The sequence below is a fragment of the Peromyscus eremicus genome, chromosome 16_21, assembly GCF_949786415.1.
Source record: "Peromyscus eremicus chromosome 16_21, PerEre_H2_v1, whole genome shotgun sequence".
Lineage (NCBI taxonomy): Eukaryota > Metazoa > Chordata > Mammalia > Rodentia > Cricetidae > Peromyscus > Peromyscus eremicus.
In genome coordinates, this window is record NC_081432.1 from 16,307,889 (window position 1) to 16,452,067 (window position 144,179).

Genomic DNA, 144,179 nt, shown 5'->3' on the forward strand with positions numbered 1-144,179 from the left:
CTGCATGTCTTATCAACCTCTCCAGATCTTGTTCTTATCTCAAATGTATTTTAAAATCATAGGACAGGATCTTTGATTTCTGATATGACATTTTAGGTTATTTGGGGCCAACTTTATTTTCTATAGAAGCACAAAAATAACCCGCCCCCATCATGAACACTTCTGCTTGTCTTTTCCCCGTTCTCAGAGGCCAAGGGAAGTTTATGGAGCATCTGATAGACTGTTATATTAAAAATATAAGAGATAATAGATAATGGAGTCTTACATACTATGAAGTTGTCCATTGACTCCATCAAAATATTGGTGCAAATAATGGAATCCCTTGCCAGGTTCATTTGTCTACTGGGCAGCTCGGCCAGCGTCATCCTCCAAAGAGAGTGAGGTGGATGGAAAGGGATGCTGGCTCCTGGTTCCCAATGATTAGTTTCTTCTCCTTCCTGCTTGCAAGCCCTTGCCTCAAAACCACAAATATCTGATTTTTATATGGAAATAATACTGATTCCTGGGACCCACAAGCAAAGTATATTTTCTAACTATTTTGGTCCCCCAGCAAAATAAGCAAACAAAAAAAAAACCTCTCTATGACATGATAGCCTTTCTAGTTTACTCTTTTCTTTCATTCATCACTTTCCCCTTCCTTAGTTGTGGATTTTGTTGTTGTTGTTGTTGTTAAGACAAAGAACAGCACGTGCTTTGAGTCTCTTTTACTATCAAAAGAAAAACACTTTTCCTTTGATTCAGTGAAGAGTCTTAAACACGTGAGTCACAGCTTCAAAAATATTTCTTTTTGATAAACGCTTTCTAACCCTATTCTGTATCTTCATCAACATCCTACGGCTAAGATAATACTCACCAAAGTTCCCTTGAGACACAAGTTGCAGAGTGAGACCACTGAGAAATGCCACTGTTGGGGTTGGAGATTTAGCTCAGTGGTAGAGCATTGCCTAGCAAGTGCAAGGCCCTGGGTTCGATCCTAGGCTCCGAAGGAAAAAAAAAAAGAGAGAGAAACGCCACTGTAAGACACTTTGAGTGCCATTCCCCAAGGGTCTGCATTGAGGGGGGCCCTTCCATGGACTCTGGAGAGTTGTGGGACACTAAATGGCCCATGGCTGCCAGCCTCCTGCGGTGGGTCCAGACTTTCCACTTTCTTCTCCACCGACTGGGTCCCGCTTTCCGATGAGACATTGCTTCAGAAAGGGTCATAATTGCCGGGGAAACTGGTCACACTAGATGACACTAATTGCCACATTCCTTGGCTGGCGCAGTTCCTCTCCATAAGTGTGAATGGCCTGTGGGATCAGAGGGGTGCACTTGGAGCCGGACAACCCTGAATTTTCCAGACTATCTTTACAGCCGTGAAGAGTTATTTGACTCACATTCGGGCAATCTGCCCTCAGCCAGTGGGACATGCCGAGACCACAGGTCACGGTCACGGCCTCACAATGAGGTCAGCTGCGAGTAAGTTGTTTTGTTTGGCTTTGTGTCTCCTTGCAGTTCAGATTGGCCTTGGGCTCCAGTTGTAGCCCAGGCTGGCCTCAAACTGACAATCTTCCTGTACCTCCCAAGTGCTAGGATCGTATGAGTAGGCCGCCATCTTGTGCATCACCATTGTCCCTTACACCTGGAGGGCTTCCCTCCTGGGTCCTCTCCTGAACATTCACGAGACATAGAGAATGACTATAGGCCATGGTGGTTGAAAGACCTGGGTTCAGACTGACAAGATTTGAGCTTCATGTCTACCTCTTGCCGTGGGACCTCAGCCAGTTACACTGACCCCCTGGCATCAGCTAGCACTTCTGTAACATGAGGTGAGAAGGGCATCTTCCTTTTAGGATGAGGAGAGAATGCAATGAATATTTGTGTCTAGGAAACAGACCCGATAGCAATAATTACTAGTTATAGCCTAGCACGTTGCCCTTCAGCGAAACACTCACAGGCTCAGGACCAAAACACACAAAACTCTCACTCTTCTCCACCTGGAGACTCAGCATGACTTCTTCTGTGCTCCATTCTGAGCTCAGGCAGAACTGATACTGCATTTATCAGAAACATCACCAAGCCATGCCTGTCACCTACATGACCCCAGAGCAGCGGGTCCAGGTTCCTAGACGGTGGAGCCACTGTGCTGATCCTGGGTAACAAGCCCGAGAGTCTGTGACACAACAAGTGTTGACGTCATAATTGTGTTTAAAATAGACACCTTCTTGGAAGACTTAATGGTCTTGTTCAGAAGAAAATCACGGTGGGAAAAACACAGACTACCTTTCTCAGAAAATCATTTAAACAAGAAAAACCCCAAAGCTGAATATGTTCAACTTGCCTTAATTTGTAAAGTGCTTGGCATCCAAGTGAGGGTTATGCTCACTAAGATTGTCGTTTTGAACTTGAGAAATCCAATGAAAATCTGTTAAGATGTTTTTGAGCTCTCTGTCTCTCTGTCTGTCTCTGTCTGTCTCTGTCTCTCTCTCTCTCTCTCTCGTGCTTGCTTGTACCTAGGAAACTGAGTCAGGTTGCTGGCAGGCCACAAACATTTGGCACGGGACTGCCAGGGCCTGCAGTTCGTTATATGGCACAGTGGAGATTTGCAGCCACTAAGGTCCCCAAATTCAAGTGGTCTGGGAATTCACTGGAAATGTATGCACATTCAATAGTAAGTAGATTTTGTGGGCTCTATGAACTTCTGAACTGTCAGCTCAAGCTGTATTTTCTTGGCTAACTATGGCCCTGTTCAAGGATGCCCAAAGTTGAATCATATCATAGAGAGGGACTTAATACAGAGCAAAGGTTTTGTTCGTCAGTATGAACCTTGGATAGGAGGAAACATGTATGAAAATAAAGGAAGTACCTACGGCATTAAATTATTGCAGTCCTGATTGCTGTAGCCTGCTTACTGATTATGACATAATTTCAAGGTGATTTTCCTCTTTTGAGCTAAGAAAAATAATTAGTAGTGAGAGTATTAAAGAGATGCTGGCACCAGAATGCTATTTCATTTTTCATCATCCTTTCATTTGACACATGAGATCTTGAGAGGTGCAGACTTGGTCAGGGTCACTGGTCTTTGTTTTCAAAGCTGGAGCCATAACTGCCTAGCAACCTTTTGACATTTAAAGTAGTTGGTCTGTGTTTCACCAGAGTTCATTATTTGTAAAGAATCTGCCTTTGTCACCTGCTCCCCTCCTCCCCCAGCATTTTTGATTCAAGCCAACATATAACCAGAAAGTTCAATGTAATGTAAAACACAAGGGAACACAGGAGATAATCTGGCAGGCCAGGGTCACACAACTAATTTGACAAAGCAAACTTCAACTAAAAACAAAGACCTATCTGGCCACATTTGGGCAGTGAACAAGAAGAAGGGGAAAAGAGGAGCATCTGGAGCTGGATGGAACTGGTTTAGATCCTGGCTGGCTCTGCAGTCCTTGGAAGAGGGATGTTCCTTTCTCTGGGAGAACAGAGAATAATGTCTGTCTGGCAGGCGTCCGGAATGATTCGCTTCATTGCCAGCGTGAACTGACCCTCCACACTTCGGTGTCAGGCTCATGAAACACCAGCAACTGCCAATTAACACTAGTCTTCTCTCAGTTGGAGAGCCCAAAGCCCAGAGAGATCGATAGTCTCTCCAAGGTCATATACTGAACAAGCTGTGACGAGATTTGGAAAGAAATCTCTTTGGCACCAAGGCCATAGGCTTAACCGCTGTAGTTTCTCAGGACTGATAAGAACAAAAGCCAAGGGACCCAGCACGCTGCGTGGTGCTCAGTAAATACTGAGATGAATCATCAGAATCAGAAAGCCAGCCTTTCTCAGTACCCAACCAGAAGAGTGAGGGTATGGCTCAGGTGGACCTGTGGATAGAAAGCCCTAGGTGGGGCCAGGCGGTGGCGCACGCCTTTAATCCCAGCACTCGGGAAGCAGAGCCAGGCGGATCTCTGTGAGTTCAAGGACAGCCTGGGCTATAGAGTGAGTTCCAGGAAAGGCTCCAAAGCTACAAAAGAGAAACCCTGCCTCAAAAAAAAAACCAAAAAACCAATGGACACACGGTCAGCAAAACCCTACTTTAGCTAGTAGCACTTGGGAAGGGCCACCTGATTGTCAGTTGCCTGCCAGGGGGCAGAGGGGTTCCAGGACCTGGTTCTCACCACTCAGCCGGTGCTTTTCCTTCCAAGCCATTTCTCTCCCTTTTCTTTCACCCATATGACTCATCATACCTCTCTTTTCATGGCATCATCATATCCCACACATGCCTCAGATGCTTGAACGTCAGCAGGCCCTCAGACAAACCCCTTTTGTACTCATGAATAAAAGTGTCCTCTTCCTCATCCACTACTGGGGCTTCCTGAAGGGCTGGGGGTTTTAGCCACCACATGCTCACCACTAAGTAAGTCATACATTGACCCTTAATTTCCGTAGGTATTGTTGAGTGGTATTGGAAAGAGTCTGCAATCCAAATGATCAAAATGTTATCATCCAGGGGCTGGAGAGATGGCTCAGTGGTTAAGAGCACTGGCTGCTCTTCCAAAGGTCCTAAGTTCAATTCCCAACAACCACATGGTGGCTCACAACCATCTGTAATGTGATCTGGTGCCCTCTTCTGGCCTGTAGACAGAACACTGTATACATAATAGATAAATAAATCTTTTTTAAAAAATGTTATCATCCCTTAAGTTCCCACCCTCTCTATGACTCACAGCCAGGGTGCCCTCTTACAAGGCCTAATGAAATGTCCCAAGCTTTGGTTGGATACTCTTGGTACCAGGCTTGGAAAGAGAGCCCCAGAGCGCAACAGAGCTCCCACCAGCCACCCTTCAGGTGGGTTGAAGAAACAGTTATGGGAATTCGGATGGACTGGATAGTAGTGGTGGTGATAGGGGTGGGGTGAGGTGGGGACGCTGTGGGTGTTCTATGCAGAACTTAGCTGCCCATGTAAGTGTCATTCCTGGATTGGAAATGAGGAATGAAGAGTGGAGAATCCTTGAGCTTGAGTGCTCATAAAAGCACTTGGTAAAAGCTTTAGATTGCATCCACGGTTTGCCTTACTCATTTATAACAGCTCACTGTTGTAAAATGTTTTTCAGCATATATATAATTTCCAAGAGCTTCCAGATGCTCTCTGGAGGCAAATTTAATTAAGAATGCAGAGGGTCTGGTTGGAGAACACCATTTCATGTTTAAATGAGACTATGGCTTCCTTCAGGACTGGCAACAATGTTGACCCTCAATTATTATGGTGGCTACAGGGATGGTGAGGTATATTTTTGTATGCATGTATGTGGGGGAACGTATATGTGCATGGTTTGTGCACATGTATCAATGTACATGCTTACGTGTGCATGTATGTGTGGAATCCAGATATTAATATCAGGTGTCTTTTTTTTTTTTAAACAAAGTTTCTCACTGAGCCCAGAACTCACTGATTGGCTAGACTAGCTGTCCTGTGAACTCCGAGGATCTGCTTGTCTCCATGGTTTCTCTCATCACCAGGTTTACAGGCATGCACCACCAAACACAGTTCTTTTTGTTTTGTTTTAAATTGTCTGTATACGGGTGCTTGCTTGCATGTATGTCTGTGCACTAAGGGTATGCCTAGTGTCCATGGAGGCCAGAGGAGGGCATTGGATTCCCGGAACTGAAGTCATAGATGGTTGTGAGCCACCATGTGGGTGCTAGGAACTGAATCTGGGTCTTTTTAAACAAAAGCAAGTGGACTTAACCACTGAGCCATTTCCAGCCTCCACACTCAACTTTCGTGTAGACACTGGAGATCTCAGCTCAGGCCCCCATGCTTGTGTGCCAAGCATGTGGCTATCATCTCCCATGCCCAGCACGGTTTATCTTTAAGTCATTTTTTTCTACACTCATCAAGCCATTATGAAGATTATGATACTCAAGTTGGGGGTCCCCCAAAGTTCTGAATCACAAAGAAGCCCACTCTCTTATTGGAGTTACTCATAAAATAACCATTTTCTCCCACCATGTGAATGGCTCATGGGCTGTTCTGGCCCAGCACTGTGCCTTTACATAGTAGAAACGCAATACACCTTTTCATAGTATAAACTTACAGAGGAAAACGCAAATCCCACTCTGCCTCTGGAGTCCCAACAATCTTCTGTTCTAGTCTGTGTCAGCAAAGAGTTCCACAGAAGTGCATAGCAGAGGAAAACAGGGAGATGCTGGTTGTCCCTAAGCAAGGGGTTTAGGGGTGGAGCCACCCCACTATCTCTGATCCCAGCTATAGTCTTACGTCTTGAGTCGTAAGCAAGATAGGATCTTCCCATTCACTCACAACATGAGTGTAGCACACATTGTTCTGAAAACAAAGACATCAAATGTGGGGCAGTTCAACACCAGCTTGTTCTTCAGACTAACGTTTCCTAATAAGCATGGTGCTTGTAGGCTCTGCAATTGAATTGGAAATGGTAGATGATTCTGAAAATACATTGAATGAGGGATTTTATAGACAATATTAAAATAGTTGTCACTATTCATGGCCAGTTATAGACATTATTAGCAAACACCCCAAAACCCTGCAAGATAAGTAACAATTTGCATTTCTTAAGTGGGGAAACGGAGGCTGAGAGGGGCCGAGTCCCTGTATTCAGTCTCACAACTCCCCTTACCTGGCCCACACTTGTGTCTTTCTAATTCATCACAATGCTTCTGGTAAGATTCTATCTAGACATGCACACGTGCTCAGGAATGGAACTCATACAACCTCCACAGAGAGCTATGCTAGTGTGTGGCTTCACAGAAGGACTGTGTCAGCTCTGCTCAGGAGGACTGGGCAAGCCATCCGGCTCTCTGAATTCCATGATCCTCCCTTGCCAGACGGCAAACACAGTGACCTACTTCACAGGCCTCTGAGAAGCTGCAAAGATAAAGCCCTTTGGTTATGAAACTAGTCAGCAGTGGGTCCATCCAACAAGACGGCCAGCCCTCTCTGACCCAAACCTAGACCATGGAAAAACAGCAGGGCCTCATGCCCCCTCCAGCTCTCCTACATGGATTCCTGTAAGTGAAAACTCCCGTTGGAACCCCTGGGATTCTATCTGGAGAGGAAACACAGGAAGATGTGTCAAGCTGCAGCTCCATGCCTTAGCCAAGCCCTTTATATCCAGTATTATTAATAACCCACTTCTCCTGCCATTAGCCAAAGCTGAATTGCAAGGAGTAGGCTTCTAATTCATTAATCTCTCTTATCAGGCTCATAAAACTTGGAGGGATGTTGAAATACAGGCAGTGGAAAGAGGTTTTGTGAGTCTCAGCAGGCTTTACCGTCCATTGTTTCCTATGAGAAGCAAACAAGAGTCCCACTAAGCTCTCCTATGTCAACACTACTGAAAAATACAAACCCAACACTTACTGTTCAGGGGTTCAACGGGCCAAGTCCAAAAGTCACGGGAATGGTCGCTCTGCCTTTCAAAAACACCATATGCTCTTGGTGGATGCAGAGCTCACTGGGCTGATATTAATAACTGGCTTAGAGTGTGAGGCAGAAACCTGAGCCAGTTTGTCATGGGAGGAGGCGAGTGGAATGGAACTGACAGACAGAGGTGGGATGGATTGTAACAAAAATATACTTACACAGAAGCTCCAGTCAGTCATTAGGCGGGGATGGCTTCCTCCACGATCAATAGGTGTCCATGTTAGCTGTTCTAAAATATTAACAAAAATATACTTACACAGAAGCTCCAGTCAGTCATTAGGCGGGGATGGCTTCCTCCACGATCAATAGGTCCCCATGTTAGCTGTTCTAAAATATTAACAAAAATATACTTACACAGAAGCTCCAGTCAGTCATTAGGCGGGGATAGCTTCCTCCACGATCAATAGGTCCCCATGTTAGCTGTTCTAAAATATTAACAAAAATATACTTACACAGAAGCTCCAGTCAGTCATTAGGCAGGGATGGCTTCCTCGACGATCAATAGGTCCCCATGTTAGCTGTTCTAAAACATTAACAAGCAACAAAAATCTCCTTCATGCCGAAAGCACAAGGCTTGTCTAATGATGAACTACCCTTGCTCTTCCACAGTCCTTTTCTGTGGGGATCTGGGTTTTTATTGTTTTAGTTTTTATTTATGAGTATTTGTCTCTGTATGTGTGTAATGCCACATGAATGAGTGTGCCTAAGAAGGCCAGAGCTGCTGGAGCTATAGTTACAGGTGAGTGAGCGCATGCGGATTCAGAAAACTCAACCCTGGTCTTCTGTGAGAGCAGTGCACGCTCTTAACGGCTGAGCCACTGAGGACTCCCACCCCGTTCTGTTATTTTTTTCGTATTTATAAATTTAACCTAGTCTACTTTGATTCCCCCACTTTCAGAACATAGCAAGTGGATTTTAAAATGTCCATTATTGATCTTGTGTGCATATCCGTGTTTGTGTGGGGTCGTGTGGGGTGTGTGCACAGCATTAGGAAGGTTGACAACCACTGCCTTAGACACTGTCCACTATTTTGAGACTAGGACTCTCACTGACCTAGAACCTGACACGTATCCTAGGCTGGCCGGCCATGGCGCCTTGGCGATCCACCTCTCCGCCTCCTCAGTGCTGACATGTACTGCCACCACATCTGGCTTTTTAATATGCATTCTAGACATTGTCCCATACTTGCATGGCAAGCAGCTCTGTGATGGATTGCTTGAAGTTTGTTTGCTCTCCCTTCAGAACCCCAAAACAATCTTAAAATCATATTACAGTTGTTTAGGAGGGAAGTGGATCTTGGGGTGACACCATTTCCCCAAAGCAACCTGCAGAATTGATGTGGTCAGATGGAAAGAGTTAGGATATGGCTTCTGGCTTGAGGGGCTTTCTTTGGAAAATCTGTATTTCAAAAATTTCCAGATGGCCCCTCCAAGCCCCTCACTCACATGGAACATCAAATTGTCCAGATCATCAGCTGAGCAACTTAGACTCAAGTTCCACTGAACACAGTTGTTGTCTTGAGTGTTAAAGGAGAAGTGGCATTTACCTAGCAGTGATTGCAGTATGTTGTTATACTGTGGCCATCTTTGGGGCAGTGCTCAGTTAGATGTCTTATTCTTAAGGTTCCAGTTGTCTGTTATGCTAGCTCAGGCTCCATGACGGTGAATCTTCCATGGTGAGTTTGTTTGCATTTGGAGTTGCCTAGGAGACACACTTCTGGGTATGTCTGTAAAAGAGTCTCTACAGAGGTTTAACCGAGGAGGAAAGAATCTTCCTTAAAGTAAGGCACACCATGCCATGGGTAGGATATACCAGACTGAATACAAAGAAAAAAAAGCAAGCGGAGCATCAGCATTGAGCTCTCTGCTTCATCACTGTGTACCCATTGTGGCCATGTGACATCCCATATCCCTTCTGCCATGACTTCCCCACAGTGAAGGACTGGACCCTTTAACAGAGAGAAACAAAGCAACAACAACAAAATACTTAAATTGTGTTTGTCAACTGTTCTTTTATTTTCAAACACTCCTATCAACTAGACACTGTGGTGACACAGGAGTGACTGTCAGTTCAGGGGATGTTTGCGAGCTTCCAGATTTCAATTATCCACACTATGATCAACTTAACATTCATGAGTATCTGTTGGATGCATGTATATATGGATGGCTGTGTGTTAATGAAAGATGGGGTACACTGCCAGGTGATTCTGTTGCCAGTACACAGATCAAACATGGTATTTACCAAACCTAAATATGATAGGTCAGTCGGTTCTCATAGCCTCTAGATATCTCAGCAAACTTACACATTTTGCCTCTAGCATTCATTATTGCTGCCAGGGACAGCTCTCTCACTTTTTTTTTCCCTTCAATTTCCAAAAAGGAGTATCAGAAATATAAAACATTATATGCAATTAAGGATGAAAGCTATCTTTCAATGGTTTCCTCTGATATCATTTAAAGAAGTTAATTATGCAGTAATAAGCTTGATGAATGTTGTACGAGTCAGTGAACCTTGTAAGAAAACCACGCAAATCCTCAGTGAAATCTGAGAACCACCACTCCTTCCTCACAGACCTAGCTTCCTCCTCTCAGGGACCTCGGAGCTGCAGAAAGGAAGCTTTGGAGCTGTCTCCCGACAGTCATGTTGAACTTGGAGCCTCCACTGGAGGAAGAGGTGGGCCAACTGCAAGAAGATGATTAGCAAGATGGATTAAATGAATGCCTTTCATAGTAGTATTTACCAGGAAACTAACATCTTGTCCTTAATCAACCTGATCTATCTACCTATCTACCTATCTACCTATCTACCTATCTACCTATCTATCTATCTATCTATCTATCTATCTATCTATCTATCTATCTATCTATCTACCTATCTATCTATCTATCTATCTATCTATCTATCTATCTATCTACCTACCTACCAACCTACCTACCAACCTACCTACTTAATTACTTATCTGAGAGATGGGATCATCTTTTGGATGTCAGGTACATAGAAGAATTAAGGAAGACCGCCAATGCAAAGCTCTTGCTTTCTGTCCTGTTTGGCCCAATCTGGGCCTCATTATGATGTCTGTGACCATTGTGGGGGGATCTTCTGTGGCTGATGCAAATGTAAACCTCTGAGATGAAGAGTTCCAGGCAGTTCTTAGACCTGAATGACAGTCATCCCACCTGTATAGTGGGGACTTGGCAAGTTCATCTTAACACGTCAAAACACTTTACAGAAGACGATCCAAGATGAATAAAGTGTGCTTTCTTCTTTTCTGCCTCTGTCCTTTGGGTGATGAGGCTTACTTTGTAGCTAGGCTCACCTCAAACTCTCCAGTCTCCTGCCTCAGCCTTCCAAGGGCTGGGATGACAGGTGTATACCACCATGCACAGCCTAAAACTAAGGAAATTATTTCATTTCTTTGTGTGTACAGAGGACGGTGGTTTGGGCTGCAGTGTAGTGGGCCAACCTTGGACTCCTCATCCTTCTGCCTCTATGTATTTTTACTCTTCTTGCTGCTTTACCAATGACATCTTTCAAAAGCAACTGAAGAATAGAAGGGGACTTTCTGGGCTCTTCATCTAAGGGTGAGTATAGTCCTTCATGGAGGGTATATGTCGTGACCACAGGCATGGGTGGTGGCCGGTCACACTGTGTCCAGTCAGGAAGCAGAGGTGGATGTCCGCTAGCATTCCACTTCCTCCTTTTACTCACTTCAGGACCTCAGCCCACAGATCCCTGCCTCCTACATTCAAGATGTGTCTTGCCTCTGCAGTTAAACCTCTCTACAAACACCCTTATTGACATACTCACAAGTGCGTTTCCACGGTGATTCTAAATCCAACCAAGTTGAGTGACAGTTCCTAAACTCTGGGATCACAGGTGTGCACCATGGCACCCAGTAAGAAAGACAGACAAATTCTAAAAGGTGATATCATCAATTTCATCTGCAATGTTCCTATGTCAGTGCCAGGAAAATCAGGTCACTGTTGGAGAATACAACTATTTTGTGTTTATTTGCAAGCTCATAAATGAAAACAGATTTGAGAAGCTACATTGGCTGCTACCTTGGGTCTGGAAAAACCACTGAACACGGGTGTATGTAACAGTTCTCAGCTTCAGTCACAGATAGTTATCCTCATGCAGCCTAATGGCCAAGACAAGAAGACAAATCCTGAGTGTCTACATCACACATTCAGACACAGGTGTCAGAGGTCACATGCTCTAGTAGCAGACATTCTGTTTCCAAGATCATGTTCTGAATCCTGTGCTCTCAAAAGAGACAGGAATATCTGGCAAAAAGAGTCATGCCCAGAGCCAAATGCACTGCGTTTCCGGAGCCAGAACCAAGGACACCAGACCCTGTTGAATTGAAAGTCTCACAGAACAAACCCAGTGCTCAGCATGGATGAGCACAAGCCACGCTTCATGGGCAGAACTCTCCTTTAGAGACGTAACGAGGCCAGTCTAAGCTTGACCAGAAATCCATTTGGCCTCCACAAATAAGCAAAATGTAACTCAGGGCATAGGCTCTTTCCCATTCAAGGTCAAACTTAAGTCCCCTTCCTTCCTCCAGTCTCAAAGTGTGGAGGGGGGCTGCCCGTATAAAGTGGCCCAATAATATGAATAACCTTTTCCTCTCTGAATGGCAATGAGATTTATTCGTCAGCTAAGGACCTGATTGCCAATATAAAGCAACCGTTTTTTTCCTAAAGCACACAGAGACTATCATAAAAACAACACTTACTGTTTAATTGTTTTATAAGCACACCCTCTCCTTCCTGCTTGGGCTGTTCAACTTGCCCTCTCGGTAAAACAGTGCTGAGCTGATGGGCTGAGCAAGGTTTTAAAAGCAAGGAAAATCAAGGAGGTTTCTTCAGATTATGAGGCAGAATGTGATTTAAGAACTCGGCTGGAAACCTGATTACTGGTAGAATCCGAAGAAACCTTTGCTCCGATTCCAACTTCAACCCCACAGTCTAACACTTTCTGCCCTGGCGGACAGTGAGAAACCGCAGACACTGTGGGTTTCTGGGCCTCAGAGTGCTTCACTTTCAGTGTGATAAGCCACTGGGTTTAAGAACCAAGGTGAAAGGCACAGTGATCCACACAGAACAGGGGCTCAGGATGTCAAAGATGTGCTGCCATGGGCTGGGGAGGTGGTCCATTGTGTAAAGCGCTTGATGGGCGAGCCTAAGGACCTGAGTATAGATTCTCAAAATACAGAATCGGACATAGTAGTGTATCTGTCTGTGACTCCAATACTCTCCTGAAAAGATGGGAGGCAGGGAAGAGATCTGTGGGTGCTCACATGACAGCTAGCCTGGATACACAGTGGGGGGAAAAATCAATAAGAGACCTTATCTTAGATAAAGTGGAAGGTTCGGATCAATATCCAAGGTTGTTCCCTGACCTCCACACTCATGGGGAGAGGGTTGATTTAAAGGAATATGCTGCTGACACAATGTGGCCAGTTAGCAAACATTTTTACATTATCATTCTGAATACTAGGACCTAGGGAGAGTGACAAGGCGGTAGAAGATGTTACAAGTGTCTGATGTGGCCAGCAGGACACTTAGTGTACCTCGGAGCCACACCATCAGAGGGCTGACCTGTCGCCCTGCATCTCACCTAGACTGCTTGTGTCCATTAAGCCACTAAGATCTCTGGAACCAGACTGCTTGGCCTTGCCAATGGATCCCAGACAAATCATTTGAAGTTTGTGAGATACAAGCCAGAGAACGGGATGAGGAACAGGCAACTCTTATCTAGAATGGCCAACCACAGGACCACTGAGGGAAGGGTCACCCGCCGGAGCTCCTCCCACGGCCCGCTCATGTTCCCGCTTCTGCAGCCTCTGGGCTCCTGTCCCGGCTGAAGCATGGGGTCATGGCAAGGGGAGACAAAGGCAGGGAAGAGTGGAAACCGAAAGGGAAACCATACTGGGACAAATCAGAAAGTGACAGATGAGCTCTTGGTACATGAGACCCTTCCCACATGACAGCGGTCTCAGGGTCCTGAGGTTCCCGAGATAGTCTCACCCTGCTCTGCTGCATGTCCTCTGCCACATCCATTTCCACGCTTGCTCCAAGCCTGGAGCTGTGCTTGGTCTGAGTTTCCTCCATAAATCACTGCTTCTCCTTCCCTCCCTCCCGTTGCCCGAGGTCGACCCCCCCTCCCCCACACACACCCAGAGCATCACCACACCAAGCACCAAAGGTTACTGAATGCCCAGACTTTGTAATACCATGGTGGTCCCACGTTGTCGTCTACCAAGTTCATGCCTGAGAACAGTGCAGTGAAGTCACAACCAACCACTCTCTCAAACTGCAAACATCATGCTTAAACAAGTTTCAGATTTTCTGTTGGGCTGCATTCACAGACAATCGAAGTCACGGGTGGTCACATGTGGCCTGTGGGCCAAGGGATGGACATGCCTACTGGACAGCAGAGCCTCTACTGACCTCAAGCCCAGATGTGCTGGGGCAAAGTTCATGAGAGCCAATGGTTACATCTAGGAACACAGTCATCTGGTTGTAGAACATCGACACTTTAAATTACACAGAATCAGGATAAAAAATATGTGAGATAGATAATCCTTAACACATTTCTTTTTAAAATTAATTCTACTTTTGTTATTAATTTTCTTTGAGACAGTGCCTCATCTATTCCAGGCTGGCCTCGCATACACTAGGTAGCTGAAGAGAACCTTGAACTCCTGACCCTTTGCCTCAAACTTCCAAGTGCTAGAATTGCAGGCATGCACCACCACTTCTGGTTTATGTGGTGTGGGGAGAGACCCCCAGGCTGTGTGCAGGCTGGACACGTGCTCTGCCACTAAGCTACATGCCAGCTGCTGTCCCATTTTTCTCATGCTCACAAGAATCTTTATAGTTAACACAGTCACGTGGTACACAAAATACAACTATGTAATGCTACAGCTTGAAGTCACTAAAGAAATCAGCAAGCAATACGAATCAGGGCTATTTTCACTTCTGGGTGGTTGTTCTTGAGACCTGGACTCACAGGATAGCCCTGGCTAGCTAGGGACTCACGGACATCCTTCTGTCACTGACTCCCTCTAGTGCTGGGAATAAAGGCATGCCCCAGAACACTCAGGAGAGCCAGTACTATTTTTTTTCTGAGACAGGGTTTCTCTGTGTAGTTTTGGTGCGTGTCCTGATCTCGCTCTGTAGACCGGAGATCCACCTGCCTCTGCCTCCAGAGTAATGGGATTAAAGGCGTGCGCCACCACCGCCCGGACTTTTTAAACATACTGTTCTTTGGATCTCTTTATAGTACTAGACCTGTGAGTTCTGCCTCAGCTCAGCCAGCTAAACCCACACCAAGAGACCCATCTTGCAGCAGGACAGTGGTGGTGTATGCCTTTAATCCCAGCACTCTGGAGGCAGAGGCAGGTGGATCTATGGAAGTTTGAGGCCAGCCTGGTCTACAATGTGCATTTTAGGACAGCCAGGGATACACAGAGAATGTAGTTCCTCATGCTGTGGTGATCCCTAACCATAAAATTATTTTCGTTGCTACTTCATAACTGTAATTTTGTTGTTAAGACTCATAATGCAAATATCAGTGACCCCCATGAAAAGCTGTTCAACCCCCCAGGGGTCATGACTCACAGGTGGAGAACTACTGCATTAGATAACCCAGCTACAAGAACTCAGGAACACTAATTCTACTTTATAGCTTGAGGTCCACAAGGAAGACTCATTTACCAAGGTCCCCTGGGTCCATTTAATTTTCATACTATTAGCTGGACTTAAGTCCAGGAACTTCTGGTATATGCCTTTTCCCAAAGCAGGCTTTAATTTCTGTTCCTCGACTTCCTGTATTCAACATATGCCCTTTCCAAGTAGGTCACGAACTCAAAGGCCTGCAGGCCCATGCTTTAGTAACCACAGTGGTGGACAGAGTGACTCTGAAGAGGCAGGTGCACCGACCCCTCAGCTCGGGATGATTACACAATGGCAGCCTGCCAGCACGTCACTTTTCCAAAAGGTCAGGAAATCTGTTTCTTTTCTTTTTTTTTTTTAAATTAAAAACGCCTCATTTCAAAATGAATTCCAATTTTCCATCAACACACCAGGCTATCTATCAAGCAATAGTGAGATGGTTAACCGGCCCCCAGGCTACCTGACGTCCCAATGGTGACTTGTGCCATTTGCTGGAATCCCTTGTGAAGCACAGGGTGGACGTTCATTTGCTGCCTCACAAGACTCTCAAACATAGAACAGAAAACCTGGATGTAGACAGGGAGGGACCTCCTTCCCAGAGTCGCCTTTATCCAATGGGTAAAAGGAGCTGGTGGTCCAGTGGCTCCATCTTCTGTTAGAATAACTCTGAAGCTTGTCCGAGGTTGTCCTCAGCCACCGGACATCAGCTCCAGCTGCCTCACTGATGAACGGGCAGCCAGTTCACTTACCTTGTAATGACTCCCCTTCCGCCACTGACTCCCAGTCCAGGAATCACTTCCCAGCTTCCTGCATCCCCAACCTGTGAAACTGGGAACAGGTGGACTCCATCCACCTGTTCAGAACCCTGCCTAAAAAAAATCAATTCCTTTGCCTAAAAAAAAAAAATCAATCCTTTTGAAGTCTTTCCCCCCTCCTCTCTCTCATGTTTTGTTGAGACAGGGTTTCTCTGTGTATACAATCCTGGCTTTCCTGGAATTCACTCTGTAGACCAGGCTGGCCTCAAACTCAAGAGATCCGCTGCCTCTGCTTCTCAAGTGCTGGGGTTAAAGGCGTGGGCCACCACTGCCCTGGAAGTCTTTTCTGATTCAAAGTATATCCTTGTATTTAAAAAAAAAAAAAGGGCGGGGGGACAGGTTTTGACCCAATGAGATGGTATCAGGAATTCCTGAAGGATTCTGTGATTGTGCACTGCTACCCCCAGCCTTATCAAATTGTAACTGACAAGCCACACACCCTTCCAATACAGATACCAACCCACACTATTCTCCAGTACATGCACACCATCTCGGGGACTGTTGTTTTCCCGACCCACTGATGCAATACAGTCATAGGATCTGTACTGAGGCTGCTGTGTCACACAGCAAGCTGTTTTAAGAATAATTTCATTATTACCTTTTATTAATTTTGGATGGGTGTGTACTGATGGGGTGTGGAGGCCAGAGGACAACTTACAGGAGTTGGTTCTCTCCTACCACATGGGTCCCAGAGTTCAAACTCAGGTGGTCAGGCTTCTAGTAGACACATTTATCTCCTGGGCAATCTCACTGGCTCAAGAGTAAACTTTTTAATAAATAGGAATACACACACACACACACGCACACGCGCACACACACACACACACACAAAATACACTACTGACTACTACATACTGCAGTAGCAAAGAGTGTTGTTCACATAGGGTTGATGTCACAGGCTTATCCATACCGGGTCCATTACACACGACCAACGCACAGCATTCCATGACAGCCTTGCTGTCCAGATCTCTGTTCTCTTTCAGGATGACTCATCATCCACCGAAATATCCTCTGGCACACGCCTGTGCACGTGGGCCCATGTGTGACATTTTGGGACGATAGCTTTCCTTTCCATTTTATAACCCTCTAGGGTTTACTGTTTGGACCTGAAACACAGCATACTGGGAGAGCAAGCACTCTATCAAGACACAACACCATGGGACAGATCAGTGGTTCAAAGTACTGGCTGCTCTTCCGGAGGACTCGAGTTCAGTTCCCAGCACCCACATGGTGGCTCACAACCTCTGCTAACTCTAGCTGCAAGGGAGCCCATGCCCTCTTTTTGGTTTCCGCAGGCACTGGACACACGTGGTGCACTGACATACATGCAAGCAAAAAACCCATACACATGCATTTTTTTTCTCCCTCTTAAGTATTTATAAACAAGAAAATCTATTAATCCCATTTATGCTGCCTTCCTACATTTACTTCCTCTGGATGCCTTAAGATTTAATAATTGAATTGACTCTGAATGTCTGTTGGAACCCAACACCAAACAACGATCATTTCCAACTCAGAAGACCAGAAAGAATGAGAGGAAGTTTATGGTTCAAGAAGTACATTTTAAAAAATTATCTTTATTTAGGTTTTTTCTGATTCAGCACATGTATTAAAGACTGATCAACATAAAAGTAAATAAGACATGAACTAGACGTCTTACATCTCTCTAAACTCCAACAGAGAATGTCAGGATTGCCACCATTACCTGAACTCCAAGCTAGTGAAGCTGCAGACAGGCTATCAGAACAACACACAGAGCACACGGTACGCAGAGGCAGAGGGCATGCTAGCACTTGGCTCTCCTCTCTTCCTTGTCGACATCTTCCCATCTTCCCATTGGACAGTCTGCTGTCTTTCCAAATGAAGTCCCAAATCAAGTCCATGGAGACAACTCAGGGTGCATCTGACTGGACAGTCTTCCGAAGGAATGCATTCCAACCTGTGGTGCCTGCAACCTTTTTTGTTTTTGTTTTTTTTTTTGTTTTTTTTTTGCCAGGATGAAGTTCAGGTCAAGATGCACAATACAACCTGATGATGGTGAGGACAGAGTCCAACAGCAAAGCTGAGCAGTAACCCAAGTTAAGGCATGAATGCACACACGCACACGTGCACACACACAGCACCCATGCTAGCACGCACAGAGGATCCCATTGATCACTCAAGGAGAGGCGACCTGGGTGTGGCCAGTAATCACAACTGCTGAGCATTCTGGGAAATGCTCCCCAAAATGGTAGGCTTACACACTTTTATCAAAAATTAAAAAAGAAAAAAGAAAGAGAGGAACTAAAACTTAAAAAAAAAAAAAAACAAAACCCTAAGAATCTTTTAGTCTCTCACAATGGCTCCTGAGAAGGAAGCCATGGAGCAGCATCAATGGCTGGCTCTTTAATAATTTGGAAATACAAGTTTTACTATGCATATCTTTGGTAGTCATCACTACAAGCTCTCAGCACTGGATACCCTATTAGACGTACTAGACAGAAGATTGAGTTACACAGAAAACTTCCTCCTGCACTTCTAAAAAAAAAAAACAAAATCAACATTCTGAAGCACGCACCGCCATGCTTTTTTCTGTCTTAGTGGGCTATCTTTAAGAGCAGAGCGTTGTGCTGGGCAAGTTCGTGTCTACCTAACCATGGGGTATACGCACTGTTTTCCTACCAAGGAAGGATCAACAAAAATTCACATGCTCCATTAGATCTGGTCGAATCAGAAGCCAATGACAAAAGGCACAGGCAGCGTAAGGTGTCAAAGCCATATTCTGGTCACACATTCATTCCATGGTCACTTGTCCTGTGTCTCAGGAGCTCAGAACTGACAACTCCTTCCAATCAAAGATGCTGAAACGAGATCTTAAACACTTCCACATCTGCCAAAGGTCTAGAATTCTGTCTAGAATGCCAGCATGCTTGACGAGAGAAAGCAGTTCAGAGCCCAGAGGCGCTAGGTGCTGGGTGCGTGGACTGGGTTCAGTACAAAGGCGAGGTCATCTGGGAACAGACCCTCAACCTATTAGCAGCACAGTGGTACCCGAGGGTCTCTGTCAAGAAGACAGGAAATGAAGCCACAGAAGGTACTGTTGATCTCACCTGCTGAGGATGGCTACCAATGTTCACCCAGGGTTAGCATGTGAGAGTGGGGAGCTGAACCCAAAGGAGCCATGTCCTAAGGCCGTTTCCCACCATGAGGAGACTCCTGTCTCTGGGGGCTCAGCAGCTGATTTCTCTTACCTATCACTACTTGCTTCAAAAGTGACACAAAAGATCCTAAATTCAGATTGTAGTGTTTGTTCTCTTGGTCTTACCGCCTGCAGGGAGAAGCAACTGGGTTATGCTAGAAAGTGCTGTTAGAGGATCTGGGTTTATCTGGAGGTGAAGTGATGGGTCCGAGAGGAAGCTGCAGGGCATTTCCTGGGGCAAGTCTGACCGTCAAGAACCTATCTCTAAGAGGCTCTGCTTGGCGGCGCACAGCAGCGCCTTCACGCTTGTGCTTCTGGGAGGTATAACTCAACTGATGGGCAGTGAAGGAGAGAACTTTACAGAACGGACTTGTGTGCTGGGGCAGAAGCCGCTAGCCAACAGTACTGAAATCTACAAGTCCAGAAAAGAGTCTTGTAAACACATATTTCTCTCACAAGGGAAAAAAAAAAATCAAGACTGTACCGTGAAGGGAGAATTCTTCTGCCCTAGCCTCAGAATTTCCTTGGAATGGTCATGTACCCAGAGGGTCAGTGAGCTGTTGGGAGAAATGCTCGGGGTTAGCCTGACATTGAAAACCTAATGCCTTGACAGGAAATGCCAGACTCACCCCTTGTCTGATAACGGCACTATGGCCTGTACATCACACACACCTTAAAAATAAAACTTTTATAGACCGACAGTTTCTTCCTGGTTGTCGGGAGGATAACATTCTCAGTTTAGGGGCGGAAGAGGAGAGGTCAAAGGTCCTACGTTGTTCTTATTCTCAAGTTCTTAAAATGCTGTCAAACACTATTATCCAATAACACTTTTTCATTCTGTTAACTCTTAAATATGCATTCGAAGGCAAAAATGGAGGTTTCTAGACTGTACAATATTAAATATCTACAATGTCACCAGGGTATGTTCCTTGTTCTCGGGAGTGTGTTCCAGGAGGAGTTGCTATTAGAGGTGGTTGTCACAAACATGAACTCTTAAAAATTACCGATAAATTAATTTTCAGTCCTCTGATTATATCCAACAGATTCACGTTTCTCATCATAAAATATACATTCTCTAGTAAGTTATTTTCATCCACGGCATATATAAATATGCGAACACAGGCAGGGAAAAGCACGTGACTACAAAAGCACAAAGCAACCGCTGACAAACAGAAATGAAGGCGGGAGGAGCGCCACTCGGGGCCCCCCACCCCGAGTGAAACCCAAGGATTTATTTGTGCTGAATGAACGGCAATCATGTGGAGAACCTTCCTGGTAACTCTCCTGCCTTACTTACGATGGGCGAAGCGAGCAGCCGTCAAGGCCGATGAGCCCATTTGCTGGCTACACTTCCTTCCTGCCAGGTGCTAAGGTACCACCTACACTTCCAACAGTAGTTATTTCCTAATAGCAGTTTGCCCCTGGGAAATACTTGTTCACCCTCTGTCTCAGGACAACACAAAAGAATGGAAAGGGTTAACCACTTCGGCTCTGTTACAATCTCATGGCTCCTGCAGGAGAGACCCAAGACCACATTCAAGTCAGTCGTCAAGATCACTGGTGGGAAGGCATCTATCCACAGGGCAGAAGGGACTGGCTTAGGTGGATTAACTCTAAGGAGAAAGGAAAGACTCACATCTCAATAGGCGATAACTCCCCTCCCACGCACATGTGGAGAAGATACAGCTATGTGATTTGTTTGTGTAGGCTGTTTCACAAGAGACACGGCGGTCCACTTACATCAAAAACAATCTGTAAAAAGTGTGTCTGTAGAAAGCTCTAGACTAGACATGTTGTGGGCACCGATTCATCTAACTTCCAATCCTATACTGAGAGTTAGGTTTGCAAAGGTCTGAACTGTAGTGCTCGATTCTTGGTATGTTCGGTAAACTCCACTGTGAACTGGAGAAGGAGGGTTTCTAACAGCTCGGTCATTTCCTGCAAATTCACAGAGGAAAAAAAATTTAAAAAAAAAAAAAACCCAAAAAACAAAAAAAAAACATTTCCCTTCCTATTTTGCAAACCTAAAAGCCAAGAAAAGAAGCCCTGGGGCCGGGGGAGGGGGCAGGGCTTGCACATTGCTTCTTATTACCAAATACCAGATAGCAATGTTCCAGCCAGGGAATGACGGACACGGAGATTCAAGTAAAACACCGATGGAAAAAAAAAAGTCGTCTGGTTAGTGTTGCAGACCCACAACACCGGCTGCGTTTCCGACAGACACTCACAACACTATGAGGAAGGAAGCTAGACAACCTCAGTGCAAACACATCAGATCCAAATATGCCAGGGAAGAAGCCTTTGGCGTTGAGAAGGCGGCTCCATCAGACCGGTCCCGACTTGAAATTCTGACTAAGCTCATGCATTAAGGCTGGGAGGGAGGGTGCACCGAATGCTGCTGCTGCTGCTGTTGTTGCTGCTGCTGTTGCTGCTGCTGCGATGACGGGGCGGGCTGCGAAGAGGTGGCTGCCGAGGGGACCGAGGGCTGCATGGGGGGCGGGGGCGGCGGCGGAGGCGGCTGGACTGGGCTCTGTGTGTTGGGAGACGGAGGCGGCGTGGGCCGTTTGAACTTATCGGGACTGCTGCTTCTCCGTGGGGACGGCCTCTGGGAGGGAGGACAGGGACAGAGGGTCAGTCTGGGACATCGATTCAATTCCAACGAAAGTCCGAATCAGGGCTGAGGAGAATCGGACCCAAGACCGACAAGGGCAAGAAAGCCATGGGTTCCTTCTTTATCATTAGTGGTTCCTGAACTAACTGGGACAACATACACAAAGTAGTGTTCACACCTATGCCTGTGAAGAAGTAAATAGAAAGTGATAGTGCATCTGTCATAGCCAAACACTCAACTTGGGCCCTTTAATGAAAGAAAAATAGTAATAATAATGAAGATGCCATAGTCTCCCCTTAAACCTGTCACTCCTGTGTCCTTATTTCTCTTCACCATTCAGCTTTTTCTCATACTCTGGGGCGTCAGGACACAACACTTGCAACCTTTTTTTTTTTTTTGGTTTTTCGAGACAGGGTTTCTCTGTGTAGCTTTGCGCCTTTTCCTGGAACTCACTTGGTAGCCCAGGCTGGCCTCGAACTCACAGAGATCCGTCTGGCTCTGCCTCCCGAGTGCTGAACACTTGCAACCTTTACACAACATCCTTCAAGCTTCAAAAGACCTGCATGGGCACCCCGAGTCACTTCACAGAGGAAGGCTCCTGGAACTATTTGCTCCCCTCAATCCTAAGTGGGCATTTTTTCCTGTTCTCTCAGCCAAGCACACAGTCAAGGGTGCGGGGCAACTCTGCTGAGGGAGCTCGAGAGCCGGATGAACCTGACTCTCCTGAATCCAGCAGAGAAAATTCAAACTAGAAGCCAGGGCAACTTTTAGGAAGGCCACCAAGGGTCAGTGAACTGCCAAGGTGTTGAGAAGAGGTGTTTTCCGATATTACGGAAACACCCATGATGCCTGACGGCAAGCAGCTGGCAACAGTTCAGGGAAGACACTGTCCAGACTTCAAATGACATTTCATAGTGGGCAAGCTCCACCAATGAAGACGAGTTTCACCCTCTGGGGATACGTGTTTCAACACCAGAATTCTGTGTTGAATTCTCGGGAACACTCCGTAGCTAGAGGGAGAAAGGGGTCCAAGACACAAGGCGGTAAATGGAGAACAGTAGTAATCCTCAGCTCCAACCAGAGACCAGCTAGGACCATGCCGTGGGGAGTGGGGAGCTGCCCGCTCCCAACAAGGACACTTACTGTGATGCCGTGGGAGGCCCCCATGTGCTGGACGTGGAGGCCTGGAGAGTTGTAGTAAGACATTCCAGCCCGAGTCAGGGAGGTTGGCGGGGTGAACCCGACCGTGTGACTTGCATATGAAAGACCTGAAACACAAGAGCAACAAGGTTCAACGTTGTCTGTAGCCTGGTTGTCTAGAATAATCGGCAACCGTCTAGGAAAATGTAAAAGACAGACAGACAGACAAGCAGAGGCGTGGGGCCACTCAGCGGCATGCTGGGTAACAGGGGGCATAAAAACAAACAAACAAACAAAAACAGAAAACAAACATGAAGAACTGGGGCTGAACAGTTAAGTCCAGACATGAACGTGGTCATCACATGCCATCAAATGACCCTTCACACGGCTGACAAGAGATGAAGAAGGGATGGACAAGAACGATCTCTTCAATGGTGTTGGGAAAACGTCACACTCACAGGCAAAACCAAACAAACAAATCCTGTGGAATAGCACTTTAACTAGGCAAACATTTGTTTCTGCTCCATTTGTTCAACGACGTAAAGATGTGTGGCTGTTTCACCGTGCCTGCCGAAGGCACCCGACTGGTCTAGTGAAAAGCTGAATGGCCGACAGTTAGGCAGGAGAGAGAGAGAGAGAGGTGGACAGAGAGGAGGAGGAGGAGGAGAAATCTAAGACTGAGAGAGAAGAGAACGAGAAGGAGACGCCCAGGGCCAGAAGCCAGGCACGAGATGCTGTGAGAGTAAGATATACAGAAGGAAGAGAGGGGGGAAAAGCCCCGAGCAAAACAAAGATGAGGAGACACAGGTTACGTTATAAGAGCTGGTGGGACAAACAAGACATGGCCAAGCCCTTGTAACTCTTAAGACGTCTCTGTGTCATGATTTGGGAGCTGGCTGGTGGCCCTAGAGAAAGCCTGCTACAAACAAAAAAACACCTTTTATGTCACACCACCCACAGGCATCAAGTGGATTATGGAGCTGCAGAGCACATCTGTGTTCACCAGTGGGTAAAACCTGCAGCGTGAAAACAGGCTCACTGCTCACCAGCGGCTGCGCGGACGAAGGAGGAAAGAGCGATACAGATGGCGAGCACTGTTCTGTCACACGGTGGGAAATCCTGCCTTACGCGTGCGCCCAGAGAGCACCACACCAAGTCCAACAGTCACAGAGGGACACGGCATACGGCACGGCTCCACGTCCATGTGGAATCTGGAGAGGCACGGCACGGACGCAGGAGAATGGCGGCTGCCGGGGACCAGGAGGAAGGGGAGAAAGGTGAGGTCTGCTGCTCTGCGGGCCTGAGGCTCCATCACGGTGAGATGGAAAGGGCAGCTGGGGAGCACGGACTGTGCCCACAGGTAACCACGGTATGAGACACTCAAAGAGAGGGCAGACCTCAGGCTAAGGGCTTGCCACAGCTTAAGAAAAAAAAAAAGTCAAGCCCTGCCAGTTTAGCCCTTTACAGAAGAGCGTAGAAGAATCCAGGGGAAAGTGAGAAAAGAGTGAGAATCACATGTAAGAAAAGGAAGAGAGAGATGAGATACATCAGGACAACTGTGTGTGCATGTGTGTACACGTGCGTGTGTGTGTGTGTGTGTGTGTGTGTGTGTGTGTGTGTTTGCACGCACACAAACTCTGCCACCTGCAAGTGTTTGGTCCAGGATACAAAAGCCCCACACATGCCAATGTTCCCTGAAAGATGCCAAGAAAAATAGCACACATCAGGGCTGAGGAGACGGCTCAGGTGGTGACGTTCTTGCTGCACAGGCATGAGGACCCGGCCCGAGCACTATCCCCATCGCCCATGTGACACGCCAGGAGGACCCCTGGGGCTTGCCGGTCAGTCAGCCTAGCTGAACTGGTGAGTCTCAGGTCAACGAGAGACACTATTTCAAGACACAAGACGGACAGGTCCCTCTCTAAGGAATGATGCTTGAGGCTGTCCTCTGGCCTTCAAGTACGTGTACCCCCCCCCCCCTACACACACACCCCTTTACACTCTAATTCTCTCTCATCAGATAGGCCTGGGATAGGGTCCAATCAGCCCTATTTGAAATATTCAGAGTGACTAACTGTGGATGCTCTGGAGAAGCTCTAGAGAGCTGGTACTGAAGGCTGTACTGGTCTGGGCAACGCTGCATCAATCCAGCACTTGACCTTTCACTCCCAGCATCTAAATGGAAAAACTGCACGGGGTAGGACCTTGCTGTGGCTTCAGTGTGTAACGTCTACTCACCCCCCCCCCCCCCACACAGGCGCCTGTGTGTGGGAACACTTAGTCCCCAGCAGATGGCGCTGTTTGCGAAGGCTGTGGAACCCTTAAGAGGTAGGGCCTCAGAAGGAGGGGTCCAGTAGAGAGACCCTGAAGGTTTTATAGAGTTCAGCCTCACTTCTGGGTCTGTTCTCTGCCTGTGGACACAAAGTGACCAGCTGCCTCATGCTCCCGCCCCCATGTTCTTCTCTGGCGGGACAGGCTGTAACCCACCCTTTGCCCCTTGGGTTGCTTCCTGTCAAAAAATGTTCGGTCATCGTGTAACTAATACAGAGCCATACAAATGGATGAAGTAAAAACCCTAAGAGAGAAGGGTCTGGACAAGGACCGGTGTCACCATCTTCTTTCAAAGATACTCCGAGTATCTTACAGGACTTTTCTGTGCCCTCCATATCAAATGCCAAGAACTTATTTCCCGACTTGTCAGTGGTGCTTTTTGTCTGATAGATTTCTCCATTGACAACTGATTCTTGACTCACATTTACAAAGTGGCGTGTTCTGAGACGAAGCACCAGTCTAAAGACCAAAGCGGTCATTTCACAAGCTGTTGACGCTGAGGCTCAAGAGGTTGTCTTCAAGTAACAGCCCGGGAACAGAACCCTAATTCTGCTTCTTAGGAAGGTAATGGTGAGGCTGGGGGTGGAGGCGGGGGTGTCCCACTCAATGCTAAAATAGCTGTCTCCAGGCACAAGGTCTGGGTTCAATCCCCACCACACCAAGAAAAACAAAACAAAACAAAAAACAAATGAATAAACACCCCCCCACCCGGCAAGAGAATCCAAGATGTATTTAAAAGGAAGTGACTCCTTAATTTTAAACAGCGTTCAGGAAATCTCTTAAGTGCACTCAGTGGTTAAGAACACTGGTTGCTCTTGCAGAGGACCTGGGTTTGATTCCCAGCACCCACATGGTGGCTCAAAACCATCCAGTTCCAGGGCCCCCAAACCCCTCTTCCCCGAAGGAATCAGGTATGCATATGATACACATACATACATGCTGTGGGATGTTCTGTATGGCAAATATGTTAATAAATAAAACACTGGCCAGTGGCCAGGCAGGAAGTATAGGTGGGACAAGGAGAGAGGAGAATTCTGGGAAGTGGAAGGTGGAGTGAGGGAGACACTGCCAGCTGCCACCATGACAAGCAGCATGTGAAGATGCCGGTAAGCCACGAGCCATGTGGCAAGGTATAGATTTATAGAAATGGATTAATTTAAGCTGTAAGAACAGTTAGCAAGAAGCCTGCCACAGCCATACAGTTTGTAAATAATATAAGTGTCTCTGTGTTTACTTGGTTGGGTCTGAGCGGCTGTGGGACTGGCGGATGACAGAGATTTGTCCTGACTGTAGGCCAGGCAGGAAAACTCCAGCTACACATACATGTAGGCTAAGAAGTCACAAACATAAAAACATAGCATGAAATAAAAAATAGATTCCTTTCATGAAACAAAATATCCCAGCCTATTTACTAGGTTCATTTTTTTTCAAAGAATAATTTGAACTACGTTAAACCACTAACCAAGAATCTTCCAAGACTCTCTATTACCTACCTAAATATCTTCATTCTCTCCCCTGTCCCCGCCCTGATGCTCTAGAGGCCAGCAATTATCAACTGTGAACATCAAGCCTTCTGACCGACCCTAACTCCAACTCTGACCTTAAACCAAATCAATCAAGGGAGTGGTGCCCAGGGAAGCTGGGGATGTCCGCCTCTGTCACCTGGTACTGAGCCACAAGGACATATTATTTAACCTCATTGTGCTATAAATCCCACCATTGGCGGACATGACCTCTCTAACACCCTCAGATTACTGCAAGGACTAAATGAGTGACTAGTGAATTTTTTCTACCCTCTTCCCCAGGCCCTGTTGATTATAAAAGATTAAGTCAGGGGATCTTACTAATTCTTACTCCTCCTTAAATCTTAGTAACCATTCGTCTCACCCTCTGGCCCTGGAATATATTAGAAAATAAATAACAGCAATAACCAACCTTTGTTGCAGCTGGCAATCTGCAGACGCTGGCTGCTGAGCAGAGTATACTCAGTGCATCTTAAGGACAAGGGACACATTTAAGGAAATGTGTTTGTCAGCAATTTCTTTTTTTTTTTTTTTTTTTGGTTTTTCAAGACAGGGTTTCTCTGTGTAGCTTTGCGCCTTTCCTGGAAATCACTTTGGAGACCAGGCTGGCCTCGAACTCACAGAGATTCGCCTGCCTCTGCCTCCCGAGTGCTGGGATTAAAGGCGTGAGCCACCACCGTCCGGCTGTCAGCAATTTCAATGAGAGTGATCAGAGTGTCCCCAAACTGCTGGGGAACACCACCACTAGAAAGTACCGTGGTCTCTGACGTCCACTGCTGACAGAATCATCACCACAGTGCAGATACTTTGATGGCTTTCATTGGTCACACTGTCCTAGCTTTGGTACCCAAGGGCTCCTGACTCTCAGTCACATCCCTACATAGGTCCTTACTGGTCACACTGCTCTAGCTTTGGTATCTGGGGGCTCCTGATTTTCTGTCACATCCTTACCAGTGTTTCCGAGAAACGCTTTACTTTGCGAAGGTGTCTCAGATCTACACACACCCATCTTTCCAAGTGGCCCAAGATCCTTTTAACTGAGAACAGAGATAGAAACCAAATCTGTCTTCTGGGTGCACTCATGTTATTGGGGACACAAAGCTGCTTTTAGACCTAGTTACTGTCCACTCCCGATTTAGACACATCCAAACATGCTATTGAGAACACCTTAGTACCATTATACAAATGCAGTAGGATTGCTTTGCAGATCATTTCAACAACAGAAATACTATTCTAAACCAAACTCTCACATTTGTTGGTCTGCCCCCCCCCCCCAACCCAGTGACTGCAGTATTATTTCTGATCATTTGGAAATGACATGTACTGTGGGATAATGTTCTTGTACACTGGTTTAATAAAATGCTGACTGGCCAGTAGCCAGGCAGGAAGTATAGGCAGGATAAGCAGACCAGGAGAATTCTGGGAAGAGGAAGGCTGAGTCAGGAGATGCCAGCCCGCAGTCCAGGGAGCAGCATGTAATGGCACGCAGGTAAAGTTACAGAAAACATGGCAACATATACATTAACAGAAATGGGCTGAGTTTAAGTGTAAGAGTTACTCAGTAGTAAGCCTGAGCTAATGGCCGAGCAGTTTTAATTAATATAAGCCTCTGTGTGTTTACTTGGGGGATGGAAGTGGGAGAGATCTGTCCCGACTGCGAGCAGGCCGGGACACAGGAATTCTTCCTACTACAGACGTGCCTTTAAGAATGTTGTCAGCCGGGTGGTGGTGGCGCACGTCTTTAATCCCAGCACTCGGGAGGCAGAGGCAGGCAGATCTCTGTGAGTTCGAGGCCAGCCTGGGCTACCAAGTGAGTCCCAGGAAAGGCACAAAGCTACACAGAGAAACACTGTCTCGAAAAACCAAAAAAAAAAAAAAAAAAAAAAAAAAAAAAAAAAAAAAAGGTAAGAATGTTGTCAGCTTTAAGCAGATCAAACAAGATATTAAATTACATTCAACATGAGCTGGCATTCCTGCCTGCTACAAAGCGACCCTCCCCTCTTACTCCTGACTTCGATTTCCTTTTCCGCCAATAAATCAGAAGGTAAAAAGAGACCTTCACCGTGGGGATGACAGCCTAGCACTATTATGGAGAAAGTGAAGAGGCAGCTAAAAGCCACTTCTGGGGACAGACTGACAGCCGCTGGAGACTAGAGGAACAGATCCAGATTGGGGACATCTATTTGATAAGAACAAGGCACAATGGCCAGACCCATGGCTCATCTTGAGAGGAATCCCTGGTCATCCTTGGTCTCCTTTGCCTCAGAGCGCTCACATCTACAACAGAAGAGTTGCCACCGTGTGGGAGACTCTTTACTGTTCGCACTGAGTGTCTCCTTTGAAGAGGGAAAGGGAGTAGGGAGCTGGAGAGATGGCTCAGTGGTTAGAGCACTGGCTGCTCTTCCAGAGGACCCGATGCAAACCCCCAGGACCCCCAGGATGATGGCTCACAACCGTCTGTAACTCTAGTCTCAGGGACCCAATGTTCCCTTCTGACCTCCGAAGGCGCTACACGCACGTGGTTCACACACACAGCGAAAGAATAATAATAATAATAATAATAATAATAATAATAATAATCTCTCACTAAAAGTCACTGTAGGGCTGGCCAGACCCCACACTGATAAAGCCAAGACATCCCTACCACACTGTCCTAACTGCTGTGGCTGTGGAGCATCACGTCCCCTTCGTCAACCTTAAGGGACATCCTTGTTTTCACCATGACCTCAGACGAAACAAACCACAGTCCTAACAAAGCCTCTGCAAGGCCACCCACCTAGGGTGACACTCCTCCAACCTGGCGCCACCCCCACAGACTTGTCCCTCAACTCTATCTGCAGCGTGTTCACCAGCTAGCACATGAACAGAGGTCTCCACAAGGTCTGCCAGCTTCTCCCCGCTACTCCCGCCACCCACCCTCTGCCTCACTTCCACCTCATCCTTGAGGGTGGATCCCGTACTGGCCCACCAACACTGGAGTCCCACGCAATGCTGCTGGTGCTGGACCTGGGACACTGAGGAGTATTTTGGGGGGTCAGATGAAGCCAAGCATGCTGGGAAAGGAGCCCTTGGGTAACACAAAGCAGACGAGGAAGCAGCTGCCTTGCTTCTTCCTGGCCTCCCAGGCCTGGCTCACAAATCACTACAAGTATCAGGAAGCAGCTCAGGTGAGGAGGAATCCTGGTTTTGGACAAGGAAGCCCACCCTGGCCTCTTCCCGGCCCAAGGACGGAGAGCTGGTAACCCATGAACGTCCGCGTCTTCTATTTTAACAAGGGAAGAAGGGTGCTACAGTATCACTGGAAGCAAAAGGGAGATGAATGGAGTAGGAATGCAGTGAGGGGACCCACAGAAGACGCACGGTAAGGTATGCTGGGAATCTACCCGGGACCCTGCCCATCCAGGGACTAATCACACACGCAGTCCTCCTCTAGAAAGGGGTTTTCAGGTCAAATTTAAGGTTAAGAACTAATCTATACCCAAGGCTCAGTGAACATTGAGGAAGAGGAGGCAGATAGATGGTATGAAGTCCTCAAAAGTTAAAAATTAAAGAAAAACACTAAATAATAAAATAGTAATAAAAAAAAAAAAAACCCACACAGTCCTTGTATTTAGGATCTTCAAGCCAACACTCAGAACCGACGGTGACTTATTTTTCAAAAACACAAGGACACACAACCAGGGCTGCTGATTAGACATATCAGCAGAGCTAGCTGAAAAATCAGTGGGGAGCACTTGGCTACACCCGTGCGAGGCCGTGGGTTCAATTCCCAGCACCGCCTCCCTCCCCTCCCCCCCCCCCCCGAAAAGTCACACTGTGGTAGCAGAGGACACACTCACCGGGTGATATAGGCCTGCTTGAACTGGGAGAAGGCGTGTAAGGGATTGGGCTGGACACAGTGCGAGGTCTTAATCCTTGTGCAGACATCTCATTAAAATACCTAGAAGGAGAGAGGAGGGAGGGAGTTCAAACACCTGTGTTCAAGTGGTCCCTAGAAGACATCCTAGCAGCAAAGGTGTGAAGGTAAAACTGGAGGCTGTACCCTGGGGACATTTCTAGTGCCAACTTCCGAGTCAAACTGCTCCACCTGGGCAGACCTCACTACCCCCAGAGGCCTGCCACTGCCACGCCACACATCAGAGAGGACCAGCCGAAGGAATCCCTTCGGTGACCCCAGAAGCGCAAAGACCTCTATGCTTCAACTGCTATTTCAAACTCAATACCAAAGCTCACCAATACTGAAGTTATCCCATTGAGTTTAAAGACACCTAGGCCGCCCCCTCCCGCCCCCCAGGGCTGAGGGCCACGTGTTTACAAGGCAAGCTCTGTGTAACAGATGGTCGGTCCACACGTTAGATTTTAACAGGAGACACCCGTGCTAAGCACCTTCGCTGGGTCACGCTCAGCCGCACTGCGCTGAGTCAAAGCTTCTACCTGATTTTAGAAGTCACGTCAGCCCTGAAAGTGCTGAAGTGTGATCACCAGGACCAGTCGGCTTTCACTCTGTGATCCAAGGACAGAGTGCTGCTGGGAGGGAATTTCTGCTTGACAGACTTCCTGACAAACCGCCCTCCCTGGCCTTAAAGCTCAACAGGCCTGTACTTTCCTCCCAGAGCACCGTCAGCCCTGGTGTTCATTCACATGAGGAGCTAACATGGCCATTTCCCAGCAGGTTAATGGAGCCTGATTGTCACACAGCTCAATTAGATGCCTGCCTGTCTGTCTTCTTCCCCTTTTAAAAAAAGCCCATCACAGCAATACCAGGTAGAACCTTCCTTGTGCCGTACACGCAGGCAGGTGGTTAGTACTACCCAATGGTCTGAAGTGGTTAGAAGTGTCTCAAGTTTTCTTTCCCCGAGATCCACCACATCACTATCAGTGCTAAGATGCAGAGTGGTACTTAACCAGGCAACTCCATTGTACCTGGAATAATTTACCAAAAAATAAAAGCAGGGCCGGGGATGTCGCTCAGCTGGCAGAGTGCTTGCCAAGCATGCGTGACTCTGGGTTGTGCCTCCATGCTCCTGTGGTGGCATGCACTAGATAGTTTCGTAAGTACTTTAAGACTCAGCGGAGACTGGGGTTGAAGTACAAAACACCTGGATTTACATACCAACCACAGATTCCCCTCTCATCCCTCTTCCTGCTCCCCCCCAGCCTTCCACGCCCCTAGCCCCTCCTCCAAAAAGGTAAGGACTCCCATGGGGAGTCAGCAAAGCCTGGTACATTCAGTTGAGGTAGGACCAAGACCCTCCCCCTGCATCAATACTAGGCTGTTACGGTTCTGTTCCTAAGAGCTGAGTTGTGGATTTTGCACGGAGGTCCACCCTCAAGGGAAATGTGGTGTGTATAGGAAGCGGAACTCATGCGGTTGTAAAGACAGAAATGACGCTATCGGCAGGATGACAGTGACGGCTGGAAACCAAAGTCAGTCCAGACTCGGAGACAAGTACCGCATCTTCTCTGTGGAGATAGATTGTGGACCCTAATAAACTTGCCTGAGGGTCAGAGGACAGAACCAGCCACCAGACTAGATACAGAGCCAGGCAGTGGTGGCACACACCTTTAATCCCAGCACTTGAGAGCTCATGCCTTTGCTTGGGAAGCACACACGCTTTTAATCCCAGGAAGTAATATGAAGGGTAGAGAAAGGTATATAAGGTGTGAGGAGACAGGATCTCACTCTCTTTAGTCTGAGGATTTCGTAGAGGTAAGAACTAGTGGCTGGCTGTTCTGCTTCTCTGATCTTTCAGCTTTCACCCTGAAATCTGGCTCTGGGTTGTTTTTTTTTTTTTTTTAATTAAAAGACCATCTAAGATTCGAACAACACTTCTTTCATTTGAGGGTTCTAGATTACTTACAGACACACAAAACCATTTATATGTACACATACGGCATGAAATCAGAAGAGAGGCAGAGGGATGGAAAGATGACCAATTAGATGGAAGAAAGTGGAGAAAGAAGCTGGGGGGTGTGAAGTGAACATGGTCAACGCACATAACATACTTGAGAGAGATCATCTCTATGAAACCCAACATTGTCAAAAAAGAAAAAAAAAAAATCACACCCCCCCCCCCCCAAATTATTCTGCAATTACTATGGCCCGATGCCTTTCTGATTAAGATCTTAAGAGTTATTTCCAAAGGATACGGATGCATGTACGAGCTAAACGCTAAACTCAGTGGGTTAAAAACAAAGATATCAAATGCAGGAGGGATCTGCTGGGTGGGGTGGGGTGTGACAGAGAGTGATCAAGTCATGGGGGGATGAAAATGGCCCAAATTCAATACACAAATGTTTGAAATTATCAAGGAATTTTAAAAAAGAGCTTGGCATAGTGTATTGACAAATGAGGTAATATAAATATTCTAAAGGGCGTAAAAATCATTGAAATGTTTGCAATTCAATTAAAGCAGATTTGGAGAAAATCCTGCTAAATGTGCCTGTGATATTTGTATCTAAGTATGTGAACTTATTTATTCCTGTTACTAGAAATAGGAACAGCAGCAAATGTATTTCTCTAGTATCTTTGCTTGCATTTAAATATCAATGTTGAAAATTTAAAAACCAAAACAAATGCCAGCTTGGCCTCCCATTTCTCTCCCTCGCACGCCACTCCAGAAGGGCAGCTTCTCCTCCAGGGTAAGCAGAGTATTCAATCCTGCACATACCCTACTCTGAGCACGCGCTTTAACCTGGAGGGGGGCGTTATTCATCACCACAGCCCGTACGACATTTACGCTCTCCTCTTCCAGAATATATCATTTTAAAATCAATTTATGGATATGGATGGGTGTTTCAGCCTGCAAGTACGCCAGCACCCTACCTACAGCCCTGGTGCCCATGGATGAGAGCACCGGATCCTCTGGGACTCGAGTTATAAAGGGTGTGTGTGTTTGTGCATGTGCGTGTGTGCGTATGCAGGGGATGGGTGGGGGGAGCATGCAGGGGTGCAAACCTTTCGTCATCCATTTCCAGGCTGGACTCGCTCTCGGAGAGCTGGCGACAGAGCGCTTCCCTCCTCTCCATCTCCCTCTGGAGCTTCCGCTGCAGTCTCAGGTTCTCTTCCCTCATGTGCCTCTCCTCCTCCAAGTACTGCGCCATCTTCTCCGAATCTGAAGAGCCACAGCGCGCAATTAGACCAAGTTGTGGGCAATCATCACCCTACCCCTCACAGGAGTCCGGGGTTTAAAGTTTATCCTCGGCCATCAGGTTCACAAGTGAGTTCCAGTTAGCAAATGATCTAACAGGCAGAGCTGACAGGCTGGGCGGCTTCACCCATCCCCTCGCACTCGCAGGACACAGGACGGGAGCTCCAGGTGAAGACATGACAGAACTGGGCTGAGTTTCATTCACCACCTGGCCAGACTTCCTTCTCCACGGTGGAAGCTTGGAGAGAAGGGAGTCCAGTTACGGGGACAGACTGGCCCACCGGTAGCCCTATAGGCTGTCTGTCCACTCTAGCCAGGCCACCTCGGGGGTGCGGTGTCATCCTCATTAGCACATCCACCGTGCATGGTGGGCGAGCACCACCAGAAGCACTGTGCTAGCAGAACACTTTTGGTGACAGATAACATTCTTGTAAAACACAACTTCGCACAGTGAGCAAAAAACTCTTGTCCACCAAGTGTGTGTAAGCCTCATCCAGGTGTGTGTGGATAATCATTGGGAACTACTTCACTCCTTCAATCACGTGGGTTCTGAGGATCGAACTCAGGTCCTCAGGCTTGGTGGCAAGTGCCTTTATTCACTGAGCCTGCCTGCCCAGTAATGACTTCTGATGACAATTATTCAATGATTTCCAAGTATGCATCATTACAGAATATACAAAAGCTTTTAAACTTTACTTCTTAATTAAAAAATTGTTTTATTCTTAGGCATAGATGTGTGCCTGTGGGTTAGTATATGCACTAGAATACAATGCCCATGTAAGCAAGAAGACATCCCATGCCTGAGCGCTTAAATTACAGTTGCTAGGAACTGAACTAAGATCCTCCGGGTGGGCAGTAAGCAGTCTTAACCACTGAGCCATCTCTCCAGCCTGGTCTCTCCCTGTTTCAGAAATTAAAATACTCAAATTATCAGACACCATTATGTCGCCTAAACACTAAATCTCTCAGCTGTTTTGAATACAGCCAGAAACCCCCGCTGCCTAATCCATATGCGAAGTCTTTTTAATTGAAGTGATGCTGGGAAAATACTTACAAAGCTCACTTTTAATATGAACAGCTTAAATTAAGTCTCCCCAAGTATGCTTGTGTGCAGATTTCTCATTGAGCTCAACAGGAAGCACCAGGTGGCCCTGGGCGTACCTAACGCTTGCTCAAACTCAGATGGCGACTACAGAGTGAGTTCCCAGAACAGTGATCTAAGAGGAAATGTCGTTTTTTTCAAAGGAAATTGCTATTCAGGCTGGACATGGGATACATGCCTATATTCCCAGCACCCGGTGGGGTGGGTGGGTTAAGGTAGGAGGGTTGAGAGTTCGAGGTCAGCCTGGGCTACATAGTGAGACCCTGTCTCAAATAATCAAAAATACAATAGAACAAAAAGGTCAATGTGTTAGCATATGGGGACTCGGCAGAGGAACCCTAGGCCAGTAACTTAGAGGTAAGAATGTCACCTCAGGTAGGGCTTCAGGACTTCCTGTCAATGCGTCAATTCAACTCAGATACATTAGCAGGCCCCAAGTGCAAGCTCTCCAGTGTCAAGACCCAGGCACAGGAGGCTGGAACCAAGGCATTCCTTGGGTGCCCTCTGCTGGTACGCTGTCTCTCTCCTCTCTCACACAGCTCTCTAGTCCCGGGGGTCCACGGTTTGCACGGCCCTCATCGTCTACTACCTCCTGAAATCGAACCACAGGTGCCATCCGGTGAGGGTGGCATCTGATGCCACCCGAACCAGTTTCAAAGCAATGCTCCCACAAGCGGGCGGTTTTCCGTCCCCTTCCCAGCCTATAGACCACACGGGGACCGAGCCCCAGCAGAGTCTAAGGCTCAACCCAAACTGAGAACTCTTGAGAGATTCAAGTGTTTATGAGTCAGGGATGGGTTGAAAGGCTAAAGCCACAGCTACAGCCAAGGAGGTGCAGGCCGCCTGATGTACAGAGTTGGAGACAGAGGATAGGACGCGTCAGTAACACATTGTCCTCGAAGCCTTACTGACACCAGCTGAGCTGATCCGTGCTGATGGCCTCTTTGGGCCAGCCTTTTCCGTCCTGGAGGGGTTGGGGTGTGGAATCACATTAGCACTCCCTGAGCCTTCAGCAAGATCTGCAGGCCCTTCAAAGACCAAGCAGTGCAGTGAGTGCTAAGGGATGAGAATAAAGCACCCTTCCCTTGGGAGGTGACTAGCCAAGCATGAATGAGGAAGGAAAAAGGGAGCTGGGTGCCCTGGAAGAGGGGCTAAAAAACACGCTGCCTACCCAGCCCAGAACAAACCGGCATTGAGAACATTTTGATTTAGCTCATCCGGTGTCATGGAGTATCTGCAGCAGTTACCTGAGATACACCTCAGAATTCCCCGGATTAAAAAACAAACATTTCAGAGGACTATTATCTAGTCCCAGAAGAACTCAGAAAACCACCCAGCACTGGCAGGAAATGGCAGTGCTGGCGGACTCATCCCCAACGGGCTACCGCATGACACCAAGACAAAAGGGATTTTGTATGTGTGATCAAGTTAAGGATTCAGGATGGTGAGATAATCCTGGATTATCAGGGTAGGAGGAAATAATCACAAGGCTCAGTGAGTGTGAAATGGAGACCTGAACAGGGAGAGGACATGGGAGAGACTTCCCCACAAGGAAGAGCCACAGTGGAGGCATGGATGGAGCCTGGAGCAGCACTGACCAAGAGGAGAGCCTCGGAGTCTCCGGACATCTCCAGAGGTACATAGTACTACTTACTATATAGAAGCCCCCCACGTCAGACCTCTGGCCTCCAGAGCTACAACATAATCCACCTGTGCCCTTCTGAGCCACTGTGCTAGGCTTGTTGCAGCAACAAGAGAGAACACGCCATACTTTTGAAAGACTCCAGGATCTTGAGATATCATCCAAGACAGAACACTGAACCTCTACTTGTAATACACTTCAGTGGAGAAGTGAGTGAGCCATTGAGATCATCAGTGTGCCTTCTACTGAGTGGACTGGTCTGTCTGGAATCTGTCCAAGGCACTTGTACATAGGGAGATGTGCACACACAAGCGTGCTCACTGCAGCTGGATGACAATACCACACGGGGTCATTTGGGGCCGGTGAGATGGCCCTTCGGGTAAGAGGCACACCTACCACCAAGCTTGCTAGCCCGAGCTGGACCCCTTGACTCACACGGTGAAAGGAGAGAACCTACTCCCAACAAGCTATTCTCTAACCAACATATGAGCACCCGGCCATGTGCTAAATAAATAAATGTAATAAAAATATTTAGAAAGGGGATCCTTTGTATGGACCACTGAATGGATAGAATAGTCAGCCTTTAAGGGAGGGCTCAAGGCAACGACATAGGTAGCCGGGAGAAGAGTTTTTGCCTGGCAGTGGTCCTGCACACCTTTACTCTAGCACTCGGGATGCAGAGGAAGGTGGATCTCTGAGTTCAAGGCTGACCTGGTCTACCGAGCGAGTTCAGGGACAGTCAGGACTACACAGAGAAACCTGTCCTGAAAAACAAAACAAAAAAGTGTTTTCAAAGAGAAAGATGCAGAAGGTCTTGCTCACTGCACAACTCCGGGTATGAAGCAATTCTGACGCGTGCACACATCTGTGTGAACACTAGGTATTTGCCTGTGCAAACTGCTCACCTGGCAGAAACAGGGAAAGGGAAGCCCTTCCCCCCACTACATTACCTCAAGGAAGAAATGTCTGCAACCAAACATCAGAAGTAGGGCAGACCCCTAAAAATGCAGCGAGACCCAGACAAGTTCAGCAACCCAGTACCTTGATTTCTACTCCATACCCTGCCTGGCCTTTTCCAAACATTAAGTCTAAATTTCAAAAGCATTTATTCTGCAAATACCATGGGCAAATGTCAGCTGAGATTAGATGCAGCAGTAAGGAAGGCAAACACCCTTCACAGTCCTCCCTTCATAGTCCAGAAGTGCAGGGAGGGCTCCTGTGCAGGTTCATTAGCACATCGTACAGATAAACATGGTTACAAAGGTCACCTGGCCTGACAGCTTTAATTGTCAACTTGATACTGTCCAGAACTCTAACAGGCAGAAATGCAAATATTCTAAAACACCTTTGTCTTTTATTCTCGCTATCAGACTATTGAAACAGTGCTCACTGAAGAAATTGGAATTTCCCCAGGAATCTCATACTGGCAGAAGGGAAGGGCAACAGAGATAGCTGGAGGGGGGAACCTGTCTCCCTGGAAGCGATTTCACACTCTACAGGTTGAGACTGAAACCCAGACAAAGACGCATCCACGGTGGGAGGGACCACACCTTGACCAGAACTGCTTAGATGTGCAAATCCTTGGTCCAAGGGAAGGGTGCTTTACTCTCATCCCTTGGCAGTCACAGCACTGCTTGGTCTTGGAAAGGACTGCAGATCTTGCTGAAGGCATCAGGAAGTGCTAGTGTGATTTTTCCCAGGGCAGAAAAGGCTGGCCCAAAGAGGCTATCAGCACGGATCAGCTCAGCTGGTGTCAGTAAGGCTTAGAGGACAATGTGTTACTGACCCGTTCTATTTATTCTCTGTTCCAACTCTGTGTATCAGGAGGCCTGCACCTCCTTGGGTGTAGCTGTGGCATTAGCCCCTCAGCCCCCATCCCTGACTCATAAGCTCTTTGTCCCCTTCCCCAAGGTGGCCAGTGATTAAATCTTCCTCTCCTCCTTCCCACTGTGAATTTGACCTTTTTATTGTCTCACTGAGGATAGGTAGCTAGACCCGATTTGGGATTACAGGTTGTGACCCACTCCCCCAGCCAAGTTTGGTTAACAGAACCATATGGAAAGGGGCCTCAGAAAATTGTATGGGAAGGATTATTTTAATTATATTAATGGATGTGGGAGGACATGCCTGGTGAGTGGCACCGTTTTCCTGAGGTCTAGGGTCAGAGTCAGGCCCTGGTTGGTAGGCTGACTCTGCTGTAGTGGATGACCCCACACTTGAGTACCTGGAGAGCACGAGTCGGTTCAGGGAGTTAAATAAAATGCAGACACAAAGTTGTAAGTGTGGTGATGGAGGGTGAATGTGGCAGGAGTTACGAGGAGGCTTGGATGATGACAATAATCAAAGCACATGACATGAAATTATCAAAGAAGCAATAATATATATAAATACTATATCAATATATAAACACTATATATTATAAATAACATAATAAATACTATATATACATCATATATATACATATATATATTTGAAGGTAGCTGAGCATAGGCATGCCTGTTTCCAACCATGGGTGTGATGTGACTGGTTTCTCCATGACTTCCCATGTCATGATGAGCTGCAATCTGTGTGCCAAATTAAGCACACTCTCCCTTAAGTCAGAGAATTTTATCTCAGCAAGGAAGGAAGGAAGGAAGGAAGATACCCGGGATCCCGCTAATTCAGTGTCTCCCTCTTGAGATTATCAGAATTATCTTCTGGAAGTATTCTAAATTACGGGCCCTCCCTTATGATAGCTTCCTTTTAAAAAAACACATCCCGGAAATGACAGGTACTCGTGTACCCATGTCTACGTGTCACTAATAACGCACACTGTGAATCCGGCTACGCAAGTTCACCGGTAAGTGCAGGGACTGATGTGGGCTCGGTACTCGCACTGATCTGACAGGCAGGAACGAGGGGACGGGGCGCCACGTACGCTGTAACTGGGCTGCTCGAAGCTGCTTCTTCAGCCGCTCCACTTCATTCTTTAAAAACCTGATATGCCTCATCATGTTCTCAGGAGAATCGATCTCCATGGAGATGTCTCTAGGCGATGGCGGGGCAGACACAGGCTGGTCTAATTTCTCCTGTAGAATTCTTCACAGGAAAGAGAAGGAAAAAAAAAGAAAGAAAAAAGCAACAATGAAGAATAGTTTGCATGCAGCAGAAGACTACAAGACATTCGAGCCAAGGGCTGGCTTGAAAAGCAGCCACAGGACAGACGGATGCCTGTCTGTCTCACAACCTCTCTGCCCATCCTCAGCTACAAGTATCACAGATCAAACAGGCAGAACGGCAAGATCTCATTTCTTTCGTGTTTATTGTGCGCTCACGGGTTAGTACAGGTGCACACGTGCCACCCACACGTGGAGGTCAGAGGGCGCTCTCAGGTGTGGGTCCTCCCTTCCCCCTGGTTCACAACAAGGTCTCTTGTTCTCTGCTGCTAAGCAAGGCAACCTGGCCAGGGCTTCTGGGAATTCTGTCTCCACCTCCTACCTCGCTTTAGGAGTATGCTTGCGGTTACATGCATGGGCTAGCGTGTCTGTCAGTCCCGGGAATCTGAACTCAGGTCCTCACGCTTTGTGCAGCGAGTACGGCACCACTGAGCCATCATCCCTATTCCTTCTGCTCTGTGAGGGACCCTGGCAGCCGACCGTAACTGTAAAGTCTGTGGAACGCGTTTCCGGTTACTACGCCCAGAGTCCAGCAAACATTCAGAGACCTAGCTGATGATGTAACTTAGAAAAGGCTCAGTCGCATTTTACCTACAAAATGACTATTTCTTACAGCTAAGGTCAGTAACAATACAATTACATGTATGTAAAAGCCTCCGACTGCGTTCCAAAAAGGCAGTCTATCTGCAACAACCTCTCACCTTCCTCTCTAAGCCGCTGGGGCTCCCGGGGTTCGCTTTACATTGAACTGTTTACCTCTCAATTTGCTCAACTGCAAACTGACCGACCTGTAGTTCTACCCTCGCTGAGGAAATTAACGGAAATATGGTCGCAATCACAAGGTAACTTCATAATTCAGTTTACTAGAACTGCTACCATGATGCTGACTGATTATGGCTGGAGGGTTTCTCCTAGACATATAGTTCGAATCTCCACATTTCTTAAGCTCTGTGGTTGGTTTGGTGTTTGTGTTTCTACACGTGAACTCGGAACAGCGTGGAACAGCCCTTTAAAACCTGTGACGTACAGCATAGGCTTCTGGGAGGCAAACACAAGATTCTGGGCCAGGGGGCTAACGATCAGCTTCAAAGGAAACTCGCCTTTACCCCACACAAGGCTCTGAGACAGGCTCTTCTTGCCATGTTTATACGTTCTGTCCCTTCTAACCCCAAAGTACAGAGCGGTCAAAAACAAGGACCAAGGCAATCTGCAACAAGGCAATTTAGGAACTGCTGTGGTTGGGTGATACTTTACATCTGTGTATGTACACTGAACACACAAGTATTAAATATCCACAGGTATCTATTTACAGTGGGTTTAAAAGCAAATGGATAGCCATTTTTCTACTCAAGTCTCCCAACTAAGTCAATGCTAGAGATGCACACTAATTAACAGGTGACCTATGGCACCCACGGTCGACTTCCGCCTTGGCCCTGTACCAGCCAATGAAATAAACCCTATCCGTGGGAGGAGAAAAGCCAAGCAGAGAGAGGAGACCGCCAGGGGAGAGATTAACATGTATTTCTTTTAGGATGGTGTGTGTCACCCAAACAATTCAAATGTCTCACTGTTATCCTAGTAACAGTCAGGAACCCTCCAAACACACACGCACAGGTGAGCGAGGCTAAACAGACCTCTTTTCAGCTTCCAGCTTATCCATTCTCTTCCATAGCCGATTCACCAGCGCCTCTTGCTCTTGCTCCAGGGTGTTTTCCAGGTCAATCTTCTCCCGTCTCAACTAGAGGAAAAGGGAACAGCTTTATTGAGAACAGCAGGACGCTGGAGCATCCTTGACTGGATCTCACCATGTGGAAGGGATGAGGAGAGAGCTGGAGGAATAGCTTTGGAATGACTGAGCCCTGAATCCAACTATTTTCCTATAACTGTAACCACTTCAGCGAGACGGCCAACCCAGAGCTAATTCACCTCTATAATCAGACTCATCTCTGTTTCTCAAATAGCCGAGAGAGAACCAAGTAGCTGTGATCACAAACCTTGCGTCACATACCTGGGTTCAAATCCCAGCTCCACTAATGGTCAGCTGGGAGAATGGGAAGTTATGAGATGGGAATTCACCATTTGTAAAGGATAAGCATAATGTCTGGATGACTGGGTTTAAGTGACTTAACTTAGGCATCATTAGTAAGTGGCACTTAGTGTGCTCAACCTCTGTCACGGTCTCTGGTTATTTGTTTTATCCTCTTCCAGTCATCTAGGATGTAACTCCACAGGTTCTTGCTGATTTATATATATATATATATATATAGTATCTTGGCTGTAATATACTACTATAATTTAGTGAGATGCTATTATATTTCATTCACTTTTATTACCCAAGTATCTTATTACAAAGTAAGGGGGCTTCATTATGATACCCGTGCACACCCATGTAATACGCTGTAACTGTATGCACCACAGCCCCACCACCCTCCTCTCATCTCCCTTCACTCTCCTCTGTTTTGTTCATGACTGAATCCTAAGTGTTTAGATTCAAGAAGACTTAATCAGTAAACAGTGGCGGGTTTTTTTTTTTTTTGGACAAGCGAATGAGCCAAGATCATACAGGATACAGAAAGTATCTCGTGTGCGTGGTGGAATGTGGCTTTGCAGAACAGCTCAAGGGCAACAAACAGGAGGCAGCAGAGTCAGAACACTTCAGAAGCCTTGGGTGACCGAGCAGGGAGCTTTGTGAGGTCCCAGGGTAGCTTGAGTGCCAGGTAAGAATGGCTTCCATCTCAAAAAATACAAAAATGCTCGCTCATCTGTAATTATCTCCCCTGTACCCTTCTCAGGTTTTTTTCTGTTCATTTTATTTAGTTTTAAATTCAAAGTTCCCACAACCGGCACCCTCTCTACCCACAGTCAAAAATCTACATATCAGGCCAAGCCGCCCCCACCACCCCCACCACACACACACACACACACACAGAGGTTACTCTGCAGCCCCCAGGATCCAGGGCTAGAGCTCAGCAGCAGAGAGCTCATTTGAAAAGCTGCTTCCTAATTAAGTCTTTCAGTGGCATGCCCAATTCTTCACTGGTGTACAGCAGTTCCACTCCTCATTTGGGGTTAATTAACGTCAGCCTGGGAGTCCTATTACAGTCCCCCGTTAAACCGGGAACGTCCTCGGTGGGTAAACAGTGTATGAAAGTCTGCCCGGGATATTAGATCCCCTGGCTTGTCAGGCTTGTGTCTGGGGAGTACAGAAAGGGCAGGAGGCCAGCTCCACTGTGTCTCCCACCCATTGTTCACGTCCCTATTAGAGCAGACTGAGAAAACCTGTAATCCCAGCACTCAAGAGGCTGAGGCAGGGGGATGGAGAGCATGAGGCCCAAACTGAAATGAAACAAAATGCATAATAAAATAAGAGGACTCATACTGGGGAGGGGACAGGGGAAACGCAATGAGTACTCCACCCTTTCATACCGGGTTCAGCTGTGAGACTCACAGAAGTTTTCCCAATCCACTTTGCAAAGGTTTAGTCTGAGCACAATTTCATCAGTGCCACTAAGAGAAAATACACTTCGAACTTCAAAGATCAGACCCCTCAGATAAAACGTGGAAAGCAGCCGGTTAGAAAGAACTCAGACATCACTAATCTAGGCATAACCAAAGAAGCTGAGAGGAAGACTTCCCTACAAGCGGAACAGACGCAAAGTCTCTTACAATGAAGCTTCTCTCAAAGCAACCTGGGGGTGGGGGGCAGGCGGGCAACAGGATAGCTCGGTGAACTAAAGCACTTGCTACCGATCATGGCAACCTGAGTTCGCTTCTCGGGGACCACATGGCAGAAGAGACCTGACTTTGCCGATTTTTCATGTGACCTCCACACACATGCCATGGTACATACCACCTCCCCCCAAGTAAATAACTGTAATTCAAATTAAAAAGAGAAGGAAGCCGGGAGGTGGTGGTGCACGCCTTTAATCCCAGCACTCGGGAGGCAGAGCCAGGTGGATCTCTGTGAGTTCGAGGCCAGCCTGGGCTACCAAGTGAGTTCCAGGAAAGGCGCAAAGCTACACAGAGAAACCCTGTCTCAAAAAACCTAAAAAAATAAAAAATAAAAAATAAAAAGAGAAGAAAGACAAAAAGCACTAACGTTGCTATGCTGGGAGCTGGCTCCGGAGACAAAACGCTCACCGTGCAAGAATGAGGCCCATGATTTGGATCCCCACCATTCACATGGCGTGGAAATCTATCGGTAATCCCAGGGCTCAGGAGAAAAGAGTACTGGGGCAAGCTGGTCCCTAGGGCAAGCCGGCTAGCTCCATGGACCCAATCGGCAGGTTCCAGATTCAATGAGAAAGCCTGCCTCAGTAAATAAAGTGGAGTGACCAAAGAAGAAACCTGACCCCCCCCCCCCCACACACACACTATAAGCCACCACAAAGCAAGCCCCCACTCACACCAAGGATATAGAGAACATCATCTACTCAAATATAAGCACTCCGTCAACCAAACACATAGGCAGGATTCTTTTATCTTGGTTGACTGAGATGAAGACAAAGCCTAAGAAAACAAGAGATGATGAGACTTGAGAGCGGTTATGGCTGAAGGTCAGACTAGCCCAGCCCACTCCGACCACTAGTCTTTTTTGTTTGTTTGTTTTGTTTTTTGTTTTTGAGACAGGGTTTCTCTGTGCAGCTTTGTGCCTTTCCTGGAACTCACTTGGTAGCCCAGGCTGGCTTCGAACTCACCGAGATCTGCCCTGCCTCTGCCTCCCGAGTGCTGGGATGAAAGGCGTGCGCCACCACCGCCCGGCTCACTAGTCTTTTTAATGTCGTCTATGACCAGGCATCCAGAGTGCTGACCGAGAGGCAGATCAGACCCACTTGGAAAAACACAAGCGGAGGATTTAGACAATGACCCAGGCAAACCAGGAAGGGGCTGTGTGTACTTCACTGCTGGAGTAAGGGCTGCCATAGGTCTTTGCCTCAGTCTATCGTCCTTCCCTGTAAGCCAACCCAACTTTTGCATACACATCAGAAGGACGGACCTCAGAGGACTCATGAGGGGTCACAACAGCTGCTGACAGCACAGCGGAACCCTTGCCTGGTGACATACCCTTCACAGAGTAAACCTGCAGGGACAAGCCAGAACCTAAGTGCAGCCTCCTCCGCTGGTTTCTGGGTGAGTCCTCAGCCCTGGCAACTCTCCTCCTAGCAGGGAACACCTCTGATTCTGGCCCTGGCCTTCCAGAAAACAGTCCTTCAACAACAACAACAACAACAACAACAACAACAAAACCCACACAGTCCCTTTGTGCTAGTTTTAGACTGAGACACGGCCGCTGCCCCGCCCCCTTACCTGGTCAACCAATCAGCAACTCTTTTGGAACTAAGGCTAGGTCCTAGGGTATCCCCGGGGCTCATACATGTGGAAGCTTCAGAGAAGTCAACCAGCAAACATTAGGAGGGAAGGGTGGCCACTTCCAAGTTCCCAAGTTACAACCATCACTGAAGGTCAGTTATGTACTCCAGAGGCAGAGAATGTTTCTGCACTGGGGGCGGGTGGGGGTGGGCGTGGGGGTGGGGGGTGTTGAACAAACTCTCTAGCATGATAAATAGTTCACTGGGATGAAATGGTCGTCTCTTTTCCTTTCCTGCCTTACCCAATTTTTAAAAACAAACATCTATTTTTGTCATTAAAAGAAGAACATCTAAAGGCATCTAATTTTAGAAGCCTGTAATTTCCTAACAGAAGCAATACAGCAACCACCAATAGTAATCCAGCAATAAATTGGCGTTAATTTATGTGTATTAAGCACCCTTAAGGGGAGGATGGATCATTTCCTACAAGGATGGAAGTGTGCAAAGGTTCACCTCCCTGGGAGACAGCGAGAGAGCCCAGAGTTAGGCTTGTATAATACAACCTACATCTTTTTTCATTTTAAAGAACTTCTTCTCAAACACTGCTTTTCAACCTGTGGTTCATGACCCCTTGTGTGTGCGCGTGCGTGTACACACACACACACACACACACACACACACACACACGCACACACACACACGCACACACACACACACACACGCACACACACACGCACACATAAGCGCGTAATGGGGGGCGGGTGTTGGATTGTTGAGTGACCCTTTCACAGGGGTCGCCTAAGACCATCATAAAATGCAGATATTTATATTATGATTCATAACAGTAGCAAAATTAATTTTATAGCCGGGCGGTGGTGGCACATGCCTTTAATCCCAGCACTCTGGAGGCAGAGGCAGGTGGATCTCTGTGAGTTCGAGGCCAGCCTGGTCTATGGAGCGAGATCCAAGAACGGCACCAAAACTACACAGAGAAACCCTGTCTCGAAAAACCAAAATAAATAAATAAATATTAATTTTAGGGTGGGAGGGGGTCACAACATGAAGAACTGTATTAAAGGGTGGCAGCATTAGGCAGGCTGAGAACCCTGTTCTAACATCTGCCTGCCTCTGCCTCCCAAGTGCTGGGATTTAAAAGCATGAGCCACAATGCCCAGTGGGAACTTTAAAAACAAACAACAAAAACAGACACGTGGGTCTCCCTTCCCATGACATCAGCACTCTACTACACAACCTGGCACGCTGGTCCATAACTCTCCAGGATGTTTTTTTTTCCTTTTTCCCCTTTTTGACCAAGTAATTACTGTGGATGGAAAGTGGACTGCAAACCACTGGGTATGTGTCCTTTACTACGTCAAAAACTCAGCGGAGGGGCTGGGGGGATGGCTCAGTGCTAAAAGCTCTGGCTGTTCTTGCCTGAGGACCTGAGTTCAGTCTCTAGCACCCATACCTGATAGCTCACAAGCCCCGTTATCTCCAGCTTCAACGGATCCACAGCCCTGTGCAGGAGGCCCTCCTAAATCACTCCACACACATGCACATATATATCAATAAATTTAAATCTTAAAAAAAAAAAAAGTCAGTGGCCAAGTCCTTACAGAAATCCTACCAGCGACTGTCACAAGCCTCGGTTCGTTTACTGTTGGGGGAGGCTGGTATTTAAGGGACAACTAGCAGGAGTTAGCTCTCTCTGTTCACCATGTAAGGCCCGGGGCTCAAACTCAGGTCCTTGTGCTTAGCGACAAGCTCCCTTACCCGGAAGCAATCTCACTAGCCCCAACACAATGTTCTTTAAGGGAATACAGCCAAAGAAACTTCCCGAGATGCACTGTATCCAAAACGCAAGCTTCCTTAACACGAAACCATTTATTATCGCCACATTCATCCCACTGCCCTGTGTGGGGCCGGATTTAGCCCTTCATTTATTTCCCGCGTGGGCACCGCACAGCGCGTCTTTCCTAAGTCAACCGACATCCATCAGGATCTCAGCAGGTACCCGATGCACTTCAAATGATAAGCGGACAATCTCGGGATGGGGGGCTCTGGATTTTACCGCCCTCGGCCATAGCACCCTAGTGCCATTTATTAGACCCTCGAGGCCTGATCATCCAATGTCCACCCCTGGATGATGAGACGTTGTCTTCCCCATGCAAGACAGATGCTGTGAAGGTCCATCACGTACTGCCACCTGTGTGAATGGACCCACATGGAAATATTACCGGATGCTACAAAATAAGGCTAAACAAGAAAAAGGACCACAGTGGCGTTTTTGTAACTTAAGTGAAATTCAAGTGCGTCGGGGGCAAAAATGTCCCTTTCAACGGCTGCAGGACACACACCTCTCTTCCCTGACAGCAGTGCTCAGAGACCTCTCAGTTGTCGCTGTAACATCTCAGCAGCTCAATACGACAGAACAAATGGAGTACGGAGACTGCCAAGGCTTCTTGAGAGGAGGTAATAACCCCAGTTCATCTACCTCCAGGGCGTAAGGATCCTACATATTCTTCAGCATGGCTGGAGGTGTCTCCATCCCTCTCCTGGAGGAGCAGTGGGTAGGCTGGAGGTGTCTCCATCCCTCTCCTGGAGGAGCAGTGGGTAGGCTGGAGGTGTCTCCATCCCTCTCCTGGAGGAGCAGTGGGTACGACTCTTAGACCCAAGCTTTGGAAGTAACAGGCATAGCTCCCAAGATCTGCTCTCATCCAATTTTGAAATGATAGACTCGCTACTGCTTTAGGAAAGAGGAGGAAGAGGAGGGAAGATGAAGAACTATCAACGGCAGCAGGGAGTGGGTGTAGAAACACAGGTACTGTCATGGTAATATTTCCGTTAATGTATCTTTTCATAACTGTTTTCCAAATATTCTTGGGAGAGCAAGGGAGTGTCAATACAATGCAAACACTCAGTCTAATAAAAGGTTTTGAAATTTCCAGAATTTGAGGTTGATGTTTGAAATTGAGCTTCAAAACGTGCATGGAGGTCACAGGATTTTACTGCCTGAATGCAGGAGAATGCTCAAGGACTAAAGGTTACTCCTCTACTGTCTGCGCCTCAAAACACACAACCAACAGCAGGTACCACCGGCCCCCTTCCAACAGGCCCTTCCAGCTGCGGGAATCTGCAAGGACAGTTGTCAGTGTGAATGGGATGCTAACAGACCTTGTCTGCTTCTCACAGCTAGGGCTCTAAGATCTACTCTGTTCAACAACAACAAAGTCAAGGACTTCACTCTTGTATAAATCACAGGCAGGGACAAGCCACGAACACACTGACCAGTGCTCTCTCTCATCCACTCACACGACAAAACATGCACGATGGTGGCTATGGGTTCGAGTCACGAGTGGGGTGTCACAGTTTGGCTTTTGTTGCGGGCCACTTATCTTTCCAGCAACATAAAAGGCGTTTTGTAGCACACGAACAACCCCAATGCTAAGGGCAAGAACCCCAAAATGTAAATTTAAAATATATTAAACATTTCCCTGTTTTGCCTAAAAAAAAAAAATGAACAATTGTCAATCTCACATAGAGACTGGTAGGGAGGGGGAAGGGGGGTTGGTCATAGGGGGGCTTAACAGGAAGGGGGTTGGATGAGGAAGTGTCATTCATAGGGATGTAGGTCACTGACAGGGAGCAGGAAGCTTGACAGGGTGGAATGGAGTGGGAGGGAGGAGGGGGTTCATGGGGCACAGAGGTACTAATAAAGATGAGGAAGGTCGGTAAGGACTAAAGGAAGATACAAGGGTGCAGGGAAGAAAGTAATCGGAATGTCGTGTATGCGTGCATGAAACTGCCGAGGCACAACATTAATCAATTAAAAAGTGTAACAAAAAGGAAACCTTTTCCCAAGGACTCCGACTCTGTGCCGCACTGGCCGGTGTAGTTTCCTGCAGCTGGAGACGGCACAGGACACTCGGCAGTGTCCTCAGATGCTGGGCTCTTATCACGCCCGAGAGTCACCCGCTAGGACTAGGAACTGAGGGTAACACCATGGGACACCGCGAGCGCCCAGGTCTGGCCAAAATGACTCACTGTTAATGACGAGCTTATGCCCTCAAAATCGCGCTGCCACAGCCTGTCTCTCTCCACACCCTGTGAGGGAGGGGAAGGATCCATTTACCACTCCCCAGCATTTCTGTTATCAGCATGGCTGTGTGGTCGGTCGGCTGACACTCTGGTGGCCTCCTTGCTGGAACACTTCTGCCTGCCAGGACATCTGTTTCCCTGAACACGACTGGACGTGGGTGTCTCTCTGTAGCTGGTCTGGGTCCTGTCTTTTCTGCCTTCATCTAGGCATGTCCCAGTCTCCTCTGCTGCCTGGTGGCTGCTTCCCTCCACGGCAGGCCTCCATCCAGCACTTCCTTCATCACTGACCACTGGGGACCACTTGGCGTCCCAGAACAAGGCTCCAGGCCAGGAAACTTCTATCATCTTTCCCGGGAGACTGTGACAAACGGAGGGTACGTGATAAAGACATGAGTTCATAAAGAATCATGTCATCCGAGTAGTACAACTCGGCAAAAACAAAGTCCAAGGAGACGGACCACAAGGACTTATGAGGAGAGACGCCTCAGAAAGTGAAGTGTGGGTGAACAGGCCGAGGAAGGGGGAGATGTCTGCTGCTCGTGTTCCTGGAAAACAGGTAGCCCCAAATACCCAAAGGGACAGGTAATGACTGTTTTTTTGTTTGTTTTTAAGATTTGTTTTATTATGAGCGTTCACACTTATGTCTGTGCAGATGTATGGGCACTCGTGTGTAGGTGTCCAGAGGCCAGAAATGGGCACTGGATCCCTCAGAGCTGGAGGTACGGGGTGTTTAACCACCAACCCCACAGTTCCCCGGAGTTTTCTTGAGTGTGAGCAGCAGGAAATATTAGAAGGATTTAGAATGTGGAGATAAACAGAAAATAAAGGATAACCTCAAGAGGGCCTGGGACCTATTCCAACAAGCCCTGACTGTCTCTGCCTCAGGGTTATTTATAGAGACGCCAAGGGGTGGAGCAAAAGACCTCCTCCCCCAGCACAGCCAAGTGCAGACCATCTCAGACACCTGCACTCAGGCCCGTGGTCTAATCATCCTCTCTATGTGGACCTTCTGGGTAAAGCCACGAGGAACCTGATAATTGGCTCCCACATGGAGGTACAGGTGTTTGTTGAGTTAGCAGCCTTAGGTGGGTGACAGGATTCGAACTCAGTCCTCATGATTAAGCAGCAAGGGCTCTTCGCTGCTGAACCATCTCTCCAGCTCAACAACCTCCACTGTTTAATGGCAGCTGCTGTGGTACTTGCCACCGGGAATGTGATCACTGGGTCAGCACAGTGTCTAACCTCCCTGACGTTCTAGGGAGCTTACGACAGAGAAACAACTGAGCCAAGCGTGGAATGTTACAACATGTGCAGACGCCTGGCTCACTGGAGGACAGACTGGGAGGCCTGAAGGGGCATGGAAGACAGTGTTCTAGGCAGAGGGAACAAGCCCAAGAAAGCTCTGGAAGCAGCAAAGCTTCTGACACATCAGAGCATGTTTTTCCACCTGCAGGTCACAGCCCGTTGCTGGATTGTGAAACTGGTCTCGTCTTTTGTGACCCACATCTTCCAAAAAGGAGGCAGGATTGAAGAAGCAACGCTCAGCCCGTGAGCGTCTACCTTCTTAAACTCACCATAGTCACACATAGTGACACCATGGGTCCTGGGCTGGGTTATCGTGTGAGCTGATTCTTCCTGCATCAGAGGAGAGAGAGGGCCTCCATTTACATGCAGCTTGAGAGGGTGTGTGTGTGTGTGTGTGTGTGTGTGTGTGTGTGTGCAAAAATACTCCCTGAAACCTGCAAATTAGATATTATGCCTATTTCACAAAAAGGTCAAACTATAGGCCTGGGGTCACAGGGCTCATTCCAGAAGAGAGGGAGAATGGATTCCAGGGAAACATCTGGAAGTTACTTTGGCTGAATAGCTGGCATTATAGTTATTAATGAAACCAAATGACTGCACCAACCCGGAATCCACCCTTCCCATATGGATTCTGACAGAGTAAAGACAACTCACGTAGGACACTCACAATTCCGTGAAAAACTGATAGAGTTACATGGGACCAACTGTGGGAGGGAGGGAGGGAGGGAGGGAGGGAGGGAGGGCGGGCAGGTATCTGGCCCATGGCGGGCAACTGTATGTCACTCAAGTGTGAGCGGAGTCACATGACTGAATTTACTCCACTCTCTTCGTGCTTCGTGATTTGAGCATCTGCTGTGTGCTGGACGGCCACTATGTCTTTCCCTCTTTCACTGGTCCATCTTGTGTTCCTGGAACAAAATACCCAAAGCTAGGGAGTGGCGAACGTTTAATCGGCATACACTTTTGGAGGCTCAAAGTCCAAGACTGGGTTCGGTTCTGAAGAGGGTCCCCTGGGTTGGCATCTCAACATGGTGTGTAGCATCATAGGAGGATACTGGACAGGCAGAGAGATAGGAAACCAGAGGCCCAGGATTGGAATTACTCTTTCATGACTTGGTCTCTCTCCATCACCAGAACTACAGCACTCTGAAGGCAATGGCCCCACTGACCCAACTCCTTCCCACCAGCTCCTACAGGTCCCAGGCCACGCCAGCGGCACCACATTGCTGCACCGACTGGCCACATCCAAGGCCCCGCGGTTCTCACGAGACGGTTTTCTGAGCCAAGTGCTGAGGAGGCCCTGGTAACTGGGGAGCTGGGCTGCACCTAATCAGCTGTATCATGTGACTTGCCTGGTAGACAGGTGACGACATTCTTACCCAGCTGGCAGTAGTAAACATTTCTGGATCAAGATTTTCAGACACAGAAAAAGAAAAACTTCTTAATGTTGTTGCTGTCACCTGAGGAAAATGTGAAGCGTGAGCAAGAGACCTACGGTGACCAAGCTGTTGGGGAAGACCTACTGAGAGGGATCCACAGGCAACGGACAGTGTTTCCTAAAGGCACGTTGGCCAGACTAGTCAGGTTTACTACTGTGTTCCGCAAAGACCCCGCAGGTTGCCACTAGCTTCTGCAGGCTCCCAAACATCTGCTTATAAATTCTCTTCGGCATCAAGCATTTAGAAGGTGAAGTAAACCCTAAGTAAACAGGAACTGCGTGGGCTGTATGAACAGACAGAAGTCGAGTTCCCTGAGGGACACAGAACATGCTCCCTTGTCTAGAACACCAGACTGGGGATGTTCCCTTTGCTCGTCATGTGACCTTCGTAACAGGAAGAAAACTTGGTACCTCTCTCTCTGAGTCCATCTCTGAGAAGGGAGCCCAAGTGGGTCGGGCCACTGACAGGCCAAACTTACCTGTCACTAGGGAGCAAGTCCCAAGAGTCTCTCCTCCTCTGCAGAATGTTCTAGAGGAGGTACAACAGGAAGAGGAGGAGACTTCTGAAAGCAGAGCTGATCTCCCCAAATCCTTATTGTCGTGGGTCCCCATAGGGTCTGAGGACGACATCTATCTTTCCCGACAACAGGGCCTTTCAACTACGAATTCACAAGCTGCAACAAAAACAGCAGCAGCAGCAGCAGCAGCAGCTTTGATGGTCCAGGAGCCTTACTCATTGGGCTGCTGCCTTCCCAAGCCTTACTGATGAAAGAATCCAGGCTCTGCATCTAAGAGAAGACCCAACACTACTCATTAACCTGTCATGAGGAGGCCCTGACTTTCCACGCCGTCAACTGACAGCAAGGGCCTTGTAGAAGTGAGGTTTACTGTGGTCTCCAGAAGGGGGAGCCCAAGAGCACAGCTCATGGCCAGGTAACCTCTGCTTCATGAAGAACATGGATGATGCACCTCTTAAAAACCCTTCCAGCCCAAGCTGCACCTTCAAATGAACACAGCGCAGCCAATACAGAGTTCTGGTGGAACACCTTCCAAGAGCCCTTCCTCAGGTTCAATCCACCGTGTTAGTTATGCTAAAATTATGTTTTGTGCAATTTTTAATAGTGACCATGTGATCCAGCAATTTTCATTCTAGGTCGGTTTTCGAGGTCGTACAAGTGGGGGTTTCTTGCTGTTCTCACAGGAAAACAACAACAACAAACTGTATACAAATCTTTGTAAAACACTGTTTAACAATCAACTCAAACATCTATTAGATGAGTGGATAAGTAAGGTGTGGTATATACCGCATACAGTAGGAAATTATTTGGCCAGAAAAGGGATAGAAGTGTGCAGACATGGAACACTATGTTAAACGAAGGGTGTCTATCTCAAGAACCCACATACTGTATGGTGTGAGTTGGAAGAAATGCCTAGAATAGGCAGATCCAGCTACAGAAGGCAGTGCAGTGCTTAAGGTGAGCTGGACAGACAGGCAGAGGGTACAGAGCTTCTGTCTGATTCCGTGGGACTGTTCTAAAATGACTAATGAACGGCGACACAACCGTGAATGTACTAAACGAAGTATGTGATCCAAGAATTACATCTCAATATAACCGTGTCGAAATGGGGAGGGGGTGCAGGGCAGCAGCTTGGGCTACTTATTCAATGCCCACTTAGCATGCAGGAAGACCTAGGTTTGATTCCCTGGGTTAGAAACTTGGGTGTGGTGATGTGCACCTCTAATCCTACTGGAGGCAGGAGGACCAGACGTTCAAGGTCAGCCTTGGCTACAACAGTGAGTCTGAGGCCAGCCTGGGCTATCTGAGATCCTATCTTCAAAAACAGAACAAAAGGAAAACCTAAACAGAGGAACCAGCTTCACACCTGGCGCCTTCCTTACACTATCAGGCTCTGAACACTCCCCCTACCTCATGCTATCTTCTAACAGGTAAACGACAGCTCCCTTGTGCTCAAAGCAACACTCAGGACGGTTCTGCCTAACCATGGTATGTATATGGGGCCACAGGACAGAGCACTCTCCTGTAGCAGCCACGGCCACAACAGTGTCTGACTGTTTGAAAAAACAAGTGCACACACCATTGACAGCAACAGGCCACGCATAGCACGGAACAGCACACACCGTGAAAAGCCATGCTGCCTGCAACAGACAGCACAGCACCCCATACAGATACCATACAGACACACAGAGCTGCTCAGGGGGTGCCGTAGAGGCCCCACTGTGGCTCACAAGGAACCAGAACATCCTTCCCAAATGCTGGTTAAGATTACCCGCAGTGTAAAAAGATGCAGTTTAGTTCTTCACACTTGACCACCCAGACCCACCCACATGAATGCGAGAGAAATTTTAGGCAATGCGAGAGAAATTTTAGGCAATGTTACATCTCTCCACTTTAATGAAAATACAATCTCGACATGCCTCACCTCAGATTCCCTTCCACCAAAGGCACTCTCTGCTGGAGACCCTTTCCTAGTCAGAAGCAAGCTCACAGACAGAATGTACACCTTGGGCTGTTACTTAAGCCTGCAAAGAGTCTAGACCCTGAAAGAGAGTGGGTTCCGCCATCCCTGCTCCAGGCTGGCCTTCACACCCTGTTTTGTATAAGTTTCCTCTGAGATTGATACATTCCATCCTGTAGCATAGTTCCTGAAGCGGGAAGGTAAACAACTCAAAAGAGCTTCAGGAAGTCCCTGAAACTCACTAGATTTACTAGGCCCCCTCCTTGCCAGAGTCAGCAATAAAAAACTAGAGTCCCTCACCTCAGACTCAAGGAACCAAAAATGCAAAGAAGACTTGAGGCCAGACCAGCTGCCCGGAAGCGGCAGAAACCACCGGCCCACCTGCCTAGGAGAGGTCTGGACTCCATCTGTTGAACATGCCCGCAGGCTATGTGTGCAGTGTGCTCCAGGTTTCCAGATCTTGTGAGCTGTCACCTGTGCTGGGGTAGGCCTTGGGGACAGTGCTGTCTCTGAGTCATTTCTGCTCCTATAATAACCCACATTCCTGTCAGCAATCTCAATAAAACTCACTGGTTCACCAGGTTGGACTTTGGTGGTGTCCCTATGTTGCCTGCTGTGAGGTCCCTACCTGGGGTGAGTAGACATGTGTGCTGCGTCTCCCCTGGAAAACGGCTGTCACCGGACAGGACACCCGTTCCCTACCTCCCCAAGGCCGATTAGAGATCACAGCCCTTTCCTGCTGACGCCAGCTTACTTCCTCCACCTTGTGGCCACAACTGACACCTGGGGAAGAGGGTCACAGCTTATGAACACATGCCAGGCAGAGGCTGCGGAAAATACTGGCTACCAACACGGTAACATCCCAGCACAGTTCGCACAAATACCGACACTGTGAGACTCCTACAGAGCTGCCTGGGTGTCCCTCAGTGAAACGGTCTAGATGCCTGGGACCTGGATCCCGGATTAAGACACAAATCCTCGGAGGTTTACCTGGCAGGGCTGTTTACCATCACAGCAATGGTAAACACTGGAACAAAATGGCTTAAAACTGGGGAAACAAGTCTTCTAAAACTTAGATATCACATCTACCCTTGAAAGGCGATTAACAGAAATAGAGTGCTCTAGGTACACTCAGGAAACAACCAGCCCTTGGAGACCGAATCTGACATGGAAGGGGTGAGGACCTTTTTAAAGAAACCATTCAGCCCCACAAAACCCAGGGACCATCGGTCCCCTCCTTGGATTCCTTTGTGCAGGGCTCTATGCAAGTAACAAGAAAAAGAAAAGTCACTGTTGGCTGGAAACGCCTCTCACTCCCATCCTGGCACCAACACAGGCAACTGTTAACAACTAGAGTTAGAGAGTGACGGGCCAACGGGTCAGCACAGGGATGGACAAACAGAAAAGACGTAGACTATGAGAGGGATCGGAGTGTTAGCCTGAGAGGTGTAGCCAAATCATTATATGACATTCAGCATCTGTAAGACGGAGCTGGGATGTCTTATCCTACCTGGCTCAGCTTTGTGTGAACGGCCTTTTAGGACAGGCTGCTGAGCGGGAAAAGGCACCAAAGGTCCCAGTGCTGGGGACACAGCAGCCTGAACGGAAGGATAGCGGCTGCCACAGCTGTGTATGACTTGAGTAGAAGGACCAGTGTGTGCTTCTAAGGCTAGCTCTGGAATGGACACCCACCCCAGCCTGTCAGACATGAGGATGGGTTCCCTGATTTGTTTGCTAACGGGAGACCTGGGGCTCAGAGCAGTGAGCACAGTTCATCAGGGTCATCCTACCCAGGATGAGCCGACCAAGTCTACCACTCCTTTATCAGTCTTCACAAGGCTAGCTGAGCGGAGCCTGTTCCTGCGAGAGGGCTAGAATTGTGGGAAGATGTCCATCGTTTCTGCTGAACCACTCTTGAAAGCAGCTTTTGGTTCCCCACAAGCCTGCCGTAGGACTGACCCAGAAACCGTCCTGGCGTTAGAGCCTTTCCCCTCTACTTCACAGAAAAGGAACCCCGATGTCCCCCCCACTGTAAATCAGGAGCTCACGGCAGTGTTTATGAAGCATACTAACTGTGGCTAAAGTGAGTGAGCGAGCATGTGAGAGAATGAACAGGGACTCTGGAAACTCACTGATGCTTGCCTGGAAAATACAGTCCCAACTGTGGGAGAGAAGAGCTGAAAGAAGTCTCCCTCTCCTCCTCCTCCGTGACCCCCCCCCACCTCCTCACCCCCGCCAAGGTAGGCTTAAAGAGAAAGCCGAGCGAGCTGGGGCTGACCTGCTCTAAGGTGAGCTGCTTGGAGATGGTGTCATTCTCCAGCTTCTTAATCTTCTTCATCAGCTTGTTGACCTGAAACTCCTGTTCCTGCTCCAGATGCTGTTCCAGCTCTGCTTTCTCATGCTGCAGCTGGAAGAGAAGAACATGGGTGTGGGCCCTGAGCAACTCCAATGCCATAAACACCATGCAAATCTGGGCTTCCAAAGGCTGCACCACTAGGAAGCCGCTCACACACACAACAATGGTGCCCGCCTGTGCTCACACACGCACTACTGGTAGCCGCTTCCTTGTCAACGCCGGGCATCATCCAAAGAGCAAATACTAAACCACAATTAAACACGGTTAGCTATTCTAAAAGAGTTCAGTGGGTGTCTCTGCGGGGAGGAACTGGGAATTCGAAGAAGAGAAGGGAGGGGCACTTTAGAACACATACTGCCATCTCTCTAAGTTATACATCATGGACGGAAAGACTAAGGGACTTTGGGCACACGCATGCCAATAGCATGTGGAGGTCAAAGGGCAACTTTCAAGAGAAGGTGAGCTCTCCTCTTCTGCCTGGAGACTTGGGACTGAAGTGACGTCATTGTCATCAGGCTTTTGTGACAAGTGCCTCTGCCCACCCTGCTCAGCCATCTCACTGGCCCGAGGAATTTTCCATGTAGCCACTGCACACTGCCAGTCATCAAATTAACTGTAATCTGCATCATGTCTGTAGAAGGAGATGTCACAATCCAAAAATACACTTAGCAAATTATTCAGAATTATGCGATTTCCCAAGGTGCGCATAAGCTGGTGTTGGCAAAAATCAGCAACATTAGTTTTCTTTGCATAATGAAATCATCCATCACACCTCCTACGTCTTGCTAAAGAACCCAGGGCGTGGGGGGGGGTGGGGGGTGGGGGAAGGAACAGAGAGGAACCTCAGATGTGCAATTAAAAGTTAAAGCTATGGTGTTACAAGTAAAAATTTTACATAATTTTTAAATACAAACCAACCTTCAAAACCAAAAGGAAATTAAAGAAACCCAGGGGCCACAGGGGAGGAGGCCGGAGTGCTCACTAATAACCAGCCATGACGTCCAGCACTCTGGGTGGGTGGGGTCAATGAGACAGGGACAGTCAGCCCTCTGCTTCAGAGCCCTGGAGAAGCTAAGCAAAAACTGCTGGAAACAATGAAGTACACAAAGTTGAACTCTCGATGAACAGTGTGTTCTGCCTGAGCAGTGGGGTCCACCACAGTCACCTCCATTTTTATATAGAACACAACAGCTCACCGAACAGAGCTCTGGAACCACACCCTGCTCCTGACCCCATCCCCCAAGAAAGGCTAGGAAGGCTGCCTTCAGACTCTGCCCCCAGGTGTGCCGAGAGACAGGTTTGGCACGTGGAGAGTCAAATGATTAAATCCAAGAAAAATTAGGCTAGCCACTCTTCCTCAGGAGGGTACAGTGGGTGACTGGGAGACCCCGGCCAGGTCACTCCAAAAGGGACACCACACACTCACATTTGGCAGGATTTCTGCTGCTTAGGAAGTGCACACTCTGTTTAAAAGCAACTTTTCAATCTGAGGTCATCTTCCGCCACGGGAAGCGTTAACTGAAACAGCTGCTGCATCATCTCCAAAAGCAAGCTGGTCACCCTTACAGGGACCCAGAAGGATAAAGGAAAGCAGATGTGAGGGGATGCTTACAGGGGTAAACCTATTCTTAGCTCATTCTCGAAAACTCAGGTTCTGCAAGACCATGCAGTAATTAAAACTACACGAGTGGACAGAGCCCCGGGAAGAGATTCTGAGCATCGGACCCTGGAAAATAAGCAAGGTGGTCACCAAATACTGCCATTCCACACCTGTGTGGTTGGAGGTATGGTGGTGGTGGCAGGTAAACCCACTGTTAAGATGTCCCCATGCCTTGAAACAGACTAGCGACATTAGGTCTGTCTGTGAGGTAAGGGCAAGAGGCACTTAAGTCTTAAACCCTTTAATCCGTTTGCATAAAGGTGTTTCTAAATACATCCGACGTGCTTTTCAATGGCAGACATTTTATTAGCTAAAAATGGCTCCTTTAATTTTTCTTTCCTTTTTTTTTTTTTTTTTTTTTAAGAGTACTATTGATTCTGCCCCAGGTAAATTAAAACAATAAAGAATGGAATCTAACACGGGAAAGCTTCTGGCCTAACCAGCATCATCTGTCAGAGAATGTTAATCCGAGAACAGAGAGGCTCTGGCTGATGGCAGGAAGTCATATTTAGACAGATGTTCGGCTGCTGTCAATAACTAGCAAGGCATTTCCTTTAAAAGACTGCACGGTGAACTTGGAACAAAGGCTGTAAAGGCTCTGCGTCTTCTGTTTCCTCAAGAGCCATGTCCTAAGGAAAACTGGATGCTAAAGCTGTCATCATTACCAGGACAAGGTCCCCAGGTTCCCATAACCACTTGGAAGCTACCAAGCTACCCCAAACCCCGAAGCTCCTGGAGAGTCACAGCCGTTCTTGTCCCCCAAGGAGAAAACAGAGTCAGCACCCCTCTGCAGCTTCCTCCGCCACCTCTCAGGTGACAGGTGATTCAAGGCAGGGCAAGGAGCCTCTGAGCAGAGGAAACAGAAAATATGGTTCAAAGAGAGAAGCACAGGGATGTCCTACACCCCCACAGGGATGGGATGAGATTTAAGATGAAAGGTGGGGGGGGGGGCAGGGAGGGAGGTGGAGCGGGGGAGGAGGAGGGAGCAGGGAGGAGGAGAGGTGTGTGTGTGTGGGGGGGTAGGGCTGGCAGTGATGTTCCAAGGACTACACAGTTTGCCGCAGATAGTCTGCCTGAGATAAAAATGAAAAATTATCCGTTTCAGGCAGATTCAGGCTGAGTACCCTTAACCTGAAAGTCCTCAAACACTTCAAAATCTGAAACTACCTGAGCACCGAGAAAACCCTGTAGGTAGAAAGTGTCACACCTGCCTTCACATCAGGGTAAAACTAAGGGGGCACTCAACCCCCAAACCATATCCAGGCTGGGTGCAATGCTCACATTGTGTGATGGACATTCAATGAATTTTGTGTTCAGACTCGAGTCCCCTTGTCCATTAGGAATAAACAGAGAACCCAAACTCCTAAAATACCTGAAATTCCCTACACTGTGTGTCTCAAGCATTTCAGGAGACACTCAACCTTCCCTCATCTTAATTCAAGCCAGCCGTCCTGGACTAGAATGGACACCCCGACTCCACCTGCTGGTTCAAACCACAGCTCATGACACGACAAACCCTCCAGGGAAACCTAGTGGAGGCAGACCCGAGACACGTCACCAGAAATGAGCTCCAGGACCCTCTCTGCTCTGTCTCCAACACGGGTGAAAACCTCAAATACATCCTTTAAACTCTGAATTTCATCAGAGCCCTTCACACACGGCTAGTAAGGTCTCTGAGTCTTCCGAAAACCAAAGTAAACTTGAGCAAAGTATGCCAGCAAACTCTCCGACGTGCTTGAAATCAACCACCAGTGTTTCCTTAATGCATCTCTACTGCTAAATGCTTCCTGGGATGAAAAGAGTCGTTCTGAAAATTAAAGAGTTTAGGGGCTGAAGATGGCCCATAACGGTCCTTACAGAGGGCAAGAGCTCTGTCCCCAGCACCCACATGATGGCTCACAGCCAATTCTAACTCCAGTTCCAGAGGGATCTGATGCCCTATTCTGACCTCCCCGGGTTATGCATAGGGAACTATGACCCCGTGTAGCGTACAGGACAGAAACTTGCCGTCACAGGCTGGCAGCCAGCCAGCCAGAAGCCTTGCAGGTAAAGGGAAATGCAGGGTTTCCAGCCAAGGTCTCTGGCTTCAAACGCTCTGCCCTTGGCCTTGACGTAAGCGGCGGCCGCCCACACGGTACTGCCCTTAAGGGTAGGGACCAGGACTCTACTCCAGAATCTCCCGAGAAAACTCACACAGTGGCTGGATGAACGATGGCACCCACACTCTGTGGGCACTGTCTGCCCTAGACTAGGCCTCGGGATGAGTGAAAACAACCCGGTATGTACCAAGGACACCATAATGAGCGTACCAAATCCACACCAAGAACAAAGCTGTGATGGTGTATAAGTTCAACTACACAGCAGGAGGCTGCAGACTGTAACTAGTGCCTGCCACCGTCCTCTCAAGAGCCCTCACCCAAGTCGACACATCCAGGCTCCCCAAAGCCCTGCATGCCTCTCCCTGACCATACTCCATCCCCAAGGTCCTCAAACCCGTTCTCACGGCAGTCACTTCCCCACATCCTTTTGTTTCCTTTTCTTTGCCTGCCTGTCCACATTTAGATACAGCTTTGCCTGCTTTTGTGTTCTTTTTAACCTTTGTTAAAATGTTAAATGTACTTGTGATAAGTCAAACCGTGGCTCTTCCGTTCACCGCACCGAATGTCCAACTCAATGAGTGTGCCATGTTCATCCTTTGGTGGTCATAGACACCGAGTTATTTCCAGCTGGTGGTTATTAGGAATGGTAAGGCAACAGAGCCTCTTCTCCAGGGGTGGTGTCCACGTGCAGACAGGGTGACCCCGAGGGACGAGTGTGGCCTTCGCATCATCAGGAGTCAAGATTTCCAGCGTACTTAGGAAATGCAAATCTCTTCCAAAGATGTCACAGTTTCGCTTCTCTCTGAGCAGTGGGTGCATGATAAGCTGTTAGCACTTTTGCTGGAGTTCTGTACTTTCTCACGTGTGTTCTGGCCATTCAGCTATCTACCAACAAGAGCAGCTTGGTCAAATTCTCTGTCATTTCTTCTCCCGACTGTCTGTGTCTGTGTGTGTCTCTCTCTCAGGACTGCAGTTCCACATTGGCTGTGTGTCACAGGCACCTGGCCCTCTCTCTGGCTTTCCCTTGCACCCTCCTCCTCATGTGATCTCCTGTGGCGTCTTTGACCCTCAGGACACATCTCCTAGTGATGGTGCAGATTCCTAGAGAGATAACTAACTCCTAATGACAGTACCTCCAGCCTGACTTATCATCGTTACTAGCCAGGATGTCTCCACTGAGCCAGGGCCTCTGTCCAAAGGCCTGTTTTCTCCATCTAGAGTCTAGACATCTCTACTGAGTTTCCAGCCGTCTACATCAACCGACTCCGCCAGCTGCTTTCCCACAATGAATGATGGGAACTGCGTGCGTTTCCAGCCACAGAGGCCCACACCTGTAGGTCTCCTGTGACCCTCTTTTGTTTGAAAGATGTTCCTATTGATGGCTAAAGTTCATCCCGTCAAGTCAACCACCTGTCAAGACACAAGATGCACACTTCCAACTAGAAATAATAATGCTTCCCTCCCTCTCATAAATCCAGGAAGCTTTCGCCCTGGCTTTAACGATTTTTATTTTCCTTTAACCTTTCTTTTCCTTGCTATCTATTCTACCTCATATTTTATGTCAAAGTCAGGACAGAAGCTTCTGACCCCTTACCATTTTTCCAGACTGACTACTAACTCACTTATGGACGAACTGCGTGTGCGAACACGTGTGTAGACGTTCAGATAAATATGGCAATGTTGGGGCTTTCCATTATTTTTATTATTGTATGTGCATGGGTGCTTTGCCAGCATGTATGTCTTATACACCACACGTGTTCAGTGCCCATAGAGGCTAGAAGAGAGTTGCAGCCCCTGGAATTGGAATCATAGATGGTTAAGTCACAGTGTGGGTGCTGGGAATCGAACCCGGGTCCTCTGGAATTGCAGCCAGTGTTCTCAACCACGGAGCCATCTCTCCAGGCACTAGGCAATGTTTTATCACTGAAGAGCTTTATCGTTTTCTCTCGTCCTCATACTGATCCCGTTCTACTGAGAGCTGCCCAGCATGCTATTTACTGGAGCATTTGGATTTATGCTTTGGCCACCGGTGGGTCTGTGGCATTTCAAATGCAGTTTAAGCAATCTGGCAGCTCCCTGCAGCTGTTTTATGAATGGAACTTATTTGTTCCATGAAAGGAAATGAAAACCAGACAGAGATGAGAGTCTGGTAATTGGGAATGAGAAGCAAGTAGAAAAACAAACCTTCCAACTGTTTTGATAGCTATAATGTAAAAGCAATCTCGCTCGGTCAGTATTATCTCCAAACACCACTGGCCACAAGGACCACGGGTCCAGCCAATCTAATGAAAAACACATAGCAAGGTCCCTTCACCTCCCCCCACAGGAGGCCAAGCTGTCATCTGAATGGATGCCAAGGCATTCTTGACCTTGGTGACCCTGAAATTAACAAAACAGTTTCTTATTATCACTATGTCATGTGATTTTGCTGCCTGCACAGACTATAAAATGAGTTACCACCTTTGTGGAAAAGGCAGGAAATGGCCTCAAATCCTAGTGTGCATCTTTGAAAACGAAGGTCTGGGAGTCTCCGCTCACTTCCAGTGCCTACAGACACACCAGGCTACTCAGAGGCATAACGCTTAGGGGGTTCTGGGAAAAATACGTCCAATCTGGTGGTACCAAAAGGAAACAAAACTTCTCCGTCAGTGAGAAGGAGGGGGCAAGTTTCTTTTCTATAGCTGGGACAAAGCCCCATGACCAAGGCAACGTATCAAAGAAAGTGTTTGGTTGGTCTCGCGTGGTCACCAAATGGCGTGGCAGCAGGAACAGCTGAGAGCTCACATTCTGACCCACAGGGAGGAGGCAGAGGGGGAGCGAACTCGAAATGGCACAAGTCTCAAAGCATGTCCCCAGCGACATACTTCCTCCAGCAAGACCATCCCTCCTCATCCTACCTCAACAGGCAGCAGCAACTGAGAATCAAGGACTCAGACATACAGGAGACTATGGGGGCCATTCACGCCAACCACCACAGCAAGGGCAGGTAGGCAAACAAGAACTGGGCACCGCTCATGTTTTTATTCCCTTGCGGAGACAGAAGGATGCTTATTGCTGCTGCATGGCCCCAGTCTGAAGCACTGGCCATCACCTTCTGCATGATGCCCATCCGAGGCACTGGCTGGCAATCTCCTGGAGCTAGGGGCTTCACCTCCAGTTCCGCACAAAACTTCCTTCTGTGTTTCTGCAGATGCTAGAAAACTAACTGAACTGCTGTAATTCTAGAAGGCAATCTAACCTCAGGGGACAAGCCGGTAACAAAAATGGCACCCGAGAAGGCTGGAGAGAGAAAAGCTCCAGCAGTTATGGGTACTCACTGCTCTTTGCAGAGGACCCGAGTTCAATTCCCAGCACCCACATCGGGCAGCTCACAATCATCTGTAACTCTAGCTCCAAGGGGATCTAATGATCCAATGCCCGCGTTTGGCCTCGGCAGGCATTGCACTCACATATACACATAATTTAAAAACAGAATTGATGTCTCAGTAGCTAGAATGACAGCATTTCCCTCTGGGCCAGATCCAACTTCAAATGCAAATCAAAACCAGACCATGAACCTATTTGTTGTTTTAAGGCAAGCACACAAAACTGGAGCAGATTTTAAAAACTGAGGAATATAGAAAACCCAGCATTCCTTATTATCCTCAATTATTCTATGGTGAAAGACTGGGACCCTAAGTATTTGTTGACTTTTTGTAGTCCTATTTGCAGAGAGGAATCAAGACAAGTATCAGAAACAGGGTGACAACAACCCCCCCCCAACCCACACATGCAGGAAACGAACCTGATACATCAGGTGTGCATGAAACCAAGGTGGAGGGGGCGCTATCCAGCTGCTAAAGGCAAGTTAGCCTTCAAGAGCAGCAGTCGGCAACCAGGGCCACTAGGAATTTTGTTTTTAGTAATAGAGGTCAGCATGGAGTGAATCCCACGGGGCATTTTGATTCTACTAGTTCTTAATGATGGGGGCAAGTGAGAATCTTTTATCACCCAGGAATAAGGCTGACTGACTACAGGGGCCTCCCTGCAACTCCTAACCAGGATAGCAGGGCACTGAGGGCCGAAGTCGGAGGGTCAGAGAGAGTTTTCAAAGGCAAAGACATCCAGCTGACAGAATTTTTAAAATCCCATTAGAAAAGTGTCTAGTTACAGAAACAACGCATTTTGCTTGTATCCGGTGAGAGAAGGCATGCACAAACAATGAATATAACCTAGCTGAGTGATGCATGTCTGTAATCCCAGCACCTGAAAGGCTGAGGCAGGACAATTGTGAGCTGGGGTACTATCGAGACCTTGCCTCAAAAGGTAATAAATTAATAAATAAATAATAGACTGCATGCTTAGCCCCGAGCCAAGTTACTGCTAACATTTTGGAGAACTGCTTTTGGGGCTTCTAACACACGTGTCACTTATCAGTCTGAGTTTGTTCATTAAAAACATCATATTTATTTTACAAATAATGATGATGTTGCCTTCTCTGAGAGACTGCAGAGCAGAGCTTCACTGTATGCTATCCTTCCAAAGTGCCTACTCTTTCAGGTCAGTCTTTCTCCAATCAAGTAGCCGGTCCTACAATTAGGGCTCAGGAAAACATATATTTCTTAGAATAAAGTTCCCATATGACAGAAAAGCATGTAGGGAGAAGAGCTACATGCTGCAGGCCTGAGGGTGCTATGTGGTTTGCTTTGCTGAGGATTCAGCATATCTACTTCCCAGACTGGTAGTCTGAAGGGCCCCTCATCGACAGTTACATGAACTTGATTTTGTTTTTAATGGCATCTCAGGGGCAGGTGTGGCCATGGCGCTCCCTTCAATCCCTGGAGGCAGAGGCAGCCAGATCTCCATGGGGCCTCAGCTAATAAGTCTCTGGTCCTCAGGAATCCCTTTGAAATATATAGTAAGGAAACGTCCAATCACGACAGAGAAACCACACTGTCCTATAAATAGATGTCCAATGGCCTTTGGGTGCTAAGCACTGTCACGGAGAACAGATCAGTCGCCACCTGTCTGTCTGTGGCACCTACAACACAGTCCCTCTTAGCAAGCTTTTTATTTCAAAATATCGTAAACAGAAGCAAACACCTCAAAAGCCATATTAAAGTAATTACACAATTGGAAAAGCCTATTGGCATCAATTACCCTAAAAATCTTCCAGATGGAAAAAGTCTTTCCACACTGGGTGGTTCAGAGTTTGAGTATCCAACAAAGGACCAGTTGAATCCATTAAGGAAATGTGCACCAGGAGCCTGGAGAGTGAGGATCCAAAACCAGACAGTGCTCTCCTGGAGTTATGAATCCTCCAACTGGTCAACCACGGAGGCAGGTTCTTGGCATGTGTATGCCTGGTGGATTACTCACTGTGATGAAACACCTCTTTCATGGTTTGAGGGTGTATGTCCATCACACCGAAGGGTATAGCAGTGAGGGTGTATGTCCATCATACCGAAGGGTGTGGCAATGAGGGTGTATGTCCATCACACCGAAGGGTATGGCAATGAGGGTGTATGTCCATCACACCGAAGGGTGTGGCAGTCAGAATGTGAAGCGGCTAGTCTTGCTGCATCCTCAGGCAGGGAAGGATGAATGCTGATGCTCAGCTCATTTTCTCCTTCTTAGATAGTCCAGGACCCCAGCCCATGGGAATGGTGCCATCTAAACAAGGTAGGTTTTCCTCCTCAGTTAAACCCGTCTGGAAATGCCCTCACAGTATAAATCCTATCTAGTTTTCAACTGAGAACAACCATTACAGCGGATAGCTAACAGAATGGGTTTATAAAGCTGTAAAATGAGCCCCACTTGAAGATAAGCCAGAGATGCCCACCTTCAAGCAACATGCCACTACTCACTGCCTTCAAAATCCCAAGACCCAGAAGACGATGAGGCAATATGGTTCACCAGTTAAAGAGTTTCAATTTGAAAACATTCTGGAGATGGAGGGCAGTGACATCGTCAGGTGTTAATGTATGTTCTGCCACTGAATTATACCCTCAAAAATAGACTACAGGTTCACCACAACATTTCAGCAAGTAAACAACCAACAACCCACCTAGAAGTCTAAAAGCCAAGCCCAAATTCATGAGAAACTGTCTAGGAACATACTAACCATCCCTACATCCAACAGTGAGAGTTTGGCCATGTGTTCTGAGACACTCTGTACCGTGACTCAAGGTGGACATGAGATGCACAGTCACATGAAGTCTCAGACTACACACTACTTGGGGGCGGGGGGATCAGTTTAGTATATTATACAGTTCAAACACTAATTTATTCTCTTTAGAAAGAAAAACTGGGGGGTGTGGCTTTAGGTTTCTAATATATGCATATTAGATATGTGTATAGAAACAGTCTCTCCAGGATGGAGCTGAATTCATAAAACACTGGAAGAACACACTTGAAGTCCAAGTCTTGTGCCTGGCATACCAGTCACCACTTTCTTGTACACGTGGCTCTTAACATTTTTACTTTTTTTTTTTGGTTTTTCGAGACAGGGTTTCTCTGTGTAGCTTTGCGCCTCTCCTGGAACTCACTTGGTAGCCCAGGCTGGCCTCGAACTCACAGAGATCTGCCTGGTTCTGCCTCCCAAGTGCTGGGATTAAAGGCGTGCGCCACCACCGCCCGGCTTACTTTTTTTTTTTTTTTTTTAACGTCTCATTTGAAGGGGATCTGTGTCAACTGGAAAGGCTATGATCGGTGAGTGGGAAAGCCAATCACACAAACAACACAGCCCCTCACCCTGAGGTGAATCTTCACAGAGAAAACAATCTCACTGGCTAGGTTTTAACTGCTTTGAGAATCACTTCAGCCAAACGCTAGCAACAATGTGAGCTCCATAAGAAAGGGGGGCTTCTCAAGCATTGTTAAAAATGAAGAAAAAAACTGAGGATGCAGCTGAACCCGGGAGAAACGAGCTGTGTCCCTACAAACAGCACGCAGAATAAGTCATCTACTGTTGACAACATGGGCCACAGCAAGTCAAATTAGCCTCCTCCCTCTTCTCTCTACATCACAATGCAAATGAATAATTAAAAAAAAAAATGTGTGCAAAACATTCTGCTAGGTGCCCCTGCTAATGACTGGCCCCTGGCCACCTGTACCGATCCCTTACCGACAGCTACTACTGGAATCCAATTCTGTACACGCTCCAGCCCTGTCTTTATTCAACGACTGGGAAAGAAAAAGCAAGGGGAGGGAGAAAGCTAACGCTCCACACACCAAAGCCTCCTGGAGGAACCTGTGTGTGAGGAGATTGAGAACCTAGCACAGTGGCGACGAGCTTCTAGTACCTTCTTATAAGGGACCTCGCTTAAAACACACTCTCCGTTGTAATAAATGCAACCTGTGTGTAGCGTGGAACAGAAAATACAGACACGTGCTTCCTTCAATGGCATCTCAGCACAGCTAAAGATGGCCTTATCTTATTCTTAAATTCATATGGGCTTCTCAACCTTCCTAATGCCTTGGTCCTTTAATACAGTTCATGTTGTGGTGACCCCCAACCATAAAGCTATTTCCATTGCTATTTCATACTTGTATTTGCTACAGTTGTGAATCGTAATGTAAATATCTGTGTTTTCCGACGGTCTCGGGTGACCCCCGGGAAAGGGTTGTTCAGCCCCGAACGGGTCGCAACTGCCATATATGAGAACAACTGTCATAGAGACTTTTTTCCAACTACCAACAAGCAGGGAGGCAAATGAATGAATTCCTCACGGGGACCCAAACCCTCCTGCTGTGCTTCGTGCATGGCTTCACTCCGTGACTAGCAAGGACAGTCTGATCCAGTCAGTAACTCACCACGCCCCCACTAGAACATGGCCTCACTTCACAGGCACATACGTGGGTGCAGAAGACCACCTCTGACTGCGGGAGGAAGATGTTTGTGACTCAACTGTAGAGCCAATAGCAGAGCAGAAAGGAGTCTTGTGGCAAGATGTCGAGCCCCGTATTTCCACACCGCTACCCAGCTGCAGCCTTGCTTGTGCTTACCCGGCGGCGATCACTGGCAGTCTTGTGAAGACTCACGCAAAACATTCCCGCCTTCCTGAGCAGGTGGGCTCCAGAGCCAACTGTCTGAAGGATCCATACCCCAGCATTTTTAAATCAAAGAACTCAAGTGGACAATCGCACGGGCACATATTAAGATGAAACACTCTAAAGCCATTTTTCCCCTCAGGAGAGCGGGAGGAAGAGGAGGCAAGCATGTGGGGTTAGGAAAGGTCACCGAGACCATTTACCTGCATCAGCTTCCGCGAGAGCTCATTGGTGAGAAATTCCTCTTCTTTCTCATAATTCACGGCGAGGGTTTCTTTCTCCTTCTGCAAGGCCTGGATCTTCTTGAATAAAGTGTTACTGATGAATTCTTCCTCCTGCTCAGCCCTGGCTTGCTGTTTAGAAGAATTAAAAGAACAAAACAAAGACATGTGGTGAGGACGCAGAGAATTTCCCAAATGTAACACAGCTCTCCTTTCTAGAGGCGCCTATCTTAACGAGGGCTCTGTTTTCAACTGGGAACCTTCGGACCCCTACACACACAGCTGAGGAATTCAGGAGTGGCTCTAGGTACAACTTCACACTATGAGCCCGAGGGCCTCCTTAGGCTATGCATGATCCTTCTGAAAAGTGACAGTTCAAATTATCAAAGGCTGGATTTCATGAAGTCTCCGCACCTGAACACGCAACGTCCCTCCTGACAGGACCCAGCCTGTGCCGTACACACCTGACTAGCGAACGCTCCCTCAATGCCACCACCTCGAATGAACCGAGGCACATCTGTGTGTTTGTGGAACAGTTACAGAGGAGAGGTACTGAGCCCTGGAGAGTACTTCTCATGAGGTACTAAAAGTGCCTACAGGCCAATGGGAAGACCAGAGAGAAGTTTCACATTTTACTTTCTTTCCGCACTAGGAACTCGGGGGTGGAAGGTGGGGCGATTGATTGCCAAAGCAGGCATTCCCGAGTTGAAAACACACTGGAAACACTGAACCAAAAGGGGCCAAGCATAACGCAGTGGGTGACAACATTCTTCTCTGAGTTACCTCTCATCTCCCAAAAAGCTTTAATAAACAGCAAAACATAACCACTCTGGAGGAAAATCCCTTACAGAAAGAAGGGGGTTCAACTCTCTCCAAAGTAAAAGACACCAACATTTTGATATTTTTAGTCCACATACACTCCTTGAGGTTTTATTTTTTTTAATTTTGAGATTTTTATTTTATGTGTATGGGTATTTGCCTGGGTGGGTTTGTGCACCGTGTGTGTGCCAGAGGCAGTACTGGATCCCGAGGACCAGAGTTACAGGCGACTGTAAACTACTGTGTGGGTGCTGGGAATCAATCCAAGATCCCCCGGATGAGCAGCCAGTGCTCTTAACTGCTGAACCATCTCTCCCAGCCCTGCCCTTTATTATTTTAAATAGATATTTTAATTCTACTGTTGGCATTTACAAGTGGAAAGCACACAGCCAAGTTCAGGGAGAGAGAAATGCATAAATTCCACGCCTCTGCTGACACCAGACAGCCAGAAGGACAGGGAAAAGGGAGGAGGCTGTCTGACATTAAGCGGCCACTACCTTTATCATTAAAGGGCTGTACCACTCACTACTCCACGCCCACCAGCTTCCCCAACATACACCGAGACCCTCAAGGCTTCAGTGGCAGCACCACCCGTGGTTCATCATCCGCCTAGTAACCCTAGAAAACTGCCAGATAACACTCGTGATACATGGACTGAAATCCAGAACTACACAAAAGCTGAGCCCCTGGAGCCGGGTCAGCACCATAGAATCGAGCCACAAAGAGCATATCCACTAGCTATAAAGTCCACGGACAGCCAAGGTCACCAGAAGCAGTCTTTAAGTCCCCTGGGAGTTGGTTCCCTTACCTGCCTCTAACTTCACCAGCCCTTGGCATGATCTCACCCTCCCTGTTACAGTCAAGAGAAAGAGGTAAGAACTCAATTTTTTTTTCTTCCAGAAACTTCAAGATCCCCCTACTCACATGATTGGCAAGAATCCCAAGTATTTAGCTAGCTAATCTATCTATCTAAACCTGCAATCTACCCGAGCTACTTGCTTTTCTGGTTCTGACCAACCCGGTCCAATTCTGACTCTTCTAAATGTCATGGAAGAGAAAGACAGGGGGACTCTGCCCAGCTGGCGGAGCTGCTGTTGGGCTTAGCTCTCAAAAGGGTTATCTACCGCTTACACACGATCACACATGATCTTAATTGAGTGGCAGTTTCATCACAAGCAGTAAAGGAGGCTCCAGCCAGGCAGGGCAGGCCACCTTCTCCTTTCCATGGGGCCTACAGGGAACGGTAAGAGGGTCCCAGCTAATACTTCTGACACGGGAGATCAGCCTTCAGCCGCCTTCTATTAAAGTTCCTTCCATCTCATGATTTCATATCAAGTTAAAGGGATGGCAGGCTGCAATGTCTTTTAAACAAGAACTTTAAAGATAGATAAAGGCTTCTGGTTGCCAAAGAGCAGGGAATGGCCACTGCTGTGCCTGAGCTGCTCACAGAGCTGAGGGGAGCATCTTGGAACTAGGTGGCATGGACAGTTCTCCTGAACACACTAGCAGCCATCACAACACACATTCTAAAAGGGTGAATTTTATCCTTTTTATATTATTAAAAAAGGACTCCGCTAATTAACAAAGTACGTTTTACGGGGTTGTGTTTTTCTACACAGTTCTTCTCAGGCAAAGAGGCACATTTTTAAGGAGCTGCTGTGAAGTTCCTTCCCAACGGACCCACCACAGGGGTGGGAAGCTCTGGGTCTGTGGCAAAAAAAAAAAAAAAAAAAAAAAAAAAAATCGCCATTTGAGAGTAGACATTCATTTCTTGGCAAAGCCCATTAGTAGAAAATGCTACTCTGAAACCCCGAGTAACAATAATTATCATGTTGAAGACTATCTGAAGTTGGGCGTCCTGGTGCGTACCTGTAATCCCAGCATTTGGGAGGCTGAAGCAGGATTACAGTGAGTTCAAAGCCAGCCTGAGTTACACAGCAAGATGTTGTGTCAAAAGCCCAGTGGGGCTCCCAGAGCTTATGAAAAACCCTTCAGCTATGGCTTCCTGGCAGTTCTAAGTTCTAGCTGGGGCCATCTGATTGGCACAGGTTATGTCAGGCATGAGTTCATAATTGAAGACAAATGGTAAGATGTATTCAACACTGCCTTGGAGAACAATGTTACATGAAAATCTGACATCGCATCCAGCGTCCTGCTGGTGTCCTGACAATATGGGTACACTTGATCACTACAGAAGCCACACATTACAGAAAAGCATCCTGCGTCCACCCAATCCTCCAGCAAGCTTTCACCCCTGGTGTGCAGCATCACCTCAACTTTACATCCTGAACTTAAAACAGGCCCTTGTATTTAATCTGTACACAATCATCTTTGCAATGCATTCCCCTTGAGAGGTCAGGAAGGAGGCAGAGAGGAAACAGAGAAAGACCAAAGAGGAAGCCGGGGTGGTCCCAAGACACTAACAAGTTGACAGAGAGAGATAAATCAGGTTCCTTGTGAAATCTCATCCTCGAGTTACATCAGCTATCTCCCCTGTTAGCTGAAATATTTAAAAATCTCAGTGCCCCTAAGCACATCTCAGTTCAAAAATCCAACCTGCATCTCAAAGCTGAACAAACAAATCCAGGTTTATCTATCTCTCTGTGAAGTCTCCAACCAAAATGTAAACAAGCATATTAGGAACTCAAAGAAGAAAGTCTTACTGTTCTGAGTATTTGGAGACCTGAAGATGAGGAAAAACATTCTATTCTGTTTTCATATCCAGTACGAATCTAGCTGCTTTGAAATGAGGACATCTGAGCAATCAGGCACGGACTAGTGTCTCTGCAACACGCTGGGCTCCTTCCACTAGTGAACACTCAGTCTATCAATGTGAAAACGGACTGTACAACCTCTCCATCATCCTTTTTTTTTTTTTTTTTTTTTCCGAGACAGGGTTTCTCTGTGTAGTTTTGGTGCCTGTCCTGGATCTCTCTCTATAGACCAGGCTGGCCTCGAACTCACAGACATCCGCCTGGCTCTGCCTCCCGAGTGCTGGGATTAAAGGCGTGCGCCACCACTGCCCGGCCCTTCCTTTTCTTATCCTACCAAATATAATTCCAATATAACAGAAGGCGAATAAAAACAAAGGGAGAGATGTATCAACTCCTTAGGAGAAGCAAGCATGGAGCAACCCTTAGGTGGGATCTTCCCGAGTCACCAGCACATTAGTGCCTACCATGATGGGCCATCATTCTCAGCCTGTAACTCATGGCACTCTGGAAAATTCCAGAACTATCGACAGTAGCATTCACTGCTGATGAGGACATCCAAGTGCCTGAATGAACCAGAACCATGAAGGTTGATATTAACATCTTTAGGGCCCAATAAAAGGCGGACTATTTTCCCAAAGCATGAAAGTCCAGGCAAACATGCCCTTGACCACCACAGCTTCAGGACAGGGCTATAAGCAGAGGAAAAGTCAAGTGATGATCAACTGAACTCACGGCACTGACTTAAAAATATTATCTTGACATTGGCTAGTGATTTGTCTTAGTTATCAAGAATTATGAACTGTCAATGCTTAGGAATTCAGACAGGATCCATTGACTACTGTAATCATTTACATTTATGACTATACTTGTATATATTACTCTAATTATTTAAAAAAATTATTATTCTGGGACTGGAGGGATGGCTTAGCGGTTAAGAGCACTGGTTGCAGCCGGAAGGTAGTGTACACCTTTAATCCCAGCACTCGGGAGGCACAGCCAGGCGGATCTCTGTGAGTTCGAGGCCAGCCTGGTCTATAGAGAGAGATCCAAGACAGGCACCAAAACTACACAGAGAAACCCTGTCTGGAAGAACAAAAAAAAAAAAAAAAAAAAAAAAAAAAGCACTGGTTGCTCTTTCAGAGGACCTGGGTTCGACTCCTAGAGCCCACATACTGACTTACAATTCCATCTGTAACTCCACTTCCAGAGTGTCCAATGACTTAACATACATGAACTCAAATAATAATAATAATAAAAACATTTACATTGTTATCCTGTTGTCTAGTCACTGATGATCTAAATTTAACCTTGGGGGAGGGACACTTGTGCCCTGTCAAACATGTCCGGGTCAGAGGAAGACTTGGTGGGAGTCCACTGTGTCAGTCTCGGCAGCACACTCCCCTATTCCCTTGAGCTACCTTGCCATCCCCAGATCTAAATTTCAAAAAGCTTAAAATCTTGCTCAGCAGTTGGGGAAATTGGGGAAGGGACTGAATTTGAGGCAAGCCTGGGCTACATAGTGAGTTCTAGGCTATCCTGGGCTACAGAGTCAGATTTTGTCTCGGAAAAAAAAAAAAAAAAAAAAAACAACCCACCATACTCAAAAATTAGTTTGACATCTGGCATCTGACAACATATTGTTAGGGCAACAAGAACCACCCAACATACTGCCAGGCAACTGGGTCAAACCGCATTCTTTCTAAACTGTCATTTGTGAGGTGCAGCCTGCATGTATTGACTGCTCCGGCAGATGCTCAGAACTGAACAGGATCCCTCGAGACAGCCAGCTGGCGGGTCTTATGGGATTAGCTTACACACTGGTTATACCAATAGGTTTATCAACACAAACCACTTTGCTGCAGGAATCTGTTTAAGGAAGGTGGCGGTGCCACCAACCACAAGCCAGATGTACCACTGTTCCAACGTAAGGCTCAAGGAGAGGGTTCCCATTCTACACCTGAGAATTACAATACCTCACCTGGCTGTACCAGCTGGCGCATGCTCCCTCCCTATCCTGCACACCAGTCCGCAGCAAAAGCAATGGACAGATTAAAGCACTTACTAATTCTATCCCAGGATGGACACACACACACACACACACACACACACACACACACACACACACAGAGGGAGAGACAGACAGACAGATGGACGGAGACAAGAGAGACAGACTGACTGTCTTGCAGACTCTTCATGAACAGTGGCTACAGTACCACCATGCGCAGACTCTATCCCAGACCACGGTCATAAGACTGTAGGGCAGGAAGACAAGTAATGCCCACATTTGCTTTCTAGATAACAAGAACTCTGAGATATTAAGGTTAAAGGGAACCTAACAGTCACCAAGTTTAATCAGCCTGTGGTGCCTGTCAAGTGAGAGAGGCTAGTGTCCCCACCACCACCACCACCATGGGCACAGGATAGACACATTAGACACATATTCTCCTGTGCACAAGCTGCTGCGTGTGAGAAGAACCCAGCTCTTAACACATACATTTCACCCTAGCATATGAATTCAACATCACCGAATCCACAAGTGAGTCAAGACGAAACTCTTGCTTACCTGTCTGGGTACATCACAAGGCTATGAACTGGACTGGCCTAACAGATCAGTGGCAAACAGACCACACTTTGAGGGAGGCTCCTATTCAACATGAAACCCTAGAGGCAGGCTACCTGCTTCACAAGATGGGGATGTGGGTGGCCACTTCTACTGTGTGGCCCCAGTGGGGCCAGGGCTCCTTCAAGGCATTGTTTTCTCCCTTGTTAAATGAAAATGTCACCTCCCTCTGAGGTCTTGTGAAGACACACTGAAATAATTTGGCTGGGCTGGCAAGGAGATGGCTAAGCCGGTAAACACTTGCCATACAACCCTCAGGACTGGGGTCTGGAAGCCCGGCACCCACATAAAAAGCTGACCACATTGGTATCTGTTGGAGTCTGAGACAAGAGGATTCTTGGGACTTGCCTGCCCGACAGTCTCACCAACTGATGACAATCATGTTCAGGGAGAGACTGTCTCCAAAAAAAAAGGTGGGCTGGGCAGTGGTGACACATGCCTTTAATCCCAGCACTGGGGAGGCAGAGGCAGGCGGATCTCTGTGAGTTCGAGGCCATCCTGGGCTACAGAGTGAGATCGAGGACAGGCACCAAAACTACACAGAGAAAAATCCAGTCTCAAAAAACCAAAAAAGGTCGATCTGGGCCTGGTGGCACACACCTCTAAAACCCAGCACTCAAGAGGAAGAGGCAAGTGGATCTTTGAGGTAGAGGCCAGACATGCCTGCATTGCAAGTTTCTAGGCCAGCCATGGTTGCATAATGAGACCCCTATCTTAACAGACAAATAAAGTGGGCCATGATTAAGAAAGGCACCTGACACCTGGCCTCCACGCCATGTGCGCAAGCGAGTGTGAACACGCGAGCATGCGTGCACACTCTTCACATAGAGAGCTCATCACAGTACCTCCGTTTTCTTGGAAAAACAAAAAGGTTTCCAAACAAAACTCATACGCGAGTGTTCACGTCCCAAGGCACCATTCGTGAAGGCCAAGAAGAAGAAACTACCTTAAATGTCCATCTACAGAATGCCATCCCACCGTCAAGAAAGAAGTCACGATCCATACTACAAGGTCAACCTTGAAGGTGTGACACCCAGGGAAGAAGTCAGTCATAAAAGGCCACCTGCTGCAGGATACCACATCAAGAGCAAGCACACCTAGAGACAGAAAGAACAAGAGCTGACTCCAGCAGGGTGGGGAGGAATGAGCACTAATGGGGGGCACCTCTTTGGGGTGATGGAAGTGTTAAATACTGTTTAACAGGATGAGCACAGTGTAGCATAGACTATTCACATGCCCTGCACACACCCTAGCAACTGACACTGGAATGGACGGCATACTCTGCTTTCCTGATCCCCCCAAAACTCTGTGCTTGACCTGAAGTGCTACCCCCATGACCTGGGCAATGAACCACCTGCGGAGGAAGCAGGTATCTCTGTCCTGCCCAAGCAGGTATCACACATGAGACTTGAGGCAGAGTTTTGGTAGCAGAGGAGGAAAGGGGCAGATACACCGGAAAGACCCTGTCTCTGTGGCTGCACCTCCTAACGCTCCCTGAGGAACTGAGTGAGAACCACCCTCAGCCTCCATGGGGTGCCCAGCCCTGAGGGACAACCGACCGTGATCCACAGCTCTCCCCAGAGACAGGCCAGAGACACAAAGACTCCCAGAGCTTAGAAGATGGAACACGTGGATGGGAGTGTGGGTACCACAGGCCCCGAGAACAGGGTGATAGAAGCCCTCAGCTGGACCAATCTACAGCCTGCCGGACAAGAAAGGAAATAGTCCCAGCAAAGCCCAGCAGCCGGCCTAGCTGCTGAGTAGATAAGATTCAGCCGGAACTGGATGCCCAAACAGAGGAGGTGGTACGGTATGAACGTGCTGACTTCGGTTCATGCACAATGTTTACCATTCACTCAGGAATGACAAAAATCAGAAAAATGCAAGCACCCCCCCAAAAAAAAAATCAAGAGGTCAAACTATCAATAGGAGAGACTTGGATGTGATCTTCCAGATATAGGAACTCAGGGTTTTATAATAGTCATGACAGACTGCTAAAGGACCCGGCAGAGGAGAGAACTGAAGGCTGGGAATGGGGAGGGAATACTAGGGACAGTTTCCTGGAATCAGAACCAAGGAGCTTTTCTGTGGGGTCATCCCACTAGGGGTGAGGTATGATCAGGGACAGGAGACCCTAATAACATCCCTAGAGCATAGGCACCCAATCTACCTTCGTTGTGGCAAAGCGGGCTTTATTACTATTAAAAAAGAAACTTTCCAAAGGGAAAATGGTCACAGCAGGTTGCACTGCCTACCTTCTGAATGACCAGCCCTTCAAAGAGTCACAATCATCCCCACAAGCAATTAAGAAAGTACAAATGACTCTGTGAGTTCGAGACCAGCCTGGTCTACAAAGCGAGTTCCAGAAAAGGCGCAAAGCTACACAGAGAAACCCTGTCTCGAAAAACCAAAAAAAAAAAAAAAGAAAGAAAGAAAGTACAAATGAAGACCACCACCTGTACGCTCTAGACTGGTGAAAATTAAGAGGTTAGATAAAAATCAAATTTTGATGAGAACAAAGAGCCATGGGAATTCTCCATGCAGTACAGCTGGCAGTGTGAAACAGTCCAGATGTTCTGAAAACGGAATGTTGTTATTCTCTCCAGGGTACCAAGTCCACTCCGGATGTCTGCCTGGAAAAAAAAAAAAAAAAAAAAAAAAAAAAAAAAAAAAAATCTTGCCCTGTTCATCAAGAGATAGCTTCTTCCTGCACATGAATACCACACGCACCTCAAATACCTAGTCAGAACAGAAAGGGCGGATTCAACGGAACTGAAAGGCTATGAAGTCCAAACAATCAGCTAAATACATCACGAACCAATCGAAGAAACAGCACTCAATCAGAAAAGCTTCAGGAGGAAAACAGAGAATACAAGATGAACTGGCTGGTGAGGGGGCTAGAGAGGGGGCTCAGCAGTCAAGAGGCCTTTTGATTCTTTTTGTTTTTTTTTTTTTGGGTTTTTCGAGACAGGGTTTCTCTGTGTAGCTTTGCACCTTTTCCTGGAACTCACTTGGTAGCCCAGGCTGGCCTCGAACTCACAGAGATCCGCCTGGCTCTGCCTCCCGAGTGCTGGGATTAAAGGCGTGCGCCACCAACGCCCGGCGGCCTTTTGATTCTTGCAGAAGGTCTCAAGTTTGGCGTCTAGCAGGTAGGTCAGATGGTTCCCAACGGCCTCTAACGCAGCTCTGGGGGGGTCTGAGGGAAGCCCCTCTTTTGTCCTCTCCATGCACTGCAATCATGTGCGCACACACACACACTTAAAGAGACAAAAATAGATTCTGAAAAGTTACTGGCTTAGGTATACCCTTGTGAAATAAGGGGTGGGTGGATGACAGTGGGGTGCTTCCCGGTCTGTGGGAGCCATCCTGGCTTGCGGACCTAGGCAATCCAGTTCTTCTCGAAACTTGCACGTGTCTTACTGCCCGTTTATTTTGTCTGAGTAAACTACTACACAATAAAAACGTTAGCCAAAAGTTACATAGCCACGGTGGAGAGGCACTTCCCGTCAGTATTGAGACATACTGTAATATGAATAAATCTCCAAAACAATAAAGTACACGACAGACGCCTAACAGAAAAGACCACATTATTAGAGACCCGAGGACCTGGCTTAACCAACAGAAAGATCTGTTACTACGGACTGAAAACAGTCAAAGACCCACAAGTAGACAGAGGACTAGGCAGGAATAAGGAGGTCAGCTGAGGGGAAGGCGCCAAGGGAAAGTCAAGGGTGAATATAAATTATCTAAATGCATTTCAGATGGGTGTGTAAAAATGTCATAACTAATATATGCAGTCTTAGGGTTAGGGCTATGATAAAATGCCATGACCAAGAAGCAAGTGGAGAGGAAAAGATTTATTTGGCTTACACATCCTTATAACTGTTCATCATTTAAAAAAAAAAAAAAAAAAAAAAAGGGGGGAACTCAAAACAGGCCAGGAACCTAAAGGGGGGCTCCTTACTAGCTTGCTCAGCCTGCTTTCTTCTAGAACTCAGGATCACCAGCCCAGGGGTGGCTCAACCCACAGTGGGCTGGACCCTCCCCCATCAATCACTAAGAAAATGCCTTACAGGCTTGTCTATAGTCCAGTCTCACGGAGGCATTTTCTTCACTGAGGTTCTCTCCTCTCAGGTGGCTTTAGCTTGTGTGAAGGTGACATAAAACTATCCAGCACACATGCTAATAACTAACTTTAAAGAAAAAAAAGAAGAAACCTGTCAGTGTATTTATTCTAATTCCCTCTTTGTCGTGGTGATAAAACACCCGGATCAAAAGCATCTTAGGAGAGGAAAGGGTTTGTTTTACCTACAAGTTCTAGGTCACAGTCTAACACAGAGGGTGGGCAGGGCAGAAACTGAAGCAGAGTCTATGGGAAGGGCTGCTCACGGGCTCAGCTTAGCTCGTTTTCTTGCACTGCCCAGGACCACCTGCCCAGGGGATGACGCTGCCCACAGTGGGCTGGGCACTCCCACATCACATAACTGTCAGGCTAATCCCCCACAGACAGACATGTCAACAGGCTCCTCTGATCTGGGCAATCCCTCACCTGAGACTCCCTTCTCAGGTGACTCTCAACTGTATCAAATGATAATTAAGCTAACTAGGACAATACTAAAAAAAAAAAAAAACCACGGACCCATACACATTTAATACACAAAATTTTCATTCCATTCACACAAAAAAGGAAATAGCTCACATAACATGTCCAACTATAAAGTGGGTGCAGAGCTGGACTCTTAAAAACAGAATTGTTTCTAAGAAGCAAGTGGGTTGTTTGTTTGGTCTACTCCGTGGCTCTGGGCTGTATCTGAAATCCTGATCCTTCTGCCTCAGCTTCCTGAGTACTGGGATCATGGGTGTGCACCATTATACTCAGCCTATGCTTTTTGTTTATACCAGAAATGAAATAATAATGTGAAGTTGCCTCAAAACAGGTGGAAAAAGAGATGCATATTTTATAACATAATAAAACACGAAAAGGCTCTAAAAGTTCCTATAGTTAAGACAATTTATGAATTTCCATAATTATTAGACATGCCTGATACTTATCATCGTGACACATTTAGACAAATGGCTAGCCCATGCTCCAAGTATCATCTCTACTACGCTCTAAGGCAAACTCCATCTTATAAATGCTTGACAAGTTAAAAAATGTTCTAGTGTGTATGTCAGTTAGGATAACATTCTCCACTGCAATCTCATTGTGATTCAATTCCCCAGGCCAGCTTTCAAAAACTCATCCATGCCGCGAAGTGACTGGAGTACGGTGTAAAAAGAAAACGACCTGGATCTTGGTTTGAAAAGCACGGGTTGTGCATATATTGGAGAAAGGAAGTTTACCTTCCTCTTTAAATCCGGACCCACCTATTGCTCCACTTACCAGTCAGGTCAGAGATTACTACCTTAGTTAGTCCCTAACAACCAGAAGACCGCTCTCTTAAATGAATCCTCCCCTAAACAGCCAAGCTCCCTCCCTCACCCAGCAATGGTGGCGGCCCATCCCGCTGGGGATTGGAAAGAGGCTTATTAAACTGACCTAAATTATTCGACCATGTGGAAAAAACTGCCCAACCTTGATTCTGCCTGAGGTGTGAAGAGATAAGAAGGTGTCACAAGATCCCCACCAGAACGGCACGATCTCCTTGCTTCCTAACCACCCCCAGGCTCGAAGAAACAGCAAGGCTGGGCGATGGGCGGGCTGGCTGCCCCGTCCCTTAACTGGTAGCACTGGATCTGTGTCCTGATGCAGCTTCTACTGAACGAGTAACTAAGACCAATAGCATGATCAAGGTGCAGGAAACAGATCTACCTTTTGAAAAGGAGTCCTATTGATGGCAGATAGGCAAGCAATTGACCGTGAGGTCTCTAACCACACACCCATAACCGCAAATACATCGGGGGCGGTGCTGATCTACTTCTGGCCATTCCATTGTTTCGGAAGCTTCCGCCATGTTGTTACCAAGACCATGCTGAAGCAGTACCCTACACTGTGCTCACAGATCCATCCTGCCCTGGGTATTCATTTCAGCCAATAGCGGTTTCCTGTGCTTGCTCTAAGTGTCTAGGGGCGTGGCTTCAGAGACTGACTTCCTATGGATGGTAAGCCCTCTGACTCTGGCTTAACAGACAGCTGGCTGGTGTTTTGTGGATATGTGTTGCTCTTTCTAGATTTCCTGAGGGAGGAGGAACAGTAGACTGAACCTTGCTCATAGGGATTAACTTCCAGGGTGAAGGTTTTCGTCTGGTTGGACACCAGGGTACAGGGGTGAGACTACGTTACCTCCTTGAGACCCCGAGTTCAGTGGTGTGTGTTCCATTGGAGTGTGGAGCCTCCCAGATTGAGGGGTGGAGAGGTAACAGATAGTTGAGACCCAAGTCTCCCCTGCAGGAGCTTCCTGGAAAGCCTTACGTCCACTGCAATGGATTAAGGTGATCTCGAATCCCATAAATACAATTCCTCGAAGACTGAAAACCAGGAGTTGAAGTCATCTGGCCAAAAACCCAGAGACAAGCTGCCCGCCACGCTAGACGGGCTCTCGGCTTTATCACACTTCCTGTGACTGTTCACAGCTGGGTGATGTGTCTCAAGCATCTATTGGTCCAACCCACCGGCAGTGTTACATTCCCCATCCTGCTTGCTCAGGGCTGTTTTCCATAGTCCACTACCAGTTATGGGATGAACTGGGCCCCTCCAAACAGATAGGTCAAAGTCCTAATTCCCAAGAACCAGTGAGTAGTGAGGGTGACCTTATTTGGAAATACAGTCTGCAGATAAAGTTAAGATGAGGTCATTAGGGTGGGCCCTACTCTAACTCCTGGTGTCCCTAACAAGGGAAACCAGAAACACAAGGGGGTGGAGGGAAACAGCATTGTAGCCAGAGGCAGGAACTGGCTAGGAGAAACCAGCAAAGATTCCCTGAAGGCTCACTAAAAAAACTGCCCCAGTCAGTATCTGGCCATGGGACTTCCAGCTTCCAGAGCTGGGTAGAAATTGCAGATCTGTTGTAAACCCCAAGACTGGAGGATGGAGTCTAACACTCCTTGGACAACAAGCATATTCCACAAGCCAGCCACACACACACACACACACACACATACATCCTTCCTCTAAAACAACTCATGTATAAGGAGCTATGGAAACACATTTTAACATCCCTTATCCCAAATGAACCTCCAGGTTTCATTCAAGGTTCTAAAAACACACTGGCCTTAACTCTGTGGAGGTTGTGTAATAAACTGGGGGAAGGTATGTTTAGCCTTCAAAATTAGCGAGGACAGTTACGACCATCCAAGTACGTCTTTATGAAGAATGAACGTTCCCCACCTCAGTGGTGGTGGGGCAGCTACACACAGACACAACAGGCATCCCACAGGCTACAGCATAACCCTGGCTGGCATGCTAGAAGGAAATAAAGAGAGGGAGGCAGTGGCTGGCAAAGTGCAGATGAGCAGACATTTCCCTACACATTTACCTGGCAAATCTACGCCAACAAGTTAACGATGCCACAAGCACAGTAACATAATAAAATGGCGGTAAGAGACAGTAGAGGCGGGACATTACATTCTTATTAGGAAGGCAACTAAGGGACAAATTAGTGTCCTTTCAGTTCTGAAAATACCTCGCTGGCGTTCAGCTTGCCTCCTGTTCGCCAACCCAGTCAAACACTAGAGTAGCATTTAGGCATTTGTTGGCTTTGGGGTTTTGTGTGTATGTGTGTGTGTGTGTGTGTGTGTGTGTGTGTGTGTGTGCGCGCGCGTGTGCTGGGTTGCCACATGTAGAGCCCTTTGTGTATGTGGGTGTGATTCATACGTACGTAGAGGTAGACTGACACTGGGTGTCTCCCTTGATCCTTCTCTATCTCACATATGGAAGCTGCATCTCTCACTCGAACCCAGAACTCACCAATCCAGATAGTCTCCCCAGCCAGAGGATCCCGTTTCTACCTCCACCTACAGGCGGGCCACCAACCATGTCTACCCGGCATTTGCATGGACTCCAGGGATCTGAACTCCGTATTTTTCTCACTGAGCCATCTCCCTAGCTCCCGTGTGGATATTTTTGCATGGATTCAGCAGTCGAGAGACGGACATTCTTGTGCTCACAGAAATGTCATTCACTGTTATCTAAACAACCTTTCCACCCATCGGCAGTCGGACACCAGTGAGAGGTGCCATCGTGCACAACTCACTTCCAGATGCCCACGTCCAATCCCCAGCCCTGTAGACTTTTCCCGTGAAGCTGCAGAGGGTACGGCTACAGTTAAGAGTTGCTGATCTACCGACCCTACTATGATCCTAGCTTCTCCGGTGGGGCCGGAGAAACCCTGAAAGTGGAAAATGAAAACAGAGGAGATCAGAGGGTCACCACATGAGAGGCCTCAAGGCACAGGGCTAACTTTTGAGAGGAAGAGAGGAGCCACCAGCAAGGCATCCAAGCGGCCTGTAGAAATTAGAGGAGGCCAGGAAAGAGACGCCGGACTAGAGGTTCTCAACCTGTGGGTTACGACCCCTAATCAGATATCCTGCATATCAGACATTTACATTATGAGTCATAACAGTAGCAAGATTACAGTTATGAAGTAGCAATGAAAATAATTTTATGGTTGGGGGTCAGCACGATGTGAGGAACTATATTTGAGGGTTGTCGCATCAGGACGGTGGTGCTGATAAACCGCTGCTCTTAGACGCTGTGGGTACTCAAGCCTGCCACGCTCTGCTGTCCACCCAAACAGACTTTATCCCAACAGAACTTTAGGATAATAAATCTATACAGTATTAAGCCACGACATCTGTGGAAATTTGCTACGGCAAGAAGGAATTAATGTAGGCGCTGGGAAATGATAACTCATCCCGACCGTAGAAAAAAATGTCGCTATAATTAAGAACAAGTGAAAACTTGTCAACCATGTTCAGACCATCAGTCCTCAGCAGGGAAAAAGGCAGGCTGAGAAACACACCAGGATCCCGACGTCCTCACGGAAGGGATTCGAGTCATCCCTCAGGTGTTACAAAAGACTAGAACATGGAAACCAGGTCAGAGGTGCTTCCAAGACAGCATTGACGACCAGTCTTCAGTAAAGCCACAGTGCGCATGATCAGTAGGAGAAATGATGATTAATTAGGACTGTAGAGAGAGTAAAACGCCTGCCATGCAAGTGTGAGGATCTGAGTCAAGGTCCCAAGACTCTTGGGCCTTGACACTTACAGCTTGTCACACAAAGAGGCAGGTATCTGTAACTCCCACACTCATTGGAGATGGGAAGTGCAACTGAAGGCCAGCTAGCTGGCCTGACACATGTAGCCACAAGGTCTAGAAGGCAAAGACAGATACCTGAGGTTGTCATCAGATCGCCACATGTTCATTGTGGCATGCATCCAAACACTCACACACACCCCATATATGCACAAAAGAGATCATACAGACTGATTGAAACAGATGGAAAATAGACAGACTGGCTGATTTTAGACATATTTTTAGACAGTCCAGTAGAGACCTGTTCATCTAAAAGGACCATGACAAGCTCTCCAGGATCAAGCCAGGATATCTGAGTTGGATAGCCTGAGTGGGAAGTATCATACAGAGGGAGACAGAAGACAGAAAGTTCCAAGATTCATGGCCAGGGGAGCTTCCAAGACAACATCTTCCTACCATGGAAGGCATTCCAGACACGGGAATTACATTTTCAAGTTTTCTGTGGAAAGCAATGTCCAGTGCCAGCTGTGTCTCTCAGGGAAGCAAACACTGGTCAGTTCTAACACCACCACACAGTCTGAGTAAGTCCCTGTCCCTGGTCTCCTGTGCCCTTGCAGCCCTGGTATCTCTGGTGTGTGGTTTTCTGAAACAAGAGGCCACATTAGGGCAAAAGCCCTGCTTCACAATTCCACATTTCAGACTGACTCAGTGGCACTAGACTACCCCAAACATCTACCATGCAGCAGCAAAGAACGTGTGTTCTCCGCCGTGCCACGTGTATGGTTATTTTGAAGAAAGTATGGCCTATGCACACCTGACAAAATACGGAAGTCATTCTGCACACACGGAAACAGGATGATTTTAACACCCCCAAGAAGTGACGCAATTCAGGACCCCAAGTGTGTGCAAGCAGCACCCACTCGCACCGATGCATCCTCGCACACATCAACCATATGAGAATGTAAGAGTTGGCGGATGGGAGGAATGCTGGGAAATGTTGCCATCTGGACAGGACGTGGCCAACAAGCCCAGGAGCTCACTGCTGTTACCTGCACGAGACCTACACAAGATAGAGCCAACGGGATGGGCCACATCCTGGCAGGGAGCACACAGCTGGACTTCGTGCTTTAGACAATGAGGAGGATGGTATGATGAGTACAGAAGGGAAGTGTCTAAGGAGAGGAGGAGAGGAGCTGGAGGTGGGTAGGCTCAAGGTAGACTACATACATGTGTGAAACTCGTCAAAGAACAAATAAAAGCCATCAAAAACCAACATATCATATCCCCATACTGAACACCCAGCGACCTCACTACTTAGTCACCACTATTCCTCAATATGGAACTTTCTGGCATTCTTGAAAAGCTGCTCTGCCTAGAAAGAACATTAAGCTCTTTCCAGCAAGTTCCACCAAACTTAAAGATGACCACCATGTTACATAAACTTCATCTGTTAACTAAAGGGGGGGGGGGGGGAAAAAAGGAAAGCCACTCAAAATAGCCCCACAGCCAATCTGCACAACAAAAAGACAAACGCAACTCATGTGCAATTCATACATAGAAATCTTGAGTAAAATGTTAGCAGAATGAGATGGGCAGAGCACTCGCCTAGTCTGTGAGGCCGAGTCTGATCCCCTGTAATAACAAATTTTTAGTGTTTTTTCAACACAAGAATGTATTTTTTGCTGGGCGGTAGTGGCTCACACCTTTAAGCCCAGCGCTCAGGAGGCAGAAGTAGATGGGTCTCTGAGTTTAAGGCCAGCCTGGTCAAGAGCAAGTTCCAGAACAGCCTGGTTCTACACAGAGAAACCCTGTCTCGAAAAACAAAAAAACAAACAAACAAAAGGAACAACAACAACAACAACAAAAAGAACGCATTTTTTTAAAAATCCAACCTATGAAAGCTCATAGAACAAGTGGATAGTTCAACACTGGATGATCTATTGCTATACTTCCTGATGCTGGGATTTTTTAAAATAAATACCCAAGAGTATAAAGTATTAGTCATGACAGCCAAGTGAATCAAGCGAGCACGCCCAGCGTCTTCCCAGAACTTGCAAACAACTTTAGTGGTGCACGCCGGTACGTGTGCAGAACAGGAGGGTGCCTGCTACCATCAGCATCCATCAGCATCCTTCAGCCCGGTACAGAACAGTACAGAATGTCCCAGCTCAGGCCATAAAAAGAAAGCAGAGTGGTAGTGCTTCTTAGGTGAGGGTTAGGGCCCAAGGTCAGCACAGAAGTAGACCACAGCAGGCAGCTAGGCTTTCTTGGACTATGGTATGGCTGGGGTGCAGTTAGGGAAGGGGTGGGATTGGGGGGACGGGTCGGCGTCAGAAGATCCTGTTCTATTTAAAAACAAAACAAAAAGAACAGGCATCAGTGGAAAGGAACAAGAAACTTGTGGGGGCTCAGTAGGTAAAGAGCCTGCCACAACAACAGGAGACTCTGAGTCTGAACCCCAAACTCAGAGTCTTGGTTTTACAACTGATCAGTGTTTGCTTCCCTGAGAGACACAGCTTGCACTTGACATTGTTTGAACCCCAAAAGTTTGACGGAGTGATATGGCTCTGAACTTTGACTCTCTCAAGAGTCAGCCTGGGTCTAGTGTAATTTCAGATCTGTTCTGAGCAGTCTGTTTATATACCAATTCAACCTAAAATTCATTAAGACAGTTCCCTGAGTGCACATAGGATTTGAAGGATGAGTAGACACGAATGGTCATGGGGGGTAGAGGGAAAAAGTTGAATGCAGCCAAAGATGGAAATTACAGAGAGTAAGAAAAGAATTTCTTCTTTGTGGGGACACTGGGATAGGGTAGGTGGTCAACTGTGAAACATCCTCACTTCCCAGCTGTGTCCCTGGGTGACACACTGAAGATACAGGAATCGAGCAATATATCGGAGCCCTACTTTCAGATGGTTGAGCAAAGGGACAGGGAGAGGGGTGCAGAGAGGGTCTTTTGGGAGTGGACGATGATAAATATCTGTGAATTCATGTGACATGTACAAGAGGGCTCACTAAGGAGCACTTTGTCTACATTTTAATTGAATTTTTAATTCAACAGGAACCAAGAGAGAGAAAAGCACATTTTAAACATCCGTTTGTAGTCATTTCCTCTGGCTTAAAACATCACATCCCAGAGGAAGGTGTTAAGTCTCAGGAGGTAAACAAGTCACAAATGCCAGGAAGTCCCTGAAATTTACTAGATTCACAAGGCCCCTCCTCCTCCCGGGTTATACAATGGTAAGGATGGGTGAGGAAGAGACTCTCCGACCTGTCCAGCCGCCTGAACACTGCAGAGCGCTCCAGGATTCCTAGCTTCTGTGAGTCGGCACCCAGGCTGGGACCTTTCAGGGATCCAGCTGCCTTTGAGTTATCCACGCTGCAAGTAACTCGCCCATACTCCCCTAAGTTGTCCCAATAAACTAACTGGGTCACAAGTCGGACTTAAGTAGGATCATTTCTTTGGTCTATCATTTATGCCCTATTTTGGGTGAGTAAATGAAAAAGTTCCACCGCAAAGTTGCTCAGACTACAAATCCTATCCAACTAAACAGTAATAATAAAAACTTGTATTCCTTGCTTGGCTTGATTTATACACATTGGCACAGACTCAATTGACTATATAGTTAATGACCAAATGCACTTTGCTCTAAAACCGCCTAACATATTTGAGAACAAAGGGCTTAGATTGCTATCATGTGAAATGACACTGGTTAGGGCAGGGCCTGTTTTAAGAAACTCTAGACAAGGTACACACCAGATGAAAAGTCAGTGGCTACTTAGAATTTAAAACCCTCACTCTTAACATAAAGCCCCAAACTGAGCAAAGCTCCTAATAGATTCTAGGATTCTTCAAAGACCACTGCCCCCACTGTGATCATCACTAAGGAAGGATCCCATTACATACTGCACAACATACAGGTGGCTGGACAGGTTGGAGAGTCTCTTCCTTACTCATCCTTACTGTTGTATAACCTGGGAGAAAGAGGGGCCTTGTGAATCTGGTAAGTTTCAGGGACTTCCTGGGACTTGTGAGTTGTTTACCTCTGAGACTTAAGCCTTCCTCTGGGATGTGATGTTTTAAGTCAAAGGAAATTACTATAAACAGGTGTTTAAAATGTGCCTTCCATGGCTTCCAATTCCCAGTATTTACAAATTTGCAAGTTCTTTTTGAGAAGAATGTAGGTGATGAAAAACCACATTATTGCTCTCCGTTCACTTTTACATTATTTAAGCAAAAGTAGAGTAATCCTGGGGGGGGGGGGCTAATGGAAGCAATGCAGCAGTTTTTCTAAGTAAAAGCAGAACCCTCCAAACTCAAAGAAAACAAGATGTTTCTTCCTACAAAAAAAGAGAAGGCGAAGTGTAAAAAAAAAGAAAACAGGTCTTTGGGCTGAAAGAGGACTGGGCAGGTAGGGGAGAGCGTTTGGTGTGTAAAAACTCTGGCCATGCAAGCCTGATGACTCAAGCACAATCCCTGGAACCCACAGAAAAACAGATGAAGTATCCCAGCACAACGTCACGGGAGACACAGACAGGAGACCCATCTGGAAGCTCTTGGCCCAGGGAGCCTGGAGTACATGGAGTTGAAACAACAAGGTGGAAACTGAGGATCTGTTCCCTAAGAAAGCTGTCCTCTAACCTCCACATGTACGATGTTTTGTGTGTGTGCACACACACAAACACCCCGTATGCACATACAACTAATAAAATTTCTAAAAATATATGTATTTTTTAAAGAGACAGAGACCAATAAGCCAGAGAGCATCCAAGTGAACATCAACAGAAAAAATCTGAAAGCACACATGTAACTCTGAATTGTCAATTCCAGTCCGAGACGTTCCAATGGGCAATAGAGACCACCACTGGGGTTGATGCATGAAATGATTTTAAGGGGATGAGTTTGTGGGAAGCAACACACCTGATATAACAGAGGGCATGCTTAATGCAGCGCTGACCTGCTGCCAACCACTGCAGATCCAGCCCTTGAAGGTCGCAGCACCATGCCCAGAGGAAGGATAAATGCAGTGTTCTTTAAGTGGAGAGAAGACAACGGACAGTGTGTGCTCACTCATAAATATCTTTCAAAAAGGACACAGGACACACTTCCATCTGCATAAAATTTATCTTCAAAAAAAAAAAAAAAAAAAAAAAAAAAAAGCCTAAGATTGAGATCAGTGGTCTCTACTATGGAGACAGATGTGACAGGGATGGAGATCCCATCCTTGGTTTTGCTCTGGTCTCAGGTTGAGAGGCAGCAGCTCTTCGCTGCTTAAACCTGTCCTAAAATACAAAACTACCTACATGGTGTATGTGTGACGCGGTCCCTACCATTATCTATTAAGGAAGCCGTGTGTCTCCTCCTGTCACCACAGAGCAAGGCAATAGCAGACACCTCGGTGTGGGGACAGAGAAGAGCAATAAATCATATCTAATGATGAGACAGCACATCAGAGAAACACATGATGCATCCTTAGAGGCTGCCAGGGGATAAATCTGCTTGTCTTCCCCTACGGACTCTAGTCCCGGAGGCAGAGAGCAATCAACGGGCATGTCAGAGAAACACATACGTCACAGTTATAGACTCCCGCCTGGTGGCCTGCATCCACAGACCTCTCGAAGTGACTGACCCATGGGTGAGAGCATCCTCTTACACCCGCCTCCCTGCTCGCCTTCACCGGCTCTCCGGCCCCAGCCACGGACCCACCTCATTTCCAGTTCTGCCAAGCCAAAGTTCTCTCCCAGGCTTCCTTTCCAACCCTAATAGGCTAGCCAAGATTCAAAGTGTTCCTCTGAGTCATCTTGGGGATGACCACACCAAGAGGCTCCGCCAGATAAGGAAAGTCTGGCCTCTGACTCATCTGGGCTGCAGGTAGAAGGGTCCGTCCACAGTCCAAAGATGCCGACGAGGGAGCCGGTGAAGAGTGAGCCAGGAAAGCCTCAGACTCCAACAGCCAGGGGGAAACAGGGTGGTTAGGAGAGCGTATGCTCCTCTTACTGCACACACAGAAAGGAAGGGCAGAGAAAACACACGGGGATGAAGAGAGACACCCATCTGGGCTGCATCTACAGCACATCCCCCCGCCCCCATCTCCACTTCCTTCTTTAGAATCAGCTGCGGCTTTGCTTAACACAGCTGCATCTTTCTGCCACATCTGGATTTTAGAGCATGAAGATGACCGGCACAAACACACCCTAATGAAAAACTTAAAAAAAGATGGAGTACCCATCCCCCTTCAGCCTGATTCTGCTCAAATGAAAGTAGGTCTACTCTGGCATAGTACCCGAAAAAGCAAATGAGTCAATGAAGGCCAGCTCCTAACTCAGAAGGCACTCCAGCCAGCGCTATCTTTTGAATTAGATGTGGGACTGTGTGCCAGGTCACAGACGACCCCACTCTTACCCAGATCTGTCTTAGCCACATCCCAATGGCACCCAGACATCCATTTTTCACTTCCCTAAACTTGCCATGCTTCTGACGTTTTCAAGATATAGCCGTGGTCTGTTCCCTTGGCCCAGAACATTCTTTTCCAGCTCTTCGCACGATGAGCTTTTTTTGTTGTTGTTGTTGTTGAATGTCGTTAGTTACAGATGGTGGCAATCGGCCTGTCACTTCGGGGACGCTCTCCCTGGCTGCCCCAAGCCTGAGAGCTCAAGTCAGTCACATCCTCTGAGGAGGCTTATCACCACTTAAAGTCAGCTGTCTGGTGTCCGCCTCTCTCTGGAGAATGTAAATTATAAAAGGAAGAGCCTGTCCCCCAAGCCTCGACACACAGAACAGCTGCAATAACACAATGCCTGTGTCACGGACAAAGACCGGCTACTATGGAAGAAGAGTAAGTGGACGGATGGTCCAATGCTCAAAATCCACGCTAAGAAAGGGGGAAACGGAAAACACTGCAGGGTGAATTAATCCACCAGATGAACAGCCTGAAATCACCCAGGATAGAGACAGTTAAACCTGAGAGATAACAGAGCTTCTGGGAGGAGAAAAATGCTGCTATAAATGAATCTAGAAGGCAAACATTTCAGCATCTGATCAACCAGCCATGGGCTGTTTGTCCCGATTCAAGCTCTTATATGAAATATAAAGTACTGCTATGGAGCAGAGAAAATACCGTGGAGACTAGGGATACAAGGGATATACCCCAACACAATAAAGGAGATTTACAGACAGCCCAAACAACATCAGCTCAAGCTGAGAGAATCTCTTAAGCATTTCCGCTAAAATCAGGAACAAGGCAAGGCTGTCCACTCTCTCCATACCTATTCAATACATGGTACTTGAAGTCTTAGCTAGAGCAATAAAACAAAAGGAGGAGGCCAAAGGAACACAAACAGGAAGAAAAGAAGTATCTTTATTTGTAGATGACATGATAGTACACATAAGTGACCCAGCAAATTAGCTGGATATAAAAATTAACACAAAAATCAGTGGCCCTCCTATATACAATTGACAAACGGTCTAAGAAAGAAATCAGGCAAACGATACCTTTCACAATAGCTTCAAGAAAAAATTAAAACCTCTTGGGTTAACGCTAACCAAGTGAGTGAAAATCTTGTATAATAAAAACCTTATGGCACTGAAGAAACTGAAAAAGATATCAGAAGATGGAAAGATCTTCCGCACTCATGATCACTAGGGTTAATGTAGAGAAAATGGCCATCCTCCCCAGAAGCAGTTCACAGATAAAATGCAATTCCCATCAAAATTCCAACACAATTCTTCACAGAACTTGAAAGGACAATTTTTAGCTTCATATGGAAAAACAAGAGGATCCAGGATAGCTCAAAACAATTCTGAATAATAAAAGAACTGCTGGAGATATCACCATCCCAGGCCTCAAATTGTATTACCAAGCTATAGTAATAAAAACGGTATGGCACTGGCACAGAAACAGACATATTGACCAATAGAATCGAATTAAAGACCCAGACATATGTACACATACCTATGGACATCTGTTTTTTGTTTTGTTTTGTTTTTTGTTTTTTTTTTTTATAAAGAAGCCATAATACACACTGGAAAAAGCATATTTAATGATGCTGGTCAAACTGGACAGCCCAATATAGAAAATGCCAATAGATCCATACTTATCACCCTGCACAAAACTCAACTCCAAATGGATCAAAGACCTCAACATAAGGCCACCTACACTGAAGCTGACAGAAGAGGAAGAGGGACATAATCTTGAACTCACTGGCACAGGAAAAAACTTTCTGAACCGAACACTGATAGCACAGGCACTAAGATCAACAATAAATGAGGTCTCATGAAACCGAAAGCTTCTGCAAAGGACACCATCATTTGGACAGAGTGGCAGGCTACAGAACAGGGAAAGATTCTTACCAACCACACATCTGCTAGAGGGCTAATATCTAAAAGAAACGCGAAAACCTGAACATTGAGAAAACAAGTAACTCAACTGAAAAACGGGGTACAGCTCTCAACAGAGAGTTCTCAAAAGGGGAAACGCCAATGGCTGAGAAGCACCTAAGGAAAGGGCCACCATCCGTAGTCAATCAGGGAAATCCAAATCAAAACCACTTCAAGAGTTCACCTAACATCAGTCAGAACGGCCAAGATCAATAAAACAGACGACAGCTCATGCTGGTGAGGATGTAGAGCAAGGGGAACACTCATCCATTGCTGGTGGGAAGTGCAAACCGGTGTGGCGCTTCCTCAGGCAGCTAGAATAGATCTACTTCAAAGATCCAGCTATATGCCGCTTCACCACGTACCCAAAGGATGCTTTATCCTATCACAGAGATACTTGTTCATCGGTGCTCTATTCATAATAGCCAAAAATTAGAAAAGGCCTAGATGTCCGTCAATGGAAGAATGGATAAAGAAAATGTGGTACATTTACACAATGGAACACTACTCAGCTGCTATAAAGAACGAAGTCATGAAATAATTTGCAAGCAAATGGATGGAGCTAGAAAAAAATCATGCTGAGTTTTTAATCCCAGAACTTAGTAGGCAGAGGCAGAGGCAGAGGCAGAGGCAGAGAGATCTCGATGAGTTCTAGGCCAGCCTGGTCTACAGAGTGAGTTCCAGGATAACAAGGGCAATTATGCAAAGAAATCCTGTCTCAAACAACAACAACAACAACAACAACAACAACAACAACAAAAAAAAAACATTAAAAAAAAAAAAACAGGGCTGGAGAGAGATGGCTCAGAGGTTAAGAGCACTGGCTGCTCTTCCAGAGGTCCTGAGTTCGATTCCCAGCAACCACATGGTGGCTCACAACCATCTATAATGAGTTCTGGTGCCCTCTTCTGCTGGGCAGGGGTACATGCAGACAGAACACTGTATACATAATAAATAAATCTTAAAAAAAAAAAAAAATAAGAAAAATCATCCTGAGTGAGGTAATCCAGATCCAAAAAGACAAATATGGTATGTATTCACTTATATCTGGATGTTAGCTGTTAAGTACTTGGTAAGTCGGCTATGAGCCATATAACCACAGAAGTTAGGTATAAAGTAAGAGACTGGAGGTGGAGGGATGGATCTCCCTAGGAAGGGGAGCTAGAACAGATTGTTATGGAAGGTCTGTGAGGAAGAACAGAGCAGGGAGATCAAACAGGAAGTGGGAGGTAAGAGGGGATAAGGGACGGGATTTGGGAAGAGACGGCTAAAATTGGCCATTTGAGGGGTTGTATGAAACTTAATACAGTAGAAGCTTCCTAAAATATATACATATGTGAAAGAAATATTTATATTCACCGAATAACATGGGAAACAAAGCCCCAACCAGACACCTCTTGTCATGAAATGAAACTTCCAGTTCTGGGAACGGGTTACATCTCACTGAGTTGTTGCTCAAAGGAGCCCCATGGAAATCCCCAAAGAACCCAGGCTATTGCCAAAACTATCAGTTGCTCTCCACAAACTGATGGTAATGCCCAACTGCTGACGGTCACACCTACACAACTCATCGAAAACGGAAGTCGAGCAGGCACCTCCACATAGCCTTCACCTCTACTGACTAGTGCTCACAGTATGCCACCAGAGGAGAAATGTAAACACCAACCCAGCTACAAATCCTTCCATCTACAATGGTGACCTACGTACAAGATACACAGGTGCAATAATGGTACAACGCTTGTGGGAGTAACCACCCAATGTCTGACTGAACTTAAGGCCCACTCCATGAGATGGAACCCATCCTGGACACTTCTCATGTGACCAAGGCTCTCTAAGACTAGACAGGCCAGAGACCCGGAGAAATCCAATACCAGTGTTCTGCTAAAGGAATGTAGTAATGGTTCTTAAACATCTTTCTTTTATAAGCCTAGATCAGTGCCTTGCTCAGCCATCATCAGAGAAGCTTCCTCCTGAAGTAGATGGGAACAGAAACACAGATCCACAGCGGAACAAACTGCAGAGAGTGAGAGACTTGGGAACGCTCGGTCCTAAAAAGGATGTCTCCATCAAATCACTCCTCTCAGAGCTCAGGGAACCCTGAAGAAGAGGCAGAAAGATTCTACGAGCCAGAGGGGATGGAGGACACCATGGAAACACGGCCTTCCAACACAGCAAGAGTGTGACATACATATGAACTCACAGACTATGTCAGCATGCACAGTCCCTGTACAGGTCTACTCCAGACAGGGTCCCAGCTCTGAGAGGAAAGTGGACACAAGTCCCCCCATCCCTAACGCGAAAGCTATCTCCAGCTGAGAACCACTCACAAAGAAAAAATTAGTTTTCTCCAACAGTGTCTCACTGGGTACACAAACCACTCTTCAGGACAGACTCCCATGCCCAGCAGCAGATAGACAAATGAAAAGGAACTCAGTGGTATTTCTGGAGGTCTCTTGTCTCACAATGCTTTGTCTGGGCATTGTATTTTTCCCCATACAGGTCTTCTATGTATATATTATGATTTGGTGTTACATTTCCATACGATTTCTGTGTGCGAAAATGTATGTATCTCTGTCTATATATGTTTCTTTTTTTTTTTAATTTGTATGTGCATTGATGTTTTGCCTGCATGTATGTCTGTGTGAGGGTGTCAGATCTTGGAATTACAGACAGTTGTAAATTGACATGTGGGTGCTGGGAATTGAACCCAGGTCCTTTGGAAGAACAGCCAATGCTCTTAACCACTGAGCCATCTCTCCAGTACCCTATATGTGTTTCTTGAGCTTTTTCTTTGGCTGTTTTTCTACTGGTAGTTAGTTTGCTCTATCCTACTTCAGTTTGTTTTTAATCTTATTTTGTTTTATATTATTAGTATTTTAAAATACCTGTTTGTATTCTGATGAGAGAGAGACACACACAGAGAGACAGAGAGAGAGAATTTGGGTGGGTGGGGAGTCAAGGAGAATCTGGGAAAAACTGTGGGAGGAGAAACCATAATCAGAATATATTGTATAAGAAATACCTACTTTCAATTTTTAAAGAAAAAGTTCTCATTTGTATTGGTGGGCAAAAGTTATTGAAGTGGGGAAGGTGGGGGAGAGGGGCAGGGAGATGGCTCAGTAGATAAATCCCTGGAGTTCAGATCCCCAGGACCCACAGAAAAGCCAGGCACGTGAGGCTGCCGACCTGTAATTCTACTGACTGGAAAGGAAAGACAGGGAGACCTCAGGGAAAACTGGCCAGCCAGACTAGCTGAACCAGTGAGCTCCAGTTCCACAGAGAGCCCCTGACTAAAAAAAAAAAAAAAAAAAAAAAAAAGACAGAGAGCAATTGAAGGAAATATTCTGGACATCATAGGTCTGCAGCTGCAAGCCACAACCATGTGCATGCTCAACACACACAGACACACACACATACACACACACACACACACACACACACACATGCACATGCACACATGCACGCACACACGCACACACATGCACGCACGCACGCAGGCTTCTACACACAATGCAAACATGCAGTTGTCATATACCACACACAAATACACTTCTTAAGAAGCCACTTTGGAATCACTTGAAAATTTTGGAATTGAACTCCCTTTGTAAGTACTCAATACACCCCCACATGCCCACACACTCTCCCCCACACTCCCCTACCCCCACAACCTCTATTTACAGAAAAGGGACCTTGGCCTGGGAGCAGACTGCCTACCCTTGACCCTTCCAGTTCAGCTGTCAGCACGGTTCCCTGGCAGGTAACAGTGCCCCAGATCCTTTACGCTGACCCCCACAACACCCTGGACACACAACAGAGATGACTCAGTCGATACTGTGCCACTGCACATCTCCCAGGTAGAGATTCTGAGCTGGAACCATTCACTTGTCTACATGGTCCAGAGCCTTCTGTCTGCACATACTCCCCTCAGCTTCCTGTTTAGTTCTCTCTTCTCCCCACCTCTGAGGCTTCAAATACCCTGCCAGACTTTCTAGAAGCCACAGGGAACCAGCCTCAGGGCACTTGTCAGACCTTGCTCAGCTAAAAGCTCCCAGGGAAGACCACGCCAGATGCCTACTTCAGACATCCTTAAGCGGAGCTCCAAGATTCCTGCTCCACCCGCAAGGTACCTGGAAGACTTACTGCTGTGTGCTGGGAGGCCAGCTGGCACACCTTCCCGAGGGCTAAAGCAGCATGCCTTAGATGCTTAGGGGATTGCTAGCAGAAAGCAGGGCATCGGGCAAAAGGCCCTTGAACCTGCTGTCAACGGCTCAAGGAGGAAAAGAAAGAATGGAGGCCAAGGGGCTCAGCACAGAGGTGAGGAGTCGGAACAGAGACAGACGGGAGAGAGCGCGCGCGAGGACACACACGGACGGACAGACGGACGGACGGACACACACACACACACGCACCACGCACACACCCACCACACACACACACACACACACACACACACACACACACACACACACACACAAGACAATAAACACACGGACAATACACAGGAGCCCAGAAATGCCCATGCTCCTTGCCCTCCCACAACGTACATTTCCCACAAGGCTGGCCATGTAGCTATCAGTCACTAGTGAAGATGGGGAGTGTGTAGTTACATACCTCCTTGGGGTATGCCTGAAAATTTCTCACGATAAAAAGTTTACTACATAAGAGACCGGAGAGAGGTCTCAGCAGTTAAGAGCACTTGCCGCTCTCGTAAAGGACCTGGGTTCTCATCACCCACATGGCAGCTCACAGCCACCTCTAACTCCAGTGCCAGGGGACCCATAACCCTCTTCTGGCCTCTGTAGGCACGAGGTATGCACAGACACCCTACAGGCAAAGCCCTCATACACATAAAGTAAAAATAAATAAATCTTTAAGAGTTGACTACAGAATTCATGATCGGCATAGGGCTGGGGAAATGAGATGGCCCGGTGGCTAAGAATGTGTTCTATTCTTCTAGTTCAGTTCCCAGAACCCACAGGTGGGTGGGTCACAGCTGCCTATAATTCCAGCTCCAGAGGATCTGACACTTCCGGACTTGAGTATCTGCGCGCGCGCACACACACACACACACACACACACACACACACACACACACACCCTCTCTACCCATCATTAAAATAAAATTCATTAGCACTGAGAAACTAATTTCACAGTAGAGGAATGTGAGGACTGTGCACATCCCACTGATGCGGTCCAAGGCAGACACTGGGGCCGAGAGACAAGTCCTCAAAGGGCACTGGCTGGGCAGCCCTCTCTCCAGGATGCTGACACAAGGGGAACCAGAGAGCTCACTGGCAGCATCACTATTCCCATCCATGAATTCCTCCCAACACTGCTGGAGCATCATAAGCCACTTGGTACTAGTTAAATGGGGTGTGTGTGTGTGTGTGTGTGTGTGTGTGTGTGTGTGCTCGCGCGCGCGTGCGCGTCAGAAGCAGATGGCCTGTAAGACATCCATGTGCAAAGCCTCCCACAGGCATCCCCGGGGAAGATACACGTCAGCCAGAAGTGACAACATGAACTGGCGAGGAGACATTCCATCACGAGGCCCTAGAGGCGAACAAGAGAGGAAAGACTCTAGCCCTAGTCTGGCCATCTGGGGCTGCACAGGAGGACATGCCTTTCTCTGTCTTCACTGGTCCCTCTCCCTGGAATGCCCCTCCCCCCATCCTCTTGAGAAGAATCTAGAAGTCTTTAATATTCTAAATTCAGTTATAACTGCCCAGGGCAAACACAGCCAACCCACTCTCTTTTTCATTCCATTAGTTCTGAGCAAGCAGCCCAAGAGGGTTCCACGGCTTTCTCCTGGTCTGTAAAGGCAGGGGTTGTCTGTAGACAGTAGTAACTAGTTCCTGAAGTCAGCTCACCTACAACTGGGTTCTACCGACGTGAGGCAATCATGACAGAAGGTGGGGGGACAAAATCCAGGTGTTTCTCTCCTTCCCCCACCTTGCCCAATCTCCCCACTGTGAATCCATCTTCTGGGTGACAGATGCTCATGGACTCCAAAAACACCAGCTGCCTCCCGCATCCTTCAGAGAAAGCGTGGGACTACTGGTCCTGCAATCCCCAGGCTGCCTCATTGCCCAGCTTCCGGCTTCACAGCACTGCTGTGAATTGCTGATTCCCAGGATCTCGTGCTTTCGGTGAATCCTGAATGAAATGACCACCCTGACAGTCACACTGTCGCTACCTGCTTCTCCAACAGCCTAGCACCATCTATCACTGGAGTCACGAGGCCCCTGAGCTTTGGACGGGCGGGGCACCGGCTTACTCCTCCACTCCCTGACTCGCTTCCAAAAGAGGCATCTTAAGCTTACAGCTAACACTTTCCAGGTGTCCAAAAACTGTCCTGTCAAATAAACAGGCATTTCAGCATCTATAAAACCTAAGCAGGAAGGCCACGAGACAAGAACACTTTTACAAGCACGTCTAAGGAACAGCGGGTTTAAGAAATGTTTATCTATTAAGGATTCACTCCCTAAAAATTAAAGCAACTGTCAGACCGACAGGTGAGCACCTGAATTCATTTTAGAAGTATGAACAGAACCGTTTGCTCTGTTCTTAGCATCTATGAGGACTTCCACAGGCCCCCAGTGGCAGGCAGTCACAGAAACCTAAGAGTGGATAAGTACAAAAGCTCCAAAGCCAGGCTGCCAAACCCTGGCGCCACCAAAACCAGCCTTGGCCAAGGAACACCTCCACATTAGTTCTTCAGTTTCCAAAGCTGCAGCAACAGTGTCCCCCAGTTTTGCTTCAAGGCCCGGTCCAAAGAGAACACACTGGTTGCCTTCATTTTTTTCTCTGTATCCTACATCAAGGGTCTCAGACTCAAAGACCATCAGAGTCCCAGCGCAGGTAGGTCTGATGTCTGCCCTAAGACATGCCTTTGCAAAGGGCTTTCAGAACTCAACAGCCAAGCCGCTCACCTGTGGGCCAGAACACAGGTGTCTGAAGCAAACCCCAGATACACTTCAGCATGCTGACGAGAAAAGTGAGGTCCTACCTAAGAGGTAGATTCCCCAATGGTAAAAGGCCAAGAGGCCGGTTCTCCCTGGGCCATCCACAAGCTCAGGAGAGAAGGAGAACCAAAGAGACAGGGTCACGTGTGGTCGGTACAGAGAGAGAGACCTGACACATACAGTGAAAGCCGGAAGTGGAGGCGAGGGCCCTGGCGGTGGAGGGGCAGGAAAGGTGAGGTGAGGACAAGATGGCCATCCCTGAACCCATCAGAAGTGTCCAGAACCCACTGGAGAAAGCTCCCTGGGTTGGGCTGCCTCTAGGTCCAGAAGGGAGGGCAGGTATGAAAACAGGCAAGGGGCAAATTCACAACCAGTGGAAACAAGAAACGAAAGTCCCACAGACAGATCCAAGAGCTTTCGTAAGTGATGTCCTCTACTTACAAGCCCCGAGAGGTGAGATGGCCCAAGATCAGAAGAAGAGCCCGGATTTGGAAAGCACCTCCAGGGCTGGGAACTGCCAGATGGCACCCAACACCCAGTTAAACTCAAGTTCAGATAAATAACAAATAATATTTAAGCATATATTCCATGCAACGTTCAAGGTGTACATAAAAACATATATATTTGTATATAAACACACACACACACACACACACACACACACACACACACACACACACATATGGCTATATATCCTATTTTATTTGCAACTTTTCCTGGTTTCCAGGTGTCTCCCCATTATCCTCCATCTCCCTTAAAGAACAAATAAAACCAAAAAGAGGACTTATTGACAGAGCCAATCTACCAGAAGCTGAGTGGTGGTGCTAATAAAACCGGAAGCATGAACCAAAGGTCCTGGAAGCCACAGAGGACTTGGAGGCCTGGGGACAGAGCACCTTGTACTCACAGGAAGCAGTCACTGCTGGCTGACATGAAAACCACTTTCCTTTTCCTATCACCCAGCAGGTACCAGTGACTCAGCGCCCCAGAGCTCAAGGTCAAGTACGAACGAAGCGAGGGAATGGGGTGACTAGTGCTCATCTCCCCTCAATTCAGTGGGAGGGCATTCAGAGGAGACTGATGAAGACAGAAAAAGGTCCTTTAGTCCCTGCTGCAGCCCGGCATCCCCAGTGACTACAGAGCAGGAGGTAAAGGCATCCTTGCTGGCTTTGTAGCTGGTGAGAGCCGAGCTCTTGAATCGGAAAAGGTGTGCGTCTTGCCCTAACCACCATCCCCAAAGCTCAAGCGTTGTGTCCTTGTGAGAGGCACAACCCTCAACCTTCCTACGTTCCCAGGACACTAACCCGGCAGCTAGGGAGGAGATTGAGACAACAGAGAGAAAGAGGGCAGGTGACAGCCCATCTACCAGACCTGCCCCCGGCTCCCTCCCGCTCCTGGGCTAACTCTCCATGTCTGCGTTCTGCAAGTTATTCTCTGGGACTCAAGCCCCATCCATGTTACCACCATGGCAAAGATTTATGTTCTGGCTTCTCTTCTCCAAACCAGCTGCTAAGCACACGTCGCACTAGGGTGTTGCCCGCCAAAGTTCACCTTCTGGAAGCCTAGAGCAGGGACAAAGGCCACACATCAGACAAGCTGACCAGGACAGTCCTGTCTTTCCACAGTGCTCAAGTCAGGAAGGTAGATGTTGGCTTTATTTTCCAGAAAGGATGGAAAGAACTCTTCAACCCTAATTGGATCAATCAGGAAGCCAGCTTGTCCCTATGTAACAGCATAGCCCCACGGGCTACTGCAACCTTGGTTTACCAAGCCCCTAGATGCTGGCCAAGTTCCCAGGCATCCCATCCCCTGGTACCAGAGAAGTGTGTGCGCTAAGAAACTGAGCTTAGGTGAGGCTCTCCCTAGCTTGTGGTCTCTAGCATGCAGGTGTGGTTTAAGATTTTTTCTCAGCGTTCAAAATATCACTGTCATCTTGGAGGATTAGCTAGAATGGGGCTGTTTTTGAAATGTACTCTAGGCAACTGTAGAGAGGGATGGGCTGAGATGATCTCTAAAACCCACACTAGGGGACAGGGCAGGGGACACATGGAGGGTGCAAGGCCATCAGAATCCACAAGGCAGAAACTAAAAACTTATGGAATAAAACATTCTCCAGTAATAATACCCAGCCTGTACTCTGCACGGATGTTGTTGGATACTAGTAACTATAAGCAAGGAGGATTCAAAGAAGTCAACTGCACAGAATAATTGCATAATCCCAATGATTTGACACAAAATAAATGTCTACTGGGAGGAGTCAGAAAGACCTCTGGGGGATCCGATGGGAGAGAACACTCCAGATCTCAGGGTGCTGCCAATAGCTGCTACCCTGAGCTGAGCAGAGCCGGCAGCCGAGGCTTCCTTTCTAAATTCACCACACCGTTCAACTCATCTGTGGGAAGTTCGTGCACGGCACAGTTATCATGTCATTCTCCCTTCCAAAGTTTGCACAGCTTATGTTCCTAGTCAACAAAACTAGCTCTTCACACTAGCAGGGTCTTCACAGGCAGGGCATCACGCAAGGTCCTGTTCCAGCAGCACACACAGCCATCTTTGAGGTGTCAGAACATTCTTATACCTGTGACTGGGAGACCCACAAAGAGCGGCTGAATGGTGAGAACTGACCGGGCACAAGTAAGATGACAATACGTAGCCCGTACCATGATGAGGAATACGATAGATCATTTTACTGCAATAAAACACCTGGTCTCCAAACAAAAAACAAACACGTGTGCCACAAGCAACCAAGGCGAGTGTCTAAAAGGCAGGATGCCCTGATGTCTCCCTCTCCACTTCTCCTCAAGAGCCGGGGCAGAGCCCAACCCAGATTTGCCCACCGGCTCCCCACTCCCCTCCCAAGATCCATTCATCCCTAGACATCTGGGTTTTGTCTGAGCATGAGATCGATCCCTCTTCCTCTAGGTTAAATCCAGTTTCTCCTTCATGCCTTGGCTAAAAACTGGCCTCCTTCTAGAACAGGGGTTCTCGACCTGTGGGTCATGACCACCCCTCTGGGTTATATATCGGATTATGGTTCTTAATTACAGCTAAGAAGTAGCAATGGAAATAATTTTATGGTTGGGGGTCCCCACAACATGAGGCACTGTATGAAATCAAGGGTCGGCGCAGCATTAGAAAGGTTGAGAACCAGTGTTCTAGAACAAGCCATCTGACTGCAGACCTCACTCTCTCTCACCTTAAGCCAGGCCAACCACCCGCCTCCCTAACAGTCTCTCCTCAGTGACACATAAAGGCATGGTTTCTGACATGCAGCAGGTACTCAAGGTATTTGTTGGGGATGGGGGGGCTCCTCGTGCTATGCTAACCAGGCTATTTTTTAAGCCGAGACCATAACATAAGCAAAGAATCAGAAACTGGCTCCAGCCTGGGATGGGAACAAATGACGCGGTGTAGGAGCGGAATAAACGTGGTGCGTCCTGATGCAGCGCTGGGCGGTGGTGGACCAGAGAGCAAGGCAGCAGAACAAGCCCCACACAGCACAGACACCCTCTCTGCTGTGGCTGCTTTCCCCAGACAGAGTCTGCTGCCCTGGCAACGCTCCCCGAAGCCCAGCATCCTGGGGAATTTGCTGTGGATAGGGCTATGGCCCCGATGACCTTAGTGCGTGAATGAAGTGCGTGAATGGAAACCAAAAGCAAACGCCTACAACCAGATCAAGACCAAACCGTCTAAATGAAACGTACCACCCTCCCACTGGCTGTTACCTTGAGCTTTGGGTTGGAAGCCAGACTCAAGTTCCAACAATGGCCTCACCTGAAACATCATGAGATACTCAGCTCCCACCCCCACCCCCACCCCCGGCCCCAGATAATGAAACCTCAGCACACCTGTTTGTGGGTTCACAGCAAAGGATATGAGAAGTACTGATCCGTAGGATTACAGTGAGGATTCAGTGAGTCAATGTGGTACCCAAGAGCAGGTTCAAGGGTGCTTACTGCCAAGCCTGCCGACCTAAGTCCCATCCCTGGGCCCTACACGGTGGGAGAAGAGAACAGACTCCCTCAAGCTGTCCTCTGACCTCTACATGCCCATCATGAAAAACATACACACACACACACACACACACACACACACACACACACAGAGTAAATGTGAAATGTAAATGAGAGGATGCATGCAAAACTCCTCCCTGAGTATCTCTCTCATCACAGTGACAGAAGACTTGGAAGTGGGCGGAGAGGTGGCTCAGTGGTTAAGGGTGCTCTTCCACAGGCCCTGGTTCAGTTCCCAACATCCATGTGGGCAGCTCACAACCAACCGTAACTCCAGCTCCAGGGAATACAAACCCTTTTCTGACCTCTATGAGGACGACACGCACACAATACACATACATACAGGCAGTCAAACACTCACATGCATTAAAAAAAAAAAGACTTGGAAGTGGGAAAATGTTGGCAAGAATTCTCTTAGGTTTATTTCTTTGTTCCTTCACCCTTCAATAGTTGACTCAAAACTCGGCTCAGGAAATGCAATGCTTTTCATTTTAATATTAATGAATTTACATTAAAAAAAACAACAACAACAAAAAAAAAAAGGCAAATAATCTGTGATGTGGCAACCAAGACCCTTCTCTCTCGAGGTGCCCATACAAATTAGGGCATCAGTGTCGAGCGCAGGGCCAGGGCACTGTGCGTGACGGTTTCACAGTCAAGAAAAACCAGACGCAGGGCAGAAAAACAGGCACTAAAACTTCTGTTGGAGCAAGAGATCAACGGCACCTGAAGCGTCAACTCTAACTACACTTCCAGGACATTCACAAAACAGCTAACAGCTTTAAAAAAAAAAAAAAAAAAAAAGAAAGAAAGAAAGAAAGAAAGAAAGAAAGAAAGAAAGAAAGAAAAAGAAGAATATCTGAACAGAGGGGGCCAGTAGGGTGAAGACCTTGGCCTCAGGCATAAAGACCTAAGTTTAGAGATTTAGTGTCTTAGCTAGGGTTACTATTGCTGTGATAAAACACCTAGACCATAAGCATCGTAGAAAGGAAAGAGTTTATTTCATCTTATAGCTTGTAGTCCATCATCCAGGGAAGTCGGGAAGGAATGCAAGGGAGGACTCTGGAGGCAGGAGCTGATGCAGCGGCCATGCGGAATGCTGCTCACTGGCTTGCTCTTCATGGCTTGCTCAGCCTGCTTTCCCAGAGCACCCAAGACCACTTGCCCAGGGGTGGTACTGCTCTGCCCTCCCATACCAATCGAGAAGACACACCACACAGGCTTGCCCACAGGCCAGTCGGGTCGGGGCATCGTCTCAACTGAGGTTCCCTCTTCACAAATGACTCTGGCTTGTGTCAAGCTGACATAAAACTCACCAGCGCAGCAGCATCCATGGAAAACACAGGGGACATACGGCATTTAGCACTCGCATGGAATCCCAGCAGTGTGTAGGCAGAGGCAAGAGGAGCCCTGAGGGCTGGCATCAGTTTAGCCAAGCGATGAGCTCCAGGTTCTCTGAGACCCTGTCTCAAAAAAGTAGAGAGCAACACAGGAAGACACCCAATGTCCACCTCTGCCTGCCTCCACCCCTCCCCCACGTTCCTACACAGGAACACACACAAGTAAATAGATAAATATGGAGTCGAGTATGTCACTCAATGGGCGAGTCCTTGCCTGGTATGCTGAAGGCCACGGTTTCCACCGGGCACACCACAGATGAATAACGTGAATAAATCAATATAATGATTATTAAACGAGATCACCACCAGGGAGGAAAAGTGGGACCACTAAGGAGTGCAGAGTTCTGGTTGGGAATTAGCAGTGACACTACACAATACTCTGAATGCCCTTGAGGCCCTGAATCTTACACTGCAACCTGGTGACTGACATCAGCAGAGCGCACACTGAGAATTTACCACGTAAGAGCAAGTTCCTGGCCTCCCCTCCGGGTGCCTGACACAGTTTCCCGTGACGAACTCCTGGTGTTCAAGGTTCAAAGAGGTGTGTAGGAGTTCACGTTCTTTCCAGAAGACACATGCCTTCTCAGTGGTACCTGGGCGGAATGTGGCCACCTCTCTGCTTTATGAGCTCTCTGGTAACAAAGACCCTCAAAGCTCCTAGCCAGTCGTTTGTATTCAATCTCATGGCCTCGACCCTCTGGAGGCAGGCGGTGTGTGAGCTCTGAATGGACGAAGGTTCATCCATCGAGTGACAAGCCCCCTCCTGCACAAAACGACTCTCTGCAGAATACTATTTTTTTTTTGATGTTTACAAACAACTGAACAAACATAATAGTTTTGTAGGCTGAGGAATCACTTCTACACCGAACACCCATCTTTTAGCCTCCTCTCATTTCATCTTTCAAGGCCTATGCCGTAGAAGATTCCACGCGAACAGCCCATGGAATATTCCACACAGGCAACTAGGTTTCTAAGCTGAAGCACGCCCATAATCCAGTCTTCTCGCTTTCATTTCCTCTTCCCTTCTTTGGAAAGCCCTTCTGAAGGATGACCTATGTCTGTGAGGACACCCCACCTCCATTCCCCATTGAGCATGGCCTCATTTGATTCCCCAGTGCCCTGAGATGCCCCGGTGGGTATTAAGCAGATCATGCTGGAGGCACACCTGGCCTCCTTGGGGGCTGGATTGATCTGAAACAGATGTGTGGAAGATTAGCCCCATCCATCAGCACTGGGCTTTTAACTGGCTGGGATTCAAACCTGCCCAGAAAATCCTCTCGCTAATTAACTTTATCTTGAGTTGTCTTTTGTTTTCCCACAGTTTGGGGTTAAAAACTTTCGACGGTCCGGTCCCTCCAACGGCATTCCGTGAAAGGAAGGGCAGGAGAGAACCACTGAGGACTGCCTGCTTATGCGGCCAGACACAAATCACAAAACTTAAACATCAGTGACATTTCTTTTCCATCATCACCACATAAAAATGAAAATGAAAAATAAACAGAAGGCACAGAGCCACCTCAGCACGGGAAAACCGAGCACCGGCTCTCGACATCTCTCCCCTTTACAAGATCATCAACCACGAGCAAACGAAGCCAGGAGGAGCTCGGACACTACGCTTTCCTTACAGATACTTATCAAGATAGAGAAACTTCATCTTAGAAAGCTGAATGGAGACATGCCCTGGTTCAGAAACCCTGAAGGAGTATGTACTGACTTTTCTTCCTTGCATGGGGGTACTGAGGATCAGGCCCTCTAGGCTGGAGGTAAAGCCACACGTCCGTCCCTCTGCACTCAAAGGCCTGCAGCGCCCAGCCAGGGCCAAGAGGGATAAAGTCAAGTCAGCTGTGGTCCTGGGTGAGCACGGGAGGAGCCCCTGAATTCCCTCTGGATGTTTTTCAGTTCCTGGCACACAGGAGGTCAGGTACAGTCAAAGGGGAGGGGCGCCTGTCGCTTTAAAGCTATACTTACTACTTGTCCTCTTGTGCCTTTGGGGAAATAAAGGTACAGGGTAGAGGGATCGTGGATTAATTTCCTGCCCTCAAACAAAGAAGCATTCTGACTTTGGATCACTGAAACACACTTCACACAGAAGGGTGAGCATGGTCTAAGCATATGACATACGGGAATGGAAATGTCCTTAGGAAAACCACCAACCTGTACAGTGAACAGACACTAATTAAACCAATTTTATATAAAATGCACTCCATCCTGGATCTAGAGACCCGAAAGGAGCACTGATTCTAAATAACGTCAGTCACATTGTGGTACCTGTGCCCTGATTCTTCATTAGTCTTATCCCTCAGAGAGTGAAAGTGGCATTTGCAACTCACTGACATGGGTGTGAGGGATAAGCTTCACATTGCATCGGACAACTGTAAAAATATAAATGTTTACACATGTTCGCGCGCGCACACACACACACACACACACACACACACACACACATAATCTGTGGAAGACGAGACAAGTCTGCAAGCTTCCATTCCAAGATTCTGACCATTCCAAGTGTTTTCTAGAGCATCCCTTCCTGTCAGGAACACACTAAAACCTGTGAGCATTTACTCTGCTAGCTTTGACAATAATTCAATATACCTAAAAGCAACTGGCGCTGTGATTGAAGAGAAAATGCAATGCCTCCCCACGGAGGAAAAAATTATGCCGAAGGACAAGAAACAGGGCTTACTCCTCCTCACTCAGCCTAGCTGCATTTTAAACACAAGCATTAGCATGGCTAGGTGTAAGCTACATCCGCAAGGCATGACTTCAGGGAGCAAAGCGTGAAGAACGCACCCACAGAGCGCATGGACTCCCCACCTCCACTCAGAGTATCACTGACAATGGACAGCTCTGGACTCCAGCCTCCTGGTCCTGTTCTCACACCCATCCTCAATCCAAGACCCAGGTCTCCTGTATCTGCACAATCTCCCTGCCCTATGATGACGATGGGTGTTTCCCAGAGGCAGTGGAGGTGATTTTTATCTAAAAGCAGCCATAGGAACCATCTGGAATATTGTCACCATCAATACCACCAAAGCAGCAAATGTGAACATGTACTTCCAAGAGGCCTGCTTCTGTCCCAGGCCTTCCTCAGCAATTCAATCGGACGACACTTTGTCCCCTTGCGAATGAAATGTAGCAGCAACATCCAGGTATGTGCTACAAGGTAGCCTACAAGGTAGGGGCCAGGGCTTAGGGCACACTGGCTCAGTGAGTCCCCACAATATACAGTGTATCCACTCACCCACCTATTCTATTAAGCAAACCAGGAAGATGGGATTTGCTGGGATTGTAAGAGTGGCCTATGAACATAAAGTGCAGGTGACAAAACCCTCACCCCAGAAAACCAATATAAACAGAGAAACCGGCCCCCCCCCAAAAAAAAAAAAATCACCAACCCTTGTGTGTCTCCCGGATGCCAGATGCTGAGAAACATAGACCAAGAAGGAAAAGTCTGACCCTATAGGAAGACCCACCTCTCCTGAAGAAGATGAGACTACCCAATTATGGCTCACAAAGCATCACTGCCGGGGTACACTGGGTGTGGAGACAGCACAGGCTACTAGAATTCCCACGGAAGAAGCGAGGGTGGAGTAGAGAAGGGCAAAAAGGGGCCGGGGGATAATCAGAGGGGAGCTGGGGAACTCGGTTCAGGCCTGTGTGCACTCAGAAAAGGCACCCGGGCCAGCAGATGAGGAGAACAGCGTGGTTGAGAAGCAAGAAGAGTCAGTCACGCAGCCTAAGAAACCAGCAGAAAGCCGACCTGGACAGAGACAGCACAAATGACAAGTTTAAGCCGCTTTGCTGCTTGCTTAAGACGGGTTTCTGGTTTCTCTAGTCCTGAGCGGCAGTCCCCATGAACCTGACACTGTGGATTCTCTACCTAGTCCCCATTTCTAGCACACAGATAACAAGAGGACTACAACAGAATACAGTGACCTCCTTCAGGTTTGGGATGCTCTGTCTGAGATACCCAGAAGGTACTCACACAGAGATGTAAAACGAACTTCCAATGCAGGATATGCGAGGGCAGTCTCTTTAAGAGCCGTGAACAGAGAGACCCAACACTGAGCTCCCATCTCCCTAAAAGCTGTGCCTTAAGTGGGTGTCTCCTTAAGAACCTAAAATATGTTTTGTTTTTCTAGGAAGAGGGGGGAAAAGACATTCCACCCTTTTCCAGGGGCAAAACTGATTGGCTTGCCAAAATTAAGCCTTAAAAAAGGAAACTTGCCACCTGAGTGAGGCTCCACAGTAAATAATCCCAAATGCCCGCTATGAACTATATATAGGGTGTCCTTCACTGGGTAAGGACACCATGGTTGCCGGACAGACCGTCGGGGTTTCTAAACATGGCATTCAGCCATTGTTTTACGCTATCACTTCCAAATGTTCTTGTTTGGACTTGAGAGATGGCTCCAAGGTTAAGAGCACTGGCTGCTCTTCCAGAGGACCTTAATTCAGTTCCCAGCACCCACAAGGCAGCTCCCATCCATCTCTCAATTCCAGTTCCAAGGGATCCAACACCCTCTTCTGGCTGCTGAGGGCACTGCACGCATGTGGTGCATATACATACACACAGGCAAACACATAAAGTAAAATCTGTTAAAAAAAAAAAAAAACTTTTTATTTCTGTACTGACCTAAACTTCTATAAAGAAGGGATTTGTTTCATAGTCGGAAAAGACACTTAAATCCTAGTGATTTATTGCGGGCCTTTATTTCCAAACTAAACATACTGGACGTCTGAGCCTATCTAGAAAAGACACACACCTGGAGCAGGCAGCTGACCACTGCTCACACCTGTTACACCAGCAGCTGGCCGAGAATTTCGCAATCCGACAGGGACTGCCCGTGACTGCACTTCCACACCTGCAGAGAGCCGACCACCCTCAGGCTCTGAGTCAAGACAATCAGAGACCACATTCTCCCAGGATTTGCCAGCCTGATCTGGACTAGCACATAAACACCGTGCAAGGGGGTGACTAAGCATTGGGTTTGTGTTTATTTTCCCACTCCTAAAAAAAGAAATCGTCATCTATAATCAGTAGCCTGGCTCCACTTCTGATTTAACGGGTAAAATTGGATAATCACGCAGAACACTCCAGCCCCCCTCTAAGCTCCAGATAAATTACACTGGAGACTCCTTCTGACTCCTCCTCCACATGATGTACAGTCCGAGAGAAGAGACCCGTAACAGGTCATTCTCCCCACAGGCAATGGCCACCTCTTGCTACACAGATGCTGAGGAAACAGACCAAAGGATCTACCTTCCTTGAAATGGCCATCATGGTGGAATGAGCTGCCTACACCGGAAGAGACAGGAGATCTCAATGGCTAGAGTTTCTATCTGCCTTGAACCTGACTGTGGAAAGAGAGGTCCAGCTCCGAGCCTGTGAGAAAGACAGAACTCAGGATGGCATTCAGTGAGGAGGAGAAGAGCATCCCAAACTTCACCTAACACTGGTAGGGATGAAAACACTTCCAGGCACTTTGGAACACAGTTGGGTAATTTCTTACAACAGTAAACATGCAATGACCACATAACCCAGCGACCCTAATCCTGAGTATTCACCCAAATAGGCTGAAACCTTTTGTCTAGACAAATGGGTGTGAATGTTTAAGACAGACTGGCTCACAACCGCCAGAACCTGCAAGCAACTAAGATGTCCTCCAGTAGACAGAGATAAATGGCTACCTCCAAGCACTGAAAGGAAACAAGCCACAAAAATAAATACTGTAAAGGGGCTAGGAAGAGGGCACCTGCTGTACAGTCATGAGGACTGGGTTCCGATTCTCTTAACCCAAGTATAAAAGCCATGAATGCTGGATGGGCCTAGTACCAGCCTATAATCTTAGCCCTCGGGAGGTAGAGACAGAGGGGCCACTGAGCGAGCTGGCTAGTTAGACTAACCTAATCTTCAGGCTGTGGGTTCAAATGAGAAAGACCTTGCCTTAACATATAAGGGATGAATCAAGGGAGATTCTTGTATTGGGCCTCCATACACACACATACATACACACACACACACACACACACACACACACACAAAAAGAACATAGAGGATCCTTCAGTTCATTCTACCAAGTGACAGAACCCAACCTGTTTCCACACCCAACACAGAGCATCCTGGGAAAAGGCAAAAACTATAGCAAAGGCTCAGCGGTTTCCGCATCTTAAAGGAAGAAAAAAGGAGGACAGAGAATTCCTACGATGGAATTCTTCTTCCTGATGTTCTTACGGTGGGCCATGTCTCTACGGATGTGGCCAAGCCCATAGAATATGCCACTCCAACAATAAGCCCTGATGTAACACATATGGGTGACCATGGGACTCTCAACTCTAACAAATGCACCACCACCCTGATGCTCTTGGGGCTGGTGGTGGAGGAGACTGTGCCTACCGAGGACGTAGCAAGCAGGTGGGAGAAACTGCTTTCTTGATTTTTACCCAAAACCTAAACCTACTCTAAAAAATAAAACCTACTTTTTACGTGGGTCTCTCTCTCTCTCTCTCTTTTCAATATGCCTTCCTGAAAGCGTCCAAGTATAGCCTTCATCACCTGTAGCGTTCATCAACACGAAAGTTAGTGATATAATCAGAAGAACTAATAAGAGCCAGGAAAGCAAGAAAGAGGATGATGTTACTGATCTTCCTGTCAAATTAACTAAAACTGTGGAAAAGAGCAGCGGCCTCCGTTAACTCCTCTGGCCTTGTCATAGCCTTTCCAGTCAGGGTCTGTCAGGAACTGCACACAGCTTGACGCTGGCAGAAACCCTACAGGTGGCATTCTCCTCCGCATCCATAAGCAGATGGAAAGGTCAGACCCTACCCCACCCCCAGTCTTCACCCAAAAACCTCAGCAATCTCTCTGCTGCCTTCGACAATTAGCTCCTAACACCTGCCAAGAATGAGGGACCCAGGTGGACCACATGCACTTTTATCTCCCTGAATACATTAGGGATTTAAAAACAAACAAACAAACAAACAAAACCCTGAGACCTGCCCCACACTCGCAACCTGTCAGCATGAACAATTAAGACCCTTACTGGATAGGACTACAAAACACTGACACAAATCTGGCCTGCCTGTTAGCAGTCGTTGAGACTGAGTGCTAAGAAACAAAGCTGCTCCCTTAACCCCTGTTCCCAAGTATTCAGGAGGCTTCTGGTCTTGCACACCAGAAACGAGCATGTTTGTCCCGACCATGTTTGTCCCTGCAAGGCCACCATGTCTGTGTACAAGTGACAGACCTACTTATGGGTCAACAGGTCAAACAGATAACCCTTTCCCCGTGTCCCCAGCCTCTAGAAAAACAGCAGTCTAACGTGCTGCTCACTGCAGGGTTTCCTGTAAGTTTTCCTTCCACGGCTCTGCATTGGTCTGCAAGAGGCTAATGTTCTCCTTCACAACTCATTTTAAATAGTTTTCATTGAGATCAGATCTTAAATAAACAACCTCCACCGATGTCCTCTCTCTTAGGCAAGGAAGACTGGAGGCTTGCAACCGGCCACCTCCACAAATCGCTTTCCTTTCCCATCAAAAGGCCGACCCAACAACTTGTAGCCAGGAGACGCATGCTCGTGGGTCCAGTTCCACTGAACGGGGCTGGGTGACAGCAAGAACGATGCCTTCCTATAAAATCAACTGCTTATTTAGGTTGCAAATCACACTGCCTCTCTGGTAGACATCTGCTATCCACACAAACCAGGAAAGGCCATGTAGAAAAAAGCCAGGCACAGGGAAACACACACACTTCACTTTTTCTTGGCAAGAGGGCGGCTTAAATTTGTCCCGTTTTCGTCTCCAGGATGTGATCCTTGACCCATCACCAAATTTCTTTTCTCCCTTGGAAGGTTTCGTCTAATCAGCTGTGGGCAAGCATCTCTGGCAATTTATCCTCCTTGATTTCTTGACATTTTCTTCCGTGCCGCTGGCTGGGAAACTGTTTTGATCTGAATAGGGTTGTCTGTGGGGGATTCTGCATGTTAATGATGTGGAGTTGGCAAGGATGGGAGGTGAGAGCACAACGCGTACTTTTTCCTAGTTACGTTTCGTCTCATCACCGCTACGGGGGCCTTTCCACTCGGCTAGACCAGGAGGCTGATCTCAGACTAATCTTACCCTCTTTCCAGGGAGCCTCGAGGGGCCAGGTAGAAACAGAACAGATGGCCTGTGTTCCCGTCAAGTACCTAGACTCACACAGGCAAGTACTCCTAAGCACTCCACCACCAATGAAGGAGACGCACGTACATCCTCGCTCAGCCAGGCAGTCCCAGCGGCCACCCTCCATTCTGGTTTCAGCCCCAACCCTGTCCCAGCCAGTGCCAGACGCTACACTCCCCCCTAACTCTGTACCCGCCCACCCTCTCAGTCCAAAAGGACAGGGATTCCGAACGAGGTACTGTGGTAGCCCCAGTGCCCGCCCTTCCCTCTCCATCCTGGCCAGAAAACTCCACTTCCCGGATTCCGGGCCACTCTCTCCCTCCCCCTGGGCCGGCGATCCAGCAAAGCGCCGTCCTCCTGCCAACTGGGTGCCCAATCCAGCGGCACACCCCGCCTCCCCCACTAACCCTCAAACAGACCCCAGCTTCGTCCACTCATGAGGGCTCGGGGGGGAGGGGGTCCCCCGATTCGGAGCCTTCAGGCGCCGGAGGACTGAGAAAGTCCCACCCCGCCCCCCAAGCCACGCCGCCAGCCTCCAGCCCAGCCTCGGAGGGGCCTCCACCCGGGGCGAAGAGGAGACGTGGGGGGGGTCTCCCCAGGCACCTCCAACACCCCAAGGGAGGGAGGGCGCGCGTGGACCCCGAGGCCGGCTCCCTGCGCCCGCAGGCCGGCAGCCCCTCGCGGGGGCGCGCGCTGAGGGTCGCCCCCCGGGTCCGCGGGGTGCCACTCACGATGGTCACGCTGGCTTTGCGCAGGTCACGGTTCTCCTCCTGCAGCGCCTTGCACTTGAGTTTGTAGGTCTCCAGCTCGATCTTCAGCACCTTGTTCTCCTGCTGCAGCGAGGCCAGGCGGTTGGTGAGCTCCTCCAGGCGGAACGGCGAGATGACAATGCCCCCCGACTTCCCGCCGCCGCCCCCGCCGCTGCCGCCCGAGGTCGCCGAGCAGGACGACTGCATGGCTGCCGGGCCGCCGCCCGCCGCGTCTGTATCGCTCTCGCTCGCACTGTCCGCCATGGCGGGGCGAGTATAGGCGCGGGGCCGGGAGCGGGGCGCGGAGGAGCGGGCGGGCGGGCGGGCAGGGCAGGCGGGCGGGCGGGCGGGCGCGCGGCGAGTGGGGCGCGGGGCCGGGCGCGCGGCGGGGAGTGGGGAGCTCAGAGCGCGGCGCGGGCGGCAGGGCGCAGACGCGCGGCGGCGGCGGCGGAGAAAGAGAGGGCGCTTCCCGCGGCCGCGCGAGCTGCTCCGCCAGGGAACAGAGACCCCGCCCGGACTCGGGCAGTACTGCAGCGCCGGGACCTGGCGCGCTCCGCTGGGGGGACGGCCCCGCAAGCCCCAACCCCGCACTGGGCGACCAGCTGCACACACACACGCACACACACACGCACGCACGCACGCTCCGGCCCGCGCCGCCTTCCCGCGCACGTGCTCCCGCCCCGGGCCCCCTGCGTCCCAGGCCCCAACCCACGGCCGCGCGCCGCCTCTTCCGGAGAAAGGCGGACTCCACGCCGCGCCAGCCCTTGCAGGTGCCGGGACACGTGGGAGGGGCAGCCGGGCTCTTCAGTCCACCCCACCCTCCCACCCCCGCCAAGCTGTAGCCTGGCACCTTCCCGTCGGCGCTGGCGCGCGTGGATCTCTGGCTGCTTCAGGCAGAGGCTCACTGGGAGCTAGGAACAGAAAGTTCCCCTGCAGTGGGCCCCGGGTGAGACGGGGCAACGCGGAGGGGGGGGGGGAGCACACGACATGAGCCACAGGTTAGCTTTGCTTGGGAAAGAATTTTGCTGCCCCTTTTGTCCAGTTGTTTAAACCAGGCGCAGCCCCCGCACCGTCCTCCCCCCATTGCATCTTGCAAACACTCTGTGCACAGGTCACGAAATAGGATTAAGCCACCAAGATGTGTCTAGTCAAGGAAGGGGAGTATTTTTCAGAAGGGTTGAAACACACTTCAAGTGCCAATTTTCCAAAGTAACTGCAGGCACAATGCTAAACAAATAGCCACGATTAAGTGAGGGGAACTGTATAACCATTATTACCGCTCACCAACTCCTACAAAACTCCAGGAGGTAAAAATAAAACCGTAATTAACTACCGTAGAGAGCCAGCCTCAGACAATCAGAAACTCAAACTCATATACTGTTAGGCCCCTTCCCTCCTGGAAGGGCTTGCAGGAAACGGGCCTAGCAGGTGAAAAGGGTCTAAACACTTCACCCCGCTGATACAGAACAGCTTTCACTTATGGGCAAAAAAAAAAAAAAAAAAAATTGGGAAGTGAAACTGACCAGACGGGTTTTATTATCCAAGTTTAGCCAACGGAAGAACAAACTCATGGAAGCAAAATGCTAAAAGGGGGTGGGGGGTGGGGGTAAGAGGTGTTTTCTAGCTGTCAGCTGCTCCAGGAGTTTCTTAAAGCACTTAGTATGACTTAAGGAATCGCTTTCCTGGTTCCCAGCCCCACTCCCCCGTGCCCATTAAACCTACACTTGATCTGGCCTCACCTCGGAATAAACTCAACCTGCCAAGGGTGGAGCCTTGACCTCATCTTTACCAAGATGGCTGCTTCTGGTCAACTCAGAAATGCCAATTTGCAGTGAGTCCCCAACAAACTTCTGGACATTCTTGAGTTTAGTGCTGGCGGGGTGGTGGGGGGCGGCTTCAGAAAACACCGTTGGAGAAGCAGAATTTAACACTAACAGTTATAAACATCGAGGGCTTGGGAAGAAGCCTTTTGGCTTTGCCCCACAGAAATGTACAGCCCACCTAAATATCCCTCTGCTGTCGCCTAAGTTTAACTCGGCTCTTGGACTTTGCCATGTTGGGTCTGGGACAGGAGACACTCGGCTCCTTCGGTTCCAGGAAGCTTCTGGAAAGCCGACTCAGGGTGAGATGGACGGGGGTAAGGGGAGCACTGCCTGGGACTGGGATTTAACTGCATTCTTTCCGCTTTATTCAATGCAGGGCTAGTAGTCTGGGGTGGGCGTGGCTTCCATACTTCACAAGTTTTCTATTGTTCTTTGCCCTCCCCACCTCCAGACTGCCACATCCAGAGGGCTTACAGCCCCGGGAACATTCCTTCCAGGCAGAGTAGGGGGGCAAATGAGCTCTCTGGTGTTTATCACTAAAACTAACAGCCTTAGGAAAGCGACCTGCAGGCTTCCAGTCGGCAGAGGGGTGGAGTTAGAAGTGCCTGGCTTTTCTTAAAGGGCCCATGTCAGTATAAGCTTGAGCATGCCTTGGTCTTCGTTAGGATCTGGGGGAACTGCATTTTTTTTTTTACGTCGTATTTGTAGTTACCAACCGGTTTTTGAAGATGTTAGAAGAAAGTCCATCTTCTAAAGCTTCTCTGCTGCTACAGATGGGAATAAATTGGAAGGTTTTTTTTTTTTTTTTCCCACCCCCGTCCAGGTTTTTATTGTTACTGCAGAACAGAAGCATGTCTAATTTTCTACTTCTTGTTGAAGTGATTCTCCTCATAAACAGACGATTTGTCACGACACTGGTTCGGTAATAGCATTACAATGGAAACACCAGCTACAAAATAGATCGGATCATTATAAAACTCAGCTCTCCAGTGGAAATGAATCAGAGGGTAGTGGTAGTTCCCTGGAGGAAGAAGGGGCAAGTGTAAATTACCACCTCCATAGCAGAAGTAGTGAAATCCGCTTCCCCCTGAGCATAAGTCTCAAGATATGTGGACGAAGGAATAGGGTACCTTGCAGTTGAAGGTGGGGGGGGGGGGCATCGAAATCTTTGTTTCTCAAATACCATTTTTTTTTTCCATTTTGATTTGCTGGGTACCCTTAAAACTTTAATCTTCTCAATGCTGACATCAAAATAGTGGCATAAATCATAGGAAATTTTTGTCACTTGGTTGTAATGACCATATATATGTCACCAGGCATCACTGGTTCTGTCAATATCAGCTCCATGTGACATCTCTCAAACTCTCAATGATTTGGCGGATTCAGGACCCGCTAGAGTTTTAAACAGACTTAGAGTGGCCCAAATGTGGACTGGCTAGAGGTAGAAAATGCTCTTGTGGGACCATCCATTTCAGAAAGGTAGTCTGTTTGGAACCTCCAAGTCTGGCCCCTGGGCCTTGCAGGGGGATCTGAACATTGGCCATGTCAACTCTTGGGCCTAGATAGTTTTTGCTGGAGTGAGCTCTGGTGTGTATTTTAAGATGTTCGTTTTGTTTATCCATACATATACCTCTGCCCTGCCTGCTAGATGCCCAGAGCGGGCCAACCAAAAATGTCTTCAGACATTGCCAGGATCACCTCCCACCACCCCCACGGCCACCACAGAAACGGCTGCTTTGCTAGTGAGATAAAGAAGAAACTCTAGAATTGGTGCTATCAAGGACTTACTACTGGATTTGCTTAGGAGGCATTAAGTCACACAAGTGGAATTCAGCTAAAGGAGCTCTGCCTCTAAAAGGCACCCACCAGACCTGTTAGAGATAAGAGAAATTTAGGGGGCTAGTGAATCCTGGTGAATGTTTGTTCACCAGGATTGACCTCCAATTAGGCTCCATTCCTATAACAAAAGGAGACAGCCCTGACTTACCAGCCATTACGCCCATCCCCATATCAAAGAATGTTCCTCTAAGGGTCAGCTCAAGGGGGTCAGCACAGGGTCACAGCCACCATTAAGCCTGGTCTGCCATTAAATCCCCTGTGGTCTTATCAGGAAAAGCATAAGTCTGCCCAGTGGGCCAGATGACCCCTGTAACAACTACTTAGGAAAAGAACAACACTGGTGTACTTAAGAAATAATTCTGCCAGTGTCTTTGCTGTGTAAATCTCCCATCTGCCCAAGTGGCCAGACAGGCAGTCTCCTGTCGTTTAAATTGTTCAAAGTGTGACCTGGGGCTCCAGAACCTAAAAGGGGTTTAAGGCCGATAGTATTTATGGAATGCATAGGCCGGAAGTGCATGAAAGTTAGCAAAATCTTCTCTTCATGGTTGTCTCTTCTTTGGGCATTAACCAGAGTCAGACAAACACTGCTAAAGATCTCTTCCTCTGCAAATATCACCCGGAAGGCATACTAGTATATTAAGTCTAGAACGGGAGTAGAATAAGGCAGCCCCGTTGGGATGCTTTTAAATCGACAACATGTTGACGGCATACTGCAGAACCACCAGGACCCTTTTGTCCACATTTTGTATAATTGTCACCTCCCCTGAGAGTCCGTCCCCGAGCAAGCACATCCTCTTCTCCTCCTATCCATATCTCCAGTCCCTCAGCCTCTTCAGCTCACCTTTTCGTGAGCTTTGCTTTTAGTGTTGTTAACGTTGACCTGCGGCATCCCATCCAGGCAGGAGGTGGTGACTAGAAGATGAGTTGGTGATACGCCTCTCTCTCCACTCCTCTTTTGTGTTGGTGTGTTTTAGATGTCAGTTACAGATTAAGGAGAATCAAATAGTCAGATCTGCAACAACTATTGAAATATAAAATATGTCTGGAGATGTGACAGCCTAGTCATGTGAAAATTGTCCTGAAGTAGGCCATCTAAAATTGCTAGCCAGAAAAAAAAAATATTCTTTAAATCCTATTCACCATACGGCAGAGCTCAAAAGAAAGGAAGGAAGCTGGGCACTTGAGAGGCAGAGGTCGGCTGGTGTCTGTGAGTTCAAGGCCAACCTGGTCTACACAGTGAGTTCTAGGATATCCAGGGCTGTATAGTGAGACCCTGTCTCTAAAACAACTAAGTAAATAAGTAAATAATAAACAAAAGAAGCCAGACTCAGAATCTGCTGTCTAGTTGCACTTATGAACTGTTAAATATATTAAACCCATGACTATGTGTAGAGACAGCCTCTGCTCCTGGAAACTTGTCCTACAGGGGACTGGCTAGAACTGGTATCCAGAAAATTCTCTTTAAATCCTTTTTGGTAAGCAGAAGAGCATAAACACAAAGCCATTTAGTTAACTTGTGCTGTCAGGGGTGAGACTAATGATTCTGTATGAGAGAGAGAGAAGTGTCTGGAAAGTCCTGGCAGTGTTACTCTTCTTTATCTGGGTGCTACGTGTGTTCAGTCACAAAGTGGTGTTTAGACGTGTACCTAGGATGGTGTATGTTTCTGCATAAATGTTATATTTCAGCAAAATATATGATACAAACAGGAGGGAAACAAGGCTGAAAGAGGGTGGTAAGCGTGGGGTCTGAACCTGAGGCGGCAGCAGTGTGGGACCTGTGACCCACCGAGTTTGGTGTTTTAATATCTTTGGAGACATTTCTCTGTGGACGAAGATTCATGAAGGATGAGAGTCCACACACACTACAGTCTCCAAAACAGCTTGCCTTCCTGAAAGGTGGCCTAGGGACCTTCAGATGATGGATGATGCCACAGGTCTCTGGTCTCGTCAAGCGTACTTCAAAAGGATGAATCACACCCTGTGTACAATATGACAATAAAAATCAATTAATTTAAAAAAATAGTTGGCTCTGGGCAGTGGTGGCACACGCCTTTAATCCCAGTACTTGGGAGGCAGAGACAGGCGGATCTCTGTGAGTTTAAGGCCAGCATGGTCTACAGAGCAAATTCCAGGACAGGCTTCAAAGCTACATAGAGTAATCCTGTCTCCAAAAAAAAAAAAAAAAAAAAAAAAAAAAAAAAAAAAAAGAGAAAGAAGTTGGCACTGGCTTGCTAATATCCTTGGGGTACCTTGAAAACACAGGACCCAGTTTCACAATGAGGATGCAATTACAATGAAACCTACATAATACAGACTTATAATCCACTGTCAACAAACATCCTCGGGCAAAGAAGAGTGGGATGTTATGTACAGCTTCCGTCAATAAGAATATCAGAAAGAATTGAGTTGGATAAAATTGTTTAAAATAATCACAGCTATCAACAATGCAATGGAAAGCATGGAAGGGAAGATCGTTAAACATAGAAATGGACAGAATTACAGATGAGCCAAATAGAATAGGAAACAAACCCGCTAAAGTTCAGTTTGTCACGAGTTCCTGGACTGCACGGCAAGATTCTGTCACTCAGTCAATCAACCTTAAGTCATTGCACAAAGACCAGGAATGCACCTGAAGTTTTTGGTTTTTCGAGACAGGGTTTCTCTGTGTAGCTTTGGTGCCTGTCCTGGATCTCGTTCTGTAGCCCAGGCTGGCCTCGAACTCTCGGAGATCCACCTGGCTATGCCTCCCGAGTGCTGAGATTAAAGGTGTGCACCACCACCGCCCGGCTGCCCCTTAAGTTTTAAAAAAAAAACAAAAGTTAGGTTTATTTAGTTCTTTGTAGCTACGACCATACACACTAGAGGAAATGTGGGACAAGATACTTGGGGATTTTGCACTGGGTAATTGAATGTCCTGAGAAGTTTTGACTAGGGAGTGGGTGTCTCCAAGGTATCATCTGCCAAATAGTTGACAAAGGAGCACAAATCAGTCACTTTAGTCAAGAGGGTTACTCTGTCTTGTGTGGCTGGGCATCGTCCTGTGCTTTGTTCTAACTGCCAACATGGAGTGGACGTATCCAGGCAGTTTTTTTCTGCTAGAGTTGGTTGTCTTGTTCCAGATGGGAACATATTGGCCTAGCTGCTGCAGACACCTGAACACTCCTTCAGTTTCATTTGTTTGCTCGTTTTTTTTTTGTTTTTTGTTTTTGTTTTTGTTTTGTTTTTGGTTTTTTCAAGACAGGGTTTCTCTGTGTAGCTTTGCGCCTTTCCTGGATCTTGCTCTGTAGACCAGGCTGGCCTCGAACTCGTTTTTAATGCACATGGGTGTTTAGTCTCTGTGTTAAGTCTGTGAGCCTTGTATGTGCAGTGCCTGTCAAGGCCAGAAGAGGGCATCAGATCCCTTGGAACTAGTGTTACAGATGGTTGTGAGCTGCCGTAGGGGTGCTGGGAATTGAACCCAGGTCCTCTGGAAGAGCAGCCATCACACTTAACTACTGAGCCATCTCTCCAACCCTCGTCCCGGGTATTTTAATTTAAAATTTGAATTTAAATTCTCAGGAGATGAATTAGCAAAGAGGAAAAAGGACTAAGAATGCTGCCCAGAGAGGTCCAGAGATTAAAAACAAAGAAACAAACATAAGAACAGATGAGATCTGTTTAAGGGACAGGCCCACTGTTCATCTAGTAGGCCACTGGAGAACAAAGGAAATGCAAAGGGGCGACATTTAAAGTGGGAATGGCTGAGAACTTTTCAGAATTAAAAAAATAATAATAACAATATTCATATTCAGGAAGTCACGACCCAGCATGAAATTGTAAAGAACAGTTACAGATAAATAAAAACAATATTATCCAACACCAGCCCAAAAAGACAGCCATTGGCTACAGAAATATCAGCCAATGGTGAGAGATAAAGGCAATTTAAATCTCAACAATAACCACCTGTTTGGGGGAGTTTTAAATAACAAGATGATTGAGGAAAAGCTGAATTGAGGAGTCTGAAGACTGGCGAGCAGAGGATATCCTGAGCGAACATGTATTGTTGACTTGAACGTGGCCATGACAAGAACCCCAGTGCCTCAGACTGATGGGAATTGCAATGCCTTGTCCTGGTCCAAGTCCAGATGTTGACTGTGTGCAGAAGCCATCAACCACAGCTGCCTCCTGGTGACTGCTGCCTGAGACTGCTCCCCTACAGGGACCCCCTACCAAGGTTTGCTAACCCAACCTCCTCCTCTAGCTGTATAGAAGAAGTTCTCTGAGCTTCCTAGCTGCTGCTGCTGTCTCCATCAGAGCACAAGGCCCACCTGAGCCCAGCTTTGCTAACCATGGATCTGTCATATCTTCATCCCTGTCACCCCAGTCAGGTCAGTCTCAAAGCCTTGCAGGTCACAGCAGAAGACATTTTGAAAATAATAAAGTAGGAGCAAGTATTCACCATTATCACTATTTTGTTGAATAGATTATATTAATGTTTTATTTTGGTTTTTCAAGACAAGGTTTTTCTGTGTAGCCTTGGCTGTCCTTGAACTCACGGATATCCACCTGCCTCTCTCTCCCGAGTGCAGGGATTAAAGGTGTATACCACTAGGTGTGTGCCCAGATAGATTAAAAATTTTAAATAAGAGGGCTGGAGAGATGGCTCAGTGGTTAAGAACACTGGCTGTTCTTCCAGAGGTCCTGAGTTCAATTCCCAGCAACCACATGGTAGCTCACAATCATCTATAATAAGATCTGATGCCCTCTTCCAGCACACAGGTATACATGCAGAGCACTCATGCATAAAATATAAATAAATAAAATTTAAAAAAAAATTAAAATAAGACACTAATGAAACCAAAGTGGAATGTTTGCCTTCCAGACCAGTCAAGCAGAATAAAACAGAACAGCCAATACTTGCTCAAGTAATGAAAAGTTATCCAGATCAAAAGGGGGGGACGAGGAACAGAGAAACTGGAATGAATAGAAACCACAAATATATTTATAGTGAGTTATACAGACCTATTAGGAAGTGTCCAGCAGTCACTGCATGTGCCAGTTAAGACAAAAAGAGGGTCAAATGCCAAGTGGAGAGGATAAGTGTCTGTGGAGTCTGCCACCAGCTGGGCAGATGCACCCCATCCCCAGATGTGGGGTTACAGCCGTGTTCCCTATGATGGTCTACATGTGTGTTTGAGCAATGTAGGTCATGGACGTAACGAAGACCAACCTCTGGGTTGGACTGGGAGTGTAGCTCAATGGTAAAGTGCAGAGTCATGGCGTTGGACCCATCTGTTGAGTGGCATGGGAAAATTAGCTCCAATAGATGATAGGTGACAGTAAAAGGCATAAAACTGTATATTCCTAGGAAAAAGCCTTTGTGAATTTAATCATAGGTTGTTTTAGGCAAAACATAATTTAAAAAGTAGTACAAGTGGGCAGACATAAACGAACAGAAAAACTAGAATTCATAAAAAAAAAATGTAAGTTGTGATACAAAGACTACCACCAGGAAAACCTCTGTAAGAGAACCCTAAATAATGAAAGAAAATATTTGCAAATCACATGTCTGATAATGGTTGTATCCTAAATATACAAAGAGCCCATTACTCATCAATAAAAAGGAAATGATCCAATCTAATTACAAATGAGAAAAAAAAAACTTGACAAAAGGATTTTGAATATATGTTTTCCAAGGAAGACATACAAAGTATTTTTTCTTTTTCAATTTTTGAGCTAGGGTTTCTCTGTGTAACCCTGGTTGTCCTGGAACTCACTGTGTAGACCACGCTGGCCTTGAATTCAGAGATCCATCTGCCTCTGCCTCCTGAGGTGCTGGGACAAAAGGTGTGCCCACACCTGTCTTCACATTTCCAATGGCAAATGAAAATACTGTATACCTGTTGCTTTTAGGGAAACACAAATGAAAAGCATGAGCTAGTCCTTCAGATAACTGAAAACAAGCACAGACTTTATAAGCTATTGTGGAGAAAGTGAAAAAAATCTTTTATAGTCTTCATCGCTGGCTGGGTTATGAAGCTGGCAGCCATTTTGGAAAACAAGTTGGCAATTTCTCAAGATTTTGAATGTTCAACAAGAGAATTTTATTACTCATCCATCCTGTTCCTAGTACACATCCAAGAGAAATGAAGCTGTCCATTCAAAAACTTACACACAAATGGTCATAACCTTGTTATTCAGAACCGCCCCAAAGTTAAAATAACCCCAATGCTAGTAAGCTAGTGAATGGATAAACAAAATGAGGCAGATCCATAAATGGATATTATTTAACCACTATAAGAAAGAATGGCCGGGCGGTGGTGGCGCATGCCTTTAATCCCAGCACTCGGGAGGCAGAGCCAGGTGGATCTCTGTGAGTTCGAGGCCAGCCTGGGCTACCAAGTGAGTTCCAGGAGAGGCGCAAAGCTACACAGAGAAACCCTGTCTTGAAAAACCAAAAAAAAAAAGAAAGAATGATTCATACCACAGAGCACACAAGCCTTCAAAATGCTATGCTAAGTGAAAGAAACTAAGAATGAAAGATACCCCTTACCTGGTTTCACTTTAGCAGCTAAAGAGATAGCCCAGCAATAAGTTAAGACCACTTACTGCTCTTGCAGAGGACCTGAGTTCGGTTCCCATCATCCTGTCTGGGAGATTCACAACCATCTGTATCTCTAGTCCCAGGGTATCTGACACCTGACATCTTCTGGTCTCTTCTAGTACTGCACACACTCATTGCACACACATATGTAAGCAGCACACTCGTACACAAGGATTTCGTGTATGTGAACTGCCAAGGTTTGGAGATCCATACACATAGAAAGTAGACTAGTATTTTTCAGAAATTGAGAGAGAAAGATAAGGTATAAAGCCAATGGATTTGTTCAAGGCTCCACAGGCAAGAAGGAATACTTCTGAGGTTGTTTCTCAAATGCATGTTTGCATGTAATGAACTAAGCCCAGTGCATAAAGCCTCATAGACCACCTCACCCAGGTTTGTCATTCTTGGTCTTCCTTCTGTGAAGATTAATCTTCATTAGCTACTTGACTGGATCTAGAATCTCCTGTGAGACAAGCCTTGGGGTCTGCCTGTGAGGATGTTTAGCTGAGGTGAGACGAGGTCCCCTGAGTGTGGGTGGCTCCATTCCAGGGAATGGAATTCTAATCTAAATCAAAAGGAGAAACAATCCAAGCCCTGTCATTACCCTCCCTCTCTCTGCCTCTAAGCTGTGGACACAATGTCACCAGCCACATCACACTCTGTCATGCTGCCCTTGACATAATGGTCTTTGTCTCTTCAAACTAAAAGCTAAAATAAACCCTCACTCAAGTTTGCATCTTCTGTTGTTTGTTTTGTTTCAAACCGTTTTTTATTTATTCTTTGAGAATTTCATGTATATGTGTAATGTATCTTATCATTTCATTTGCTTCTTGTCAGGTCCATTGGTCATAGCAACAACAACAACAAAAAGTATCTAATACATAAAATGACTACCAGGTTAAGTTGGCCATGGTCCAGTGGATGGCCTCATACCCATGAGTATATGGGTAGCACACATTAGAATAAGTAGACTATTTAAAAAAATGGGGGTATCAACTTGGGAAGGGTGGGGGCGAATCTGGGAAGGAATGGGGGTTAACATATATTGTATACATGTATGGAAATCATCAGAGGTAATAAAAATATACTTTTAAGAATTGGTACCAGGAGTGGGGCCTCTGCTTTGATAAGCATAAACATGCCTTTCTTAGGCCTTCGCAATGTTCCATGGGAAGTCTGGAGCTGCAGACTAGAGAAACCCTAGAGTTCTACAGCAGAGCTTAGTGGGCTCTTCTGTTTGGGAGTGAGGAAGACCAGAATACCGAGCGAACTGCTGGCAGTGGGAACTGTGGTGTTCATGAAGTTTCAGAGGGCAACAGGCCTCTATTGAACTGTACCAGAGGCCATGTGTATAGCATTCTGGCAAAGGATTTTGCTGCATTCTACTTAATGTTCCAAGAATTCAGGTGAGGTTGTATTCAGAAGTAATGAAATGATTCCTTTAGCAGAGGACAGTTCAATATAGTACAGCATTCATGATATGGCATGGTTACTGCTCGCTGCAGTTGGTCAGATCTACAGTGGAAGAGCAGAGAGAGTGGGGTGGGGGGGAATGTGTGGTTTGGTGAGGAGAAGAATGTGAGAAACTCTAGTGTTGTAGACAAAAAGAGGGCACAGAGGCAGCATCTGCAGTTGTTAAGAAGATTAGTGCTGCCACGCACCACCTTTAATCCCAGCACTTTGGAGGCAGAGGCAGGGGATCTCTGTGAGTTTGAGGCCAGCCTGGTCTACAGAGTGAGTTCCTGGACAGCCAGGGCTGTTTCACAGAGAAACCCTGTCTCGAAAAACCAAAACCCAAACCAGAACTAAAACCAAAAAAAAAAAAAAAAAAAAAGATTAGTACCATTAAGAATAAATTTTGAGGCCAGGCGGTGGTGGTGCACGCCTTTAATCCCAGCACTCGGGTGGCAGAGCCAGGCGGATCTCTGTGAGTTCGAGGCCAGCCTGGACTACCAAGTGAGTTTCAGGAAAGGCGCAAAGCTACACAGAGAAACCCTGTCTTGAAAAACCAAAAAAAAAAAAAAAAGAATAAATTTTATGCCCTTACTGGGAAAATTGAAAAGGTGTCCTGAGAACAAGATCCCACCAGAGAAATGTTAAAATTGTAAAAATGCATCTTCATGTGAAAGGAGAGAGTCTGTAGATGCTGCTGAAGAGTTTTTCTGCTTGAAAACAACTGTCTAGGGGAGTCTTTTCTCAGGGTCAGTCACCAAGGTGCACAGCTCTGGCAGAAGGGAGATGGATTGCTCCCAGGCTGAGGACAGAACTTCTCAGAGTGCACAAGTTCATTAACAACCTCCTTGATGTATGCAGAGACACTTTGTGCATGGCTGTCACCAAGGGTGAGGCAGAAGCAAATATGGATTGATACTAAGCATATATAGTCCAAACTCAAGGAGGATTTGTTAGGGAAGTTTATGTCATTTGGAGATTTAATTGTCTTTATTCTTTGGTCAGTTGAACTTTTCAGGGTGTTCATAGTGAGCAGTTTCTTCTTTTCTTTCCTTTCTCTCTCTCTCTCTCTCTCTCTCTCTCTCTCTCTCTCTCTCTCTCTCTTTCTCTCTCTCTCTCCATTTCCTTTTTCTCTTTGTTAATTAATTAATGAAGTAAAAAATTAATTAAGACATTAATTTCAAAAGAAATTCCAACAAAACTGGCTCATCTCTTAAGAACCCCACCTCAGCCAACTGTTCATCACAAATTTAAAATGCCTCCAGTCCTTATTTCACCCAGGTAAACATATTAAAAGACATATACTGGCTTACTTCCAGAGTCTCCAGGTTTTCCCAGGTGCGTCTCGGCTCCGCTTCTTCCCCTCTTTGGCTGAGTGTGTGTGGCCCCTTCCGGTTCTCTGCTTCATCTTTGGATTTTCTCTAGACAAGGTTCTTCTCATCAGTGCCTCCATCTCGACGCATTGCTTCTTTTTCATTGACTATTTCCTGGTGCTGGGATGACACACTCACGCTTTCTGGCCCTCTCCTGGCCTAACCTCCTGATTTTCTTTGCATTTACTCACTCGTACAACTCTCTCTTTGGCTTACACTCTGTTTGATTTGGTTTGGGCTCTAACTGCAGGAATGTACCTTCATTGCAAGTTAACCCATCATGATAAGAGCTTGCCATCTGGAGTCAGGTGACTTTGATTTTAGTTTCAGCTCCACCTTCCTCTTGCCCTGTGAGATAAAAATGAAGTCTGTTGTTCTCAACCGGAAGCAGTTTTATCTCTCGGGTGACATTTGGCCATGTTTGGATTATTTCTGGTTGTCATAATTGGGGGTTGTTAGTAGAATCCAGTGACCAGAAGCCGGGGTGCGGCCAAACATCTTACCATGCTCTAGACAGCTCCTCACAAAGGAAAAATTGTTTAGCCCCAAGTGTCAACAGCACCGAGGTGGAGGAGCCTACGCTCAGGTGTGCATTTGTTATGGTCTGTTTTCTCAGCAAATTCACCTTGCGAAAGCCTTCCTCTGTGAATACAGGTCCTTCTTATACTTTAGGTCATATGTGAAGTTGATCACCATGCCATGCAATCTTCACCAAAATTGTTAATCAGATGGAGTGCAGACTGCCAGAATCCTCCATTAGGTCATTGCCAGGACAGTGTGGGTAGCCACCGAGCAGGGTCCACAACTGGAATCGGCTGACGTTCAAATGGCCTCTCCATTGACAACCTACTGTGTGGCTGGGGGAATTTTATTTGATGAACATGGGTCTCAGCTTCCTCCGCTGTTGAACTGAGTCATAACTATATAGTTAACACTATAAAGTTTAGTGAGACACTTACAGCCCCAGTACTCAGGATCTAGAGGCTGGAGGATCACAAGGTTGAGATTAGCCTGGGTGACATAGCCAGTTCAGGGCCGTTGTGTCGCTATTCAGTGAGACCTTGTCTAAGAAGACAAGGGCTGGGGCCAGTGAGATGGCTCAGCAGGAAAAGGTGCCACCCGCCGACTTGCCAACCTGAGTCTCCAGTTCACAGGACTCAAATGGTGGAAAGGAGCAACAAGCTGTCTCTGGCCTCCATATGCACACCCACACAGGAATGAATAAACAAATAAATAAATGTGTGGGGTGTGTGGGGTTAGCCGTCTCCCTGGTGGCTAAAAACATGTAGTCGATATCAACGCATTTTAGTCTAGTGACTAACCCATAGGAAATGGTATTAACCAACTACCATGTCAACTAGGTAAATATTCCGTAGTAATACTAATTTAAAGAGTTACACGTGCACACATTCCCTAATCTGTAATCCCAGGCACAGCATGAACCTTCTGTGGCAGGACATCAATTCCCAGAAAGTGCTGAGACCCCAGAGGATGCTGGGAAAAGAAGACTTGGCTCCTTCTGCAGATCTATCTGACACCTCATAGTCCAGGGCCCTTGCCTTTTCCTGAGTAGTGGGTAGAGACCAAGACGAGTCTATAGATGAATGTGTGTACAAGTGAATCAACTCAGGGTTTATACCCAACCTCTGACAGGTGCAGGGGACCCAGGGTGCAGTCAGATGTGGCTGGCGCCTGGCAGGCAATGTTTGCACCTAAACCTCTGAGGTTTCAGTGGGTCCTGGGAGCAGTGGAAGCGTGGTGGAGGGGAAGTGTGTGATTCTGTGTTACACTCTCCCTGAAAAGCACAAGTTTTACTTGTCCTCATCATTATACTTTTTTGCGTGACAAAAGGCACAGCATTTGATTCAGAGCGTACCCTTCAACGTCCTTAAGTATGGATGATGGCGGAGAATGTTTGTCTCGATCTTAGACATGACACAGCTACACTCTGTTAGTTGCTTTTCTGTTGCTGTGGTAAAGCACCCAGACCAAAGGCAAGCTATGGAAGAAAGGTTTATTCTGGCTTACGGTTACAGAGAGTCCGTAATGGTGGGGGAATGAAAGCACCAAGCAGCAGGCATGGTGGGCAGACCAGGCAGCTGAGAGAGCACATCTTCAATCTCAAACACGAAGCAATAAGAGCAACATGGAAGCTGAGCAAGACTATAAAGTCTTAAAGCTGGCCCCCAGTGACACACTTTGTCCACCAAGGCTAAAACACCTCCCGAAACACAGTGCCACCCACTAGACACCAGCTCTTCAAATAACCAAGCCTGTGGGCGACACTTCCCACTTAAATCACTTCAATGAATAAAATTCAAAATCCCTGCCCTAGCCTGCAAATGAGATCTCTGGCTTAGAGCAGGATCGAAGGTTCACTCTTTGAACATGTGCATGCTAGTACCCAGTTTACCTATATACATGAGACCGCATTGTTCAGCTCAGGGAGACTGCTAAGTGAGCCTTCTCCCACAGGGTACTTTCACCCAGATAAGTCATCGTGTGAATTTATTTCAGTGTAGAAAGGTAGGCAAGCCAGGGGTGAGGTGGAGACAGACATATAAACTGTTACTCTCAACAGCCAAGTTTTCAGAAATCCTGTGGGTAGAGAGGAACGCTTCTGTTGGCTACATGTGGACAGTGAGCGGGGTCAGGCTTTAGGAATCTGTGGGTGAAGACCCGAAGGAAGAGAAAGAGAGCATGCGTGAGGAGGAATAGCCAGGACCAAGGCAAGAGCATCCTTCAGGCAGTTGAGAAACAGCCCTCAGGCTGCAGCTGTGGGAGGCAGGGCAAGGTGAAAGGAAGGGAGTTTGTGTGCCTGGAAAGGATTCGGGGTTAAACTTGGGCAAGAGACAGGCAGTCGTTGGGGTTGGAAGAGGGAGATGTTAAACAAAAACAGTCATGTAACAATCACTACTGAGGTTGGGGGAAGAATGGATGTAGGGTTTTTATCACTATTCACTAGCTGTTAATATGGAAGGTTTCAAATACATCAGAAGAACACTTCAGAGAACACAGGGAAAGGTTTCAGGAAGAATCAACAGTGACTAGTTGTGTTTGAAAATGTCATAATGAAACTTAATACTGTGTATATGCTAATTAAATTTTTTTTTTTTTTTTTTTTTTTTTTTTGGTTTTTTGAGACAGGGTTTCTCTGTATAGTTTTGGTTCCTGTCCTGGATCTCACTCTGCAGACCAGGCTGGCCTCGAACTCACAGACATCCGCCTGGCTCTGCCTTCCTATTAAAGGCATATGCTACCACTGCCGCCTGGCCCATTAAAAAATTTTAAATAAGTAAAATGTAATGTGCAAAGTGAGAGAAAGGGATTTTAGAAAGGCCTACTAGAAGGTTCCTCCAAATTCAGGGGAGAAGCAGTGGCGGCGTGGGCTGGTGACATCGGAGCTGTGGAGAAGTGGGTGCGTTGTGGGTAGAGAGAATTGGTTGATGGGTTCGGATGTGGAGTGGGAGAGAATTGAGAGTCAAGGATGACTGAGCATCTGCAGGAAAGGAGTTGCCATCCACGGAGATGGGAAAGAGGCAAGGATGCCGGAAGTTCGAAAGTTCAGCAGAGCTTCCCACGCTTGTTAAAGTGAGTGGAGATGGGAAGGCAGCAGCTGGATGTGAGAGCCTGAGGCTGAGACAGGGTCAGGGGTGGAGCCGACAGTGTCTAGAGAGTGGCTAATGGTTTCCCAGGCTCAGGCCTGGTCTCAAGATGGTGTCATGATTTGGGGCGATGGTAGAAACGGAGCTTGTTAGAGGGAGTTCCTCCCTGGGGTATGTGTTTTTGAAGGTTATGCCCGTCCTGGGTCTCAGTCACTGTCGTCCTGCTCGCCTGTTACACTTCCTGTCTTCAGAAGTGATGTTGCTGTACCCCTCTACAGGAACACAGAGGCAAGCGACCGTGCCCGGCCCGGCACACTCTGAATCCTGGGTCTTCTTGAGCAGCTTACGCCAGGGATTCGGAACTAGTACAACAGCACTTGAAGCCACGAGTCTGGATGCTATCACCACCGCGATTCTCTCATATGCTGTGGTCCTATCGAAAATAAAAAGGCCCGTTCTTATATTAAATAGCCCACAGTCGCACATACACAGTACACACACACACACACACACACACACACACACACACACACACACACCCCTCACATCTCTGAATGTAAAACAAACAAACAAACAATGGATGATCTGAGCGATTGCAATATCAGGACTCTGAATGCATACATAGTAATCATTTCTGTGAGGGCCACACTATGCCATCTAATAAATTATGTGCTTCTAGGTCACACTAAGTGGAGTGCGTTGGTTCTGGCAGTGTGAGAAGAAATAATTTTACATCTTGAAGGGTCGACTGGAAGACAAATGAAGTCACTTCCTTTCCCGATGCCAGTAATCTCGGCAGCTGAATATAAATTGTTCGGTATATTACTATATTACTATGCCAGTCACCCTTCTAATACATCACCAGCGGAGATGCCCATTGTCCTTTAAACCAGAGACCACATGTGAGCTCTGGATTGTGCTTCCTCCTCTGGGACTTGACTGAACATGGTCTGTGGTGTCTTGCATGTCTTCACAGATACTTACAGTATTTTCTAAACTGACTAATCACTGTAATGGACAGCGGTACCCTTAGTGGCTACCTTAAGAAACAGTGAGTCGGGGGGGGGGAGGGGGCAGGGTGATGGATCCGTGGGTAAAAGCACTTGAGTCCCATCTCCCAGAGCTCACATAAAAACCCAGATCCTGTGATTCCCATCCGCACTCCAGCTGGGACATGGCAGGAAGAGGCAGGAGAATCCCTGGGAAGTTCACAGGCCCACTAGCCTGGGCTATGCAGTACAGCTGTAGAAATGAGAGAGACCCTCGAGGTGGAAGAGACCAGCTCTGGAAAACTGGTCCTCTAACCTCCACACAGGCACAATGCCGTGTTGTGCACACACGTGCACTGGCACACATAGAGGCATATTTACACACTCACATGCACATAAGGCACATTCACACATGTGCACACAGGCACATTTACACACACTCATGCACACACACAGGCACAGTCACATACTCATGCACACTGACACTCATAGGCACTCACATACACACACACACTCAACAACAACAATAAGTGAAAAAAGAATAGTAAAGAAACAGCAAGTCAGTGTGGCGCTCAGGGAATCTGCATTTTGGCATCTCCATTTTTTATTTCCTCCGGCAGTTGGCACCTACAGCCAAAATCTGAGGTAACGTGGGATTAGGATATGGTAATACCGGGTTCTTGCTGGGGGGCCTCTTCCACCCTGACCCCAATGCCATTCTCGACTTGACCTTCCATGAGACTAAGCTTTTGGTTTTTATTCATTTTGTATAAAGCTATTTAAATGTGTAGGTCTTCAATGGGATTTACATTTAAACATGATCTTAAGGGGAAAAGACCAGAAAAAAGAAAAAGAGCCTTGCTGTCGTTTCTTGGGGAGTGTGCTAGGAGTATTCTCTTGAAACCTCAATCATTTTTAATTTTGTGGAGAGTCATCATGAGGTTCATATAGTAATTCTAAGGTTTTGAGATAGGCCCTTCTTTAAACATTTATTTATATGTGTATGTGTGCACGCGTATGTGTGTGCACATGTGTGCGCGCACATACCACAGACTACAGTGGAGGTCAGAGAACAACTTACAGGAGTCAGTTCTCTCCTTCCACCATGTGTGTCCCAGGGGTCCAGCATCAGGGCCAGCAGCAGGTACCTTTACCCACTGAATCATCTCCCCAAGTGACCACCCCCACCCCAAGAGCCTGGGCCATGCTCTCCTTTCCCACTTAAGTAAGGAACTTGCTGAGTTCTGCTGAACTTGGCCCGAAATCTCTTCCCCAGAGTGAAAACTCCAAAAAGAACAAACAGAGCATATCCTTCCGCCCTGCTAAAACTTTTAGTGTCTTAAAATTTATTTATTATTTTTTTTCTGGTACTTTCTTTTCCCAAACCTTCTATGACTTGTCTGTGGCTCACCTCTTCAACTGCTGCTCTTTCTTGCTCTCTCTTCATCCCCACTAGGCTCTAGACTCAGCCTTTTGTGACAAGATGTGGTCATCCACAAATGCACTGGGCCACATTATGGCTATCCTGAGATACAGATGGCCCCCGAGTCACAGGTTAGACACACCCATCTCCTTTGTGTGTAAGCATTAAGGCCCCTTCTTTCTCTACTCTTCCTGGTCCCAGGAATATCTTCTCCCAGTCTTCACCGCGCTGCTTTTCTCTTCAATGGGTCCTCTAAGGATGATACAACCTCATTTTCTACAGAGCGTTTGCCACAAGTCAGTAGCTTTCTGTTTGTTGATTCATGTCTGGTTAATTTTCTGTCTCCTCTCAGTAGAATGTAGCATCCGTGGGGAAGGAGATCTTCCTATTGGCTGTGGTGGTTTGAATGACAATACAATGTCCTTCATCGGCTTGGGTATTCACATGCTTGGTCCTCAGTTGTTGGCACTGTTTAGGGAGGATGTGGAACCTTTAGGGGGTGGAGCCTTGCTGCAGGAAGTAGGTCATTGGGGGTGGGCTTTGAGTGTTTCTAGTCCCCCCCACTTCCAGTTTGCTGTCTCTGCTTCATGCTTGTTCAGGATGTGATGTTACTCTCTGTTCTTGCCGCTGTGTCTGCGGCTTGCTGCTCCCCTCTCATGGTGGACGCGTACCTCTCTGGAGCTGTAAGTCAAAATAACCTCTTCCTTCTGCAAGTTGTTCCTGGTCATGGTATTTTCCTCACAGTAACAGGAAAGTAACAGATAATCATTTATCAATGGCCTGCACAGGTCTAGGACAATGATTGGACCAAGGAAATGATTAATAAGTGTTGAATAAATCAGTAAATGAACACATGAGCCAAGCTCAATAGAATGTACTTGTAGTCACAGGAGCCTACAGAAGTATCTCTTAGAGTTTAAGAGTTCAAGGCCAGTTTGGGCAATAGAGCAAGACCCTGTCTCAAAACTTTTTGTTTTGTTTGGTGTTTGTTTGTTTCAAGACAGTGTTTCTAGGTGGGTGGTGGTGGTGCACACCTTTAATCTCAGCACTCGGGAGGCAGAGCCAGGCGGATCTCTGTAAGTTCGAGGCTAGCCTGGTCTCCAAAGCAAGTTCCAGGAAAGGCGCAAAGCTACACACAGAAACCCTGTCTCAAAAACAAACAAACCAACCAACCCCCCCCCCAAAAAAAAAAAAAACAACAAAAAGGACAGTGTTTCTGTATGTAGCCTTGGCTATCCTGGAACTCGCTCTGTAGATCAGGCTGGCCTTGAACTCACAGAGATGCACCTGCCTCTGCCTCCCAAGTACTAGGATTAAAGGTGAGTTTACCACCACTGCCCAGCTTCCTGTCTCTAAACTTAAAAAAAAAAAAAAGATAGACATATGGATAGATGGATAGATGGATGGGTAGACAGACAGACAGATATATAAAAATAAGACAAATTGGCAGGACTGATTTGAACCAAATTGATAAAGGTGGTTGTCCAGGTATAGGAAAAAGAACAGGCTTATATCTTATTTGTTTTTGTTTGTTTGTTTTTACCATAAAAAGAGACATGGGTATAGGTAATTTTAGGGATTCTCTTTTGTGTTGTATGAATTTCCATATTTTGTAATATAAACAGGTTTTATTTGAAACCAGAAAAGCCGAATGCTGTCTCGAAGGTAACTACTAACCTCTTTCCCGTTGTTGGGGCAGACTGGTTTCCCTCTTCTTTCCCCCAGACACTGTTGCTTTTGTTTTCTACAAAGGACATAGTCATTTACTTTGGTGTGAGCCCACATATTAGAATATTTTCTGAATAGGTATGTGTGTAGGTTTTCTTGATCATCACTAAGGGAAAAACAGAAGACTTAGATGGTCTCCATGGCAACGAATGCAGAGCTAAGACTGATCCCTGAGGATAACAGCAGCAGATATTCCAGCCATGGAAGGTGTCTTGGCTTGCCTCCAGGCCACAGATTCATTTGTCTGAGTGCCAGTCTTGGGGTCCATCTTTAGCCCCAGGCTCTCTGCTTTCCAAACGTGATGGGAGCCAGGGCTGGGGGAGCCTCCTGCCCTGGCATGGCTGCTTCAGAAAGCTGTTGCTCCCAACACTCACGGCTGCCATCTGAAGTCCGCCCGTCCTTTGCTCTCAGAACCTAATCCTGGAATGAAGTGCAGCTTGAGTCACAGTTACTATAATCTCTTGTCTGCAGAGGACGTCTTTGAAGAATCCTAGTGATGCTTGGAAGCTGGACAGTGCTGAACCCTACTGGGTTTTCTATACATGGGAGCCTGTGATAAAGGCCTCCTTCCCCCTCCTCACCCCTTCTCTCTTTTCTTTTCTTTTTTTGAGACAGAGTCTCATGCAGCTCAAAATGGCCTCAGACTTACTATGAAGCTGAAGAGGACCCTGAACTCTTCCTGTCTTGAACGTGTCACCCTGGCTGGGTCATGGGGTGTTCAGGCATCTGCTCAGATGTATTATAGGAATGTTTCTGTTAGAGTGTTATAAGCAGCTTTAACATTTGAATCCATAGACTGAGCTAAACAAATTGACTCTGTGGCTGGGCTTCCCCCACTGAACACAAAGGCTGAGAAAGGGAATGCCCCTGCTCCCAAGCTTATGCTGGGCCTGGGCTCCTGCCTTGAACAGAGGAACCCTGCTTCCTGCCAGGTATTTGGTCACAGCTAGAAGAGAAGCAACTCAGAAAAGAAGTGTTGAAACTTTGTCTTAGAACCTTGTGATATTCTCAAAAATCACTCAGCAGTTTCTTTTTCCCTGCCTGATCTGGTTATTGATATGTATTCTTCCAGAAACGGAAGCAGGAAAATTGTAAATTTAAAGTCTATCCATTAAAATCCATAAACCCATCCAACATATCTGTTTATGGAAAATACGTTTTTGAAAGGAAATGAAATTTAATGAGAAGAGTGGTACATTTTCCACTAAGGATATTGAAGTCATGCATGTTCTCTGGCATCCAGTCTCTAGTGAGATTTTTTGTTTGTTTGTTTGTTTTTCGAGACAGGGTTTCTCTGTGTAGCTTTGGTGCCTGTCCTGGATCTCACCATGTAGACCAGGCTGGCCTCCAACTCACAGAGATCCACCTGGCTCTGTCTCCAGAGTGCTGGGATTAAAGGTGTGTGCCACCACCGCCCAGCTCTCTGGTGAGATTTTGCTCTTGTTGAAGGAGAGGAAACAGATTTGGTCTTTCATGAACGTGAAGTTGGGGAGGGAAGGGTATTTGAAGGACTTATTCTTTGATATTATAACAACACATGCCAGCTCTCGTTGTACTACCCCCAAAACCAACTGCTCACACTGCTGTTAAAAATTGTTGCCCCAAGGGGCTTGAGAGATGGCTCAGCACTTAAGAGCTCTTGCTGCTCTTCCAGAGGAACAGAGTTCAGTTCCCAGCACCCACACCAAGGAGTACACAACCTTCTTGTAATTCCAGCTCCTGTGGATCAGAGGCCTCTGGTCTCCCCCCAGCACCTGCACTCACATGCATATACTCAACAAGCAAATACAGTTACACAAGATGAAAAATAATAAAAATAAATTTAAAAAAAAATTGTTGACCTGGGCCAGTGTGATGGCTCAGTGAGTTAAAAGTGCTTGCTCCACAAGCCTACTTGAGTTGGATTCCCAGAACCCATCCATGTAAAAGAACTGCATACAATAGCATACAGCTATAATCCTAGACTTCTACAGAGAGATGAGAGACGGGAGAATTAAGCTCATGGGTCAGCTAGGCTGGAGTACAAAGAGCATCAGGAGTGAATAGAGAGACCCTACCTCAAGAAAGTGGAAAGCAAGTCAACTCCCAAAAGTGGTCCTCTGACCTTCACAGGCATGCTATAGTGTGAGCATGCACAAATGCATATACATATACGTGCGTGTGCACACATGCGCGTGCGCGCGCGCGCGCACGCACACACACACACACACACACACACACACACACACACACACACACACACACAGATCATTTAAAAATAACTGAGCAGTACTCCATCCTGGATGCAACACTTTTCCAACATATGGTTGTATAGCATTGAGCATTGATAACTTAGAACATGGCACTTTCCTGGTTAACGCAGCTTTTCCAAATGTTGATGCTATCATTGTATAGTTCCGAACATACCACTTTTGTTAATATAGGGAACCACTGATCTTTTCGAAAGAGTCCTTAAACTCACAGAAAAATTTAAGTGCACAGTAGATCTGTTTTCAATATTCATTTGGGGAGGGGTGGGCACAAAGTCTCATGTTCATGTAACCCTGGGCTGTCTTCATATTCACCAAGTAGCCAAGGATGCTCTTGAACTTCCAATCCTCCAGCCTCCATTCATTATTTGATTTGGATGTGAAAGTTCAACTTTTAGATAGCAAATATCCCAGTTGTTTTTACGTGAAGTGCCAGGCTTAAGGCAAATGCTGGAGCTGAAGAGATGGCTCAGCAGTTAAGAGCACTTGCTGTGCAAGATAAGGATCTGAGTTCGAATCCCTAGCACTGACCATAAAAATTAGGGCTGTTCCCCGAGAGGGTGCTGAAGAACTTTCTCAGGTCAAAAACTATAGGCCACATTTGTCTTTGTGTCTCAGAGAGTTGTTGAGTTTGGGCGAGATAGTAGAAGCTTCCCAAGTGTGACTAAGGGAAGAAAATGAATGATCGGATGACTGAATGAAACTCTGACCAACTGCTTTTCCTCTCTGCAGGCATCTCCAGTTGTGTGTGACAGTCTCTTGAGACATTCCTCAGTGGCTGCAGGAGGCTGGGCTTTGGACCACCTTTGGCCACCTCTCTGTGTCTTTAAGATCCAGTCACATAAAAGACAGCTGACATACTAAACCCCCTCATCTGCCGTCTTCAGTCAGGGACACTGAAGGTTGACTAACTATGATGTGTCCTCGTGAAAGACCCATCAGGAAATCAAAGAGCCTTATGGTGAGACAGGCCTGCTGAGGCAGGGGGCTAAAAGTCACGTTTGAACATCTGCAGCTTGTCATCACCAGCCTGCGCCTGCCTCGATCGAGAGCTGGCGCCATTTCTAGTGACTTCTTGTAGGTCGCACCCGATTCAAAACCCCTCGTGAAGGTTGGTGGTGACAGAGAAGCAAGCTTTGGGAGACTTCCAGACGTGACTCATTCACAGTCACTGTGTGCAGAAAGATGAGAGAATTTTGAAGACCCTTTATCGTTCGTTTTTGTCAGAGCGATTTCTTTTGTTACTAAGAAGAAACAGAGTGACAGACAGAGGGGTTATAGGCGTGACTCAGTCAGTACAGTGCTCGCTGGGTCTGAATTTGATCCCTAGGGCTCACCTGTTAAAAAAAAATACCTAGGCAGCATGGGTCTGTAATGCCCACAGAAATAAGTGCATAAGTGAATCCCTTGGGCTTGCTTGGTTGGTCAGTCTAGCCAATGGATGAGCTCCAGGTTCAGTGAGAGATCCTGACTAACAGGTAAATAAATCAAATAATATGGATAGTGAAGGAAAACATTGATGTCGACCACTGGCCTCCACATGTGCACACACACATGCACACACATGCACACATGTGTGAACATGTATACACATACACATGTTAGAGAGAGAGGCTAAATGATTTCTGTAGCCCTTGACCTTCCAAGAGTAACTCCATGCCCATCAGGACCCAGTTCTTTTTCTCTTAGGGCACACTGCCTGTGTTCAGTAAATTCCAACTCAGAAACAAACAGTGTGTAATACCCTACATGTCTCCAAAGTACCTCTCTCTCTCTCTCTCCTCCCCCCCCCCCGCCCCCATATGACTATTAATCCATCTCTTCTGGGTTGTGTTTCTCTGGACACAGGAACTTCTACCTTGGGTTAACCAAGAAACACTGATAGCTTCAACAAGGAGACAATGAGATGGACTATAGATAGAATTTGAAGATCAAGTCCAGGAAGGCTTGCTTAGGAATTGGACACAAGGGAAGAGGTGAGCAGGCCTACCTTGGGGGCATTTAGAAAGAGTGAAAATATTTATGCTACACAAAATGGTGTCTGTTGAGTCAGTGAGAGAGATATCATATCTATATTTGAGTCCTAGTGTAACAAAGCCCCAGACCTTAGTAGGTCCCTAGACCTTAGCACAACTGACTCCATGATGGAAGTAGCATTCCAACTCTAAAACTCAGCACATAGACAGCACCACCTGCCAAAATGAAAATAAAGACCTAACCTGTCAAAGTCTAGTTCTGGGAAAGTTTATGTACTAACCTTGCATTTTGGCTTCTGTAGTTCTGCTTCTGGCTGGCTGTTCTTGTTAACTGAAGTATGTCAACTTGAACATGGTTTTTGTGCTTAAAAGCTCACCCTGAGAAAGACTCAGTGCTACACTGGGATCAGGAACACCCAGTGTAGTCAACAGCCAGCTCATAAAGACTTTCTATTGGTTTAAACCCATGTCCAAGGATTCTCCGTGGCTACCCCACGAGCTGTCCTGGAGCTCCCAATGTAGATGAGGCTGGCCTCGAACTCACAGACATCCTCGTGCCTCTGCCTCCTCAGTGCTGGGATTATCCCACTTGATATTCGTCTTTTAACTTGGGGAGAACAGAACCTTTAAAACTCAGCAAGATACAACCTGACTGAAGGATTACAGATAGGAGTTGCTGGGGAATGGTAGATTTGTGATTGACAGACCAAGGGAATCCATGACCAAGTGACAGGTTCATTCATAGGAAATTTGGATTACTGTCACTGCAAGTACCTAGGTCCTCTGCAAGTCTCTTTTCTAATTACAAAGAGATCTATATTGCAGTGTCTACCCATTGTAGAATATTAGTTGAAGATGTGTTACCTTTGTTTATGCTATGGAATATTTGTTTAATGATGCAAAGATGTGTTGCATTTGTTTAACTCTGTAAAGCTGTGTTACTTTGACTGCCTAAAACACCTGATTGGTCTAATAAAGAGCTGAACAGCCAATAGCTAGGCAGGAGAAAGGATAGGCAGGGCTGGCAGGCAGAGAAAATAAATAGGAGAAGTCTAGACTCAAGAGAAAAGAGGGAGAATTGAGAAAAGGAGAAGGAGAAGAGGATGCGAGGGGCCAGCCACCCAGCCACACTGTAAACCATGGAGTAAGAAGGAAAGAAAGACATATAGAATAAAAAAGTCCAGAGGCAAAATGTAGAAGAGAAACAGGATAATTTATGTTAGAAAAGCTGGCAAGAAACAAACCAGGCTAATGCTGGGCATTTAGGAGCTGGGTGGCAGGCCCCCAAAGAGTCAAAAAACCAACTCCATCTACCGAGTAAACTATTAGAAGCCTAAGCTAAAGGTTTCCATTTGTTCTTTCCTCTTCCAGGAAGCTTGGCCAGACTTTCGTAGAGGGCTTTAAAATCAAGACACTGGCACTGGAGGCTTGGAAGCATGTCCACCTCCCCCTCATGCCTCGCTGGGGCACACACATACTTGATGGTGTTTTGACACAGTCTGAACAGGCCACAGGGACAAGGGCCTAGCCTTACATCTTCTCCAGTCATCCTCTCTCTCTGCCTGAGATGGGAGATGCATGGGGATTTCCTTTCATGATTCCAAACTGGGAACCAATCAAAACTCCCTTCCTTTGGGATATTAATACAACCGGTAGAGACAATCTTTTGCCTCCAGGCCAAAGATAGCTCACATGTACAATGGCTGGCTGTGGTAGTTTGAATGTAATTGACCCCCATAAGTTCATAGGAGTGGCACTGTTTGGAGGTGTGGCTTTGCTGGAGTAGGTCTGGCCTTGTTGGAGGAAGCGTGTCATTGTATGGGCAGGCTTTGAGGGTTCCTATACTCAAAATACAGCCCAGTGTCTCAGTCCACTTCCTGTTGCCTTCTGATCAAGATGTAGGCAGCACCATGTCTGCCTACATGCCACCATGTCCCACCATGATGATAATAGACTGAACAACTGAAAATGTAAGCAAGCCACCTCAATTAAATGTTTTCCTTATAAGAGTTGCTGTGGTCATGGTGTCTCTTCACAACCATAGAAACCCTAACTAAGACACTTGCCTTCTTTTTCTGTTACTCTCCCTGTTTTTCAAGTGCTGACCATGATGTGTGTGATGGCTATTCATGGTTGTCAATATGATTACATCTGGAATTAACTAAAACCCCAAGATAGGGCACACCTGTGAGGGATTTTTGCTTAATTTGTAGTGGGAAGATATACTTCTAATCTGGATCTTTGAGGTGGTAAGATACACCTTCAATCCAGATCTTTTGAGGTGGGAGGAACCACTTCTAATCTGGGCCCTACCTTCTGCTGGAAGCCTATGTAACAGTGGTTCTCAACCTTCCTAATCTGTGATCCTTTAATACAGTTCTTCATGTTGTGGTGACCTCCAACCATAAAATTATTTTCGCCGCTACTTCATAACTGTAATTTTGCTGCTGTGATGAATGGTAATGTAAATATCAGTGTTTTCTGATAGTTTTAGGCAACCCCTGTGAAAGGGGACATTCGATTCTAAGGGGGTGGTGACTCACAAGTTGAGAACCACTGCTATACAAAGATATGGAAGAAATAAGTTTTTACTCTTTACCTACTTATTCTCACCTTGCTAGCAAGTCCATTCCTTCACTGACATTACAGCCTACTTCTTTGGGATTCCAGTGTGTACTGAAGACCAGCTGAGACATCCAGCTTCATGGACCCAACAACTACCGGATTCTTGGACTGTCCATTCATAGGCAGCCATTGTTGGATTAGCTGGACCACAGCTTGTAGGTCATTCTAATAAATCCCCTTTATATATATACAGAGAGATTCATTCTGTAAGTTCTGTTTCTCTAGAGAATCTTGACTAATACAATGTGTTTTCATCTCAATCTCTTGTTGACCAGGATCTCCCTATAGCTAAGCCTCTTACTCTGCTTTCCTGTGTGAATGTTCATATATGTGGGGATGTATGCAAATATGAGTGTTATGTGTGCATGCATATGCGTACATGTGTGTAGCCCAGAGATTAACCTCTGGTGTCATTCTGCTAGAGTTGTCCATCTTGTATTTTTGATATAGGGTCTCTTAAAGATCTGGAAATCACCACGCAGACTTGGTTTACTGGCCAGTGAGCCTGTGTGGGTGCATCCCACACTTAGCTTTACATGGCCTCTAGGGGCCAAACCCAGTTCCTCGTACTTGCAAGGAAGCATTTTAGCATCTAAACTGTGGCTCTGGCATCTCTTACTCTGCTTTTAATGACAGTGTGGCAAAGTCCTGGCCTGACAGAACAAAACAAAACAAAAACTACGAAGTTCTTGACACGAGTGCTACATGTCCCTAAGGTTTGAGAGCCAACTGCAAACACAGATGAGCTATTCAATATGCCTGGGTATTTCTCCATCATGACACTACCGATGTCATCATTATGATAGAAGACAGGCTTGTTTCTCTCTCTGTGCCCTTTCACATTTCCCAGGGACTCACACCACCTGCCATATCCTAGACTTTCTAGCTCTTTTGCTTTTTAAAAAGACAGTCGGAAGACCATCCACCTGCTGTTTGCCTGCAATTCAGGAAATGAACATCATACCATATGGGCTCTTTAGCACCCACCCACGTGGCCCTAGACACAAGCAGTGGATCCTCTGGCAGCTGGGACAGGTGCCACTAGGGTGGCTGCTTTGCTTGGAAATGACACAGTTTTTTTTTTTTTAAATCTCCATTACATTTTTATTGCACATATGCAGAATTAATTTTGGTCTTCTCACTAACTGCAGACAGATTCAGAATTTCTCTGACTGTCCATCTCACACAGCCCAACAATAACAAAAAAAATGATATCAGTGGTGTGTTGTAGAATATTAGTTAAAGATGTGTTATATTTGTTTATGCTGTGGAACATTTGTTTAATGATGGAAAGATGTATTACATTCTTTTATATTGCATTTGTTTAAACCCATGAAGCTGTGTTACTTTGCCTGTCTAAAACACCTGATTGGTCTAATAAAGAGCTGAACAGCCAATGGATAGGCAGGACTGGCAGGTAGAGAGAAAAAATAGGAGGAGAAATCTAGGAAGAAAGATCTAGGATTGAGAGAAGGAAGAGGACTCCAGGGACCAGCCACCCAGCTACACAGCAACCACAGAGTAAGAAGTAAAGAAAGGTATGTAGAATAAAGGTAAAAGCCCAGAGACAAAAGGTAGATGGGATAATTTAAGTTAAGAAAAGCTGGCTAGAAATAAGCCAAGCTAGGGCCAGGCATTCATAAATAAGAGTAAGACTCTGTGTGATTATTTGGGGGCTGGGTGGTGGGCCCCCCAAAGAGCAAAGAACCAAAATAGTTTTTAAAAAAAAGCAACCAACTCCAGTGACAGCTTTGCAATTAAATTCCAACCAACCGTACTAACTTAATAGAGTGAATAAAGGTAAGATGTGATTCAAGGTAAGATGTGGGGCTGTCACTTAAACCACCCCCCCCCATGACTTATTTCCTCCAGCAAGACCTCACCTCCAAAACCTCCACAAACAGCACCACCAAGTGGTGACCAAGTGCTCAAATGTCTGAGCCCATGGGGGACATTCTCATTTACACTCTCACAGACATCTACCAGATATGTACTACTGTTGCTCAGGTATTGTACTTTGTTATTCATTTCTTTAAATTAAAAACAAAGGTATGAAAATAGAAAGACTAGGAAGAGGAAGGAGATTATCAGGAGTTGGGGTGGGGTCAAAAGTGAGTACTGGGTTGAGGTGAATCAAAATATATTATGTACGTGTATGAAAATGTCAAAATGAAACCCAGACTTATATTTCATTAATATACAATAATCAAAACGCTTTTTAGATTTATTTATTATTTATTTTTATGTGTATGAGTAGTTTTGCCTGAATGTATATTTATGTACCACACATGTGCCTGGTACCCTCAGAGGTTAGAAGTAGGTGACAGATCCCCTGGAACTGGAGTTACTAATGATTGTGAGCCACCGTATGGGTGCTGGGAATTGAACCCAGGTCCTCTGTAAGAGTACTATGTGCTCTTCAATAACCATTGGCTCATCTTTCCAGCCCTCAAGACATTTTTTAAAAAACAAAATAGACTCTTTTTTTTTTTTTATACTTTCGTGTGAATGGGTTTACCAAACCATTGTTGAATCCATTTTTATAAAGGAATCCGGGAGAAACCATAGGTGCCTGGATCTCTGAGAAAGACTTGCCTCAAAGAGTTTATTAACATAACAAAGCGGGTCTGGAGAACCAAGGCAAATATCACTGGAGACAGTAGATTGGTGCCTGAGGGTGGTGATATTTGGAGGAGATGCCGTATATTCAGTGCCAGGCGTAAAGTGACCCAGGCTGTGTGTATGTC

The 144,179-nt window shown here is 47.0% G+C and overlaps 1 protein-coding gene and 1 long non-coding RNA gene across 2 annotated transcripts; one reads left to right on the forward strand and one right to left on the reverse strand.

Annotated features, from left to right (window-relative positions):
- Positions 1-21,093: 21,093 nt before the first annotated feature.
- On the reverse strand, positions 21,094-114,037 carry Ccdc6 (coiled-coil domain containing 6). Its single transcript, XM_059282032.1, has 9 exons — positions 113,750-114,037; positions 68,737-68,886; positions 56,666-56,794; positions 41,394-41,497; positions 39,522-39,682; positions 33,668-33,824; positions 30,549-30,649; positions 22,859-22,983; positions 21,094-21,709 (listed from the first exon to the last, which is right to left on the reverse strand). The coding sequence occupies exons 1-9, from the start codon at positions 114,029-114,031 to the stop codon at positions 21,470-21,472; spliced, it is 1,449 nt and encodes a 482-aa protein (XP_059138015.1). The 5' UTR covers positions 114,032-114,037; the 3' UTR covers positions 21,094-21,469.
- LOC131926528 (uncharacterized) lies at positions 98,216-101,569 on the forward strand. Its single transcript, XR_009383508.1, has 2 exons — positions 98,216-99,341; positions 100,173-101,569. It is a non-coding gene; the product is annotated as an uncharacterized LOC131926528 (long non-coding RNA).
- Positions 114,038-144,179: the final 30,142 nt, after the last annotated feature.

What these genes read in the sequence shown, in the direction of transcription:
- Ccdc6 (XM_059282032.1), bottom strand. Translation starts at nt 114,031, where the DNA reads ATGGCGGACAGTGCGAGCGAGAGCGATACAGACGCGGCGGGCGGCGGC. An exon ending in TCTCGCGGAAGCTGATGCAG is followed by an intron (nt 56,795 to 68,736) that starts GTAAATGGTCTC and finishes CTTCTCTTCCAG; the next exon opens with CTGCAGCATGAGAAAGCAGA. An exon ending in AAGCAGGCCTATATCACCCG is followed by an intron (nt 22,984 to 30,548) that starts GTGAGTGTGTCC and finishes CTTGTGTTTCAG; the next exon opens with GTCTTTCATATGCAAGTCAC.